This window comes from Phacochoerus africanus, chromosome 7 (genome assembly GCF_016906955.1).
Source record: "Phacochoerus africanus isolate WHEZ1 chromosome 7, ROS_Pafr_v1, whole genome shotgun sequence".
NCBI lineage: Eukaryota > Metazoa > Chordata > Mammalia > Artiodactyla > Suidae > Phacochoerus > Phacochoerus africanus.
The window spans coordinates 17,044,482-17,180,115 of record NC_062550.1 but is presented as its reverse complement, the minus strand read 5'-3'; the positions used below and the strand labels follow the sequence as shown (position 1 = coordinate 17,180,115).

Below are 135,634 nucleotides of genomic sequence, written 5' to 3'. Positions count from 1 at the left end.
TCATATATCATCTCATCTCTCCCGCCTTCAATGTCCTTGGCCAGTCCCCAGGGAATTGGAAGCCCCGTCTTTTTTCTTCTTCTTTTTTATGGCTGCACCTATGACCTACAGAAGTTCTCGGACTAGGGGTCAAATTGGAGCTGCAGCTAAGGCCTACTAGGGACAACAGCCACAGCTCAAGGATCCACACCATATCTGGGACCTATGTTGCAGCTTGCAACAATGTGGATCCTTAACCTACTGAGGGAGGCCAGGGATTGAACCCACATCCTCACGGAGACTAAGTCAGGTCCTTAACCTGTGCGCCACAAGGGGAACTCCCCAGGAACCCCCTCTTAATGACTACCACTGCTTTTCCTTTTTTGCTCTAGGCCTCTGGAACCTGGTATTTCTCTTCTCCAACTTGTCCCTCATCTTCCTCATGCCTTTTGCATACTTCTTCACTGAGTCTGAGGGCTTCGCTGGCTCCAGAAAGGTAAGTAAGGAGTGTACCAATCAACGCAGGAGGGAAACAATTCCACTCAGATGGTTCAACTGAAAAGATCTTAATGAGGGAGTTCCCGTTGTAGCTCAGCAGAAACAAATCTGACTAGCATCCATGAGGATGCAGGTTCGATCCCTGGCCTTGCTCAGTGGGTTAAGGATCCAGCATGGCCATGAGCTATGGTGCAAGTCACAGATGTGGCTCAGATCCTGTGTGGCTGTGGCTGTGGCTGTGGCTGTGGCGTAGGCCAGCAGCTGCAGCTTCAATTCAACCCCTAGCCCGGGAACCTCCATATGCTGTGGGTGTGGCCCTAAAAAGAAAAAAAAGAAAAGAAACAAAAGGAATATCCAGTATAGGGAATGACCTCAGACTGTGGGGTAGGAGCATGGAGTGGCTTAGCAGAATAAGAGGGAAAAGCCCCCCACTCCCTCCTGAACCCAGTCCTCTATAGTTCCTCAGCCAAGTTGGCATCTCTGACGTCTCCTTCCCCACACTGCCCTGCTCACCTATTGCCTCTTCCTCTAGGGTGTCCTGGCCCGGGTCTACGAGACGGTGGTGATGTTGATTCTTCTCACTCTGCTGGTGCTGGGCATGGTGTGGGTGGCATCAGCCATTGTGGACAACGACAAGGCCAGCAGGGAGTCCCTCTATGGTGAGCAGGCCAGCTTCCTCCCCTCCCCTCCCTCCAGTAAGCCGATGCAATGATTAGAAAAAATGAGTCAGTTGAAATTGGGGGAGTTCCTGCTGTGGCTCAGAGGGTTATGAACCTGACTAGTATCCGTGAGGATGCGGGTCCGATCCCTGGCCTTGCTCAGTGGATTAGGGCTCTGGCATTGCCACGAGCTGTGCTGTAGGTCGGAGAGGCAACCCGAATTCCGAGTTGCTGTGGCTGTGGTGTATGCCAGCAGCTGCAGCTCTGATTCAACCCCTAGCCTGGGAACTTTCATATACCACACATGCAGCCCTAAAAAAAAAAAAAAAGGAAAGAAATTGGGAGATTTCCCATTAATATCAAGAGTTCTGGCTTTGCTGGACAAAGTTGAGGATCTGGCAGCATTAGGCCCCAGTGACTTGGACCACTTAGTGGTTGTGTCCTTTACTTATTTACTTATTTATTTTTAGGGTCGTTCCTGCAGCATATGGAAGTTCCAGGGAAAGCGGTCGAATTGGAGCTGCAGCTGCTGGCCTATACCATAGCCATATCAATGCCAGATGCGAGCCACATCTGTGACCAATGCCATAGCTTGCTGCAATGCTGGATCCTTAACCCACTGAGCGAGGCCAGGGATCAAACCCACATCCTCATAGATGCCACTCGGGTTCATTACCACTGAGCTACAACAGGAACTGCAAGGTGGTCTTTAGACAGGGCTCAGGACCTCCAGTTTGCTATAGCCCCTGCCGCTCACTCTTCTGCTGGCCAGCTGTCCTCATCTGCATTGCTCGCCTAACCTCTGTAGGCTTTTGTGTTGTGCCCTCGCATGCAGGAGGAGAGAGGTGGACTGATGTATTTCTCCTTTTGCCTTTAGACTTCTGGGAGTACTACCTCCCCTACCTCTACTCCTGCATCTCCTTCCTTGGGGTGCTGCTCCTCCTGGGTGAGTGTCCAGGGCCTGGGAAGGAAGGAGTAACATCCCTGGGCCAGAGCACCCAGGGTGGGGGAGGGAATAGAGGGGCAGGCAGGGGAAGCAATGGAGAGCAGGGTCTGGCAAGTGACTGGCTCCTGTCCCCACAGTGTGTACTCCGCTAGGTCTCGCCCGCATGTTCTCCGTCACTGGGAAGCTGCTGGTCAAGCCCCGGGTACGTAGTGCTCCTTGTCCTTCGATCCTGCAGGATGAGCTTCCTGCAGAGCTGGAGCCAAACAATGAAGCAAGGGCCACAGTTGTGCAGTGCACACCTTGCAGAGGGCCACAGCCTTTGCTGGCTCCTGTGTCCTTCACCACCATCATCTGGACCTGGTCACCAGATATACAGAGCAGAACACAAGGCCATAGGGAGGGACTGGATAAAGTCGCTGGCCACAGGGTGGTCAACGAGGGCGGGGGAAGGAATAGGACACTGGAACCCCGAGATGAGCGGTGTTCTTCTGGTGCCCTTGGGATCAGGGAGCCTCTGACAGTCAGTCCCTCCCTTTCCCCTGCCCCCAGCTGCTAGAGGACCTGGAGGAGCAGCTGCACTGCTCAGCCTTTGAGGAGGCAGCTTTGACCCGCAGGATTTGCAGTGAGTTGCAGTTCTTCCCAGTTAGGAGGGTGGGCGTGGCCTGGCTGCAGGACTAGGAGACTGACCCATCTTCTCTGCCCTCAGATCCCACCTCCTGCTGGCTGCCCTTGGACATGGAGCTGCTGCACAGACAGGTCCTGGCTCTGCAGACACAGAGGGTCCTGCTGGGTATGGGGGTTGGTAGGGATTGGGATGCCTGGGTTTCCCCAAGGAGAGTGGCCCCTCATTCCAGGCCCTTGCTAACAGCTTCCCATCCCTGTACAGAGAAGCGGCGGAAGGCTTCAGCCTGGCAGCGGAACCTGGGCTATCCCCTGGCCATGCTGTGCTTGCTGATACTGACGGTGTGTATACCAGCCGTGGGGAGCGGGATGGGAAGCAGTAGCCCCTTGAGTACTTTAGGTCTTCCCAGGGAGGAGGGAGCAGATGCTAGGACCAGGCTATTATCAATAATAGTAGTTGCTGGGAGTTCCCGTCGTGGCTCAGCAGAAATGAATCTGACCAGGAAACATGAGGTTGCAGTTTCGATCCCTGGCCTCACTCAGGGGGTTAAGGATCTGGCATTGCCTTGAACTGTGGTGTATGTGCAGACACGGCTTGGATCTTCTGTTGCTGTGGCTGTGGTATAGGCCAGCAGCTGTAGCTCCCATTTGACCCCTAGCCTGGGAACCTCCATATGCCTCAGCGTGGCCCTAAAAAATGAAAAAAAAAAAGTAGTTGCTAGGACTTCCCATTGTGGCTTAGCAAGTTAAGAACCTGACTAGTATCCATGAGGATGCAGGTTCGATCCCTGGCCTCACTCAGTAGGTTAAGGATCTGGCATTGCCGTAAGCTGTGGTGTAGGTCACAGACGCGGTTTGGATCCAGCATTGATGTGGCTGTGGCATGGGCCAGCAGCTACAGCTCTGATTCAACCCCTAACCTGGAAATTTCCATATGCCATGGGTGCAGTCCTAAAAAGACAAAATAATGGTAATAGTAGTAATAATGATAATAACGATAGTATTTGCTGGAGTTCCCTGCAGCCTAGCGGGTTAAGGATCTGGCATTGTCACTACTGTGGCATGTGTTTGATCCCTGGCCTGAGAACACAGGCATGGTCAAAAAGTAAAAGTAATAGTAGTTGCCTTTCACTGAGTGCCTACTTTCTGTCCCCATTTTGTAGATGAAGAAACAGAGGAGTTAAGAAGTTTGCCCAAGGCCACACAGGGCCTAAGTAGTTATATGCAGGTTTGCTCTGGGGTGAAAATAAGGGTTGAAATACAATCCATTCCCCCCACTTGCCACATCCTGGAATTTGGAATAAGTCTTAGTCTGGAAGAAGAGGTATATTTTTCTTTTTTTTTTTTGTCTTTTGTCTTTTGAGGGCCACACCTGCAGCATATAGAGGTTCCCAGGCTAGGAGTCTAATCGGAGCTGTAGCTGCCAGCCTATGCCAGAGCCACAGCAACTCGGGATCTGAGCCTTGTCTGCAACCTACACCACAGCTCACGGCAATGCCAGATCCTAACCTGCTGAGCAAGGCCAGGGATCGAACCCACATCCTCACGGATGCTAGTCAGGTTCGCCAACCACTGAGCCGTGACGGGAACTCCAGAAGAGGTATATTTTTCTGTTCAGCTTTTTTGCAGTCCTTCCATCTGGAGAGGGTGCATCTTATAATACTCTTAAAGGTGCTCTGTTGCTAGCATCAGTCTTGAGGAAGCCCCACACAGCTAATTGGAAACTGAAAATGCTGAACCAGAGTATCTGCTCCTTTTTTTTTTTTTTTTTTGCTGCCCCGTGGCATGTGGAGTTCCTAGGCCAGGGATCAGATCTGAGAGCCACAGTTTCAACCTCTGCCGCAGCCGCAGCCACGCAGGATCCTTTAACCCACTGTGCCAGGCTAGGGATCGAACCTACATCCCAGTGCTCCAGAGACACTGTGGATACCATTGCACCACAGCAGGGAGCTCCAGGGAGTCTGCTCTTAACATTCAACTCTGAATACAGCTGTGGGCTGGGGCAGGGCCGGGAGTCTGACATTGCCTCACACAGGGCCTGTCTGTGCTCATCGTGGCCATCCACATCCTGGAGCTGCTCATCGATGAGGCTGCCATGCCCCGGGGCATGCAGGTACTGGGCTGCCCTCCCACCGTATCTTTTGGGGAGGTCCTAAGAAAGGCTGTGTAAGTGGGCAGAAGCTGAAGCCAGAGGGGAGGCTGGGCACTGGCAGTGTTGATGGTGGGGTGAGCTGCACAGTGACACTGCTTCATCTCTCAGGGTGCCTCCCTGGGCCAGGTCTCCTTCTCCAAGCTGGGCTCCTTTGGTGCCGTCATTCAGGTTGTACTCATCTTGTATCCTTCTTGAAACCCATCAAACCCATCTCCTCTGGGACGCTGGGCAGACCTACAGTGGGAGTGATGGGAGAGGGAATAGGACTTTGCCAACCTGGGATTCAGAAGAAGGAAAATACTTGATTAGAGGAGTTCCCATTGTGGCTCATCAGATTAAGAACCTGACATGGTGTCCTTGAGGGTGTAAGTTCAATCCCTGGCCTCCATCAGTGGGTTAAGGATTCGGCATTGCCGTGGCTGTGGCGTAGGCTGTCAGCTGCAGCTCCGATTCAGCTCCTAGCCTGGGAACTTCCATGTGCTGCTAGTGGGGTCCTAAAAAGCAAAAAAAACCCACAAAAAACAAATTAAAAAAAAAAAGATTGATGAGAAAGGAAGGCTGGGGGAAAGAGGTTGGTTCCCATCTGGATGAGGCATTGATCCTGGCGAGGGGGCCAGTTCTTCCCTAACCCACTGGCAGTTACCTGATGGTGTCCTCGGTCGTGGGATTCTACAGCTCTCCACTCTTCCGGGGACTGCGGCCCAGATGGCACGACACAGCCATGACGCAGGTAGCTGGGGTGGAGTAGAGGCAGCTCCTGGGCATGCCTGGGCACCAGCTGCTGGCAGCTCTGCTACCCTCAGCTCCCCTTTTCTCACCCCCACCCAGATCATTGGGAACTGTGTTTGTCTCCTGGTCCTAAGCTCAGCTCTTCCTGTCTTCTCTCGAACCCTAGGTAAGTAGCAAGAGGAGGTAAGGGTATTGGCTTTTTGTGCGTGCCTCCCGGAACTCAGCAGGCACTTTATATTTTTCTTGCTCTCTGTGATTCCCACCCAAACCTATGAGGAGGTATTATCTCCATTGTACAGATGGAGAAACTGAGGCTCTATGAACCGGTAAGCTGTTACTTCAAAGCTCATACTTTTCCCATTTGCTACATCCCACAGCCTCCACCTTTACTTCATTTTCTCAGTGGAGAAGCACCACTCTCCCCCAGATCTTCCTTTGGGGTGGGTCATCTAATAAACATTCTAATTTTATTTTTTTATTTTTTTTGTCTTTTTGCCATTTCTTGGGCCGCTCCCGCGGCATATGGAAGTTCCCAGGCTAGGGGTAGAATCGGAGCTGTAGCCACTGGCCTATACCACAGCTCACAGCAACGCCGGATCCGTAACCCACTGAGCAAAGCCAGGAATTGAACCCAAGTCCTCATGGATGCTAGTCAGATTCGTTAAGCACTGAGCCATGATGGGAACTCCCATATTCTCTACTTTAGAGTTGAAGAAACTGAGGCACAGATATTTAAGGAATTTGCCCCAGATCACACAGTTAGGCAGGAGGGAGTTCAGATGTGAACCAAAGCAGCCTGATCAGAACTTTTAGCCTCCCCACTGCTCTGTCTACTGAAAAAACACTTGGCAACCAGCTTGTAGGTTCCTAGCCCAGGAACCTGTAGCAGGCCCAGGGAGCTCCTCAGAATACCTGGAGCCAGACAGGACCCACAGTGGAGGAAAAGAGGCCTAACTCTGGAAAGGAAGTTGGAGCAAGCCTAGCCCCTGACACTTTTCTTCAGCAGCCCTGACCTGTCCCTGAGTCAGCAGAGCTTGGAAGGTGGGAATAATTTAATAATCAGAAGCCAACCTACTAGTTGCAGTGCAAGATGTGGCCACTAAGAGGCAGCAGAAAGCTGGGCTCTGAGCCAGGGAAGGGTTGGGGAGCCCACCTCGCATCCTGGCCTTTGTACTTCAGGGCTCACTCGCTTTGACCTGCTGGGTGACTTTGGACGCTTCAACTGGTTGGGCAACTTCTACATCGTGTTCCTCTACAATGCAGCCTTCGCAGGCCTCACCACTCTCTGTCTGGTGAAGACCTTCACTGCAGCTGTGCGGGCAGAGCTGATCCGGGCCTTTGGTGAGAGGGAGTGGGGGCAAGGCTGGTGGGGTGGTCGTGCGGTAGAGCCCTCTGGAACAGTGGTCATCCCCAAGCAGGGGAGCTGGCACGCTCTCTGCTTGGTTTGTAACATACCTCATCCACCCATTCTTATCCCTGAGGACTGAACCTATGCCCTGCTTTTGACTGCCTACCCCACCTCTTCCCCAGGGCTGGACAGACTACCGTTGCCTGTCTCCGGTTTTCCCCGAGCATCTAGGAAGACCCAACACCAATGACCTCCAGCGGAGGGTGGGAGGGAGAAAACTGGACACTGCCATATGCTGCCCAGGCCTGGAGGGGCGCCCAGGGGTGGGTGGCCCTCAGGACCTGGAATCTGAGAGGGTGGGTGGCAGAGGGGAGCTGAGCCGTCTGCACTGTTGCATAATCTGAGCCAGAGTTTGGGACCAGGCCCCCCTGCTCTTCCAGATTTAACTGTGGGCCCCAGCATGGGGTGGGGCTGGGTGACAGGGTCTGGCTCCTGGTCCCAAATCCGTTTACACATCCATCTGCTGCCTCACTGCTGTTCCGGGCTATGCCCATTGCTATGTTTACATGATTTGATGTGCAATAGGGTGGGGTGGGGGCAGGGGAGGGACTGAGCCAGGAGCAGACTCGGGAGGCAGATTGTCTCCCTTGCCTCTGGCCCAGCAGAACCTAAGCACTGTGCTATCCTGGAGGGGCTGCGGACCACCGGAGAGACGAGGGCATAGGGAGGAAGAGACCACAACCATCAGCAATAAAGTTGATCCCAGGGTTTGCTTTGTTTTTTCAAAGGGCCTGTCTCGTGTCTGTGTGAACGGCTTTGCTCCCCCAAAGTCCTGAGTCTACAGAGAGAAGCAGAGGGGTCCTGCCCTCCCTCCTTCCCCTTCCCCTCCATCCGTGTTCTCAGTGGCTCTTGGGGACTTGGATCTGGTGTTAGGCAGTAGGAAGCTCCTCCTTCCTTAGCCCTGCTTAAGGTGGCTGGTCACCTGACTCTGCCTTATGCCCAGGCCTTATTTCTGTGCCTTGGTTATTGGGGGTAGGTGGGGGCAGGAGTAGGGTAACCTCCTCCTATACGCCCCCTCCCCCCACCAGCCCTTTCTTCCCTTACTTGCCTATTGGATATGGAGTAAAAGAATTGGCTGCCTAGCCAGGGTTTATGATTCCTACCTCAGAGAAGAACCTAACTCCATCTTTCCAGAGGCTTTCAGTGCCTTGAATACGCTGCAAGTCCCCCCACCAACCACTCATGATTATGCAGATTGTGTACTGCAAAACTTCTAGAAGCATCATTCACCATTCACCATTCTCCTCACTCTAAATATAGCTACTATGACTGTTTTCTTACAATTGACAGTCGGATGTCTTGAGGAAGGGCTGCTTTTTAAAAATGGACACAAAGCTGGAGTTCGCATTGTAGCTCAGTGATTAACGAACCCGACTAGCATCCATGAGGATTTGGGTTTGACCCCTGGCCTTGCTCAGTGGGTTAAGGATCTGGCGTTGTGCCATGAGCTGTGGTGTAGGTTGTGAGCTGTGGTGTAGGTCACAGGCGTGGCTCAGATCCCAAGTTGCTGTGGCTCTGGCGTAGACCGGGGGCTACAGCTCCTATTTGACCCCTAGCCTGGGAACCTCCAAAGGCCACAGGTACCGCCCTAAAAGACAAAAAAAACAAAAAACAAAAAACAAACACAAAGCTGTGAGTGCTAGCCGTGGAGCTGAACGAAGAGTGAGTACGAAATAACCAAAAACAACAACAAAAAAAGTGTAGTTGTCACAAATACCTGCTGAGCACCCTACTATTGGTTAGGCTTTCAACCATGGGGATACGCGATAAGTTTGTGCTTTAGAATTGCTTTGTCTAGTAAGGATGACAGATAATTCCAAATTCCTTACCCTAAAGGATGGCAGTTAATCTCAAACACAGAGGTCCAGTGTTGGGACATTGGGGAAGGCTTAAAGAAAGGTTTCTAAATGATAGTAGATCAGTGGGTCAAGCCTTACAGGCTCAAAACCTCTGAGATGAGACCTAAATGGCTGGGAGCAGACCCCCAGGAGGTCCAGAGAGGGAGAAAGACAGGTGCCTAGATAGAAGGCAAAGGGAAGAGATCATTTACCTGTTAGAGACTACAACTTTATCCACTGTCTTCCACCAACTCCCAAACAAAAAGTTGGATGTCTGGCAAGGATAAGAGAGGGGACAAAAGTTTGAAGTCCTTAACCAGACTGTAACTATGAAGCTCTATTCCTGATTCGGGGGAAGCTCCCAGCCAAGACTGCAAAGCTACCAGGGAAAATGGTCCGCTGATACCCACCCCTTCCAGTCCTGTTTTCTACTAAGGAGGAGAGATGGAATTGGGGGAGGACCACAGAGAAAGAAGGCGTCCAGGTGTATACCCAAAGAGCTTGGCTGGCCTTGGGCAGAAGTTGGATCCCATACCTCTTAGAAGATAGCAGAGGACCTGGCCTGCCAGGGTAGGCTTGGGGAGAGCAAAGATCCAATTCAAGTATCCGAAGGGGGTGGTTTGGTGCCACGGCTTAGACGTAGAAGGATGCTTATCCATCCTGGCAGCCAAGGGCTGCAAAGCTGCTAGAATTTCCTAGGCAGGTGCCTGCATGGTTCCCAGGATGGGACACACTTGAAACGGACCAGCGGTGACCTACTAGAGCCCCCGCCCGGGTGGGAGGGGGCGGGACGGTCCTGGGAGAAGGGCGGGGGGCGGGGCCAGGGGCCACTTAAGGCGGAGCCGCGGGCTTTCTGGCAGCGCCGGAGCCAGGCGGCAGAGCCCGGCAGGGTTGGCACTTACCCACGACCCCCTTTCCCTGCTATGATGACCCATCAGTAGCAGGTTACAGACCCCCGCCCCCGGGGTATGTAGGCAGAGCTAGCGGCAGCCAGGTGCGCAGAGCCACCAGAGCTCTAGGGCACTCTAGGGGCAGCTCTGCCTGCTGCGCTCTCTTGGTGCCTGGGGGAAATGCCCAACTGACGGGCGAGCTGGTGAGGACGAAAACATACCCTTTTGGCCCAAGTCCTCTGCATCCATGGCACTGCCGGCCAGTTTGGTGCCCCTGTGCTGCTTGGCACTTCTGGCGCTGCCGGCCCAGAGCTGCGGCCCGGGCCGGGGGCCGGTTGGCCGGCGCCGCTACGTGCGCAAGCAGCTCGTGCCGCTGCTCTACAAGCAATTTGTGCCTAGCGTGCCCGAGCGGACCCTGGGCGCCAGTGGGCCGGCCGAGGGAAGGGTGACAAGGGGCTCTGAGCGCTTCCGGGACCTGGTGCCTAACTACAACCCCGACATCATCTTCAAGGATGAGGAGAACAGTGGTGCAGACCGCCTGATGACCGAGGTAAGGAGGACCTCTCCCCACCTGCTCCAGGGCACCGTCAACTTCTCTGCTCTCCCACGGCAACCCTGGAGGGTGGACTGGGCTTCCTCTCTAGAGACCTTGATCTAAAGGACCTCCACCCCACCCCCACACCCCCCAAAAAAACCCACCTTTGCTGGCTGGACTGAGTGACCAGGAGGGATCCCAGCAGGGAGAGGCTGGGATGGGGAGGGGGAGGAGGGACTAGTGAGAGTGAAGCTGGGAGAGACCAGGAGGGCGGGGAAAGGAGGATGGCGGCAGGCGAGACGGGAAATGGCTGAGGCGTGGACCGGGGGTCAGCTACCGAGCCAGGCAGGAAGGGCTGGGGTGAGCTGGGGGCCAGGAGCTGGCTAGGCAGCCGACAGAAAGCCTTATCCTTAGCCTGGCTCCCGACCTGATTGTGTTAAAGCTCTGTGTGCCAAAGAGACTGAAGGGGCTGGGAAAGGGGTGGCCAAGGGTCAAGTCATCAGGCCATCTACCTGAGGATGGGCTGGGCAGGAATTGTCTTTGGCATGGGGGAGGCATCCTAGAGTCCAAAGGACTGTCTTGGAAAGCCATCCTTGATGGGAAGAACAGATGAGCCCACCTGAGAATCAAAGTGTTCCTGTGTCCCTCAAACTCAGTTTAGCTCAGAGGCTCTCCTTGGAAGTAAAGGGTTAGGATGTGCTCAACTGCCATGCATGGAGCATCTGCTGCAGACCAGAGCCTAATCAGCCTGGGATGAGGTGAGAAGGACCACCTCTGGATGGGGATCCCAAACGTTAGAGTTGGAAGGAAACTTGGAGATCACATGCTTCCACCCCCTACCTCCCAGTTTGCATCTGCAAGCTAGGCCCCAGGAGGAAAAGCGATTGAATCAAAGACTTAAAACTAATTAGTGGCATGGCTGGAACTAGAATTCAGAACTCCTGATTCTAAGTCCTATACACTTTCCATTACACCACCTAATTGTGTATGGAGTGGGGAGGTGGGGGGAGAGGGAGGGGTACGGATTTCCTCTGATTAACTGCCGTAGTTTTCCAGGTTACTTTGTTAGGAAAACCTGTCCAGGGGAGACAGAATTCCTTCTTGTTCCTGCCCTGAAGCCTTCCTCTTACCCAGAGAGCGAGATCAGGAAGGGGATACTCCTTCCCTCCTTGGTCATGGAATATCATGGCCCTTTCCTCTGGTTGCCACCTGCAGCAGAAAGGACAGAACAAGGGATAATCCCAGGAGAGGCTCTGACAGGCCTGGGAACCCCCTCCGTCCTGCTTATCTCCCACACCCTGGCTGCAAAAGGCCTCCATTGAGTTGGCTCTGCACTGGGCTGCTGCCCCCGCAGGTCAAGGCCTCAGGGCCTCCTTAGGGGACAAAACGACAAAAAGTTGGAAGGAGTCACCACTTTTCCTGTCTCCCCCACCTCCCCTCCTCTCCCACCCTGCGGAGGTGTTAGAAGACTTGGGAAGAAGGGCAGGGGGGAAAATGTCCTCTGGCAGTTAGGAGAAAACCAAGTCCAAGGTGAGAGGTCGGAGCGCAGAGAAGAAAAGGAAGCTGTCCTCTCTGTTCCTCCTCCCGCGAGGTTCGTGCTGTGGTTGCGCGCCAAGGTCTCCGGCTCCCAGACTGGAGCGGCCGAGATAACCGTGGTCTCACTCCCCCGGTGCCGGCTTCCAGCCGCTGCTGCTTTTCCTTCTCTCCACTCCCACCCTGCAGGGGGCCCCCCAGATCCGCGCGAGGGCAGCTCCCGTTATTCTCAGGTGCTACTCCCACGCCTTTCCGCGCTGCCTCTGGAGCAGGGACGGAGAGATGGGGGTCTCCCAGGGCTGGCAGAGCCTGAGTTGAAACTGGGAGGGCTGGCCGCGCTGGGGGAGGGGACCTGGCGGGCCGGAGCAGGGATGGGGGGCGCGGCTTTCTGCCCTTTCCTCTCCCTGCGCCGGGGCGGCTGAAAAGCGCCTTTGTGGATGGAGCTGCTGAGTCCGCTTCTCCCGGCGCGTCCCGGGCCGAGGCCCGGGATTCTCGCTCGGTTAAGTCATCCCGGAGAATGGCCATTGTACTGCGCGCAGCCCCCGCCACCCCAACCCTTTTTCCAGCCGCCTTGATCCCGCACGGCTTCGCTTGGGCACCTCTGTGGGGGGGCACTCGCACCACGAAGGGGTTAATGCTAGGGGCCGAAAGGAGGAGGAGGAAGGAAGGAAGGAAGCGATGCCCGGTGCCAGGGAAGGCAATGAAACAAAAGATGAATCAGGCAGAGGGAGGGCAGCCGGGGCTTGGGGCGGGGGCCAGACTAAAACAGGGGCTCCTGTCGGGGAGCTAGGCTGCTCGACCCCTCCCTGACCAAGCTTCCACCCGATCTCTCCACTCTTGCCCTCTCCCAGGTTGAGCAGAGGTCCCAGAACAACTAAGGTTGAGGGCAGGCATTAAAAGTGGGGGGGAGGAGGGAGGACTAGGTTTAGGAGATCCCTCTCAATCTCAGGGGTGACCCCACAGCTCTCCAGCGACGTTCTGGAAAGAGAGTGGAGATTGACGACTACACATACTCAGAGTCTCACTTCTGGACACTCAAAATCCAGGAGGCATTGGAGTGGGGTCCGGAACGCGAAGAAGAATCGACCCTGCCCCGTCCAGGTCGCTTTTGCCCCCATGGTGGTGGTAGGGGTAGGGAGGAGACTGACTACTTTATTCCTCACCAGCGGTGTAAGGAGCGGGTAAACGCACTGGCCATTGCGGTGATGAACATGTGGCCTGGAGTACGCCTACGGGTGACCGAAGGCTGGGACGAGGACGGCCACCACGCTCAGGACTCACTGCACTACGAAGGCCGTGCCTTGGACATCACCACGTCCGACCGCGACCGCAATAAGTATGGGTTGCTGGCGCGCCTGGCAGTGGAAGCCGGCTTCGACTGGGTCTACTACGAGTCCCGCAACCACGTCCACGTGTCGGTCAAAGCCGGTACAGTAGAGGGTGGGTGGTGAGGTCCCTCCGGGAAAGTGAGGCTGCACAGCCCTGCTGCGACCATAGGGGAGACCAAGGGGGCGTTAGCGGTGTAAATCACCCTTCCATTTCTGCCCAGGTTGGGACCAGATCCGTGGAAACTTGCCTGTTGTCCCGGGACTAGTGAGGTCTGCCCTGATTTTTGACTCCTCTTTAAAAAATCTGTACTGGAGTTCCCGTCGTGGCGCAGTGGTTAACGAATCCGACTAGGAACCATGAGGTTGTGGGTTCGATCCCTGCCCTTGCTCAGTGGGTCAAGGTTCCGGCGTTGCCGTGAGCTGTGGTGTAGGTCTCAGACGCGGCTCGGATCCCGCGTTGCTGTGGCTCTGGCGTAGGCTGGCAGCTACAGCTCCGATTCAACCCTAGCCCGGGAACCTCCATATGCCGCAGGAGCGGCCCAAGAAATGGCAAAAAGACAAAAAAAAAAAAAAAAAATCTGTACTAAGAGGAGTTCCCATTGTGGCTCAGCAGTAACCAACCCCACTAGTATCCTTGAGGACGCGGGTTCAATCCCTGGCCTCGCTCAGTGGGTTAAAGGATCCAGCATTCCCGTGAGCTATGGGCTTGGCTCTGGCGTTGCTGTGGCTTGTAGGCTGGCGGCTACAGCTCCGATTCGACCCCTAGCCTGGGAACTTCGTATGCTGGCGGTTGCGGCCCTAAAAGACCAAAAAAGAAAAAAAAAAAAAAGTACTAAGGTTCTGGAACCGCTAGTCTTTATTCAATCCTCTTTCTGCTTGTTTCAAACAGATAACTCACTGGCTGTCAGGGCAGGCGGCTGCTTTCCGGGAAATGCCACAGTGCGCCTGCGGAGCGGCGAGAGGAAAGGGCTGCGGGAACTGCATCGTGGAGACTGGGTGCTGGCGGCAGACGCCGCAGGCCGGGTGGTGCCCACGCCGGTGCTGCTCTTCCTGGACCGGGACTTGCAGCGCCGGGCCTCTTTCGTGGCTGTGGAGACCGAGCGGCCTCCGCGCAAGCTGTTGCTCACGCCGTGGCACCTAGTGTTCGCCGCTCGAGGGCCAGCGCCCGCGCCAGGCGACTTTGCACCAGTATTCGCGCGCCGGCTGCGCGCGGGGGACTCGGTGCTGGCGCCAGGTGGGGACGCGCTTCGGCCGGCGCGCGTGGCCCGCGTGGCGCGAGAGGAAGCCGTGGGCGTGTTCGCGCCGCTCACAGCGCACGGGACGCTGCTGGTCAACGACGTTCTGGCCTCGTGCTACGCGGTTCTGGAGAGTCACCAATGGGCGCATCGCGCCTTTGCTCCTTTGCGCCTGCTGCACGCGCTGGGGGCACTGCTTCCGGGCGGGGCTGTCCAGCCGACTGGCATGCATTGGTACTCTCGGTTCCTCTATCGTTTGGCAGAGGAGCTGCTGGACTGAACGCTCCAGGCATGGAAACCTCGAGGCGCCCGTCTAAACGGGGGCGTGCAGGCCGAGACCTGGGGTTGGGGGCAGCAGATGATGCGGACTGGGATGGAGGGAGGGATGAGGAGAAAAATGGATGCGATGGTTTAGGGGCCACCTCTAACTGAGAGGTTGGGTCCTAGGTCGGTGGGGTTGATGATGGGTACTCCTTGACGGGGACTATTTTGCCTCTTCTGCCCCAGTGCCTCAGCCCCACCCGATTATTTTATTTTATTTTCTATTTATAAATTGTAATATAATGACCTACTTGCCCAGCCTGGCAAGATGAGGAGCTGGGGCACAGCGTTAACACTGTCTGACACAGGAGCCAATCTGACATTTTCCTACAGGTGGGCTAATAAAGGGAAAACTTCCAGGAATTTATTGGGAAATCTCTCTCTTCAGATGGTGATTTACCTCCAGACTGGAGGAGGGGGAAGGGGACCATACCTTACTTCCCATCCTCCCCTCCTTCCCCAGCAGGTCATCCTGCCCTGTTTCCTCCTCTCAGAGGAAATCCCAATCCATTAGCAACAGAGACCAAAAGAGTCTGCCCTTTTCTAGACTGTTAGAGCTTTCTCTCATCCAGAGAGGGCTAGTATTCTGCCAACACGTTTGCATATCTTTGCATATCGACTGTGGGAGGGACCAGGGTTATCCAAAGAACGAGAAAACCCAAATGCATCCTTTCTCTGTTCCTAGGGGCTCCAGAGATGGCTCAGACCTATGTAGGTACTGATAGTTAAAGAATTCTGACCCCAGAGTTACCTGGTGGTACAGTAGGTTAAAGGATCCCATGTTGTCACTGCTGTTTCTCAGGTCACTGCTGTGGATCCAGTTTGATCCCTGGCCCTGGAACTTGTGCACACCATGGGCGCAGCCAAAAAAAAAAAAAAAAAAAAATCTGGCCCCCAATTGTTATCCTGCAGTCCTGGTCCTTTCCTCAAGAATCACCCTAGCCCCCCATCCTACTCTGGGGTTGAGATTCTACATGAAACCTTTTTTTTTTGGGGGGGGGAGATGTCACTGGACCAACTGATGACCCATGGGAATCCCTAGCTAATTCGTAACTGACAGCGCCCCCCACCTTGATCAAGAGAAAAAAACGTGGGCCAGGAGCTGGAACCTATCCTTCCTGATGCACAGAGAACACCTCCAGCCCAAGTGTATGAGGGTGGAGGTGGGGGATAGGCTCCCCAAGCAAGAGCACATCGGAATTACAACCTGAGCCAGGGATCAAACTTGAGCCATGGCAGTGACTACACCAATCCTCAACTTGCTGAGCCAGCAAGGAACTCCTGAGCTCCCTCCTTTTTTTTCTGAGTCCCCTTCTTGATCACCTATCCTAGCCATTTCTACTGACTTTCTCCATTGTTCCCCTCTCGCCTCTCCCATTATTGATGGCTCTGCTTTCCTGGTCTGGGTGTTTCTGGAAACTTTGAGTTCCAATGCAGAAGACACCTGAAATCCAGGCAGGCAGGTGTCCCTCAGGAAGTTGGATTGCACTGGAAGGAGAGTGTCTGGAGCCTGGGGGATGGTGGGAGGTTGGTGGTACCACCAGGAGCCCACCCTTCCTTGCAGCAGCTGTGCTCCTCCTGGGCTGAGTCTCTGCTATACACTGCCCTCTAGTGGCCTTCAGGATCAGTTCCCTTCCAGGTTAAAAGAAAGGGAACTAAATACTACACAGATGGGTGGATTGGATCTGGGCAAAGGAGTCTTTTTCCAGGAGGCAAGAGAGGGCTTGATAAGCAACCAGAGTGGAGCCACAAGGGTCAGGGGCTGGTGAGGAGCCCACCTGCCTCTTGTTGGGAAAATCCTTCCAAACTTGGCACTTGTGCATCTTTTTTGCCTGGTTTAGCTCTGTGCTCCTGGAAGCTGGAGGTAATACTTGTAGCTGATCTGTAGCCCAGACTTCCATGCATGTCCACGTTGTCCACTCATCTCCTTCACCCTTGTGACCTTTTGAGTTCTGCGTCTGGAGGTGAAAGCATACTTAAGGTTCCAGGTCATGCTTGATAAAGCTAACATTTGGAAGCAGGCTAAATTTACTCTCAGTGTCCTTCCACCTCGACTTCCCTCAGTCCACACCAGATGCAAGTTACCAGCACCTTCCTCCTTTCCTGATTTCAGAAACACTCCAAGCCATGAACCTTTCCTCCTTCCTTTCTAAATCTGCTCCTCTCTCACTCTCTCAGACCCTGATGCCGTCTTGTCATGTCACTCCAGGTGATGACTAGTCGGACAAACTAACTAGTATTTCTATGTTGATGGGCTCCCTGTTTTTATTACCCTTTCCAGGTAGGGTAGTAAAGACCTGCTGAAAATAAGGCCTTAGGGAGTTTCTGTTATGGCTCAGCAGTATCAAACCTGACTACTATCCATGTGGAGGTGGGTTCAATCTCTGGCCTCACTCAGTGGGTTAAGGATCTGGCCTTGCTATGGGCTGTGGTGTAGGTCACAGATGAAGCTCAGATCTGGCGTTGCTGTGGCTGTGGCGTAGGCCAGCAGCTGCAGCTCTGATTTAACTCCTAGCCTGGGAATTTCCACATGCTGCGGGTATGGCTCTAAAAAGGCAAAAAAAAAAAAAAGAAAAAAGAAAAAAGAAAGAAAGAAAGAAAAGAAAAGAAGGTTTTAAACCATAAAACTGTAATGGTGCTGATTGCTAGCACCTTAATAACTTGGGCAGGGAAATATTTGGTGTCAAGAAGAGCTAACCAGCGTCCCTTAAACTACATCTTGTAGACTAATTCCCAGGCCTGAGGCTCACCTCTCAAATCCGACTTCCATCCCTCCTTATTCTCGTCTTCTTGAGGCCCTCCCCCCCAAAAAAAAAATCCATTACCTTCCCTCAAGCCACAAAGAGCACCATCTCTATGATGATGGCCAGGAAGGATGTTCACTTGGCCGCACAACAACTCCAAATGCAACACCCCTTCTCATCAACCAAATAGGCAATGAGGATTAGGGAAAGGGCATGGCCTGGAAGTCAGGAAGACCTGGAGATAATGATTCCTACGGGATCACTGACAATATCCGTTATATGCCCATCTATGCCCAGTGTGGAACAGACACTCAGTAATTTTTTTTTCTTTTTTGTCTTTTTAGGGCTGCACTTGGGCCTGTGGAGGTTCCCAGGCTAGGGGTCGAATGGGAGCTGTAGCCATTGGCCTACGCCACAGCCACAGCAATGCCAGATCCCAGCTGTGTTTGCAACCTACACCACAGCTCATGGCAATGCTGGATCCTTTAACCCACTGAGAGAGGCTAGGGATCGAACCTGTGTCCTCATGGATACTGGTCAGATTCCATTTCCGCTGAGCCACAGTGGGAATTCCTCAGTAAATGATTTGTGTGCTCTGCACCCATTTCTCACTGCTGTTGCCACTTTCTGCTTCTCTCCTTACCATTCCACTAGAAGAAGCATTATCAATAGTTTCCAAACTTTTGAGGGGTTATGTTCCTCTTATAATTGTTTTATTTCATGACTCCATTCTTCAGAAGGTGCTGTGTGACAGATCTGGGTTTGCTTTAGAATAAAAGTATAATTAGAAATGCCCTTGTGGCTCAGTGTGTTAAGGACCTGGCATTGTCCCTACAGTGGCTCTGGTTACTGCAGTGGCATGGGTTCGATCCCTGGCCCAGGAACCTCTGCCTGTTTCAAGTGCAGCCAAAAAAAGAAAAAAAGTAATCTTGTTTTGAGAATTTACAGAACATTTTGTATTAATCCTGGGAAGACCTCTCTGCATATGGAGAAACTGGAATTGAGAACCATTGCTTCAAGGTTCAGGTGACCTTTTTATTGCCCAGAATTCAGATTTTTCTCCCCTTCCCTTCTTCAAGCAGGATTTATTGAACATCTACAGTGTAGCACTGCATTGACTCTGAAAAACACATACATGAAAATTAAGAAAGAGCTTCTTAAAGGTATAAGATGGTTAAAAACCAAAGCAACATTGTTGCTTAAGCAAGATGAGTTGAATGGGCAGCAAATGTCATATTTGTACTCAGAAGGCCTTATGGAGAAAGTTGGGCCTGAATAGGACGTTGCAGCATGTGTAGGTGGAGGAGACTAGTAGTGGCATTCAGGGCAGAAGGAACCCCATGAACAAGGCCTTGGAATCTGGGATGAAGCTGGGCAGGCTGGTTAGGGCAGGAGATTGGAAAGTATAACCATAAGATAGCTAATGTTTCTTGAGAACTTGCTACAGGCCAGGCTCTGTTTTAGCACTTTACATGCGTTCTCATTTAGTCCTCACAAGAACCTTATGAGATCATATTACAGGTGAGGAATCTGGGGCAGGAATAAGGAGAACTAAGACTGCGTCTATGGATGGGGGCACGTCCTATGGTTCCTGAGGCTGGATCTGATTCTTTCTCATTCCCTTCATTGAGTCTCTAGTAAATCTAGCTTTCTTTCTTTTTTTTTTTTTTTCTTTTGGTCTTTTTAGGGCCTCACTCGCAGCATATGGAGGTTCCCAGGCTAGGGGTCCAATTGGAGCTGAAGCTGCCGGCCTGTGCCACAGCCACAGCATCTCAGGATCTGAGGCGCATCTGTGACCTACATCACAGCTCACAGCAACGCCGGATCCTTAACCCGCTGAGCAAGGCCAGGGATCAAACCCACGTCCTCATGGATGCTAGTCAGGTTCACTAACTGCTGAGCCACGCATGACGGGAACTCCCAAGTCTAGCTTTCTGACAGTGATTTCTCTCTCACGTTCATTGGCTCTTCATCCTCCTGCCTGAATGGCTGGTTTCCTTAACTAAAGCCACCTGGCCGCCAGTTAAGGAAATACAGATATGGGTGCAAGTTTCTGGCAGTAATCCATGGCGGGTTGGTACCCCAACCTAGAAAATATAAGACCCTGAGCTCTTTTTGAATGAGAGGATTGGGCAGATAGTGCTTTGTTATGGACTGAAAGTGTGTGTCTGCCCCGAATTCATACGTTGAAGCCATCATGCTCACTTGGCTGTATTTGGAGATGGAGCCTCTAAGGAAGGACTTAAGGTCAGAAGAGTGGGACCCCGATCTGACAGAATTAGCGTCCGACATACCGTTTGCTTTCTCTCTGTTCACATGTGCCAAGGCAAGACCACGCAAGGCCACAATGAGAAGGCGATCGTCTGTAGGCCAGGAACAGGGCTCTCCTTAGAAACCAAATTGGCTGGAACCTTGATCCTGGACTTTTCTAGCTTCCAAAATGGTGAGAAAATAAATGTTCGATGTCTCAGTCACCCTGTCTACAGTATTTTGTTATGGCGGCTCGAGCAGACCAATACAATCTTCCAGAAATATTTGCAATAAGAGGCCAGTGCTAAGGTGGGGTCTTTTCTTAGTGAAAACAACCAACTCTGCTTGAAAAGTTAGCATGTCTGCCCTAGAGCCTTGAGATGTTCATCCCTGACTGCGCTTTCGTGGTCCCTGTTAGACTGGAAGAAGCTTTCTTCTCTGGCTGGGAGACTGAGACAGCTGTCTATGGGAAGCAGCCTGTGGCTGGCTAGGGTATTTCCCTGGAGGGGATTTTGGGGCGAATTAGGCCATTTGAACCCGCCTTTCCCCTTCTTGCCTCCGGATGTGACTTGATTGATGAAGAACATCTCCCCCGAGAAGGCAGTATCTTCAGTAAGGGTTTGCTGAGGGCCCACTGTGCCAAATAGTGTGATGTGTTGTGGGACTAGGACAATAAAGGCAGGCATAGGCTCTTTCAGGTCATCAGGCAAGACAGGCATAAGTGCTTAGAAGGTTGAGTGTGGTGAAGAGATGAGAAGTGACATTTCAGCTGAGACCTTGTTCCTCCAAGCAGAGGGAACAGCATGTGCAAAGGCCTGGGGTTGGGGAGCAGCAGGAAGATGACTCTGAGAAGCATTGGTGCGTTCACTATAGCGAGAGGGAAATGGGATGGACTTTAAGGATTTTCAGTTCTGTTAGAAAGTTGAAAAGCAATTGTAGGATTTGAAGCAGGTGAGGAGGGGAAATCAAACACATTTAAAAGAGGAAATTGGCAATCAGATGGGCTTTTTGAGTCATTTAAAAAAAAAACAAGTTCTGCATTTTTTTTTTACTTTTTTTTTCTTTTTAGGGCTGCATTTGTGGCATATGGAAGTTGCCAGGCTAGGGGTCTAGCTGTGTCTGCCCTTATGCTGCAGCTGGTGGCAATGCTAGATCCTTCACCCACTGAGTGAGACCAGGATCGAACCCGCATCCTCATGGATAGGAGTCGGGTTCTTAACCCACTGAGCCATAACTCCTGGGTCATCTTTATCCCTAAGTTATTTGAGCACATGAGTATTGCTAGTTCTAATCACAAGTAGGAAATGCTCCTGTCCCCACAGAGTGTGTTATGGGGACAGATATGTAGGGGGCAGCATGGGGAAACTGGAGCAAGACACGGTAAGATAGGAACAGAATTGGGGTGATACCTCCAGCCCCTGGCTTTGCTTCTCTCTGAAACCTAAACCCAAACCATCTCTCAACTTCCCTGCTTGAGACCACATGATCTAAGGACACAGTTGTTTGATTTCAAACCACGTGGTGTCCAAACAGAAATTCTTGGAACCAGGGGCTCTTTTTTTTCCCTGCTATTCTCTTTTGCTTTCCAGCTATTCTTTCCGCAGAGTCTTGGCTTTGCCTAGAGCCGATGGCCCTAAGCTGAGACAGAACTGCCACCCTGAGAGCCAGGTCTGGGCTGATCATTGCAGCTGCCCAGGGAACAGCTGGTTAAGCCCTCAGCAGCTGCAGCAGCTGGGATTCCACCCAACATTTGAGCTGGGATTAATCCCATTTCCTCCACACACATCCCTTTCTTGTTCTAGTCTCTGGCTTGTCCCTAGTATCTCGTAGAATCTTTGAGTCTAGATATCAGGCATCTCTCTCTGAACTAAGCTGGAGCCAAAGTCACCCATTTTCCTCTTCTCTTGGAGGCAGCTGGCCCAAAGCACCTTAGGGCCACCACAGGAAGGAAGGTGTGGGCCTCTCTCACACAGCCTCCTTTCCCTCATCCTCTCTATCCTTTGATAAACTACCTGGGATGGATTATTCTTTGATGTCTCACTGTGAGTTCCCTGGTGGCTCAGTGGGTTCAGGGTCTGGCATGATCACTGCTGTGGACTGGATTTGATCCCTGGCCCTGGAACTTATACTTGCTGCCAGTGTGGCAAAAAGAAAAGAAAAAAAATGTCTCATTTACAATAACTGGGGTTTCTTTGGTGGGGTGAGACGGCGGATTTACCTTATCTTTGAAAGACTCCATACCAAGGCCTGGAGACTTCGTGGGAGTGTCACAGGAGGCTCAAGCACCCTGCTGGTGGTTGTCACTTTGGAACTGTGATTGATTCTCACTGCACTGTAGTTCCACAGTGAAGAACAATTGTGCAGTATATTCTCTTTGGTACTGATGCACCAGCTGTGTGACCTTGAGGAAATCACTTTGTAAGAGATGCCAGAGGCTACGAAAATAAGGTGCTTCCAAGTGTTGGCAATAAGGAGGTGCTCTGAGATTTAAAGTCCAATTAACACACAAAGGGACAAGGCAGTTCCTCTCAGGTCCAGAGGTTTGACTCCCTCCTCAAACAAATATTTATTAAAGCCTCTGCCAGAACTAATAGGCATTGTACTATGCTAAGGATTTTTGACATTTTTCTAGAGAAGGGCAGTCATTTTAATGGATTATGTTAATTAGGTTTAAGCTTAGAGAAGTGGCATGATCAAATCTGAGTTTTAAAAAGATTACTCTAAGGGAGTTCCTACTGCGGCCCAACAGGATTAGCTGAATCTCTGGGGCACCAGGATACAGTTTCTATCACTGGCCTGGTGAAGTGTTTTATTTGTTTTATTTTTTGTCATTTTTTTAGGGCCACACCCATGGCATATGGAGGTTCCCAGGCTAGGGGATTGATGGATCGATTGGAGCTATAGCTGCCGGCCTGTGACAGCCACAGCAACACAGGATCTGAGCCAAGTCTACGATCTATACCACAGCTCACTGCAACGCCGGATCCCAGACCCACTGAGCAAGGCCAGCGATGGAACCCACATCCTCATGGATGCTAGTCAGATTCATTCTGCAAGCCCAACAACAGGAACTCCAGCAGCGCGGTGTTTTAAAGGACCCATCATTGCCACAGCTGTGATGTAGATTGCAGCTACAGCTCCGGTCTGATCCCTGGCCTGGGAACTCCATATGCCTCGGGACAGCCAAAAAGAAAGAAAAAAAAGCATTAATTCAATACCTTCCCCATGTCCCCCCTAAACAACTCCTGTTCTTCCATTTTTCTCTCAATCTATAAATGGAATTTCCATCAGCCTTCATTTTGTCCCTTTTAATCAGGCCATCCACTTTATAACTTCTATCTGGAGTGCCCATTGTGTGAATCCTTATATCCTCTTTGTTGCTACCATGGTCCAGGCCCTCATCTCTCTCCTCCTGGATGTCTGGGTATTGGCTTCCTAATAAGTGCTCCTGCCTCCAGCCCCAGTTCTCAGTACATCTTTCTCCGCTGAGTTGCCAGCGTGATCCTCAGAAAGCACAGCTGTATTCACAGTACTGCCCTCTCCATCCACCACACTCCCACCAAGGATACAGCAAAGGGCCCATTGCTTATTGCAGTGCCTCCCAAACCTCGTACTATTTTCATGATGGTATCTATAGTCCATTTCCACTTGTGTAATTATTTATATTTTTCTCCAGTTTTACTTTTCTTTTTTTTTTTTTGGCTTTTCAGGGCCATACCCGTGGCATATGGAAGTTCCCAGGCTAGGGGTCCAATCGGAGCTGTAGCTGCTGGCCTATGCCACAGCCATGCGCGATCCAAGCCACATCTGCGACCTACTCCACAGCTCATAGCAATGCTGGATCCTTAACCCACTGAGCAATGCCAGGGATCGAACCTGAGTCCTCGTGGATGCTAGTCAGATTCGTTTCCACTGAGCCATGACAGGAAATCCTTACTGGCTTTTCTTACTACCAAGTTCAGCCTCTTCTAAGACAGAATATTTATGAAGTCATAGTTTTGGTCTGATCACTATTGTTTTTTCTACAACACATTAAAAAACATACACATTAAATGTTCCTGCTTGGGAGTTCCTGTCGTGGCGCAGTGGTTAACGAATCTGACTAGGGACCATGAGGTTGCAGGTTTGATCCCTGGCTTTGCTTAGTGGGTTAAGGATCCGGGGTGGCTGTGAGCTGTGGTGTAGGTTGCAGACACAGCTTGGATCCTGCGTTGCTGTGGCTCTGGTGCAGGCCGGCAGCTACAGCTCCGATGCGACCCCTAGCCTGGGAACCTCCATATGCCATGGGAGCAGCCCTAGAAAAGGCAAAAAGAAAAAAAAAGAAAAAAGAAAAAAAAAAGAGTTCCCTCTGTAGTTGAGTGGGTTAAGGGTCTGGTAATATCACTGCAGGGGCTTGGGTTGATGCTATAGCCTGGGTTTGATCCCTGGCCCAGTAACTTCCACATGCCACAATTATGGCCAAAAAAAAAAAAAAATTACTTAACAAAAATTTCCTTTTACACATTACGTAAGTCATCTTACATACAACTAGTGGAGTATTTTGAAAACTCTGGGGTATTGAATACAGATCAAATTCTTAAAGCTGGCATTCAAGATCCTCCCTGATCTGATCCCAGTCAAATTTCAGCTTTAATTTTCACCCATAGCCACACATGTAAAGGGCTCCAGGCACAGGGCCCACTTTGTATTTGCAGATACACTGTGCTTTCGCTTGTCTCTTTGCATTTTGTTTTTTTGTCTAGGATCTTCTCTAGCTTTAAGGCCCAGCTCAATTATGATTACCATATAAAATCTCTAACCCTTCCAGATGAATAATTAACTTTTCTTCTTTCTTCCTTCTTCTCTCTCTCTTTTTTTTTTTTTTTGCCGGGGCAGGGGCAGGCTTTCAGCACGTGGAAATTCCAAGCCACTGCAGTGACAACAGATCCTCAACCCACTAAGCCATAAGAGAAACCCTTTCTTTCTTTCTTTCTTTCTTTCTTTCTTTCTTTCTTTCTTTCTTTCTTTCTTTCTTTCTTTCTTTCTTTCTTTCTCTCTCTCTCTCTCTCTCTCTCTCTTTCTTTCTCTCTCTCTCTCTCTTTCTTTCTTTCCTTCTGTTTTTTGGTCTTTTTTAGGGCTGCACCCACAGCATATGGAAATTCCTAGGCTAGGGGTCCAATCAGAGCTGCAGCTGCCAGCCTATGCCACAGTCACAGCAATGCCAAATACAAGCCATGTCTGGGACCTACACCACAGCTCATGGCAACGCCAGATTCTTAACCCACTAATCAGAGTCAGGGTTCCCTGACTCTGGGATACCAGTCAGGTTCATCACTGCTGAGCCACAACAGGAATTCCTTTCTCTTTTTTTGAAGAAAAATTCCTTCTTTTAGGCTTCTAGCTACTTATATTGTGATGTGAGACCTGATATAATTTTGCCTTCTAATCTTTTGCTTGAAAATTTTGTCTCCTAAAACATTCAGAAGGGTATCATTCAGAATCCTTGGAGGAAACATATAGCATATTCAAATTGGGACTTGAGACTATAATGAGAGGGTTGTTCATAAAGATGTGGATGGGGTGATGCGGTGTCTGTGGACAGGGTGATGCTTCAGGGTCTGGCATCAGTGGGGCGTTACCCGAGGTGCTAACCCAACCCGTAGGCCTGAAGGGACAAAGGAAGAGTTACAAGAATCCAAGAGAGCTGTAACTATAACTGTGGGTGAAGGAGAGGGACACCCAACAGCGTCTGTGGCTTCTGATCCACATGAATGGATCCAGAAGACACAACAGAAGAATTGCCAATTTAATTCACAGAATCATGAGAAATAGTACATTTTTTCCTTTAAAAACTTTTTTTTATTGTTTTGTCTTTTTATAGCCGTACCCACAGCATATGGAGGTTCCCAGGGGTCCAATCGGAGCTGTAGCCGCTGGCCTACCCCACAACCACAGCCACCGCAACGCCAGATCCAAGCCGTGTCTGCAACCTACACCACAGCTCAAAGCAACGCTGGATCCTTAACCCACTGAGCAAGGCCAGGGATGGAACCTGCGTCCCATGGATGCTAGTCAGATTCATTTCCACTGAGCCATGATGGGAAATCCTACATTGTTGTTTTAAACCACCAAGTGTTGATATAGTTTCTTATGGAATAAGAGATAATGGATATATCAGCAGGGAGGTGAAGCCATAGCTATTTCTCCACCAAAAGTGTAGATAACCAAGAAGCTCTGAAGGTCTATGAAATGAAACCCATCATTTCAAATGTAGTAAAAGTGTTTTCACGTTTCACAGAGATACTTAAAATAGTTTTCTAGGAGCATTTTATGTTTATTTTATCTCAGTTGTTTGAGACAGAGCAATGTATGATGCTGTCACTATAAATTTTATTTTAAGCCTATTTACCTAACATTAGGATCTTTGACTTCCTTTATTTTATTCTATATTAGTAATCTGCACATATCTGTGATCTTTACGAAGTAACCGATTATGTCCTTCCTTTTAAAGTGATTGATATTTAGGAGTTCCCGTCGTGGCTCAGTGGTCAAAGAATCCGACTAGGAACCATGAGGCTGCTGGTTCAACCCCTGGCCTCGCTCAGAGGATTAAGGATCCTGCATTGCCATGAGCAGATGTGGTGTAGGTCGCAGACGTGGCTCCGATCCTGTGTTGCTGTAGCTCTGGCATAGGGTGGCGGCTACAGCTCAGATTAGACCCCTAGCCTGGTAACCTCCATATGCCTCAGGTGCGGCCCTAGAAAAGACAAAATAAAATAAAATAGTGATTGATATTTAATAAACAAATATCTTGGTCCCAAGATATGCAGGTCTTGTAGAAAGACTCACGAAACATTTATTCTCATTCTCTCATTCTCATTTGCCTACCATTAAGAGAGAGTGTAGAAAAGAAAGTGCTGAGATGTCCAGGCTCTCTTGAGGGTGGAGATGGCCAGTTTTGTTCAAGAAGATGTAAGTAAAAAATCTTCTGTGAGTGCTTCTCTTCCTGTTTAAGAAGAAAAAGCCACAAGAGAAAGCCTTTTGTCTTAGTCCTTTTGCCTTCTTCCTGATTGAAAACAAGAGAATTTGAAGGATGCTCTTAATAGACTATTTACAAAGGTATGGGCAGAATGTAAGGAAACCCAAGGGGTAGAGCAGCATCCCAGGGTGAGTATCAGAGAGGCTGTTATCACTGCAGTCCTGAAGGGTGAGAGGAGGGAGTTACTGGAAACAGAACAAGAGAGCTGTGTGTGCTGTGGGGATGCCTTGAGAGGTGCTGTGACCTTCAGTGTGGGCGCAGGCCATTTCTTCTCTCTGCCTGACCTTCTGTGAGCACTCCCCTTTGGCTGAACCCCACTGGAATCCAAGGGGCAAGGGCTACCTCTGGACACAACTTTGGGTGGGAAAGAATACAGAGTTAATGGAGTTCCCGTCGTGGCGCAGTGGTTAACGAATCCGACTAGGAACCATGAGGTTGCGGGTTCGGTCCCTGCCGTTGCTCAGTGGGTTAACGATCCGGCATTGCCGTGAGCTATGGTGTAGGTCGCAGACGCGGCTCGGATCCCGCGTTGCTGTGGCTCTGGCGTAGGCCAGTGGCTACAGCTCTGATTCAACCCCTAGCCTAGGAACCTCCATATGCTGCAGGAGCGGCCCAAGAAATAGCAAAAAGACAAAAAGACAAAAAAAAAAAAAGAATACAGAGTTAATCTGGAAAGACCAAGAGTATTAAGGGCATCTGTTATTTATTTGTGTATCCCTGGCGTGCAAACATCCTAAGAGTGCCTAGTACAAAGCAGGAGATGACTAAATTTGTTTTATTTATATGACGATTTTCTCCCCCGTTATCATTGCTTTACAGTGTTCTGTCAATTTTCTACTGTACAGCAAGGTGACCCAGTCACACATACATGTACGCATTCTTTTTTCTCACATTATCATGTGCCACCATAAGTGACTGGATAGTTCCCAGTGCTATACAGCAGGATCTCATTACTTATCCATTCCAAAGGCAATAGTTTGCATCTATTAACCTCAAATTCCCATTCATGTCCATGAGTTTCTTTTCTGTGGAAAGGTTCATTTGTGCTGTATATGAGATTCCAGATATAAGTGATATCATATGGTATCTGTCTTTCTCTTGGAGATGAATAAATTTGTATTGAATTTAATTGAATCTTGTTCTTGGTTTTATCCTACAGTGCTTAAAACCTAATCTAGAATCACTGCCAACATCATATAAAATTGCTGGGTCTGGATTACGAACCCAACTAGTATCCATGAGGATGCAAGTTCCATCCCAGGCCTCACTCTGTGGGTTCAGGATCTGGCGTTACTATGAGCCGTGGTGTAGGTCACAGATACGGCTTGGATCCTGAGTTGCTGTGGCTGTGGTGTAGGCCGGCATCTGCAGCTCTGATTGATCCCCTAGCCTGGGAACATCCATATGCTGCCGCTGTGGCCCTAAAAAAAAAAAAAAAATTCCTGGTCTGCAAGGAAATTCCTTTACTTATTAGAATAGGTATTTGGGTCCCTTTCTGAGACCAGATTAAAAAGAAGCCTTAGAAAAAACTTTTATGGATCTGGACATTTTTTTTTTCTTTTTTGGCTGCGCCTTGGCAAATGGAATTCCTAGGCCAGAAATCAGATCCAAGCCGCAGTTGTTACCTAAGCTGCAGCTGTGGCAACACTGGATCCTTCACCCACTGTGGCTGGCTGGGGATCAAACTTGTGTCCCAGCTTTCCCAAAAGGTCTCTGATCCCATTGTGCCACATGAAGAACTCCAATCTGGACTTTTTTTTTTTTTTTTTTAATGGGAACACCTGCAGCATATGGAAGTCCCTGGGCTAGGGGTCAAATCAGAGCTGCAGCTATTGGCCTAACACCACAGCCACAAGACCACCAGATCCTTAAGCCACTGAGCAAGGCCAGGGATTGAACCTGCATCCTCACAGAGACAATGTCAGGTCCTTAACCTGATGAGCCACAACAGGGACTCCCGTCCTGGACATTTTTTTTTTTTAAGGGCCGAACCTGTGGCATGTGGTAGTTCCCAGTCTAGGGGTCGAATCAGAGCTGTAGTTGCTGACCTACACCACAGCCACAGCAATGCAGGATCCGAGCAGCATCTGCAACCTACACCACAGCTCACAGCAACCCCGGATCCTTAACCCACTGGGCAACGCCAGGGATTGAACCTGCATCACCATCATCATGGATACTAGACAGGTTCGTTACCGCTGAGCCACAATGGCAACTCCCCGATCTGGACATTTTTAGGCATTAGATGGTTCTATAGTTTTAGAAAGCCTGTCCTCCAACACCATCAAACTCCTACATATGCACCTCATCAGGACCTTCCAGAAGAAATAACTTCTGTGTGCTGCTGTATGACTAAATCTCATTTTCCACATCTGTAAGAGAAAGGTGATAATAGCTACCCATTTACTCCAGTCTCAGGCACAAATGTTACCTCCTCATGCTTCCTAGGATATTGCATAAAATAAGAGGAGGATCACACCCCCAAGTCGCTCTCTATCCCAGTAAGGTCTTGTTTATTTTTTCTCATTGCAGTTATTACTTTTTAAAATTGTAACTCATTAATTGCTAACTTGTAGATTGTTAGTCTTCTCCCAAAAGAATGCTTGTTCCTTGTGAGCAAACACTTTGTTTGTGTTGTTCACCGCTCTATTCTAAACACTTGGAAGGGTGCCTGGGATGTGGTGGTTTTTTGATAAATATTTGTGGATGAATGAATGAATAATGCAGTTAGCCTTTATCGCTCTCCTTCCTCTGGAATTTAACAAATTTATTTCCATCTGAGCATCATAGTAATGATGGATTCCTCTGTCTCATCCTTCTTTTTTTAATTTTTTGGTCTTTTTAGGGACACGCCCTTGGCATATGGAGGTTCCCAGGCTAAGGGTCTAATCGGAGATGTAGCTGCTGGCCTGCACCACAACCACAGCAACACCAAATCCAAGCCATGTCTGCGACCTACACCACAGCTTACAGCAATGCCAAATCCTTAACCCACTGATTGAGACCAGGGATCAAACCTGCGTCCTCATGGATACTAGTCAGATTCGTTTCCACTGAACCACGATGGGAACTCCTGTCTCATCCTTCTGATCCTTTTTTTCCCCCAAGCAAAGGCATACAAAATTCCCAGGCCAGGCACTGAATCTGAGCAGGAGCCTTTAACTCACTGTGTCAGGCCAGGATCGAACCTGATTCTTGGTACTGCGGCGACAAGGCAGATCTGATTGTGCCACAGCAGGAACTCTGGGTGCAGCCAGATTCTTAACCTACTGTGCCATAGGGGGAACTCCTCTTCTGTCTGAATCTTTTGCTAGCTTGTTCCTTACTATCATTCAGTTCAGACCTCAGCTTCAGTGGGGCATCCTTTGAGAGGAAGTGTCACTGATCTAAACTGGTCTTTTCTTATCACGTTTTTTTTTTCTTTTTTCTTTTTTTGGCTGTGCCTGCACACACGCATTTTCCTGGGCCAGGGGATTGAACCGGCGCCATAGCAGCAACAACACTGGGCGACCAGGAACTCTTTTTTTTTTACCTCACACAGTTTTTTTATGGCACTTTTTTTTTTTTCTTTTTTAGGGCCGCACCTGTGGCATATTGAAGTTCCCAGGGTAGGGGTCAAATCAGAGCTATAGCTGCAGGCTTGTGCTACAGCTGCAGTGACACAGTATGGGATCCTAGCTGCAGGTGTGAACTACAGCCAGCTCAACAACACCGGATCCTTAACCCATTGAGTGAGGCCAGGGATCGAACCCTCTTCGTTGTGTTTACTAGCCGGGTTTGTTTCCACTGAGTCACAAGGGAAGCTTCCTAGCGTTTACTCGTTCATGTTTCTTTCTTCCCAATTAGATTTTAAGCTTCATGAGACCTTATCTGTCATATTCATCACTGTAAGTGTAATGCCTAAAACATATCGAATACGCTTAATGAATATTTGCTGAATAAATAAGTATGTGGCTTATGACAGCGAAACCCAGAGGACTTGGCCACAAATTCTAAAAATTTTCCCAGGAATAAGAATTGCAGTTCTGGGAGTTCCTGTCATGGCTCAGAGGAAAGGAATCTGACTAGTATCCATGAAGACGCAGGTTCGATCCCTGGCCCCGCTTAGTTGTTTAAGGATCCAACATTGCGGTGAGGTGTGGTGTAGGTCGCAGAGGTGTCTCGGATCCGGCTTTGCTGTGGCTGTGGCGTAGGCCAGCGGACACAGCTCCGATTCAACCCCTAGCCTGGGAATTTCCATATGCCTCTGGTGCAGCCCTGAAAAGACCAAAAAAAAAAAAAAATTGCTGTTCTGAAGATAGATCCTGGAGGACTGTGGAAACCTGACAATATGATATCTGAGGCTGAAGGCTGGGGAAGTGGAGATAATGTATTGCAACTTGGCCTTTTCTTCCCCTACCCAAGGACCCTGGCACCTTGTAAAAGGGAAGCCTAGAATCATTTGACCAGAAATTCCAGCCTGGCCACATGGGTATTTTCCATCCATGATATTTTGCCGTCACTTCTGCCAGGTTGCAAAAGCGCAAACATCTCTAGGACCCCGGGTTCCTTTCTGTTTCTTTATGAATGAACCGGGTCTAGACTGCGCCTGCGCAGCTCGCCGTTCTCCCGCTCCACGTGAGGCCCACCCTTCCCTCCTGCTACGGCCCCGCCCTTATCTTTTCTAATGGACCAATAGCGAGCGGCCTGGGGGGCGGAGCCCGGGGCGGCGCGGCAGAGTAGTTCACCGGTCGCCCGGCTCCCTAGCCTTAGTCTTGCTGTGTTGTGATCACGTGGCCAGCTCCGGGCGCGGCGCTTGTTTTGGTTTCCCTCTAGCCTGCCTTTGGCAGCTCGGGGTGAGCGACTTTCCTGTGCCGGTTGTCGCGCCTGCTTGTACTTCGGCTTTCTTTTCCTGGGGCTCTCTCAGCCCGAAGTTCTGCAAGCCCCTGGGGGCCGGCTCCTGCCATGCCTTTAGTTCGCTACAGGAAGGTGGTCATCCTCGGATACCGCTCTGTAGGTGAGTCTCCGCCTGGGAGAGAGCATGGATGCACCGTGGCTTTGTGGCCAGAGGAGGCGCGCTGCCGCGGGAACGCGCCCCAGGCAAGGAATGGTGGCATCCTTAGAACCAGCTTGTAGAGCGATGACTGAAAGAGGTTGCTGAGAGAAAGGCTGGCCTGTTGGTAGTGTGTGGAAGGCTGCGGGAAGCGGGAGCTTGTAAGAGTTAACGTGGGCTTGACTGTTGGAACGCCCGAGCGGTCCTCAGCGTTACTCTGGGAGGTGGAGGTGGGTTTAGGATTCGATGACGGGGACGCATTCTGGGTGGGGCAAGTCTCAGGTGTCCAGTGCAGGGCAGACAGGAACCTAGGGAATCCCGGATCTTTCCAGGAGTGAGGTGGGGAAAGGCGGCGGGAAAGGCTTCCTGCGGCGCTCCTGTATGCATGCATACGGTGGTTAAGGGGCAGAGACCCAGGGCGAAAAGAGGGTGAGGGTAGGCTAAGGGAAGGCAGTGCATGGGGGCATTTACAGACCAGGATGCTAATTTGGGGTCCCCTTTAGTCCAGGGTCACATCCCTAAGGGACAGAGGATGTGAATGTCGATGGGTGATTTGGATACAACTACCTCTGCTTTCCACAGGGAAGACATCTTTAGCACATCAATTTGTGGAGGGCGAGTTCCTGGAAGATTATGATCCTACTGTGGAGAATAGTGAGTAGACTTCTCCCCTAGGGACAGGGTAGGGAGAGCTTGGGTGCCCCACCCAATTCCACCGTTTGGGATTTTCCTTGTGCCAAGGGGATGATTCAATTAGACATTAAATATAACCTCTTCTCTAGCAATCTTGTTCTATGAGTGGAGCTAGAGTATGCATTTTCCAAGAGTCCGGGATGGTGTTTGTGTAGACAATAAGAAGCCTAATGTTGTCTTTCCAATTTCCTGGACAGCTCCCTGGCCCTGACCCATCTAAGTCACCCCCAGGGTTAAGAATGTATTAGGGCACATGTTTCTAGCCCTACAAGGCACCTCACGGTTAAGTTTTCTTTTCTTTTCAGCTTACAGCAAGATAGTCACTCTTGGCAAAGATGAGTTTCACCTACACCTGGTGGACACAGCAGGGCAGGTACCAGTTTGGGGTAGGGTATCCTTTATTTATTTATTTTTTTCAGCCACAGTGTGAAGCTGCTTAATGTGGGACCTCAGTTCCCAGACCAGGGACTAAACCCAAGCTGCAGCAGTGAAAGCACTGCGTCCTAAGCACTAGGTCACCAGGCAACTCCCTGGGCTAGGGTATCTAAATGTTGCAGTTCAGTCCTGGGAGATGAAGTCTGGCACCCTCTGTGGCTCATCCCAAAAGCATTTTAGCAGCTAGTAGCGTGCAGTGCTGATTTGGGCAACTCTGCAAATACTTGCTGAATAGAAGTGACTGGAGTAGGGTGTGCAACAGAGAGTCCCCAGGGTGCAGCCCACCAACCTTGGCCATCTGAGTGTTGTAGATCTGGGTACTGATGTTTCTATTTCTTGTCAGGATGAGTACAGCATTCTGCCCTATTCATTCATCATTGGGGTCCATGGTTATGTGCTCGTATATTCTGTCACCTCTCTGCATAGGTAAGTGACCAAGGTTGTGAGCAGGGTACTTGGGAGGATCTGAGGGCTGGTCCAGAATAAGGTTACAGCTTCGCTTCTTGTGTTTAAAGCTTCCAAGTCATTGAGAGTCTGTACCAAAAGCTACATGAAGGCCATGGGAAAACCCGGTATGTGACACTGGGGGCTAAAGATATAGTGTAAACATGAATGGAGAAAGCAGACAGAGGGAGGTCGAGGATCCAAATTAAGGAGGAAGCCAGGACATAGATTCTCTCTGGTCTGATGGGGAATTATCGAGCTCTGATGGGAAGGAAGTTGGGGTCCATGGGAGACAGAGGGGATCCTGTAGTAACTGCTGTTTCCTCACAGGCTGCCAGTGGTGCTGGTGGGAAACAAGGCAGATCTCTCTCCAGACAGGTAGGGAAATCTCTGTAGCTTCAGGCGAAGGAAAGTGAGCTGAACTAGGAATGAGTCAGGTCCTTGTCCTGGCTCTGCCACTGACTTGAACCAGTCATTTTACCTCTTTTCACTTCTAACTTGAAGGCTAAAACAAAATAACCCTTTTATGGCAAAAGCTATAGTTTTTATATTTTAAGCCTCAGTCCTAGGCTCCTTTGTTTTTCTACATTTTCTCCTCTTCCAACCCTGTTCCCAAACCTTGGAATGAGATGGATCAGAGGAAATCTGATTTCTACTGAGATATTGCAAAGATCATGGGGGACATTGCTCTCCTTCATTTTCATGTCCCAAATTTGCTTCCAGGGAGGTCCAGGCTGTTGAAGGGAAGAAGCTGGCAGAGTCCTGGGGTGCAACATTTATGGAGTCATCTGCTCGAGATAATCAGGTGCTGGGCCTGAAGATTAGGAAGGTGGGGGGGGGGTAGCAGTGTTTTTCTTATGGCATCGCTTGGTGGTGGGGATGGTGGGGGAGAATAGGGTATTCACCTCCGAGTACTGGCAGTGAACTAACCAACTTTTTTTGCCCTGAATTCTTATCCCTTGCAGCTGACTCAAGGCATCTTCACCAAAGTCATCCAGGAGATTGCCCGGGTGGAGAATTCATATGGCCAAGAGCACCGTTGCCATCTCATGTGAACCCTTGAGCATGGGGTAGCTGCCTTGATTCTGCCCCTGGCATGTGCCAGGCTCCAGCAGAGGTTTGGGGGGCAGGGCCTCAGGACCTCACCGGTTTGGTTACCAGCTGTGTCCCTGGCCCTCTGGGCACACAGTGTGGTACCCTCATGTTTGCACACTTGCCCAGGCTCCCGTGGCCTGGCTGTCAATGTTTACAAAGGGGCAAGGATGTCTCACGGGCACTGTCCTCTAGCTCTCTGTCTTTGCTAAGTAAATGAATTGTTGTAACCTGTGGGATTGGGATTTGAGTCCTGGGCATTGTTTATTTAGGACCCAGTTGCCTAGGTAGGTTTTGGATGTTGGCTGGGTGAGGGGAGCTGGGGACTCCTGAAGTGGAGATGACTCTGGAGTGACAATGTATATATGCAAATAAACTGAGAAATCCTTTTGTAGTTGACTTCTCTGTATCTGGGGAGAGTTCAATGCCAACAGCTCCTTTTCCAAGGAGTTGATGGCTATAGCCTTTGGTAGCGAATCAGGGCAAATGTTTTCTTCCTGCCTTGTTACCATTCCTTACCTCTTCCTCACTCATTCAGGACCATAACCCTAGGATTTCCTCCTCACCTTTCCCACTTTCCTTTTCTACTCCTTTCGCCCATACAGGTAACCTGTTGGCTGCCACTCCCACCCAAATTTGTAGACTGCTCACCATCCCCTTAACTACAGAAACACCACCCTCTAGTGGCCAGCTGCCACATGCTGACCTAGCTTCCCTCCTGGGGTCTTGGCATTTGCTGGAACTCAGAGAGGATAGGGTTTGGGCTGGAGGAAGAAATACCCTTGTTCCTAATCATGTAAGAACAGTGAAGTAGTGAAAAGGCAGGGACTAAAGTGTTGTGAAGATTTTAGCTTTCTAAGAGAGTCGCGTAAAGTAAGAAATAATGCCCTGGGAGTTTCCTGGTGGCCCAGTGGGTTCAGAACCAAGCACAGTCACTGCTGTGGCTCAGGCCACTGCTGTGCTACAGGTTTGATCCTGGCCCTGGAATTTCCAAACACCCTGGGGCATGGCCAGAAAAAAAGAAAGAAAAGAGAAAGGAAGAAAAAAATGCCCCACTCCCCAGCCTCGTCCTCAATGCCTTTCATTAAAATGGATATTCTTGGAGTGCTTTTGTGGTGCAGCAGTTAGGGATCTGGAGTTGTCACTGCCATGGTATGGTTCGATCCCTGGCCTGGGAACTTCCACATGCCTCAGACCCATAAAAGGGATGTTCTTTGCTCCTTTCATACCTTTCAAACATTTGAAGTTGTGCTACCTTTTTTAGGTGTCAAAGGCTAAGTTTGGTCCTACCCGGCCTCTACTCCCTACCCCCCCTTGTAGCCCTTGGGCCTAATTGGCCTAATACCTTCTCCAGGGATTTATAAGGATACTTGAATGGTAGCCTTCACAGGAAGGGCATACCTTTCCTGGCAACTTGAAGAACTTGAGGTACTCTGTCAATGCACTTAGTTGGGGAAAATGGACAAAATCTAGGTGGGATTTTTAGCTGTGACCTTGTTATTGCCTGGCTCCAGACCAGCCAGCTAGTCTTACAGTTGGGGGTGATGGTATGTCACGCTGGTTTTCAGAAGTCCTGCCAGCTGCTTTTGGAGCTCTCATCCAGAATCTAAAAAGAAATAAGGGCTGCTGGAAGGAGCATATTCCAAAGAGCAATGTCTCAGAGGCTTAGGATTCTCTTTATGGTTGTCATCACTCTCTCTCCTTACACTAAAATGACGTCCTTTTGCACATGTGACCTGGAATTCTCTTTATGGGTACCTACACTTCTGCTGTTATTTCCATAAGGTCTGAGATAGAATAACACATATCTGAGGTTTTCTAGAAGTGTATCAAACAATCTCAAGGCCTGATAGTAGTAAAGGACTGTGGTTAATGGTTGGCTTGAAACAGTTACTCTTCCACTTAGCTCTGTGACCTTGGCCAGACACTTAACCTCTCTGAGCCTCTGTACCTCTCTGTTTCTCCTTTCTGAAGTGTAGTTAAAGTTTCTCACAGGATTGAGGTGAAAATGAAACTGAAATGACATATGAAATGCCTAGGCATAGTTCCTTATATATAATAAACCCTTAAGAAATGTTTGCTGTCAGGTTATTGGACGTCTTTTTGGTGAGGGTCTGTCTGCCTGCCTGCCTCTGGATGAAGACAATAGGGAGAGGCATTATATTTTCAAATTTCTGTCTCTTGGTGAACCTATTCCACTATATTTGGGATAGATGTGGGGTCTCTGCTGGACTTTTTGGCTAAGTGCAGGGCACATGTCAGTGTGTGACTAGGACAGGACACGCCTTGTCCTGATCCCTCCTATGACTCTGGTCTAGGGATGTAGGTCTCCTGCACTGCCCAATATGGAAGCCACAAGTCACATATGCCTATTCAATTTAGTTTTAAAATTAAACAAATGAAAAGTTCCTTAGTTGCACCACCTACATTTCAAAGTGCCCAATAACTACATGTGGCTAAGCCATATTAATAGTGTAGATATAGTGCATTTCTATCAATGCAGAAAGTTCTATTGGATACCACTGCAAACCCTTTCCCACAAAACCAGCCCTGCACTTGATTTGCCTGCTTTTCTCCACATTTAACACACACACACCCCAGGAAAAACATTGGTTTGAATCATGCATGGCTCAACTTCTCACTAGATGTGATTCGTTGGGCAATTTTACCTATTTTAGCCTCAATCTCTTCACACGGCCATAGTTCCACGTAATTCATAACGAGGGTGAAGAATGAGAAGATATAAAGTATCTAGCACATTGTTAATTTGTCTCCTCTTATCCATGCCGTGGTTACAGCTAATGCAGAGAAGTTATTCCAACCCCTTTTCATCCAGACTAATGGGGGAGGGGTGCCTGCAAGTTGAGTGTTTTGGGATCTTGTCTAGAGTAACAGTATTGTGGCCAGGTAGCAGCAAGGCTCCAAGTTACATCCCCTCTGTTTACTAAAAAAGGGGACATAGGCCCTGAAGATCCGGAGAGAAAGACTAGAGGTGCGAGTGGGAGCACCCGGGAAACTCTACATTTATGTTTTGATGGGGGAGGTGATTGTGGGGGCACTAACAGTCCTCTTTCCTCTCGAGAGGGTTTGAGAGCCAGAAGGAACGACCAGGCACTCGATCCGCTTTCCTTTGGGCCCCCGAACGTGGCAGGAACCCACCCTTTGCAGCGCCAGGCGCCGTGCCTCACTTTCTCCATTTGCGGACTCCAGTTCCCAGGATGCAGAGCAGCGGCCAATCTCCTGGCTCTTCTTCCATCCCCCTCCCGGGGAAGATTGCCCCTGGCCGAGGCAAGGGGCAGTTGGAGTCTCAGGGGCCGAAAACTCCGGGAAAACGGAATTAGAAAGTGGCCAGAGCCCTAGTTTCACTAGCCGGGCGGTAAAAGAGGCAGTTCCAGGACCGGGGCGAAGAGGAGGGGGGCTTCATTCCCACGTGTCTGCACAGCGGCCGGCCCGGCGCGGTCGGGGTTAACCATTGGCGGAGGGATCCCTCAGCGTGTGCGTAGAACTGCAGAGTCACAGCCTTTCCTCCGAGAGGGCTGGATCCCTCCGCCGCTCCGCTCCAACACAAAATAGGGCCGCGTCTTCTCCTTTCTCCCCCTTCTCGAGTGGGGTTCCCCAGGCAAAAGGGCCCCCAGGATCTCGCGCCGGAGGCTTCCTGAATCTCCACGACCGCTGCCGGGATCTCGGGCCAGGAAATAGCCCCTTCGCAGGAACCACCCTACCGGCCGAACAGGAGGCGGAGGGGGGGAGGCGGAGCGGCGCCGCGCTGCACTACTTTCCTCTCCGGTTGCAAATGGCTGCCTCGTTCCCCACTTTCCGCTCAGTTTCCTGACCCCCCGGCGCCGGGAGCCGGGGTTGGGCCATGCACCTCTAGGCCCCCCGCGATCACAGCCAGCCGGGGGTCGAGGGGGTGCCGCCGATCAGAGCCGGCCAGGCCGGGGGCGGGGCAGCTCCCGAGGCCAGAGGGAAAGGGAGGCGAGCGCAGGGCCTGGAGCGGCCGGAGGGGAGCGGGCAGAGGGCTCGCACCGCCCGCCCCTTCCTCTTCCTCGCCCACCTACCCTCCTCCCTTCCCGGGGGGGAGAAGAAGGTGGGGTGCTCGAAGCCGCCGAGGGCGAGCGTTCGGGGTCGAGGAGCCCGGCGCTGGGTGTGTGTCAGGTTCAGCCCCGCGGCCCCGCCGGCTCCGCGTCGCCGTAGCTCGCGCGGCCCCGGGGCGCCGGCCCGAGCGGAGAGAGGGGCTCGGCGCTCCTGCGAGGGTCTCACGTTCCATCCGGGCCCGGCGCGGGCCGGCGCGGCATTCCTTCCGGGCTGCTGGGGAGGCGCCTCGACGTTCCATCTGGAGAGCCTCGACGTTCCGCCCGAGCCCGGCGCGGGCGGCCGGGGCGCTGGCCCGGCCCTAGGACTGAAAGGCCGCCGGGCGACGCGGATGCGGAGCCTGCTCGCCCAAGATCAAAGCCACCGGTGCTCTCTTTGTGTCCGCTCGGGATTCACCGCCCTGGGGCTGTCCATGGAAACCTAAACTGCTGGAACCCGAGGCAGAGAACCCCTCTTTGGCTTCTTGCTTTTTTTGGGGGGGGGGAAGGGTGGCCACTCCGACCTGGATTTACCGTTCTTGGCCCCCCTAAGCCCCCCCGTGCGGGGGGCGGCTGTGATCGCTCTGGCGGTTGGAGGTCGGGGAGCGGCCCGGGCTCTGGCCATGTTCTCGGATGAGGATTTCTGGATCGCCCTGTGAAGAGGTGAGTGAAGTCCGCCCGGCCAGGGCCCAGAATGGGTTGGACTGGGGGCATAGCCAGATGGACTATCTTGGCCGGAGCTGGCCTGTAGGTTGGAGAAAGGGGTGCCAGAGCTGAGGAGGGTTCCTTTGGCAGGGTCTGTCAAGGGAACCTGAGCCAGTCGCCAGGGCAGAACGGAGGCCTGGTGTCTTGGGGTGTGCCTCTTTAAAGACTGGGGGTTTGGGGAACCACGGGAGTTTGGGAACCTGGCCAGAAAGCCTCTCTGCCTGTTTATTTTTGTGTTGGGGGGAGCTCTACTAAACTAGGACCCAAGCCCTGATGCCAGCACCAATCCCAGTCAGCTGCTTCTCCTTCAGGGTTCCTTGTGGGCCTTGGGAATGGAACAACTTGGGAGCGGGGGTAGGGTGCCACTGCCAGGTCAGACTTACTGCCAGTTTGGACTTTAAGGTTGTTCTTGCCCATCCGGACACCCAGAGCAGTCTCTGGGAGACTCAAGGAACCCCAGATCCTTCACTAGGCCTTATACCCTGTGCACTGAGGAGAGTGTGTGGAAACTGACTAGTGCGATGAAGGGGGTGGCTGGGGCAAGGAGGAGGCGGGGCTGGGGGCAGCTCTGGCCTTGCTATTCAACTTTAAACTACCCCTGCCTGGCAAAGTGACCCCAGCGAGGCCTAGTGCTGTCTTAGGCTGCTTTGCCTCCCCTCCTCTCGGGATGGACGTAATCTCTTGGGGATTATAGAGGAGACCGTTGAGATTTGCTCCCTGCGAATGTGGGTTGCAAAAAATGGCTTTTGTCTCCCTCTTTCTTTGGGCCTGGTGTGGGGAGCTGGTGGCCCATAAGTCCCTGGCTAGTCCTGCAGGCCCCTCCCAGACCTCTCCAACCTTTTCCCATCAGGGAGTATTAACTGGCCCTCTGATCCTGTCCCAGCCCTGCAGAAGAGAGTGGCCTGTACCTCTCTGGAAGAGAAATGACCTGATCAGAGAGCTGTGTCTGCTGAAGCCAGTGTTTTCAGCCCTGGCAGGAGAGGTTGGGGAGAAGGGGTGTGTATATGATTGCATGAAGGGTGCAGAATGAGCCTCATGCCTCTGGGCCTTGGGCTGGGACAGCCCCTCTCACAGCTGTCATGCTGCCCAGCAGGGATTTGGCTGGTGTATTTTGCTTCCTCACTTTACCCCCTCCAACATACATCAGCTCTACCTCTTCGAGCTTGGTCTTGGGAAGGAGAAAATAGGAGTTTGCCCTTGAAAGATTTCTGGGTGGGAGCCCTGAGGTGAGAGGTGGCACAGGGGCGCTGCAATGAGGCGAGCTGTCACCCATGCCCTCTGCCCTTGCTTCCTATGGACGGTCTCTCCTGTTGTCTGGCCCTGAAGAACTTTAGGAGAGACCTGTCTTTGTTAGCTGTGGTTGACCCTAGAATGACCCAGGGGTAGTCCGGAGGGTCTGCAGGGCCACTGTTGCCATTTGGATTCCTCCCTGAAGGGCCAGCCCAAAATGGGGGTGGGGAGAGATGTGGTTTGATTCTCAGGCTGGGAACCAGGAAGTCCTGAGTCCTTCAGAAGAGCTGTTCACTCAAGGGCCTGCTTCAGCCTTTCACCTCTCCAAGCCTCCATTTCCCCTTTGGCTGGGAAAATGGAGTTAAAGCGTTGGGGCTGGGGGGGAGGCAGGGAGGAGAGTGCCTTGAGATGAATCCCTGCCTTTTTCCTTGCTGTTTTGGGCCTCTTAGGCCTAGGGTGAAGGGGTCCCAATGCAGTTTTACTCCCTAGATCTGTAGTTCTCTGGGACCCTGGTTCCCCCAGAGGAAGCCTGGCCAGGCTTTAGGCCAGTTTAGATCCAGGGTAAAAACCCTTGATGTGTATATGTGGTTTCTTGCTATGACTGATGGGACAAGGGAACCTGTGGTCTTTATCTGTTTGGATCTGTTCATGGGCCTGACAGCTGGGACTCAGCATCGGGGTGCAGGTGCCAGACTGCAGGGTAAGGAAGTGGGGCTTCTCGAAAGAGCCTCTAGATTCTTCTTGGTACAGCTTGGAGGACCCCCAGCCCTTTGCTTCTTGACCTTCTCATTCATGGTCCCATGAATGAGGCTCCAGCTTTGGAGGATGTTGGTAACTGTCTCGCAAGGCTAGACGAAGGTGGTTTCTGTACCTCCCAAGCAGTGCCAGCATTACCAGCTTGAGAGGGCTGCGCTCGGGGGAGGGCAGAGGAATTTGTCCCTCTGGCCTTGTGTGAGGCAGTCCTCCTCCCACCCACTGTACTATCACTGTTGCTTTTGATTTCTTGCTGTGTGTGACTCCTTTGGCTGCAACTTTGAGAGCACAATGGGCGGAAGACCTCGGGGACATGTAGTGGTAAGGTGTAGCAAAAGTCGCACACACGTTTAGGAAACTTTGAAGCTTTCTGGGTGTGGTCAAGCCTTGAATGACTGAATAGGCAGAGGAGCCTGGCTGGTGCCCTGACCTCCAACCCCTGCTTTCCATAGGTGGCTTCTAGGGGGGCTCCTTGAAGTTCCAGAGCAGCTTTTCTGTAGGCCGGCCAGATGGTCACCCTGCGTTCCTTTCAGGTGTGGTCGTGTGGCAGGTTTGGGAAAGAGATGATCTGGGAATAGAGATAACAGGCTTTCAGTTGATGTTTCACTTTACCAGTCTAGTTGACTCTAATAGGGTGAGGGGAAAAAGTCACATAAAATTTCCCTTCCCGTGGCATGTCCAGCCCATTGCCCATCTCTGGAAATGGAGTGTTAGCTCAGGGAACGAGGACTGATAATGTGGTTCTTAGGTAATTGATTTACGGACCCTGGGCACCTTGGAGGGTTCCCCACTGTCTCCTCTGCCCCGGTCACTCGACCTCAAGTGGCTGACTGGGGTATTTGGTTTGAGAAGAGAGGCTTGTCCTTACTGAGGCTTGTCCTTACTGTGATCCCTCTGGTTAAACAGGAGGAGTGGAAAAGGTGAGAGAAACATTTCTCAACCTTTAATTTTAGAGTTCTGTTTTAGGGATTCTCCTCTACCTTCTGTAGGAAAACTATACTTTGTTTCTCTGCTTAAGCCCTTGCCCTCCCACTAAGAGCTGTTGGCACCTGCTCCCTTCTGCTCTAGGACCCCTTTCCTCTTCCTCAGCTCGGTAATTCTTATTCTTTACTCCTTTCTCTCTCTCTCTCTCTCTCTTTTTTGCACTGTGTTTAGTTCCCTCTGAGGTTTAGGAAAATACACCCAAAGGTGTGGGTCTCAACCTTCTTAGGTGTAACTTCAGTATGTTTCATTCGGCTCTGGGCTAGGCAGGCGTGTGGTAGAAGAGGGGACCGTTACTCCCACCCCCACCCCCATAGTGTGTGTGGAAACCCTGCTTGACGGAAGAGGAAGGAAGCTACTTTGCTGTGTCCTGCCCGGTTTAGAACTCCAAGAGGCAGAGGGCTTCCTGAGACTACAACTCCCAGCATGCCTAGCCTCAGGCCTGGCTACACATGCTCAGTAACTCTTAAGGCCCACTTCGGTTTAACTACTAGGGACATCTGAGGAGGAAGGGCAGTTGGCGTTGCTAAGGGCAACGACCTGAGGCCTTCAGGCTGGGTGAGAGCCTGAGCTCAGTCAGGGCAGGGGCCAGGAGATGAGCCTGGGATGGATTTAGGTGGGCGGTGGGTGGACATTGGGGAGTTTCTTCTGCTGTGATTGAGACGTTCTGGTTGAAACCAGTGGAAGTGGGGGAGATCCATTCATAGCTGGGCTTTCGTTCCAGTAATGTGTTCTACATGCTGCAAGACCCCAGGCTTTGTCTCTGGGGGAGGGCTTTCAGCTAGACTCAGACTTCGTGGGTTATGACTACCCCTGGGTTGTCTCTGAAAGACCTAGGACGGTAGCCAACTTGAGACATGAGGAAAAAGTCCACGGGATAGTACTTACCAGAAGCCGAGAACTCGGTTATGAGGCAAAGGGTGGGGCTAAATGTAGGTCATATGTGCTTCTAGTTGGATGCTATTGTCCTGGGAACTCATGTGCAGGAGGTGGGAAGTGGGAAAGGGGAGTGGATCTGCTGAGGATCAGGTATGTATTTATCTGAGGAGGACGTAGGCAGGGGGATAAGGGTTGGGGGAGAAGGACTCCCCTGCCCTTAGTAGCAGAATTTGTAGGTATGGCTTTGCTTTGATTTCTGTAGGGTCTAGATAACATCAGCTGCCTTCTTGGGATTTGGGGAAAAGTGTTTAGTGGGGCGACTGACTAGACAAACAGATGTCTGTTGGCTCTGACAGGTCTCCCCGAGAGGGCCCTGCCCAGTCGGAGAGAGGGATGGACAGCCCGAAGCCGCCTGGTGAGGATAAAGATTCAGAACCGGCAGGTGAGTAGGGCAAATGCTGGGTTTTCTTAGCAGCTTCCTGTCCTTCCCAGGCCATCTTAGAATTCTGGTCCTGGCACAAGGACAGGAGCTAAGTCTGTCTAATAGACAGGTAATTGAAGGACTTTTTCCTTGGGACAAAAGTTGAAATGTCATCACTGTGACCCACCAAGGGTTTTGGATAATTTCATGGGCCTAAGGAGCAGACTAATCTCAAGTAGAGGATAATGGCTTATGCATGCTTCTCTGTCTGTTTATTCAGCTGATGGACCTGCAGCCTCCGAGGAGTCAGGCGCCACTGAGCCAGACCTTCCCAAACCACATGTGGGGGAGGTCGCTGTGCTCAGTTCTGGGGGTCCCAGGCTTCAGGAGCCTCCCCAGGACTGCAGGTAATTAGCTTGCAGAAAGGAGGTTATAAGGACACATGAGCATTGATTCGAGGGGCTTCAAGGAGGAGGATTTAAGAAAATGAGTGTTTGGGAAGCGTGGGCATGCCAAGTCATGGGGGCATCAGGGGTGCCTGTGGGCAGGGGCTGGCATGGTGCTGATGCTTGTGTGTTCACAGTGGGGGTCCAGTGCGGCGTTGTGCTCTCTGTAACTGCGGGGAGCCCAGTCTACATGGGCAGCGGGAGCTACGGCGCTTTGAGTTGCCATTTGACTGGCCCCGGTGTCCAGTGGTGTCCCCTGGGGGGAACCCAGGGCCCAATGAGGCAGCACTGCCCAGTGAGGACTTATCACAGATTGGTTTCCCTGAGGGCCTGACACCTGCCCACCTAGGAGAACCTGGAGGTAAGAGAAGGGAAGTGGGGTCGCAGACGTGGGCAGGGAAGGGGGTAGGGGCTGGGTGGTCCTGAACCAGGAATCATGTCCTTGTTAACGCTTTCCTTCCTGTTCCCCTCTTTCCACCTCTGAAGGGTCCTGCTGGGCTCACCATTGGTGTGCTGCGTGGTCGGCGGGCGTATGGGGGCAGGAGGGCCCAGAACTATGTGGTGTGGACAAGGCCATCTTCTCAGGGATCTCACAGGTGGGGCTGGGGCCAGCGGGTCGCGTAGGCAGAGGCAGGGTGGGCAGGGCTGGTGGGCTTCTGAGAATCGGGGTGGAGTGTAAAGGGCAGGGGGCAACCTGGGACAGAGCTAGTGCCCGACCTGTTGCTCCAGAGACGGCTGGCTAGCACTGAGGCTTTGTGTCTACCCTGGCAGCGCTGCTCCCACTGCACCAGGCTCGGTGCCTCCATCCCCTGCCGCTCTCCCGGATGTCCACGTCTTTACCACTTCCCCTGTGCGACCGCCAGCGGTTCCTTCTTATCCATGAAAACACTGCAGCTGCTATGCCCGGAGCACAGTGCGGGGGCCGCACATCTGGGTGAGAGTCCTGCCCTTTTGGACATGGGGCAAGCGAGGGGCCAGGCGGGCCTGGGGCTTTTGGACTCTGCAGGGCACTCAGAGGTCTGTGCTCTGAGTTGGCACCACTAAAGTAGATGCGGGCTTTGTGAGTGCCGGGGCTTTGCCTGTCTTGTTCACCATGGCATTTGCAGGGCCTAGAGCAGTGCCTGGCGTGTATTAGGGAGATACTTGGTAACTGCTCTTTGTTCATTCTGTATCCATGGAATGTCTGTTATGTAGACAGCACTGTGCTGAGTCCTGGAAGGAATCCATAGCTGACCTGTGTCCTCTGTCCCTTCCCACTGCAGAGGAGGCTCGCTGTGCAGTATGTGAGGGGCCAGGGGAACTGTGTGACCTGTTCTTCTGTACCAGCTGTGGGCATCACTATCACGGGGCCTGCCTGGACACTGCCCTGACGGCCCGCAAGCGTGCTGGCTGGCAGTGCCCCGAGTGCAAAGTGTGCCAAGCCTGCAGGTAAGAGTGGGAGGGCAGGAGCGAACCTCAGGCGAAGCACAGGTTACGGTTGAAGATGAGGGCAGGGAGGACCCTGTTATGTGCTCTGTGTCCCTGCAGGAAACCCGGGAATGACTCTAAGATGCTGGTCTGTGAGACGTGTGACAAAGGATACCATACCTTCTGCCTGAAACCGCCTATGGAGGAACTGCCTGCTCACTCCTGGAAGTGCAAGGTGAGCGTCCTGCGATCCCACCTCACTCTCCCCGGTTCCTCCTCCTGCAGCATCCCGAGTTTCTCTGTTCTGCTGGATCCTGTGCCCTCCTCCGGGCTCTGCTGTCTCACCAACGCCCGTTCTGCCTGCTCCATTCCTCTAGGCATGCCGGGTGTGCCGGGCCTGTGGGGCAGGCTCAGCGGAGCTGAATCCCAACTCTGAGTGGTTTGAGAACTACTCGCTCTGTCACCGCTGTCACAAAGCCCAGGGAGGACAGCCTGTCAGTTCTGTTGCTGAGCAGCATCCCCCTGTCTGTAGCAGGTGAGCGCTGTGGCCTGACAGAGATCGGGATGGGGGAGCAGAAGTCCTGAGGTTGGCCGGGGTTGTGTAAAAGCAAGCTGACTTGGGGAGGAGAGCCCTCAGCAGGGCGGTACCATCTGTAGCACTCGTGCCTCGCCCCAGCGTGCTCTCTAGGAGTCGATAGCTGACGAGAGCCACGGTGCCTGCTCCCCTGTACCCTCTGCAGATTCTCACCCCCAGAGCCTGGCGATACCCCCACTGATGAGCCCGATGCTCTGTACGTTGCATGCCAAGGGCAGCCAAAGGGTGGGCACGTGACCTCTATGCAACCCAAGGAACCGGGGCCCCTGCACTGTGAAGCCAAACCACTAGGTGAGTAGGGTTTGAGCGCCCCTGCAAGCAAGCCCCTTCTGTTCCTGTGGCAAGGGCCAGTCTCTGCTTTGCCCCAGACCCCGTGCTTTCTGTGGAGGCCAGCTGAGCTAGGTAGAGCATAGTGTGTTGTGTCTGCAGGGAGAGCAGGGGCCCGACTTGAGCCCCAGCTGGAGGCCCCCCTAAATGAGGAGATGCCACTGCTGCCCCCGCCGGAGGAGTCGCCCCTGTCCCCACCGCCTGAAGAAGCACCCACATCCCCGCCGCCTGAGGCATCACGCCTGTCCCCACCGCCTGAGGAATCACCCCTCTCTCCACCACCTGAGGAGTCTCCTCTGTCTCCGCCCCCCGAGTCATCACCTTTTTCTCCACTGGAGGAGTCACCCTTCTCTCCACCAGAAGAGTCCCCACCATCTCCCCCACTTGAGACACCTTTGTCCCCACCACCGGAAGCGTCACCTCTGTCCCCACCATTTGAGGAATCTCCCCTGTCGCCCCCACCGGAGGAATTGCCTACTTCCCCACCACCTGAAGCATCTCGCCTGTCTCCGCCACCTGAGGAGTCACCCATGTCCCCTCCACCTGAAGAGTCACCCATGTCTCCACCACCTGAGGCATCTTGTCTGTTCCCACCATTTGAAGAATCACCCCTATCCCCTCCACCTGAGGAGTCTCCTCTCTCCCCACCACCTGAGGCGTCACGCCTGTCCCCACCGCCTGAGGACTCACCCATGTCCCCACCACCTGAAGACTCGCCTATGTCCCCGCCGCCTGAGGTATCACGCCTCTCGCCCCTGCCTGAGGTATCACGCCTGTCCCCACCGCCTGAGGAATCTCCTCTGTCCCCACCACCTGAGGAGTCGCCCACATCCCCTCCACCTGAGGCTTCACGCTTGTCCCCCCCACCTGAGGACTCGCCCACGTCCCCACCACCTGAAGACCAACCTGCTTCCCCGCCACCGGAGGACTTGCTTATGTCCCTACCGCTGGAGGAGGCGTCCCTATCACCACTGCCTGAAGAACCTCGACTCTGCCCCCGGCCTGAGGAGCCCTGTCTGTCCCCTGCGCCCGAGGGGCCACGCCTGTCCCCTGCACCTGAGGAGCCCTGTCTGTCCCCTGCGCCCGAGGGGCCACGCCTGTCCCCTGCACCTGAGGAGCCCTGTCTGTCCCCTGCGCCTGAGGGGCCACGCCTGTCCCCTGCGCCTGAGGAGCCCTGTCTGTCTCCTGCGCCCGAGGAGCACTGTCTGTCCCCTGCTCCTGGGGAGCCACGCCTGTCCCCTGCGCCTGAGGAGCCGCGCTTGTCCCCTGCACCTGTGGAGCCGTGCCTGTCCCCTGCACCTGAGAAGCTGCATCTTTCTCCCCAGCCTGAGGATCCACATCTATCCCCCCAGCCTGAGGAGTCACACCTGTCCCCCATACCTGAGGGGCCTCAGCTGTCCCCCCAGCCCGAGAAGCCCCACCTGTCCCCCCGGCCCGAGGAGCCGCGCCTGTCTCCCCGGCCCGAGGAGCCTCGCCTGTCCCCCGGGTCTGAGGAGCCTCGCCTGTCCCCCCGGCCTGAGGAACCACGCCTGTCCCCCCGGCCTGAGGAACCGTGCCTGTCCCCTCGGCCTGAAGAGCCCCCTGAGGAGCCAGGCCTATGCCCTGCACCTGAGGAATTGCCCTTGTTCCTCCCACCTGGGGAGCCCCCCTTATCCCCCTTGCTTAGAGAGCCGGCCCTGTCTGAGCCTGGGGAACCACCTCTGTCCCCTCTGCCTGAGGAACTGCCGTTGTCCCCATCTGGGGAGCCATCTTTGTCACCTCAGCGGATGCCACCAGGTGAGGGGATGTTAGTACGTTCCTACTCTGGGACAGTCTTGCCTCTTTATGGCACGTCTAATCTAAGCGCCTCTCCTTTCCTTCCAGATCCGCTTCCTCCTCCGCTCTCACCCATTATCACAGCCGTGGCCCCACCAGCCCTGTCTCCTTTGGGGGAGTTAGAGTACCCCTTTGGTGCCAAAGGGGACAGTGACCCCGAGTCACCATTGGCTGCCCCCATCCTAGAGACACCCATCAGCCCTCCACCGGAAGCTAACTGCACTGACCCTGAGCCTGTACCCCCTATGATCCTTCCCCCATCTCCAGGTTCCCCAATGGGCCCAACCTCTCCCATCCTGATGGAGCCCCTGCCCCCTCACCGTTCTCCACTCCTCCAGCATTCCCTGCCTCCTCCAAACTCTCCTCCTTCCCAGTGCTCTCCTCCTGCTCTGCCACTGTCCGTTCCTTCCCCGCTGAGTCCCATGCAGAAGGTAGTGGAGGTCTCAGATGAGGCTGAGTCACAGGAGATGGAGACGGAGAAAGCCCCGGAGCCTGAGTGCCCGGCTTTGGAGCCCAGCCCTACGAGTCCTCTCCCCTCTCCCCTGGGGAACCTTTCCTGCCCTGCTCCCAGCCCTGCCCCGGCCCTGGATGACTTCTCTGGCCTGGGGGAAGACACGGCCCCTCTGGATGGGACTGACACTCCTGGTTCACAGCCAGAGGCTGGCCAGACCCCTGGCAGCTTGGCTAGTGAACTTAAGGGTTCCCCTGTGCTCCTGGACCCCGAGGAGCTGGCCCCCGTGACCCCTATGGAGGTCTATGGCCCAGAATGCAAGCAGGCGGGGCAGGGCTCACCATGTGAAGAGCAAGAGGAGCCAGGTGCCCCAGTGGCCCCTACCCCCCCTATTCTCATCAAATCCGACATCGTTAATGAGATCTCCAATCTGAGCCAGGGCGATGCCAGTGCCAGTTTTCCTGGCTCAGAGCCCCTGCTGGGTTCTCCCGACCCTGAGGGGGGTGGCTCCTTGTCCATGGAGCTGGGGGTATCTACAGACGTAAGTCCAGCCCGAGATGAGGGCTCCCTGCGGCTTTGTACCGACTCGCTGCCCGAGACTGATGACTCGCTCTTGTGTGATGCTGGGACTGCTGTTGGAGGAGGCAAAGCCGAGGGGGACAAGGGCAGGCGGCGCAGCTCTCCAGCTCGTTCCCGCATCAAACAGGTGAGGGGCTCTCCAGCCCCTGGATGTGTTCCATGTCATGCCACTGTTTGAGGCATGGTTCTGTGTAACTACTACCCTCCCACCTGGCTTATTGAATCCTAGACTCTCAGAGATCCTTGAGTCTGTCTTCTCATTTTACTAAGGAGAGTACTGATCCCCAGAGGGGGTGGTGACCTGTCTAGGTTCATGGTTACTCAGTCTTAGAATTGGGACGAGAAGCTCAGGTCTCTCATTCCAATGTATTTTTTTTCATTATACCCCTTTGGCCACTCTTCTTGGAAGAGGGGGAGTGGTTTGGGCTGGAACTACCTACCTCTTGCTGTCCGAGAGCGTGGCTTTTTCCCAGACCCCGACTGGGACTCTTGGGCTTTGTTAGCTGCCGTGCTTTGTCCCCTTGTCTTGTCTCTTCCCCGCAAGCCTGTGAACCCAGCCCCCGATTTCTCCTGTAATTATCCTCTTCCCTCATGCAGGGTCGCAGCAGTAGTTTCCCAGGAAGACGCCGGCCACGTGGAGGAGCACATGGAGGACGTGGGAGAGGACGGGCCCGGCTCAAATCAACTACTTCTTCCATTGAGACTCTGGTAGTAAGGAGAGGCCGCCCTTCCCCCAAACATGCTTCAGCTGGCCCCTTCAGGACTGAAGGCCCTTTACGTCCTGCCGGTCCCCTGCACGCTCACCTGCCCGCCTGCTAGCCCAGGGCCTGTCTGCCTATGTCCGTCCTCCTTCTGTCCTCCTGGCCCCCAGGCTTCTCTGAAATCTGATGTCAGGCTGAGGCTCAGTGTGGGAGCTGGGGTGTCCTGCTTCTTAGTCCTGGCTCCTGGCCTTCATCTTGGCCGGGGGTTTATGTCGCCTTCCCCCAGCACCAAAGAGGAAAGCAGCTTGCTTGGGGTGGATTTAGCTGCCTCACTTTCCACACCTCTCTGCCTGTAAGGTTGCTGATATCGATAGCTCTCCCAGCAAGGAGGAAGAAGAGGATGATGATGACACCATGCAGAATACCGTGGTTCTCTTCTCCAACACAGACAAGTTTGTCCTGATGCAGGTACTGTGCCTGACTTGTGTCGTCCCATCCTCAGCAGTGAGACCTTGCAGACTGAACGTGTGTGTTTTGGTGGGAGGGTAAATGGGGAGAACCAGGGACCTACTTCTGGGGATATCAGAGAATGAACTTGACCCTGACCTGGGGGCTAAGGATGTAGCAGTGAAAGAGGCAGAAATGGTTTCTGCCCTATCGATGCTTGTAGTCTAGGGAACGTGAGTCGACTTGAAGCCATGGAATTTTGTCACGGGTGTTATTCTCTCATCCTGACTAGTCTTTACCCATCTGTCTTAAACTTCTCATTCCCTTTACTCATATCAGGTTGTATCATTTCAAAGTATGATGAGATGAGCAGGCTAGGCAGGAGCAGGGCCCTGTGATGGCTCACCGTGTGCTAAGGCTGGGGACAGGCTTTTGGTTCTCTGCCTCCCTCCTCTCAGATGAGTGTCGTCATCAGTTACCGGGACTGGGTGGTGTTGAGGATACTGGGTTGGACATCTGGCTTTCCGTGTGTGTTTCCCCAGGACATGTGTGTGGTATGTGGCAGCTTTGGCCGGGGGGCAGAGGGCCACCTCCTTGCCTGTTCCCAGTGCTCTCAGTGCTATCACCCTTACTGTGTCAACAGCAAGGTGAGTGCAGGGCCCACCTTGCCCTGGGGGGGGGCGGCAGGGGCGGTTGTTGCTTACCTGGGTCCCTGTCCTGGCCATTCTCCTTAAAGCAGCCATTGGTTGTGGAAGTTGTTCATCAGTCATAGTGTTTGTCAAATTCATCTTGGGAAAAAGTGCTCTGGAAACCATAGTGGGCTTTACAAGTTTCTTTGTGGTAGATGGTGATTTACTGGTATAATTCAGTCTGTAGTACAAACTATTGAGAACTTTACTGGTAGAAAACATGATATGGTTTGGATATAAAAATGTAAAATCAGAATCAAACATATGTCCTGGAGTTCCTGTCATGGCGCAGTGGAAAAGAATCTGATTAGGAACCATGAGGTTGCAAGTTCGATCCCTGGCCTCGCTCAGTGGGTTAAGGATCCAGTGTTGCCCTGAGCTGTGGTGCAGGTCGCGGACGCGGCTCGGATCTGGCATTGCTGTGGATATGACGTAAGCTGGCAGCTATAGCTCCAATTAGACCCCTGGTCTGGGAACCTCCATATGCCACAAGTACAGCCTAAAAAGACAGACAAACAGGCAAAACAACATACGTCTACAAAGAGAAAACAGTGTTTTTATTTTTGGTTGAATTGGAGCTGGAATAGGCCCCAGCCACGGCAATGCCAGATCCTTATCCCACTGAACCAGGCCAGGGATCGAACCCACAGCCTCACAGAGATAATGTCAGGCCCTTAACCCACTGAGCCACAATGGGAACTCTGATCAGTCATTTTGGCATTTTCATTAATGTTAATTTAGACCTTGTCCACTGCTAACATTCACTAACTTGCACCGGTAGCAGGTTCTACGTATTGAAGAAAAACTAGGGAAATATGACCCAATTCTCTTCTCAGTCTTTTTGGAGACTTGGTTAGTGAAAGATGGTAACGAGGCAATGGCCAGGTGAGGCTATCCGCTGATCAGCGGAGATCCCTAGAAGCCCTTAGTTTAGAGCTGCTGTTTTGGGGGTGAAGGTGCTCTGCCTAGCTTCCTTATGCTCAGGTGGAGGTCTAGCCTGTGTCCTGGGGTCCTCCAGCCCCCCGCCCCATGTAAGTCCCATCCTCCCCTGAGAGGTCTGTCCTGCCCTCTGCGTCACCCCCTGAGGAATTGCCACCTCCTGCCCCAGATCACCAAGGTGATGCTGCTAAAGGGCTGGCGTTGTGTGGAGTGCATCGTGTGTGAGGTGTGCGGCCAGGCCTCAGACCCCTCCCGCCTGCTGCTCTGTGATGACTGTGACATTAGCTACCACACGTACTGCCTGGATCCCCCACTGCTCACCGTGCCCAAGGGTGGCTGGAAGTGCAAGTGGTAAGGGGAGCGGGATCTTCAGGGGGGCCTGGGTCTGAAATGTTACAGCAGGTGTGGTGTTGAGTACATGGCAGAGGCTGGGTTTAGGGGCCAGCACGTTGGGGTGCCTTGAGTAGGTAAGGTGCTGAGGGCCTGTCTTTCCACTGCCACCAGGTGTGTGTCTTGTATGCAGTGTGGGGCCGCCTCCCCTGGCTTCCACTGTGAGTGGCAGAATAGTTACACACACTGCGGGCCCTGTGCCAGCCTGGTGACCTGTCCTATCTGTCACGCCCCGTACGTGGAAGAGGACCTCCTGATCCAGTGCCGCCACTGTGAACGGTGAGGGTGCCCCTTTCTCCCCACATAGGCCCCCTCTTCTTCCCTGTTCTCGGCCTTGCGTTGTCTTGGTTTATCTGCTCCGTCTCCTTCTCCTAGGTGGATGCACGCTGGCTGTGAGAGCCTCTTCACCGAGGATGACGTGGAACAGGCGGCCGATGAAGGCTTTGACTGTGTTTCCTGCCAGCCTTACGTGGTAAAGCCTGCTGGTGAGTACGAGGGGCTGGGGAGAGAGGAGGAGGCAGGGCAGGGGTGCCTGGCTTTGGGACAGGGCCTCCAGCCGCCTTGGTTTGTCCTCTCCACAGCGCCTGTTGCACCTCCGGAGTTGGTGCCTATGAAGGTGAAAGAGCCAGGTGAGTCACCGGGCTTCGAATGCCAAAGCCGGAGACCTTAGACACTTAGTCCCGCTCCAGCCCAGCTTCATTGGCTCATTTCCAGAGGAGGGAACTGAGACCCAGGGGGGTTGTGTAGCCTGCCCAAGGTCACCCCATGGGTTAGTGGTGAAGTTATGACGAGAAGCAAGACCTCCAGTTTCCCAGGCGGAGCTCTGTCCACCAGGCAACATGGCCTGTGCTCTGCGGGGATCTCAGGTCCAGAGAGCGCAGAACACAGCTCTTTGTCCTTAGTGAAGGGGCCGGGGCTATTCCTCCTCCATCATGCCGTGGGCACTGCTCCTGGCATCTGGGGCACTGTGACCTGACATTTGCCAAGTAGGGGCCCTCTTGGCCCCGGCCAGCTAGAGAACCTGTCTCATGAGCCGAGGGTTAATCACAAGCGGAGTCAGGCTTCTGCCGCAGCAGCCTCTCCGAATCCCCCGGGTCCCTGGTGGAGAGGGCGGGCCTCAGCCGGTTCCCATTGGTCATCTGTCTTCTCCAGCCTCAACTTCAGTGTGTCTCTTTTGTCCCAGCTAGGGACTTAGGCCAGAGCTTGGACTCGCGGGTTCCCTGGGGCCTCCATCAGGGGTCCCATGCTCTTCCTCTTTGTGCAGAGCCCCAGTACTTTCGCTTCGAGGGTGTGTGGCTGACAGAAACAGGCATGGCTGTGCTGCGCAACCTGACCATGTCGCCCCTGCACAAGCGGCGCCAGCGGCGAGGACGGCCTGGCCTCCCAGGCGAGCCAGGGCTGGAGGGTTCTGAACCCTCAGATGCCCTTGGCCCTGATGATAAGAAGGATGGGGACCTGGACGCTGATGAGCTGCTCAAGGGTGAAGGTCAGGCTGGGGCATCTCCGGGAGTGTCAGTGTAGTGGGAGCATGGCCGTGAGAGTTGAATGTTGGGTGGGGACAGCGCTGTCACTCCCAGTCACCCTCAAGCCGCTATTGGTCTTGTCTAGATGGCTCTCTGTTCTCAGGTGGCAGGATGACGGAGTTAAAGGGGTCCATACCTCTGACCTGCCTCTCCCTCTCCTGTCCCCATGTGCAGGTGGTGTGGAGCACATGGAATGCGAAATTAAGCTCGAGGGCCCCGTCAGCCCTGATGGAGAGCCTGGCAAAGAGGACACCGAGGAGAGCAAGAAACGCAAGCGCAAACCCTATCGGCCTGGTGAGGCCCTGGGATGCGGAGATGGGGTGGTGAGGGACGGCTCGCCAGGTCCCGGGCAGCCTCTCAGCCTCAGCTCTGCCTCCCTTTAGGCATTGGTGGTTTCATGGTGCGACAGCGGAAATCCCACACACGTGTGAAAAAGGGGCCTGCTGCACAGGCGGAGGTGTTGAGTGGGGATGGGCAGCCCGACGAGGGTGAGACGGGTGAGGGCTCCAGCGGGGCCTGGGAGAAGGTGGGGACTCACAGGACCTCTGGGACACTGCCAGGGAGGCCTGGGGCAGGGGAGCTCACTCAGGGAGTGAGGAGGGCAGAGGGCCCAGCTGGCACTGGGGAAGAGAGTAGGCAGAAAGCGTTCCCAGGCCGAGTTGGGAGCAGCGTGCCCAGCAGGCCCGAGAGGCTGACACCTTCCGTTCTGTCCCCAGTGCTACCTGCCGACCTGCCTGCAGAGGGCCCTGTGGACCAGAGCTTAGCTGAAGGGGATGAGAAGAAGAAGCAGCAGCGGCGAGGGCGCAAGAAGAGCAAACTGGAGGACATGTTCCCTGCTTACTTGCAGGTGGGCCTTCGGCTCTGAGGGGCCAGGACAATGTCTGCCTGCAGGGCAGGAAGGAGCTGGTTTCTCCCTGACTCCTCCCACAGGAAGCCTTCTTTGGGAAGGAGCTGCTGGACCTGAGCCGGAGGGCCCTTTTTGCAGTTGGGGTAGGCCGGCCCGGCTTTGGACTAGGCGGCCCCAAAGCCAAGGGGGATGGAGGCTCAGATAGGAAGGAGCTCCCGACCTCACAGAAAGGTCAGTCCTGTGGGGGTGAGGTGGTCTGAAGGGGTCCAACTTCCCTCTGTGCTTAGAAGCTGGTAAGAGTATTTGGTGGGAAATGGGCTGGTCTCCAAGGGTTGAGGGTGGGCTAATGGCCCTGGCCTTGGAGCTGGGGGCCTGTGCTGGGTGTCAGATACAGGGCATCTCTGATGGAAGTGGGAACTGTTGTCGTAGGAGATGATGGTCCAGATGTTGCAGATGAAGAATCCCGTGGCCCCGAGGGCAAGGCTGATACGCCAGGTGAGGGCTGCTGGGAGGACTGGCTGCTGTCTTTGTTTTGCTTCTGTCAGCCCGTTCTGCCCCTGAGCACCGTCCGGGCCGGTCTGTGCTCAGGGGCACCGAACTGTCCTGTGCCCTTCTGTGGTTCAGGAGGCTGGTGTGGTCCCTCCGTGCTGCCTTTGACTGATAGGTTTCTCCTGGCAATTGTAGGACCTGAGGATGGGGGCGTGAAGGCATCCCCAGTGCCCAGTGACCCCGAGAAGCCAGGCACCCCGGGTGAAGGGATGCTTAGCTCTGACTTAGACAGGATTCCCACCGAAGGTGAGGCTGTGACCTGCGTTCCCGGTGTAAAAGGGGCTTCTGTGGGAGAAGGAGAGGGTCCTACCTGTGGGAGTCTCACCTCCTGCTTCTCTGGGCACCTTCCCTGTTCATGACCATTTTAGCCCCGTGGTGTCCCTTCGACTCCCCAGTCTTGCTCAGCTGCATCCTTCATCAATCCCTTACAGAGCTGCCCAAGATGGAATCCAAGGACCTGCAGCAGCTTTTCAAGGATGTTCTGGGTTCTGAACGAGAGCAGCATCTGGGGTGTGGAACCCCTGGCCTAGACGGCAGCCGTACACCGCTACAGAGGCCCTTTCTTCAAGGTTGTCTGGATGCGGGTGGTTGGAGTGGTTTGAGGATGGGGTGGGTGGGTATGGCCAAGCCCACCCCCAGGATGGGCCGCTTGCTCCCTTTCTCTGATCCCGTGCCCCTCGTAGGTGGACTCCCTTTGGGCAATCTCCCCTCCAGCAGCCCAATGGACTCCTACCCGGGCCTCTGTCAATCCCCATTCCTGGATTCTAGGTTGGTATTTATGCTTAATCTCCAGGGGCAATCCCTTCCTTGCAGCTGGGGTCATGCTGAGGGAGGGGACCTTGGCCTCCTGGGTGCTGCTGTAGCAACACATCCCTCTGCTCCTCTGTTAGTGGCCATCCTCTGCTGGGGCAAGGCAGTGGCCTGGGGACTCTGGGCAGTTTGTCTGGGGTGGGGCTTGGCACCCCTGCCCTCTGTGACTCTCTGCCCCTGCGCCCCAGGGAGCGCGGGGGCTTCTTTAGCCCGGAACCCGGTGAGCCAGACAGCCCCTGGACAGGCTCGGGGGGCACCACGCCCTCCACCCCCACCACCCCCACCACAGAGGGTGAGGGCGACGGGCTCTCCTATAACCAGCGGAGTCTTCAGCGCTGGGAGAAGGACGAGGAGTTGGGCCAGCTCTCTACCATCTCACCTGTGCTCTATGCCAACATTAACTTTCCCAATCTCAAGCAAGATTACCCAGGTACCTATGGGGCGAGGGCAAGGGAGACAGCCTGGTCACGTGGCAGGTGCAGGGGTTGCCTGCCAAGTCTCCTCTGACACGGTCTCTCTGCCCCCAGACTGGTCTAGCCGTTGCAAACAAATCATGAAGCTCTGGAGAAAAGTTCCAGCTGCTGATAAAGCTCCCTACCTGGTGAGAGAGAGGGAGCCCGGGTCAGTGTGGGAGCGGAGCGAGGTGAAGGGGGTGTCTTTGGGAAACGCACCTCGGCTCTTTCCATTTCCCACTCGCAAGGCACCTGGGCCAGTAGGGATTAGCTGGTTGGTAGGGACTGTGGGTGACAGTGTGAGGGATGAGGGCTGGGCGTGAGATGGAGTCGTAGCCTGAGGTCACATCCTCTCTTCCTCAGCAAAAGGCCAAAGATAACCGGGCAGCTCACCGCATCAACAAGGTGCAAAAGGTGAGTGGGAGCCAGGCTGGCCCGTGCCATCCAAGTCCTGTAGTGGCGGGGGCAGGGGGGGGTGCCTCTCTGAGGTGGTGGGGACCTAGGGCCTGCCCACAGCAGCCTCACTGCTCTGTGTCTGGTCTCCCCCTGTAGCAGGCTGAGAGCCAGATCAACAAGCAGACCAAGGTGGGCGACATGGCCCGTAAGACTGACCGACCGGCCCTACATCTCCGCATTCCCCCGCAGCCAGGGGCACTGGGCAGTCCTCCTCCTGCTGCTGCCCCCACCATTTTCATTGGCAGCCCCACTCCCCCCGCCGGCTTGTCTACCTCTGCGGATGGGTTCCTGAAGCCGCCGGCGGGCACGGTGCCCGGCCCCGACTCGCCCGGTGAGCTCTTCCTCAAGCTCCCACCCCAGGTGCCCGCCCAAGTGCCTTCGCAGGACCCCTTTGGACTGGCCCCCGCCTACGCTCTGGAGCCCAGCTTCCCCACGGCACCGCCCACCTATCCTCCCTATCCCAGTCCAACCGGGGCCCCCACACAGCCCCCGACGCTGGGCGCCTCATCTCGTCCTGGGACTGGCCAGCCAGGGGAGTTCCACACCACCCCGCCTGGCACCCCCAGACACCAGCCTTCCACGCCTGACCCCTTCCTCAAACCCCGATGCCCCTCACTGGACAACCTGGCTGTGCCTGAGAGCCCAGGGGTAGGGGGAGGCAAGGCTTCGGAGCCCCTCCTGTCGCCCCCACCTTTCGGGGAGTCTCGGAAGGCCCTGGAGGTGAAGAAGGAAGAGCTTGGGGCATCCTCTCCTAGCTACGGGCCCCCAAACCTGGGCTTTGTCGACTCACCCTCCTCAGGCCCCCACCTGGGCGGCCTGGAGTTAAAGGCACCCGATGTCTTCAAAGCCCCCCTGACCCCTCGGGCATCTCAGGTAGAGCCCCAGAGCCCGGGCTTGGGCCTAAGGCCCCAGGAGCCACCCCCTGCCCAGGCTTTGGCCCCTTCTCCCCCCAGCCACTCGGACATCTTTCGCCCTGGCCCCTATCCTGACCCCTATGCCCAGCCCCCACTGACCCCTCGGCCCCAGCCCCCACCCCCTGAGAGCTGCTGTGCCCTGCCTCCTCGCTCACTGCCCTCGGACCCTTTCTCCCGAGTGCCCGCCAGTCCCCAGTCCCAGTCCAGCTCCCAGTCCCCCTTGACACCCCGTCCTCTGTCTGCTGAGGCTTTCTGCCCATCCCCGGTTACCCCTCGCTTCCAGTCCCCCGACCCTTATTCCCGCCCACCCTCACGCCCTCAGTCCCGGGACCCGTTTGCCCCATTGCATAAGCCGCCCCGCCCCCAGCCCCCTGAAGTTGCCTTCAAGGCTGGGCCTCTAGCCCACACTCCGCTGGGGGCTGGGGGCTTCCCAGCAGCCCTGCCCTCGGGGCCGGCAGGCGAGCTCCATGCCAAGGTTCCAAGTGCGCAGCCCCCCAGTTTTGCCCGGTCCCCTGGGACAGGTGCATTTGTGGGCACCCCTTCTCCCATGCGTTTCACTTTCCCTCAGGCGGTAGGGGAGCCTTCCCTAAAGCCCCCCGTCCCTCAGCCTGGTCTCCCTCCACCCCACGGGATCAACAGCCATTTTGGGCCTGGCCCTACCTTGGGCAAGCCTCAAAGCACAAACTACGCAGTAGCCACGGGGAACTTCCACCCATCGGGCAGCCCTCTGGGGCCCAGCAGCGGGTCCACAGGAGAGGGCTATGGGCTGTCCCCACTACGCCCCCCGTCGGTCTTACCACCACCTGCACCCGATGGATCCCTGCCCTACCTGTCCCATGGAGCCTCACAGCGGGCAGGCATCACCTCTCCTGTTGAGAAGCGAGAAGACCCAGGGGCTGGGATGGGCAGCTCTTTGGCAGCACCTGAACTTCCAGGGACCCAGGACCCAGGCATGTCCGGCCTTAGCCAGACAGAGCTGGAGAAGCAACGACAGGTGAATTGACATCCTGGAGCCAAGCCCCCCGCCCCCGCCCCCCCGGAACTCTGCTGCTTTTGTGCCAGCACTTTGGACTTACCCCACTTCTCTGTCCTCTGCACAGCGCCAGCGGCTACGGGAGCTGCTGATTCGGCAGCAGATCCAGCGCAACACCCTTCGGCAGGAGAAGGAAACTGCCGCAGCTGCTGGAGCAGTGGGGCCCCCGGGCAGCTGGGGTGCGGAGCCTGGCAGCCCTGCCTTTGAGCAGTTGGGTCGAGGCCAGACCCCCTTTGCTGGGACTCAGGTAGGTGGAGCGGCACAGGATGGCGGACCCAAGATTCTCCTGAAGGTGGCCCCAGCTTCATCTACCCCTGTCTCTCCTAGGACAAGAGCAGCCTCGTGGGGTTACCCCCAAACAAGCTGGGTGGCCCCATCCTGGGGCCAGGGGCTTTCCCCAGTGATGACCGACTCTCCCGGCCACCTCCTCCCGCCACCCCTTCCTCTATGGATGTGAACAGCCGGTGAGGCTCCGGGGGAGTCCCTGGGGGGAAATCAAGGGAACAGATTGTCCCACCATCGTGTGCGCCTCTGATCTCGGGTCTCTAATCCTTCTTGGGTCTTGTTTTTTCTTGCCCATTCCCTCCCGCTCACCACATTAACTCCATCCTTCTTTAGGGCAGCCCGTGTTCTACCTCTTTTTTTTTTTTTCCTAGTTTCACCTTACTGACCACTCTGTATTCTTCCAGGCAACTGGTAGGGGGCTCCCAAGCTTTCTATCAACGAGCGCCCTATCCTGGGCCCTTGCCCTTGCAACAGCAGCAGCAGCAGCAACAGCAACTGTGGCAGCAGCAGCAGCAACAGGCAACAGCAGCAACTTCCATGCGACTTGCCATGTCTGCTCGCTTTCCGTCAACTCCTGGGCCTGACCTGGGCCGCCAAGCCCTAGGTTCCCCCTTGGCGGGAATTCCCACCCGCCTGCCTGGCCCTGGTGAGCCAGTGCCTGGTCCACCTGGTCCCGCCCAGTTCATTGAGCTGCGGCACAATGTACAGAAAGGACTAGGACCAGGGGGGGCTCCGTTTCCTGGTCAGGGGCCCCCTCAGAGACCTCGTTTTTACCCTGTAAGCGAGGACTCCCACCGACTGGCCCCTGAAGGGCTTCGTGGCCTAGCAGTCCCAGGCCTTCCTCCACAGAAACCCTCAGCCCCAGCCCCACCGGCCCCTGAACTGAACAACAGCCTCCATCCAGCGCCCCACGCCAAGGGTCCCAACCTGCCTGCTGGCTTGGAGCTAGTCAGCCGGCCCCCATCCAGCACTGAGCTGGGCCGCCCCCCTCCTCTGGCCCTGGAAGCTGGGAAGTTACCGTGTGAGGATCCTGAGCTGGACGATGACTTCGATGCCCACAAGGCCCTGGAGGATGACGAGGAGCTTGCTCACCTGGGCCTGGGTGTGGATGTGGCCAAGGGAGACGATGAGCTGGGCACCCTGGAAAATCTGGAGACCAACGACCCCCACCTGGATGACCTGCTCAACGGGGATGAGTTTGACCTGCTGGCCTATACTGACCCTGAACTGGACACTGGGGACAAGAAGGACATCTTCAACGAGCATCTGAGGCTGGTGGAGTCAGCCAATGAAAAGGCTGAACGGGAGGCCCTGCTGCGGGGAGTGGAGCCAGGACCCTTGGGCCCTGAGGAGCGCCCTCCCCCGGCTGCTGAGCCCACGGAGCCCCGTCTGACATCAGCGCTCCCTGAGGTGAAGCCCAAGGTGGAGGAGGGTGGGCGCCACCCTTCCCCTTGCCAGTTCACCATCACCACCCCCAAGGTAGAGCCAGCACCTGCCCCCACTTCCCTAAGCCTGGGGCTGAAGGCAGGACAGAGTGTGATGGGCAGCCAGGACACTCGGATGGGCACGGGACCTTTTTCCAGCAGTGGGCACACAGCTGAGAAGGTCCCCTTTAGGGCCGCAGGAGGACCACCAGCTCACCTGCTGACCCCCAGCCCACTGAGTGGCCCGGGAGGGTCCTCCTTGCTGGAAAAGTTTGAGTTAGAGAGTGGGGCCCTGACCTTGCCCGGCGGACATGCATCTGGGGACGAGCTGGACAAGATGGAGAGCTCACTGGTAGCCAGCGAGTTACCCTTGCTCATTGAGGACCTGTTGGAACACGAGAAGAAGGAGCTGCAAAAGAAGCAGCAGCTTTCAGCACAGCTGCAGCCTGCCCCGCAGCAGCAGCAGCAGCAGCAGCAGCAGCAGCAACAGCAGCAGCAGCCGCATTCCCTACTGTCCACCCCAGGTCCTGCCCAGGCCGTGTCTTTGCCACATGAGGGCTCTTCTCCCAGTTTGGCTGGGCCGCAGCAGCAGCTTTCCCTGGGACTTGGAGGTTCCCGGCAGCCCGGCTTGGCCCAGCCACTGATGCCCACCCAGCCACCAGCTCATGCCCTCCAGCAGCGCCTGGCCCCGTCCATGGCCATGGTGTCCAACCAAGGGCATATGCTAAGTGGGCAGCATGGGGGACAGGCAGGCTTGGTGCCCCAACAGAGCCCACAGCCAGTGCTGGCACAAAAGCCCATGGGTACAATGCCACCTTCCATGTGCATGAAGCCGCAGCAGCTGGCGATGCAGCAGCAGCTGGCCAACAGCTTCTTCCCGGATACAGGTAACCTCAGCTGGAGGCACTGGCTCAGTTACTCAGGGGTGGTCCGTGTTACCACTAGATGCTCACCGAGGTTGCAGACCCAAGAAACTCCCTAGCTGAGGGAGATGGGACGCAAAGAGCTTTTGCTGGGTACCGTACTAGTGCTGTAGGCAGAAGCACCATAGCTGGTAACAGAGAACAGTGCCCGGCATGTAGCAGGCATTCAGCTATTTGAATGAATGGAATGGATGCGTGAAGCCTGATTAGCTGAGGCTTTGTAGCTGTGGTGAGACCCAGAGATGAGGACTTTGAGAAAAGCGGTGCAAGAAAAAGCAGTTGGGTTGGTGAAAAGACTTGGGAGACTCAGTGGCAGGAAAGCCGACAAAGCCGACAGGATGTATTTGGAGACAATGAGTGGAGTGGTAGGCTGGAGCAGGCCTTGTGGTGGGAAGTGCGTGGGCACTCACGTAACTTTGGAAAGGTACCAGGGCCCAGACTGAAGAAGACCTCAAATTATGATAGCCAAGCCCTGTGCCGGGCGCTTTACATTCATTGTCTAATCATCGCAACAAATTCATTGAATAGGGACTGTTATTCTCTTTGATTATGGAAAAGGAAACAAGCATGGAGGGTAGGTAACTTCCCCAGAATCACACAAGTAACAGCAGGAATTTGAACCCTGTTCCTCACATCCTCTTAACTGTTTTACTGCCTCAGAATAATCAGTGAGGGAGTTTGGTTAGTTCTCTTCAAAGTAGGGAGTCAGAAGTTTTCTGAGCAGGGGAGATATAGACAATGTACAGGATTTTAGGAAGATTGAAGTTTTTGGTGGCTGCTTGTTCCTTTGTGTGTGTGTGTGTGTGTGTGTGTGTACGTGTGTACGTGTGTCTTTCTTTTTAGGGCTGCACCTGTGACATGTGGAGGTTCCCAGGCTAGGGGTCAGATCAGAGCTACACCTGCCGGCCTACACCACAGCCACAGTAATGAAGTTTCTGAGCCGCATCTGAGACCTACACCACAGCTCCCGGCAACACCAGATCCTTAACCCACTAGCGAGGTCAGGGATCGAGTACTAGTTAGATTCATTTCCACTGAGCCACGACAGGAACTCCTGTTCCTTTTTCTACCCAGCATTCTGGACAGGCAGGAGAGTGGTCTGTAGGTGAGGCTTGTCCCTAAAATGGCTCTAGCATTGGGCTCTGGCGCAGTGCCCACATCTTGGGTTCTTGGGCTACGCTTAGTTGCCCTAAGAACGTTACTGTTTCTTTGTTATGGTTTTTTTTTTTTTGCTTTTTGTCTTTTTGCCATTTCTAGGGCCACTCCTGCCGCATGTGGAGGTTCCCAGGCTAGGGGCTGAGTCGGAGCTGTAGCCACCAGCCTACACCAGAGCCACAGCAACGTGGGATCCGAGCCGCGTCTGCAACCTACACCACAGCTCACAGCAATGCCGGATCCCCAACCCACTGAGCAAGGCCAGGGATTGAACCCGCAACCTCATGGTTCCTAGTCGGATTCGTTAACCACTGAGCCACAATGGGAACTCCAAGAACGTTACTTTTTTGCCCGGCTCCTAGTCCAGTGGTCTTTCCACCATGCCATGCTATTGTTCTGCTTGGCTTGGTGGAGGTCAAGGTGTAGGAACTGCAGACATAGAATGGGGCATTGATCTTAATGCCCAGCTCACTTGGCTCTTGCCTCTCCAGACCTGGACAAATTTGCTGCGGAAGATATCATTGATCCCATTGCAAAGGCCAAGATGGTGGCTTTGAAAGGCATCAAGAAGGTGATGGCTCAGGGCAGCATTGGAGTGGCACCTGGTATGAACAGGTAAGACTTGTGGGATGGGAAGTTTGGATGTTTTCCAGTCCTTCCCCTCTTCTTCCTGATCCTTCTTCCAGCTTGCCCCACCTCTTTGCCCTTTCACTTTCCCCATCACCAACATATCCTCTTTGCTTTGGTGGATTCCAGGCAGCAAGTGTCCCTGCTGGCCCAGAGGCTCTCAGGGGGGCCCGGCAGCGATCTGCAGAACCATGTGGCAGCTGGGAGTGGCCAGGTAAATGGTCCGGTGGGAGTAGGAACTCGGGTCCTATGCCATTGGGCTACCCTTCTTAGGGCTTGGGACAGAACAGTGAGCCTTAAGTAGTCTGTCTCACCACAGGAGCGGAGTGCCGGGGACCCTTCCCAGCCGCGTCCCAACCCACCTACTTTTGCCCAGGGAGTGATCAGTGAGTATGGGGATGGGGAGGAGGGTGTGAGGAAGTGGCTTGGGGCACATGGGGAAAGAGGGATTCGGATGACCATTTTGCAGGCCCTGACCCCCCGCCTGCTTCCTTTCCCAGATGAGGCTGACCAGCGGCAGTATGAGGAGTGGCTGTTTCATACGCAGCAGCTCCTACAGATGCAACTGAAGGTGCTAGAGGAGCAGATTGGGGTGCACCGCAAGTCCCGGAAGGCTCTGTGTGCCAAGCAGCGCACTGCCAAAAAGGCTGGCCGTGAGTTCCCGGAGGCTGATGCTGAGAAGCTCAAGCTGGTTACGGAACAGCAGAGCAAGATCCAGAAACAGCTGGATCAGGTGAGGAAAGCAGATTTCAGCCTAGCAACCAGGAGCCTGGGAAGAGGGATGGCACAGGTGGGCAGGCTCCAAGCTGACCTCCCTGGCCCTCCCGTGTTAGGTCCGGAAGCAGCAGAAGGAGCACACTAATCTCATGGCAGAATATCGGAATAAGCAGCAGCAGCAGCAGCAACAACAGCAGCAGCAGCACTCAGCCGTACTGGCCCTCAGCCCTTCCCAGAGTCCCCGGCTACTCACCAAGCTTCCTGGTCAGCTGCTCCCTGGCCATGGGCTGCAGCCACCGCAGGGGCCCCCGGGGGGGCAAGCCGCAGGTCTTCGCCTGCCCCCTGGGGGCATGGCATTACCTGGACAGCCCGGTGGCCCCTTCCTCAACACCACCCTGGCCCAACAGCAGCAACAGCAACATTCTGGTGGGGCTGGGGCCCTAGCTGGCCCCTCAGGGGGCTTTTTCCCTGGCAACCTTGCTCTTCGAGGCCTAGGACCTGACTCGAGGCTTTTACAGGAAAGGCAGCTGCAGCTACAGCAGCAGCGCATGCAACTTGCCCAGAAACTGCAGCAACAGCAGCAGCAGCAGCAGCAGCAGCAGCAGCAGCATCTCCTAGGACAAGTGGCAATCCAGCAGCAACAGCAGCAGGGCCAGGGTGTACAGGCAAACCAGGCCCTGGGTCCAAAGCCCCAGGGGCTTCTGCCTCCCAGCAGCCATCAGGGCCTCTTGGTCCAGCAGCTGTCCCCCCAGCCACCCCAGGGGCCCCAGGGCATGCTGGGCCCTGCCCAGGTGGCAGTGTTGCAGCAGCAGCAACAGCACCCTGGAGCTTTGGGCCCCCAGGGCCCTCACAGGCAGGTGCTTCTGACCCAGCCCCGGGTGCTGAGTTCCCCCCAGATGGCACAGCAGGGTCAAGGCCTTATGGGACACCGCCTGGTCACCGCCCAGCAGCAACAGCAGCAGCAGCACCAACAGCACCAACAACAGGGATCCATGGCAGGGCTTTCCCATCTTCAGCAGGGTCTCATGCCACACAGCGGGCAGCCCAAGTTGAGTGCTCAGCCCATGGCCTCCTTGCAGCAGCAACAGCAGCAGCTCCAGCAGCAACAGCAGCAGCTCCAGCAGCAGCAGCAGCAGCAGCTACAACAGCAGCAGCAGCTACAACAGCAGCAGCAGCAGCTACAGCTGCAACAGCAGCAGCAGCTACAACAGCAGCAGCAACAGCTACAACAACAGCAGCAGCAACAGCTACAACAACAGCAGCAGCAACAGCTACAACAACAGCAGCAGCAACAGCTACAACAGCAGCAGCAACAACAGCTACAACAACAGCAGCAACAACAGCAGCAGATGGGCCTCTTGAGCCAGAGTCGAACTTTACTGTCTCCTCAGCAACAGCAGCCGCCGCAGCCGCCACCGCCCCAGCAGCAGGTCGCACTTGGCCCTGGCATGCCAGCCAAGCCTTTGCAACACTTTTCCAGCCCCGGAGCCGTGGGCCCAACCCTCATCCTAACGGGCAAGGAGCAAAGCATTGTAGAGACGGCTCTTCCTCCAGAGGGCACTGAGGGGCCCTCCACACAGCAGGGAGGGCCATTAGCAATAGGAGCTGTACCGGAGTCAGTGGCCACTGAACCAGGGGAGGTAAAGCCCTCACTCTCCGGAGACTCACAGCTCCTACTTGTCCAACCCCAGGTCCAGCCGCAGCCCAACTCTGTGCAGGTGCAGCCACCTCTGAGGCTCCCAGGACAACAGCAGCAGCAAGTTAACCTGCTCCACTCAGCGGGTGTGGGAAGCCATGGGCAGCCAGGCGGTGGCCCATCTTCTGAGGCCTCGTCTATGCCTCATCTGTTGACTCAGTCCTCTGTTTCCTTAGGGGAGCAGCCTGGGCCCATGACCCAGAACCTTCTGGGCTCCCAACAGCCCCTTGGACTAGAGCGGCCCATACAAAATAATGCAGGGCCACAGCCTGCCAAACCAGGATCTGTCCCCCAGTCTGGGCAGGGCCTGCCTGGGGCTGGAGTCATGCCTACAGTGGGTCAGCTTCGAGCACAGCTCCAAGGAGTCCTGGCCAAAAACCCGCAGCTGCGGCACTTGAGTCCTCAGCAGCAGCAGCAGCTCCAGGCACTCCTCATGCAGCGGCAGCTACAGCAGAATCAGGCAGTACGCCAGACCCCACCCTACCAGGAGCCTGGGACCCAGCCCTCTCCCCTCCAGGGCCTCCTGGGCCGCCAACCCCAACTTGGGGGCTTCCCTGGATCCCAGCCAGGCCCTCTCCAGGAGCTGGGGGCAGGACTTCGACCTCAGGGCCCACCCCGGCTCCCCGCCCCACAAGGAGCCTTATCCACAGGACCAGCCCTTGGTCCTGTCCACCCTACACCTCCGCCATCCAGCCCCCAAGAGCCAAAGAGACCTTCTTCACGGTTACCGTCCCCTAGCTCCCAGCTTCCCTCTGAGGCCCAGCTCCCCGCTGCCCAGCCAGGAACCCCCAAACCCCAGGGGCCGCCCTCAGAGCTGCCTTCTGGGAGGGTCTCACCTGCTGCTGCCCAGCTTGCAGATACCTTTTTTGGCAAGGGGCTGGGACCTTGGGACCCCCCAGATAACCTAGCGGAAGCCCGGAAGCTGGAGCAAAGCAGCATGGTACCTGGGCATCTGGAGCAGGTGAATGGGCAGGCAGTGCCTGAACAACCCCATCTCAGCATCAAGCAGGAGCCTCGGGAAGAGCCATGTGCCCTGGGAGCCCAGGCGGTGAAGAGGGAAGCCAACGGGGAGCCAATGGGGGCACCAGGTACCAGCAACCACCTCCTGCTGGCAGGCCCCCGCTCAGAGGCTGGGCATCTGCTCTTGCAGAAGCTTCTACGAACAAAGAATGGGCGGGGGCCTGAGGGGCTGCGAGCTGAGATCAACGGGCACATTGACAGCAAGCTGGCTGGGCTGGAGCAGAAACTACAGGGTACCCCCAGCAACAGGGAGGTGAGTACTCTAGCTGGAGTGGAGCAGACCGAGTGGGGCCTGGAGCCCGGGGGCAGCGTGAGCAGGTCTGGGTGAAATGAGGCGAGGGCTTTGAGGACGACAGCAGCCTTCACTGTGGGTTCGTCCGGCTTAGGATACGGCAGCAAGGAAGCCTTTGACACCGAAGCCCAAGCGGGTACAGAAGGCAAGCGACAGGTTGGTGAGCTCCCGAAAGAAGCTGCGGAAGGAGGACGGGGTCAGGGCCAGCGAGGCCTTGCTGAAACAGCTGAAACAGGTGACCCCCCGGGCGCCAGTCCCCTGGTCCCATCCCAGGATAGGGGGCAGCCTGGCCCCCAGCTGTGCAGTGGCAGAGATGTACACGCCGCCGCTCTCCAACCTTGTCGTCTTGCCCCTCCTAGGAGCTGTCCCTGCTGCCCCTCACGGAGCCTACCATCACCGCCAATTTTAGTCTCTTTGCTCCCTTTGGCAGCAGCTGCCCCATCAATGGGCAGTGCCAGCTGAGGGGGGCCTTTGGAAGTGGGGCGCTGCCCACAGGCCCTGACTACTACTCCCAGCTGCTCACCAAGGTCAGAAAACTGGAAATACCTTTTGGGGACAATGAGGTTCTTGGGGAGGTGGAGGTAGGGGTGGCCAACTCGAGGATATGGTTGGTGTAGCGTAGGGCCAGGAGATATGTCAGTCTCCCTATGCCATCTTGCACACACCGCCCCACCCCGCCCCCAGAATAACCTGAGTAACCCGCCGACACCACCCTCGTCGCTGCCCCCCACCCCACCCCCATCGGTGCAGCAGAAGATGGTGAATGGTGTCACTCCATCTGAAGAGCTGGGGGAGCACCCCAAGGAGACCGCCTCTGCCCGGGACACGGAAGGGACACTGAGGGGTAGGTCAGGAATGGAGTGGGCTTCTCCTTCCCTGGGAGGTCTTGGTGGCTGGAGTCCCCTGTCGTCCAGTTTAAGATAGGAGTGGGTCGCATGCTGCTCTGGGTGCACATGTGCCCAGGCACCCGAGAGAGGAAGGGCCTCTTCAGGACTGATTTGTTGGAGGCGAGAACAGGCCTCTGGAGTCCAGAGCAGGGGCACCAAGGCAGGGAGAGTGTTAATGAAGCTTTCGCTTGTAAGGAATGGCCGGCTTAACTGCAGTGGCTACGAACTGCAGTCAGGTCTGGATTTGAAATCTGGCTCCTGCATTCGTTTCACTGTGTTACTGCGACCAAGGAACTTGACTGACTTGTGTGAGTCTCAGTTCTCTCACTGTAAAATAGAATACTCGCCTGCTGGGGTAGCTGATGAAGACCATACCTAAAGAGTTACACCTTTAGAAAGGCTCAGTAAACGTAGCTCGTCTGCCCCAAGCTGGTGGATGGGTGGGCAGGTAGACAGTGGTCACGCCAGCTAAACTAGATCTTGTACCAGTTAGTCCTGGAACGCGTGGGAGAAAGCTCCATCGCTCTGGCCACCCTTAGCCTGACTGTTCTTCTGCTCACTCCTCAGATGCTTCAGAGGTGAAGAGTCTAGACCTGCTGGCTGCCTTGCCTACACCCCCTCACAATCAGACTGAGGATGTCAGGTGCGAGAGGGGCTGGTAATGGGGATGAGGAATTGGGGTGCAGGACCTCTTGCCTTATTTTCCCCTTGGCCAGTGGCAGATTTCACGTAAGCCTGCGACGTGCGCTAATCTCTAGACTTGGGAGGGGGCCTCTGCAGGGATGTAACAGCGAAGGTCTCCTTTTGGCCCACAGGATGGAGAGTGACGAAGACAGCGATTCTCCTGACAGCATTGTGCCGGCTTCGTCCCCCGAGAGCATCCTGGGAGAGGAGGCCCCTCGTTTCCCTCAGCTGGGCTCAGGCCGATGGGAGCAGGAAGAGCGTGCTCTCTCCCCCGTCATCCCCATCATTCCTCGAGCCAGCATCCCAGGTAGAGGTTGCTCTGGGTGCGGAGAGGGCCAGGCCGCATTGTCACTGGGGGCAGGGGAGAGAGGCGGCCGGAGCTCACACACGTCCCTCTCTGTCAGTCTTCCCAGAGAGCAAACCTTATGGGGCCCTGGATCTGGAGGCCCCTGGGAAGCTGCCTGCTACAACTTGGGAAAAGGGCAAAGGAAGCGAGGTTTCAGTCATGCTGACGGTTTCTGCTGCGGCGGCCAAGGTATATCCTGGGGGTGCCTAGGTGGATGCTGGTCAGAGGGCAGTCCTAGGAGCGCGTCTGGATAACTGTGCATTGACGGCAGTTCCCGTCGTGGCGCAGTGGTTAACGAATCCGACTAGGAACCATGAGGTTGCGGGTTCGATCTCTGGCCCTGCTCAGTGGGTTAAGGATCTGGCGTTGCCGTGAGCTGTGGTGTAGGTTGCAGATGCGGCTCGGATCCTGTGTTGCTGTGGCTCTGGCGTAGGCTGGCAGCTACAGCTCTGATTCGACCCCTAGCCTGGGAACCTCCACATGCCGCAGGAGTGGGCCTAGAAATGGCAAAAAGACCAAAAAAAAAAAAAAAGACTGCATTGAGGACCTACTGTGTAGGCAAGCCTGAGCCAGACTGTGGGATTAGGGAAAATGAAGTGTTGAGGGGTCCCTGCCCTCGGGGGCTGGGGGGCTCACAGTTCAGCGGTTCAGTGGTAAAGACATTTAAGTCAACAAATAGAAGAGTGTGTGTGATGTGACAAGTCCTACAAAACACTATGTCCGCGGTCACATTGGGTGGAATTCTGTTCCTTTGAAACAGTTATTAGAGTTTTGTGGTCAGAGAAAATTGGAAACCCCAATTAAAATAACGAAACAGATAGCTTTACTACAAGACTCGTCAGACCTTTTACTTTGCTAATGTGTAGGATGAATTTCCAAGCAGTGGACCTAGTGTGTGTCATTTCCTAAACTTAGTTGACACAAGTCTCTTTTCGGGGAGCTCCTGTTAATGCCACAGCAGTTTGGAAGAGGCTGCCCGTAAAGGAAACGCATGAGAAGAGCCGGATGGCATAGGGGCTGGACAGACCGGCTGCTTGGGGAGTTGGGTTGTGGGTGTCATCGTCCCACTGAGCTGGTAATAGTTCTCCCTCCACACACACTCTGTCGACACGGCTCTCCCATCCCCTTTCCTGTCCTGGCAGAACCTGAATGGTGTGATGGTGGCAGTGGCAGAGCTGCTAAGCATGAAGATCCCCAACTCCTATGAGGTGCTGTTCCCAGAGAGCCCTGCCCGGGTGGGCATCGAGCCTAAGAAGGGGGAGGCCGAGGGCCCTGGTGAGTATGGCAGGCAAACTCTTCGAGACCTGCAGGGAACGATTCCTGCTAGGAGGCTCTGACCCCTTCCTTCCTGCAGGCGGGAAAGAAAAGGGCCTGGGAGGCAAGAGCCCAGAGGCTGGCCCCGATTGGTTGAAGCAGTTTGATGCGGTGTTGCCTGGCTATACCCTCAAGAGCCAGTTAGACATCTTGAGTCTCCTCAAACAGGTGCGTCTGTTGGAGAAACGGGTGGGTATCTGGCCAGGACAGAGAAGGCTGAGGGCTTTGGGGCGGGTGGGGTCTGGGTGGGAGGAGAGAGGTGACGAGTTAAGTGAGCAGCTGGCACTAACCGGCGGGGCATCTTCCCATAGGAGAGCCCCGCCCCGGAGCCACCCACCCAACACAGCTACACCTACAACGTCTCCAACCTGGACGTGCGACAGCTCTCGGCCCCGCCTCCCGAAGAACCCTCCCCACCCCCCTCCCCTTTGGCACCCTCCCCTGCCAGCCCCCCCGCCGAACCCTTGGTTGAACTTCCAGCGGAACCCCCAGCTGAGCCACCCGTTCCCTCGCCTCTGCCACTGGCCTCGTCCCCTGAAGCAGCCCGGCCCAAGCCCCGAGCCCGGCCTTCTGAAGAAGGCGAAGATTCTCGGCCCCCTCGCCTCAAAAAGTGGAAGGGAGTGCGCTGGAAGCGGCTCCGGCTGCTGCTCACCATCCAGAAGGGCAGCGGGCGGCAGGAGGATGAGCGGGAAGTGGCAGAGTTTATGGAACAGCTTGGCACAGCCCTGCGACCCGACAAGGTGCCTCGAGACATGCGGCGCTGCTGCTTCTGTCATGAGGAGGGGGATGGGGCCACTGACGGGCCAGCCCGCCTGCTGAACCTGGACCTGGACCTGTGGGTGCACCTCAACTGTGCCCTGTGGTCCACAGAGGTGTATGAGACCCAGGGTGGGGCACTGATGAACGTGGAGGTTGCCTTGCACCGAGGACTGCTCACCAAGTGCTCCCTGTGCCAGCGCACTGGTGCCACCAGCAGCTGCAATCGCATGCGTTGCCCCAATGTCTACCATTTTGCCTGCGCCATCCGCGCCAAGTGCATGTTCTTCAAGGACAAGACCATGCTCTGTCCGATGCATAAGATCAAGGGGCCCTGTGAGCAGGAGCTGAGCTCTTTTGCTGTCTTCCGGCGGGTCTACATTGAGCGAGATGAGGTTAAGCAAATTGCCAGCATCATCCAGCGTGGAGAGCGGCTGCACATGTTCCGTGTGGGGGGCCTTGTGTTCCATGCCATTGGACAGCTGCTCCCCCACCAGATGGCTGACTTCCACAGTGCCACCGCCCTCTATCCCGTGGGCTACGAGGCCACGCGCATCTACTGGAGCCTCCGTACTAACAACCGCCGCTGCTGCTACCGCTGCTCCATCGGCGAAAACAACGGCCGGCCGGAATTCATGATCAAAGTCATGGAGCAGGGCCTGGAGGACCTGGTCTTCACTGACGCCTCTCCCCAGGGTGAGCATGGGGCCCCGGAAGCAGTAGTACAGAATTGGGCAAGGTTCTCCCAGAATCTCCTTTGCAGTGTTGAAAAGAGATCTGTAGGCTCCTCGTGAGGGATTTATTGCTCCCACTTTGGGCACTTGGAGGTCTCTTGAAGATCCCCAGAGACGGTGTTTTGGCTTTGCTCAGTCCCCTTGAACTCCCTTTTAACTGAAGATATTTTGCTTGTCTGACTACACATTTTCTAGCTCCTTTTCTTAACCTCATTGGAACTAAAGGCTACAGTTCTGAGACCCTGTCATCCAGCTCCCCAATCTGATCCTGGCCTTGAGTTCCTTACGGTTGCTTTTCCCTGGATAAAATCTTTGGATCTTAGTTTGAGTGTTAAAGATAAAAATAACAGTAAATAACAGCTACACTGTAGTGAGCACGTACCGTGGGCCACAAACTAAGCTAAGTGATGGATGTAGGTTATTTCATTCACACAGTCCTACAAGGTAAGTGCTGTTAGTATGCCAGGTTTGTCTATAGACTGAGTTGTGTAGAGAGATTTAAGTATTTGCCTTAAGATCCCACGGCCGGGAGTTCCCATTGTAGCTCAGCAGGTTAAGAACCTGATACTGTCTCTCTGAGGATGTGGGTTCGATCCCTGGCTTCGCTCAGTGAGTTAAGGATCCAGCATTGCTGCGAGCTGTGGCGTAGGTTGCAGATGTGGCTTGGGTCAGGTGTTGCCATGGCTGTGCTCTAGGCTGGCAGCTGCAGCACCTGTTCTACCCCTATTCTGGGAACTTCCGTATGCCACATGTAAAAAGAAGAAAAAGAGAAAAAGACCCCATGGAATTCCTGTTGTGGTGCAGCAGAAATGAATCTGACTAGGAACCATGAGGTCGCGGGTTCGATCCCCATCCTTGCTCGGGGGTTAAGGATCCGGCATTGCTGTGAGCTGTGGTGTAGGTTGCAGATGCGGCTCAGATCTGGTGTTGCTGTGGCTCTAGCGTAGGCTGGCAGCTGTAGCTCCGATTTGACCCCTAGCCTGGGAACCTCCATGTGCTGCGGGTGCGGCCTTAAAAAGCGGAAAAAAAAAAAAAAAAAGACCCCATGGCCAGTACTAGAACCTGAACCCAAGTCTTCTCAATAAAACATGCCTGTTGTTCTGGCTCTCAGTAAAGCCCAGGGCCTGTGCCGCCACGTCTCCTGGGCTCTGGGCCCGTGTGTCTGTGTCACATCACAAGGCCACATCACAAGGCTTGCCGTTGCCACTTCAGGGTGGGACGCCTCCTGGCTTGTTGAGGGAGCCCGAGATTGGGAGTCCGAGAGGGGGTCCTGAAGCATCACCCACCCTCTTGACAGCAAGGTGGGCAAGGCTCCAGAAAACAACTAGCTTTGGATTGAGATTAGAGTGGAGGTCAGCGAGCAGAAGTTGCCTCTGAGGGCTGTCCTGTTTCCTTCCCTCTTAGCTGTGTGGAATCGCATCATCGAGCCTGTGGCCGCCATGAGGAAAGAGGCCGACATGCTGCGGCTCTTCCCCGAGTACCTGAAAGGCGAGGAGCTCTTTGGGCTGACGGTGCACGCCGTGCTGCGCATAGCTGAATCAGTAAGGCGGGGCCGGGGCCGGGGCCGGGGCTGGGGCCGGGGCCGGGGCCGGGGCTGGGGCCGGGGCCGGGGCCGGGGCCGGGGGGGCACCGGGGATGTCGGTCCTGCCCCAGACGTGCTCAGGCTAAAGCGAGCATGACCTGTGCCCACAGCTGCCCGGAGTGGAAAGCTGTCAAAATTATTTATTCCGCTATGGACGCCACCCCCTGATGGAGCTACCGCTCATGATCAACCCCACTGGTTGTGCCCGATCAGAGCCTAAAATTCTCACACACTACAAACGGTGAGCTTGTGAGGCTGGGGCCAAGGGGTGTGGGGATGGGGGTTGGTAGGGGCCCTCTGGCCAATTTTGAGTGCTTGGGGGACAGATCAGAGTTACCTTGGAGAGACCGGGGGTTCACTCTAGGCTCCTGATTAGAGGGTGCCCAGGTAGCACTCGGGTGTCCCTTTCCTCCGACCCGACCTCCTCAGGTGTTCTGGGTTGACCTGCAATCTAGGGACAGACTTATCTTGGGCACCTGGGAATGGCCATCGGGGAGGTTCTGGGTAAACAGTGGTGACATTTTATAAAATGCGTAAAGGACCCGGTCACCGCCTTCCTCTCCTGTTTTGCCTCCAGGGAGCCTGTGATGCTCCCAAACCTCAGACCGACACCCCGTGAGTGCTAGGTTCGGTTCGCCTTCCCTTCCCCAGGCTGAGTTGGTGTCAAAGATAAATAATTAGGAATATGATAGAAAAATAATAAAACCTTACATTCGTATAGCACTTTATACTTTTTTTTTCAAAGCGTTTTCACATCCATTATCTCATTTGATCCTCACAACAACCTTATGAGGTAGGTAGGGCAGGTGGTATGGTCCCCATTTTACAGCTGAGAAAACCGAGACCCAGAAAGGTTAAGTGACTAGACGAAGGTCACACAGCTGGGACCAGAGTCTTGCATCTTGACTTGTGGTTCACTGTGCTTTCTGTGTATCACAGTAGCCTGACCTTGGTCCCCGGGTAGAGGGAGGCAGAAGCCATGATAGGAGGGCTTTTTGGAAGGCCTTTGGTTGCTCCTCGGGGCTGTCGTGGAGCGTCAGACTCTACCCCAGTCTTTCCTAGTCCTTGGTGCTCTACAGCAGTGGTCTTCAAACTGTGCGTGTTCCAGAAAGCCCTGGAACACATAAACCGAGTGGGCAGGAGTTCCCGTCATGGCTTAGCGAAGCGAATCTGACTAGCATCCATGAGGACGCAGGTTTGATCCCTGGCCTTGCTCAGTGGGTTAAGGATCCGGCATTGCCATGAGCTGTGGTGTAGGCCGCAGATACAGCTCGGATCTGGCGTTGCTGTAGCTGTGGTGTAGGCGAGCGGCTACAGCTCCAATTCGACCCCTAGCCTGGGAACCTCCAGGTGCTGCAGGTGCGGCCCTAAAAAAGAAAACTAAAACTAAATAAAATAAACTGAGTGGGCAGAACTTGGCCCTCTCTATACGTAACTCCCCCTTCCCCAAATTGGATTCAACCAGAAGAGTTCCATTTCTGTCTAGTTTACACATTGGAGTTCCTGTAAGGCTTCGTTAAAGGAAAAAAAAAAAAGATTTCTGCAATATGGAAGAGAATCAAAAACGTTTGAAAACCACTGTTTTGGGATGGGCAAGAATTTGGCTGGTGCCCTAGGGTGGTGAAAAGGCATCCTGCTAGGCAGCAGTCATTCCCCTGCACTGAGCCATCTGCACGGAGCCCAATGTTATATCAGAGACAGGGACAGTGCAAGGAAGGCAAGGGTACCACCTTTTGGCTGTGAATCCAGAGCCGATTTTAATTCAAGTCCAGCCCATTGTCATAGACACGGCCCCCATTTTCAGAGCTTCCGGCACGAGGAGGAGGTAGGACTCAGATATTTGAACAAATCATGAGCTTAAATTCCAGGCCTGGGCTGCCTGGGAAGACCTCCCAGAGGAGCCTGGCCTTGGGTCCAGTGTGGCAGGAGGGTGGCAGAAAGCGGGGAGATGGGAGAGCGGGCTCAGTGTAGGGGAATCAGTGCCCTTTTCCCTCCCTCCATGCCCCGCCCCCCCCCCCCATCCTGGGCTCTCTCTGTCTCCCAGGGTGTTGGAAGGGTCCCTGTAGCTAGTGGCTGCCTCTCCAAAGCCAAGGCCCCAACGCCTCTCCTCCATTCCCGAGGCAGCACACACCCCAAACTGGAGCGTTGCACCTCCCAGGGAGGAAGCGGGTGGTGTGTGCCTGGTCTGAGGGAGAGCTGTCTTGTCATGGACTGTATCACCTCCCAGGCCCCACACTCTGAACAGCACCAGCATGTCCAAGGCCTATCAGAGCACCTTCACAGGCGAGACCAACACCCCGTACAGCAAGCAGTTCGTGCACTCCAAGTCATCTCAGTATCGGCGGCTCCGCACCGAGTGGAAGAACAATGTGTATCTGGCTCGCTCCCGTATCCAGGGCCTGGGGCTCTACGCAGCCAAGGACCTAGAAAAGCACACAATGGTCATCGAGTACATTGGCACCATCATTCGCAACGAGGTGGCCAACCGGCGGGAGAAAATCTATGAGGAGCAGGTATGGGCTGGCAGAGGGGCCGTCGGGGTGCGTGGTCCACACTTAGCCAAGGGCGAGGGGCGGGGTTGGGTCCAGAGGAGCTGGTGCAGAGCTGTGGAAAGAGGAGAGGAGAGGCAGGAGACAGGAGAAATGAAGAGAAGTCCACCACCTGAGCCCACCACCACCACGGCCGTTCTCTGACCTTGCTCTTTCTGCAACCTCTGCCTTTCTAGAATCGAGGCATCTACATGTTTCGAATAAACAATGAACATGTGATTGATGCTACGTTGACCGGAGGCCCTGCCAGGTGAGAGGGGCATGAGTAAGGAGAGATTTAGGGGGTCTCTGGGGGTGGGCCAACAAGGAGCCAGAGTCATCCAACTCAATTGCCTGTCACTCCTGACCTGTTCCACTGCCCAGGTACATTAACCATTCCTGTGCCCCTAACTGTGTGGCAGAAGTTGTGACCTTTGACAAGGAGGACAAAATCATCATCATCTCGAGCCGGCGAATCCCCAAAGGAGAGGAGGTAGGAGGAAACATCCTCAGTGAGTGACAGAGCGGCTCCCTCTTCCCTGCCATCGCCCCCAGTCCAATTCCAAGGCCACTGCCCGCCCCCACTTCCTCTGGGGGATGGGCCCTGATTCTGCCCTCTTCTCATTGCAGCTGACCTATGACTATCAGTTTGATTTTGAGGACGATCAGCACAAGATCCCCTGCCACTGTGGAGCCTGGAATTGTCGGAAATGGATGAACTAAGAAGCGTTGAGGCTACCAGGCAGGGGAGTCCCCCCACCCCCAACCTCTTCCCTGAAAGGGATGAGGGGGAAGAGAGGTAGCAGCCAGAGCCAGGACCCAGGGCTGGGGCTGCCGGCTGACCGGAGCCCCGGAGCAGGAGGCTGGGGCGGAGGGCCCTAGGCCAAGCCCACCCTGGGCACCAGGGATGACCCTCTTCCCCGCCACCGGCCCCCAGGCTGGCATCTCTGCCCCCAGCTCCAGGAGGGGCCAGACAGAAGCAGCCATTGGGCATCTCAGGTTTGAGGGGGATATGGGCCGGGAACTACCCAGAAGCATCTGGGAGGCAGCAGGGAGGGGGGAGGAGGATGTGTGGCCGGGCCTCACAGCCCTGCTGCTCCCACCGACCTCTCTGGCCCAACTCAAGGCTGCAAAGAGACTTGACTAAGCTTGACAATCCCAAAGGCCGGGTCCCACACCTGGCCCTGCCTGCCGGGTCCTGCCCCCACCCTCACCCCCATCCCCTTCCCTCTCAATCTGTCTCTGTCTCCCTCTTCTCCTTTGTGTCTCTGTCTCTCTATGGGTTGTGTTTCCTTGTTTTCCACTCTGACAAATGCAACATGAACGGGAAAGAGGCGCCCAGCTGCCCAGGAGGGCAAGCCAGGCAAGCCGGGCAAGGAGACCCCGCACCCACACCTACCTCATTTAAGTGTTGGATTTTTTGCTGTTTTGAAATGTGAGACCCTCTCCAAGCCCCCTACTGCCCCAACCCTCTCCCCCACCTCACTGCCCTCTTCTGAGTGGGTGGAAGGGGGGTAGGAGGAAGAAGAAAAAAAACAACAACAAAAAATCCCTCTTTGTTTTTAATTATGGGCATGGGATGGTGGTTGAGGCTAATGATGATGAAGATTGGGGATGACTGGCCCCTAGTTGCTCTAGGACTTCCTTCTCCATCTGGACATGGGGGCAGGAGGGGCGTGCTAAAGCTAGGACCAGGATATCCCCCTCCTGTTTTCCCAGCCCCATCATGAGCCCATTTGCCCTCCAGCCCCTGGACGGGGTGGATGGGTGGTAGGGTGAGGGCTATCCCTGAGTGGCATGCCCATACCCAGTGAGGCAGGGTGTGGCCCGGAGCTCCCACTTTCCCTTGGTCACCAAACTGCTGCTGGTCTGGTGGGAAGGGGTGGTGATGTGGGGGTGGGGGAGCTTAGTGTCAGCGCGGGGAGGGTGGGGGGTATTTATCTATTTATACATGGGATTGTACATAGTCTTGTGGGGCATGGGGGAGCCGGCTGGAGGTGAGAACCCTCCCCTCTCCCCCCACCCCCGGGGAGAGCAAATGTAAAACTACTAATTTTTGTGCTTTATATATTCTATATAAATATATCTATTTTCTTTTTACAAAACCAGTTTATAAATGGTAGGGGGGTGTGGGGCGGACACATGGAGCTCCCCTTGTGGGGGGGCCCCCTCCATTACCCAACCTACCGCCCTTTTCCTCACCCCCTCCTCCCCACCCCCTGGCTGTGACTGCTGTAAGGTGGGGGTGTAGAGGCTGGGCGATTCCCACCCCCTTTTGTATAGTTGGACTATGTTATAACGCACAAAAGTGAGCTGGCCCCAGGGGGAGCCAGAGGGTAATGGGTTCCCCTGCCTCCCTTTCCTTCCCCTTTCTGCCCAAGCTTGTGCTGCAGTTGAACCTCTTCCTGGGGGTAGGGGTAGGTCCGGGGGTAGATGCGGCCCCAGACCCCTCTCTGGTAGGGAGCCGTGGGGATGAAGATGAAGCTTATATGCAGTTCTCTCCTAGGGGCTGTGGGCAAAGGGCATTTTGTAATTAATATTTTCAAGAATCAAATATCTGGAGTGTAGGGGTGGGCTTGGTGGCGGTGTGTGGGCAGGCCTGCTGGAGGGGGAGCACGGTCGCTGTTGTGATTTTAGGTTTGTTTTTGTTTTGTTTTTGAATTTGGGGGGTTGCGGATTGATGGGGGTAGGGAGTTTTTTTTTTTTTTTTTTTTAAGCTGCTTCCTCAACTGTTTCAAGCTGCAAATGTTTAAGAGGATAACATCCCACCCCCACCCCCACCCCTACCCCCACAGAAACCACTGTAATGAAATCAGACAGTGGGGAGACTGGGCTGCTGACTCCAAAGCCATTGGATGTTCCTTTTCCAAGAGCAAAAGGTCTAGGCTCCAGGGATGGGGAGATTTGGCTCCAGTGAGTCAGGCCCTGGTTGGGGCTTGGGCCCTGGGATTGGGAAAAGGGGATGGGGCAGACTTTGTAAGCGTATGCTAGGTATCCGATAGTCCTGTAGAATTTAGTGAAGAAACCTTATACAGTTTTTAATTTTTATATAAACTAACTCAGACCCAAGCTACAAGGTTGGAATTTTGGTTGTTGGTTTTTTTTTTTTTTTTTAAGTACCCCGCCTGTATAATTGCATCAGAATTCCCTCCCCCACCCCCACCCCCGTGTTTGTATTTTGGGTTGGTTTACACTTGCACATATTCAATTTTCAGTTTTTCCCCTTTACGGTCTTCTCCCCTCACCTCCAGGACCCTCCCCCTTTTTAAAAAATAAATCTCTGACAAGTGTGAATCCCGTGAAGACTTTATTTTGTGTTGTGTGTATCCTGTACAGCAAGGTTGGTCCTTCGTAACAACGGATGAAATGATTCCCTTTTTTAAAGCGCCCTCTCTCCCTCCACCCCCAGCGCCCCTGTCCTTGGCATGTTTTGTATCAGCGATCATTCTGAACTGTACATAATTTATGTTGCAAGAGGCAAAGGGCAAGTTTTGGATTTTGCTTCTTCCAAGTTTGTTTTTAAACGACAAATAAAAAAAAGAACATTTTAAATACAAGCGGCTCCGTCCCGTCACCCTCGTCGTCGGTGGGATCAGCGAGGTCCCAGAGTGGACCGGGGGAGGGCGGTTTCCGAGGCTAAGCCACGCCGGAAGGGTAAGCTCCCCGCCTTCCGCTCTTGACTTGCGTGTGTCCCGACGTAAGCGGAAGTGGCCTTGCGGTACCGGACGTGGGGCGGGGCCTTCTCCGCCCCCCGCCCCGGGCGAGCTTCCTAAAACGAACGAACTCAGCCGGCGTCTCGCAATGGAGACGGTGAGGAGCGCGGGAGGGCGGTGGGGGGGCGCTGTGGAGCCTAAGACCCCAGTAAGGGGACAGGGAAGCCGGCGCTGGTGCCCAGGAAAAGAGAAGCCCCGCGTCTGTCCTATTCCATGACCCTGCTGCTCCGCTTCTTCTCCTCTCCTAGGACTGGGCCGCGTCAGTGCCTGCCTTCCGTCCGCGGTACTGTTAGCCTGAGCGGGCAGTGACTCCCGGCTCCCTCCTTGGAACCCACACGCACCCTGGCGATCTCAGGTCTCCTTTCCTTTTAGCACCACAAGCCCTTGAGAGGTTTGCCTGAGAGAGAAGGGTTGTGATCCAGCTTTGCTGGGTGAGGCAGGAGGTTCAGAGGGTCCCTCGCTTGCAGGTAGCACCTGGTGCCCAGTTGTCTGAGTGAGATTCGTGGAATCCTTGGCAGGAGGGACGTCTGAAAGCCTTTTATACCGCCTTGTGGTGTCCAGCGACGTCACATCCCTTGATAAGACTGAAAAGTGGGGTTTCCCTGAAGGAGGGAATCTTTTCAGTGTTAGAGGCCACTGTGTCCCTGGAATAGTTTAGGTCATGCCCTGCTCTGCGATTCTAAGCAGATGTGTTGGCATAGCTCCTTCTTGGCAAGCAGGCATTAACGGATTGTGGCAGGCCCGTGTCATCCTCCCAGAGTTGCTGCAGGTTGCCTTCGACCTATTTGGACCCACCCTCACTCTCAGGACCCTTGGTCTAGCACTCTGGATGGAGCCTTTTCCATTCCCTTACCTCTCCGACAGTGCTTAACCATGTCTCTTCTGTCAGGCAGATATGCCCATCTTGGTTTGGATCATCTGCTACTGTAGTTGTGTGAGGGCTGCAGGTTCGCTTTTCTTTGGATCAGTTACATGCCCAGGCTAATTCCCTTACTGTAACCCTTTTCTCCACCTGCAGAGGGGTCATGTCCCTTAGGTTATACAGAGGAAACAAAACCAAAGTGGTAAATTACGATTTGCAACTGGCCACTCAGGCAAGGGAGTTACAAATTAAGAGCATTTTGAGCAAGAATAAAAGATCTGATTCCGCTAAATTTAAAATAACATTATTTTTTACTCGGAAATGTATTATGGTTTACAAAGCATTCTTGTATGGATTTTCTAATTTAGCCCTCATACTTTAGGTTCTTAGAATAGAAATTGTTTTAAGAAGAAGGAGAAATAAAACCCCTGCTTTGAAAATGCTCAGCTTAACTGGAGTGGGAGTGAGGGCAAGCAGTGACAGCTGTTATTTCAGGTAGACTGTAATCAGTGCCATCATCAAGATGCAAACAAGGGGACTGTGGAAGCATAGGGAAGGGAGAAATTACTGTGAACCCAGGAGAGGGCATTGCAGGTTGAGAGAACAGTGTGAGCAAGGGCATAGAAACTGGGGTATGTAGAGATTAACTGGGGGTGAGCCAGTGGTTTGGTGTTGCTGGAGCTTTGGATTTTGGTCACAGTTGGAGAAAAGACTAAAAGTAGGCTGAGGTCAGGTTGAAGGTATTGCATACCATGTTAAGTTTGAATTTTGTTTTTGTTTTTATTTTGGCCACCCTGCAGCATTTGGAGTTCCTGGGCCAGGGATCAGATCTGAGCCACAGACCCGACTTAAACCACAGTTGTGGCAATGCCAGACCTTAACTCACTGTGGGGGGCTGGGGATTGAACCTTCATCCCGGTGCTTCCAAGATGCCACTGATCCCATTGTGCCACATCGGGAACTCCTGACTTTTGTTTTGTAACAAGGGGACCCACGGAAGTTTTATGAGCAAGGTAGTGAGTATGCTTTAGGCATGTCCCTAATGGCTTTCTGTAAATGGATGGGGCTACTTCAGAAAGTAGTGAGTTCTTAGTTGGTGGAGATGAGAGTCCCTTGCAAATCTGAGGTACTTAGGGAGAGAACTGGGTGCCAGCATGGAAGACAAATTAAGAGGAAATAGATTTAGGGCAAGGAGACCAGTTTAGAGAATGCTATAGAAATGGCATGTACGAGGCTAAGCTTAGGAGTTCCCTTGTGGCACAAGCAGGTTAAGGATCTGACATTGTCACTGCAGTGGCTCAGGTCACTGCTGTGGCACAGGTTTGATCCCTGGCCTGGGAACTTTCACATGTTTTGAAAGTGGCAGGGGGAAAAAGGGGGGGGGGCGCTAAGTTAAAGCTGTGAAAGTAGAAAGGAGAGAGATGGATGGATTTGAGACATTTCTAACATAGCAGCTTACCTCATAGATGTTAAGGACAAGTTTAAGTTGACCCTGGTCTGTCATTCTAAGCAGACATGTTGGAATAGCTCTTTCTCGGAGGAATCAATCCTCCCGTTCTAGGCACTGGGGAAGACAGCGATGCAAAAACAAAGGTGGGAACCACAGTAAAAATAATAGGATTGGAGGGACAGATGCTGTTCTGTTTGGTATTGAAGCACTTGAGGAGTCTCTGTGACATCTGTGATGGCCCAGCAAACAACTGGAAATGTGGATGAGAAGTTTGGCAGAAATTGTGAATCTGTGTTTCAGCCTTAGGGTATGTCTTTGTAATCATATTTTATGTTTATGCAGTGTAGTAGTCTTAAGTTCCTTCTGTTATTAAATGTAGAAAAAATGGATGTAATTATCCAAATCCTGGGTGAAGAAACAGGCAGAAAGATAGAGTCATATTCAATTGCATTAGACTCTATTATGTAGTATCTGTGTCTCTGTTTAGCTATGTCTCTTTTTCTTTCTCTCTATATAACTTAGTCTTAGGTCTCTGTTCGTATCAGTGTGCATCATTATCAATTTGAAAGTTAAAAAACCAAATAGTTGGGAGTTACATGCAAACCCCCCTTTTAGGTGGTATGAGGGAGAGATATAAAGAAACAGAAAACAGTTTTAGGCTTCCAGGAATTTACAGTCTGTCCGGATAGATAACAAAATAACTGTAGCACAGTGCAGTAAATAAGTATCATGGTGGGTACCATAATTTCTACAGAAGTGGCTGTTTCGGTGTCTTTGTGTAGGTCTTTGTGAGACTGTGTTATACCATGTGTGTATCTTCACTGCTAAACAGTCCTCTCTCCCACTTATAAGCAATGAGGCTGTTGTTCCAGTAGCTTTGCCAAAATGCCAGGCCAAGCTGATAGTCATATGCAGCCCAGAGAGAAGAGAGGGAGATTATCCCCCTGCCCCCACGCTGGCCCATTAGAGAAGGGAAATTTAGGGCTTTCCTGCCAACTTGACCCTGTTTACCAGCCAGCCTCCCAGGTTCAAGCCAAGGCCTTTAATTTCATGTTACTACAGCAGCTGTGGAGGTTAAGTCAGTTTGGGGATATTACCCAGACAGCAAATAGAGCCAGAACTGTTGTTTCTAACGGATGAAAATTATCATGATCTCTGCTGGCTTCCCAGATAACGATGAAATTTCCAAATGCGCCCACTTGAGGGAGCACAGAGATGGTTCTGACGCTTTCTCTGTATTCAGAGCACTCTCATCTCAGACTGTCATGAACAAGGAAGCTTGAAAAACCAGCATCCTCTGGGCTGTAGCAGCCTTTGACTCACAAGGATGCTGAGAGGACCCAGGTCCCTATGTTCAAAATATTTATCCTGGAGTTCCCGTCGTGGCACAGTGGTTAACAAACCCAACTAGGAACCATGAGGTTGCAGGTTCGATCCCTGGCCTTGCTCAGTGAGTTAAGGATCCGGCGTTGCTGTGAGCTGTGGTATAGGTCGCAGACAAGCCTTGGATCTGGCGTTGCTTTGGCTCTGGCATAGGCCAGGGCTACAGCTCCGATTAGACCCCTGGCCTGGGAGCCTCCATATGCCATGGGCGCGGCCCTAGAAAAGACAAAAAAAAAAAATTACCCTTCTCATTCACCCCTTAGTCAAACTTTGACTCTCTCACAGTCCGCTTCTGGGATCCTCCCCAGATGTGGCCTGCTTTCACGGGAAGGGGTATGTCAGTGACTCTGGGGTCCACAACCATTCTTAGTGACTGGGGGGAAGCAGTGCTGTCTCTCTAACTTGCATATTTTTTATAAAACAGGTCTGTGAGAATCTTGAGGGGCTCACTTTAACCTCATATTTTCTAGTCTCAGCTCTTATGACCTAATGTTTCATTAGGCAGAGTATATAAAGTATATAAAGGCATGAACTTTGGAATCACACAAATCTGTATTCAAATCCCCATCCCACCCTTTACCAGCCATGTGACCTTGGGCAGTTTGCTTAATTTTTCTTGAACCTCAGTGTCCTAATCTTTGAAAATAAGGCTAACAATAGTATTTGCCTCAGGGCTGTTCTGAAGATTAAATGTGATAATATTTCTGAAGGACCGTATGTGGCTTTAAAGGAAGTCATTAGTTTACCAGCCCTTCCCCTACTATTGCTAGGCTCATATGGATGGAACCTAAGATAGGCTGAATCTTTGTTTCTCCTGTCTCTCCAGGTCACGTCTTCAGATAGCTCCTCAGCTGTGGAAAATGAGCATCCTCAAGGTAGGTTTACTTATGAAAGGAAACTAGTAAAAAAAAAATAGTCTGATACTAATTTGTCTTCAGCAGGGCTTTTGAATTTCTCCCAGAATCTTCCCTGGAAACATCGAAGCTGGGCCAGATAATGTGCCAAACCACAGAAATCAGGAATAATGATTTGGCAAGATCACCTAGGAATAAATCTTGGGCGGGGTGAGGATGATTAATATCTTCAGTTATCAGACCACTTGAGAGAAACTTTTGAGATTACAGAGAAAACTTCCATAGGCAACTCTGGGCAGGCTAACCATGTTTTAGGAATCCCTGGTAGGAGTGCCCACTGTGGCTCATCAGGTTGAGAACCCAATATTGTCTCTGTGAGGATGTGGATTCGATCCTTGGCCTTGCTCACGGGGTAAGGATTCAGCATTGCTGCAAGGTACGGTGTAGGTTGCTCCTGTGGTGCAGATCCCCTTTGGCTGTGGCTTAGGCCTCAGCCGCAGCTCCAGTTTGACCCCCTAGCCTGGGAACTTCCATATGCTGCAGGGGCAGCCGTAAAAAATTAATTAATTAAAAAATAGAAGTCCTTGGTCTATTCTGAGTAGCCCAGAAACAATGCTGCCAAGATTTAATCATTCGGTGATCTCACTAAAACCACTGGGTATACGCGAAATTATAGAAAGGACTTGAAAACGCATAGGACTGATCTAGAAATAGAGGCACTGAGCCCTAAAATCCAGGGCACAGGAGAAGGTGATTCCAGCATCTGCCCAAATACATGGTTAGAATGGAGTGGTACAACCCTAGGTCATAAAGGAGCAAAATTGCAGGACTCTCTGGTAAAGGATTTTGCTCAGAAACACTCCTAGTCTTCCGAGGACATGTTGATGGCATTAGGAGTACACAATTTCTCAGAGGATTGAAATAATGGGACGAGATCCTAGGACATATTATTCAAGGTCTGTGAGTTCTCCACAAGACTTTTTAAATGTTCTGTTTTCATGCTGTTGGTATCCAAAAAAAGTTAATATAATCGTATTTTGAATTACCTGGATGACTCTTCATAATTGAATGCTGCCACATGTTATCAGTGCTTATTTTATGTTTCTGAGTGCATTTGCATTAGCACCAGCCGAGGCAGGAGTAAGAAACCCAAATTATCTACGCAGATTAGGCAGGGATGTGGGCTGCATATGACTTTGACAACCTGTAGATCTCAAGGCATCTAAGAGGAGGCAGCGGAGTTCCTGTCATGGCTCAGTGGTAAATGAACTGGACTAGGAATCATGAGGACCCAGGTTTGATCCCTGGCCTTGCTCAGTGGGTTAAGGATCTGGTGTTGCCGTGAGCTGTGGTGTAGGTTGAAGATGCAGCTCGGATCTGGCGGTGCTGTGGCTGTGGCATAGGCCAGCAGGTGTAGCTCCTGTTTGACCCCTAGCCTGGGAACTTCCATATGCCACAGGTGTGGCCCTTAAAAAAAAGAAGGCAGCAACTCACCAGGTCTGGTCAATTGCTGCTATTCAGGAATTCATGACCTAGTTTTGTCAGATCTTCTGATTTTCTGAAAAGAAACTGAGAATTTGGATTTTTATGTAAATCTCCAGATTTTTTTAATTGGGCAACTGACTTAAATTTTATATATATACTTAAAATTTTTTCCTGGGCCACACCCATGACATACAGGGGTTCCCAAGCTAGGGGTCTAATTGGAGCTATAGCCACTGGCTTACGCCAGAGTCACAGCAATGCGGGATCTGAGCCACGTCTGTGATCTACACCACAGCTCATGGCAATGCTGGATCCTTAACCCACTGAGCGAGGCCAGGGATCGAACCCGCAACCTCATGGATTCTGGTGGGTTTCGTTAACTACTGAGCCACAACAAGAACTCCTTAAATTATATTTTAATTTAATTGTATTGTATTTATTTTGGCCACACCCGCAGCATGCAGAAGTTCCTGGGCCAGGGGTTGAACTTGAGCCACAGCAGTGACAACACCAAATCCTTAACTGCTAGGCCACCAGGGAACTCCTGATTTAAATTTTTAAAATACTGGGAAAACCAAGTCAAATATGTTTGTAGGCCTGTAGCCTAAGATGATAATATTTAACTGTCATTGTAGTATGCCTTAAACTGGTGTTACATTCTTGGGAGTCTGAGTTTTCAAATTTGAAAAACAACTGTGGTCTTCCAGTTAAAGATGGTGGATTGAATACATGCATCTACTTTTTTTTTTAATATAGTTTCTTTTTTAAATGTTATTGAAATATAGTTGACTTACAAAGTTAATCAGTTATACATATATCCATTCCTTTTCAGATTCTTTTTCCAAACAAGCTGCCACACAGTACTGAGTAAATTTCCCTGAGCTATGCACTAGGCCCCGTTACCTGTCTATTCCATATATAATAGTATGTATATATCAATCCCGACCCTGTAATTTACCCCTTGACATGTTTCCCCTTTGGTAAACATAAGTTTGGTTTTGAAGGCTTTGAGTCTGTTTCTGTTTTGTAAGTTCTATTGTATCATTTCTGTTAGATTCCACATATTACTGGTCTCATATGATATTCATCTTTCTCTGACTTACTTCACTTAGTATGATAATTTCTAGGCCATCCATGTTGCTGTGACTAGTATTATTTCATGCTTTTCGATGGCTAAGTAGTATTCCATTATATATATGTATCACATCTTTTTTTTTTGTCTTTTTTTGGGCTGCACCCATGGCATATGGAAGTTCCCAGGCTAGGGGTTGAATCAGAGTTGTAGCTACCTGCCTATACCACAGCCACAGCAATGCAGGATCTGAGCCGCGTCTGCAACCTACACCACAGCTCACAGCAACACTAGATGCTTAACCCACTGAGTGAGGCCAGGGATTGAACCCTCGTCCTCGTGGATCCTAGTCGGGTTCGTTACCACTGAGCCACGACAGGAACTCCTGGTATCAGATCTTCTTTATCCAGTCCTCTGTTGATGGACATTTTGGTTGCCTTCATGTCTTGGCCATTATAAATAGTGCTGCAGTGAACATTGTGGTGAATACATGCATCTACTTTTGTTCCTTCACAGAAACCACTTAAAACCACCACAAAGGGTGGGAGCTCCCTGGTTAAGGATATGGCATTGTCACTGTTGTGTCTCTGGTTACTGCTGTGGTATGGGTTCATTCCGTGGCCTGGGAACCTCCTCATGCCATAGGCATGGCCAAAATGAAGCCCCCCAACAAACAAACAACACCATAAAGGAATTTTTTTTTTAAAAGATACAAAACCAGAGTTCCTGTCATGGTACAGCGGAAACAAATCTGACTAGTATCCATGAGGACTCAGGTTCAATCCCTGGCCTCGCTCGGTGGGTTAAGGATCCGGCTCTGCCATAAGCTGTGGTGTAGGTTGCAGATATGTAGGATCTGGTGTTGCTGTGACTGTGGTGTAGGCTGGCAGGTGTAGCTCTGATTAGACCCGTAGCCTGGGAGTTTCTATAGGCTAAGGGTGCAGCCCTAAAAAGTTAAAAAAAAAAATAAAAGGTACAAAACCACCAGAACAGGGAGAATAAGAAAAGAAATAATAACAATAAATTTTTGGAAGCCAGAAAGCAGATGGAAATATGGTAGCAGGCCTGAGAAAACTGAATTATAAATTAGCAGTGAAGAAAGCCCAGAAGCTTTGAAGGTCTTAGAAGCAGTCAGATCCCAAGACTCCCTACCCCATTGAGTGCCGCTGGGCAACTCCCGATCCCAACTTTGGCAAAGACTGGAGGTCCAGAGAGGGGCGTGGGCCCAGCTGAACACTGAGGCACGGCGCTGAAATCAGGAGCCTGAGGTGAACTGTACTGGATACTGAGGCCCCAGTCCTTTCCCCCCATTCAGTTTTCAGAATGCTGGTAGAAAAGATTTCATCCTCCAAGCACAGAATTGAATGAGTAATCCTAAAAATATAAGTATTAAGGAGTTCCCATTGTGGCTCAGTTGTTAATGACTCCAACTAGGAACTATGAGGTTGCGGGTTCGATCCCTGGCCTCGCTCAGTGGATTGAGGACCCGGCGTTGCCTTGAGCTGTGGTGTAGGTTTTGGATTCGGCTCGGATTCCGCGTTGCTGTGGTTGTGGTGTAGGCTGGCTCTGTTATGACCACTAGCCTGGGAACCTCCATGTGCTGTGGGCGAGGCCCTAGAAAAGACAAAAATAAATAAATGTAAGTATTAAGTGTTCACTATCTAAGTGATTCACAGTCATCAAGGCTCTTTTAGACACATAGACCATCTAATCTTTAAAGATTCTACTCTTTTTTTGGGGGGGGGGGCAAATGCTCCCAAGGCATATGGAGCTCCCTGGCCAGGGATCAGATCGGAGTAGAGCTGTGAACTAAGCTGCAGAGGCAGCAACCCTGGATCCTTAACCCACGGTGCTGGGCCAAAGATTCTACTCTTAAAATATGGTTTGCATCCTCCTTTATTTTTATTTTATTTTATTTTTTGCTTTTTAGGAAGGCAGCTGCAGCATATGGAGGTTCTCAGGCTAGGGATCTAATAGGAGCTATAGCTGCTGACCTACACCACAGCCACAGCAACGCCAGATCCAAGCCACGTCTGTCACCTACACCACAGCTCACCGCAATGCCAGATGCTTAACCCACTGAGCAAGGCCAGGAATCAAACCCGCAACCTAATGGTTCCTAGTTGGATTCGTTTCTGCTGTGCCACGACGGGAACTCCTGAATCCTCTTTTAAAGCAAGGATGGCCAGACGAAAGCCTCTAACATGAAAAAAGTGATCCAGACTGCCCCCCAAATGAAAAACAAAACAAAACAAAAGCAACAGAGTGGAAAAGTCAATGTATAGAGAAGAAAAGTTTTAAAATTAAGAATATATTTCCACCATGAAACAAGTATAGGATGCAGGGGGTTTTTTTAAGAAAAAGAATTTTCAGAAAACAAAAAGGAACTCTTGGAAATTAAAAATACAATAGCAAAAAATTAAAACTAAGTAGGAGGTTTGGAAAATCTAGTTGAAGAAATCTTCTATAAAGTAGAACTAAAAATCACAGAAGAGGACTCGTAGGCATGGAAAACAAACTTATGGTTACCAAAGGTGGAAGGGGGAAGGGATCAATTAGGAGTATGGGATTAGCAGATACAAACTGTTGTTGTACTATACTATAGATAAAATGGATAAACAACAGGTCCTACTGTATAGCACAAGGAACTGTATTTAATACGAGTGATAACTATTGTGAAAAAGAAAAAAATTAAGGAAGTGGGAAAAAATCAAAGAAAAGAAAAATAGGAGAGAAAGGATACAGTGGTACCCTCTTATCCTCGGGAGATACCTTCTTAGACACCCAGTGGATGCTGAAACCACAGGTAATATCAAACCCTATATATGTTATTTTTTTTTCCCTATGCATACCTACCTATGACAAAGTTTAATTTACAGGGAGTTCCCATTGTGGCTTAGCAGGATACAAACCCAACTGGTATCTACAAGGATGTGGGTTCAATCCCTGGCCTCGCTCAGTGGGTTAAGGATCCAGTGTTGCCACAAGCTGTGCCATAGGTCCCATTTGCAGCTCAGATCTGGTGTTGCCCTGGCTGTTTCGTAGGCCTGCAGCTGCAGCTCCAATTCGACACCTAGCCTGGGAACTTCCATACGCCACAGATACAGCCTTGAAAAGCAGAAAAAAAAGAAAGTTTAATTTACAAATTAAGTACAGTAACAGATTAACAGCAATAATTGATAATAAAATAGAACAGTCATAAAAATATACTGTAATAAGAGTTATGTGAATGTGGATGGTTCATCTGTCTGTCTGCCTCTAAATATCTTACACAGATTTAATGCCTTTTCCATTCATTAATTTTTCATATTGACTTTTCACATACTGACCCCATAACTTTTGCAATTGGAGATGCAACAAGCAAAACCAGCATGAATTCCTTTTTCATTTTTCACAATTTCATAGAATATTCATTCTTATCATAGATGTTAGTAATCTCAACATATTTTTTTTCTTCCTATACATGAAACTTTCACCATTTCATGTATAGGAAGCACTTTAGGGCTTCTATTTTACATATCCAAATTGCCAGCATCACTATTCTTGTGCTTTTCAGCCACTATTAAGTAATAAGGGTTACTTGAACATAAGCACTATAGTACAGCAAAGTCAGGCTGATAACTGAGAGGGCTACTGATTGACTGATGGGCGAGATGTGCTGGACAAACAGATGATTGACATCCAGGCCTGGAACTGAGCTGGAAGGCAAGAGATTTCAGAATGCCACATGATTTAAAACTTATGAAATGTTTACTTCTGGAATTTTCCATTTAATATTCAGACCACAGTTGACCACGGGTAACTGATACAGTGGAAAGTGAAACTTTGGATAAGGGGGAACTACTGTATTTTAACAACAACAACAAACCTTAAAGGGTCAGTCTTGGAAGTACCATGTCTAAATAATAGGAGTTACAGAAAGAGAAAAATGACAACGCAGAGGGAAGAAAACAATCAAGGAAGTAGTTCAAGGACATTTCCTGGAACTGAAGAACATTAGTTTTCATGTTGAAAGGATTCATTGACTATTCAGCACAATGGGTGAAATTGACCCACCCAAAGCACAGTCATCACAAGATTTCAGAATGCTGGAAACAAAGAGAAGATGCTGAGTTTCCAGAGAGAAAACAAGTCACATACAAAGAATCAGAATTGCCTGGGGCTCCGGACTCTGGACGGCACCAGAAGCTAGAAGGCAGTGAAGCCGTGCCTTCAACATTCTGCAGGAAAGTTCATTCCAACCTAGAATTCTATATCCAGCCAAATTATAAATCAAAAATGGGGGTAAAATAAAGCTATCTGCAGGCTGCAAGTTCTCAAAAAATTTACCTCCCATGCACCCTTTCTCAGGAAGCTACTGGAAGATGTGCTCCACCAAAACAAGGGAGTAATCAAAAAGATGAAAACATGGGATACAGGACACACGAGTGCCAATACAGGAGAGACGTGAAAGGGGTCCCTTGGATGGTGAAGAAGGAAGATTTCAGGATGACAGCAGTGCACACCAGGCAAACCAGCCCAGATTTGAGCAGGTCAGAAGGCTCCAGAGAGACTTCTTGGGGTAGTTTAAATTGATAGACTGTCTCAGGCTTCTGAACTTCTTGAAAGGAGATTTAAACATTTGGTAAAGAGTTTGGGGGTTGAATTAGTTATAAGTACTATACATTGAAAGTTAAGCAAACAAAAAGACAATTATTAGCTCCAAGGAAATAAAAGTTGTGAAAGAAAAAAAATCAGAGTTTATTATTTGACTTAGCTCTGAATAATGAATAATCGGTCAAATTATTTCAGTACTGATGTAGCCAACCTTACAGTTCTGGAAGAATGAGGGGATGGGAGGTGCATGTTTATAATGAGGTCCTGGTAGGAAAGAGAATTGAAAATTCTCATCTTCTTTGCATGGTAACAGATAATGCCTGAAAGTGGGGGGGAAAAGGTAGCAATATAAGCATATTATTTGTAGACATAGAAATAAGTACCAAAATAATCTTCTGAAAGAGGTCTCGTCTCTGGGGAGGGGTAGTACAGGGAAATGGGTGCTAGGGATTGCAGTTTTTCTTAGCACAATTTGTAGAACTATTTGAATCTTTAAACTGTGTACCTGTATAACTTTGGTAAAAAATTCAAAATTAAAAACAACTGGCATAGGATTTAAGAGCATGCACATTGGAATTAGGTAGATCTGTGTTTGAGTCTTTCTTGTCACTTACTAGTGGTATGAACTTGGGCAGTTTTTTCACTGCTGTCCACCTGTTTTCTCATCTGAAAAATGAGGACAGTATTTATTTGCCTTACAGATTAAATGGGTATAATATTTTTAAGTACACATAGCATACTATGTAGCACATTTGGGCTGTTACTTTGGGGGTTGCTTCTTCAGTTTAGAGCAAACAATTAAAATCAGAAATGGAGTTCTGTTGTGGCACAGTTAAGGATCTGGTGTTGTCACTGCAGTGGCTCAGGTCCCTGCTATGGCGCTGGTTCATTCTCTGTCCCAGGAACTTCCATATGCCATGGGCACAGCCAAAACAAACAAACAAACAAAACTGGAGAAATGGAAAGGTAAAAACACAGCCAGGGTCTCCCATTTGTCTAGAGTAGGTGGGATAATTTTTGATTCGCGGGGTTGTGCCAGGATGGACTCTCAGGATGTTTGGGGCCAGGTTGGTTGAGAACTGGGCTCTAACTTAGTGTTGTTCTGAAATGGCCCAACTTGGACCATGACTTTCTCATCTGTGAGTCTTAGAAGAATTTTAAGAAGCTTGGATTACAAGAAGCTTAATTACATCTTAATGGAGAGAAAAGAGCACAAGTGAAAATGTGCTAAATATATAAAAAGGCAAACTTGAGTTAAAGATGAGGAAAAAACTTTTAGGCTGAAACAGACTAATGAAAGCTATTACAGACTCTGTTTTAGTCAGCCGTCTTTTGCCTAAGGAGCAACATAGTCCTGGGAGTCCCTGTTGTGGCACAGCAGAAACGAATCTGACTAGTATCCATGAGGTCTCAGGTTCAATCCCTGGCCTCGCTCAATGGGTTGGGGATCTGATATTGCCGTGAGCTGTGATATAGGTCACAGATGCGGCTTGGATCCCGAGTTGTGGTGGCTGTGGCATAGGCCGGCAGCTGTAGCTCCAGTTTGACCCCAACTTCCATATGCTGCAGGTGCAGCCCTAAAAAGAAAAAAAAAAAAAAATATATATATATATATATATAGTCCTACCTGGAGGCGGGGGGGTTGGATGAAATGTTTTCCAAGGGGTTTATCCAGGTTTTGTGGGAACAATAGGAACCAAACAGATAGAATGGGGGGTCTTAGAAAATCACGCTGTAAATATTTGAGCAACTATAATGCTTTTATTTTCCACCTCTTTTAATTGTGAATTGTTGCATGGAAGGAAGCTACTAACTATCCCACCTTATGCAGACACCCCAGAATCCAACAATAGCGTGTACACTTCCTTCATGAAGTCTCATCGCTGCTATGACCTGATTCCCACAAGCTCAAAATTGGTTGTATTTGATACCTCCCTGCAGGTGGGTGAAGTCCTCTTTTCCCTTCCGCTTTCCTGGGAGCCTCTTGTTCACTGCCTCTCATCCTAGCTCATCCCAAGGGTAATGGGCTTGTCCTTCCTTGGGGATAGACTCATGTTTTCCCCAGCATACCCAACCCCTGGGTCTTTTTTTTTTTTTTTTTAATTCCTCCCTGTGATCTTCCCATTGTATTTATTACTCATTTGGCTACAGGTGAAGAAAGCTTTCTTTGCTTTGGTGACTAATGGTGTCCGAGCTGCCCCTTTATGGGATAGTAAGAAGCAAAGTTTCGTGGGTAAGCCACTGTTTCTGAAACAGTTTTATTGGCACCTTACGCTGGGCTGGAAGAGAAACTTTGAGCAGTTCTGAGGGCTCTTGTCTTGGCCTCTAGGCATGCTGACCATCACTGATTTCATCAATATCCTGCACCGCTACTATAAATCAGCCTTGGTAAGGAACCTTCGCCCAATGACCAGAAGCACTTTCCCTGCTCAAAGTCGCTCATTCTCATTTCCTTTCTTCCAAGCAAACTACAAGGGGTTGATGAAGCAGGGAGATCAAGTCTCAAGTTCTGTTCCTTCTGCTTTCAGGTACAGATCTATGAGCTGGAAGAACACAAGATAGAAACTTGGAGAGGTATGTAGAGAGCTGGGGCTTGTGAAAGGGTGAAGGGAAGGGATGAAGAGTTTCCTGGGAAACACTTTTTCAGTTGCTATTCTGTGAACCTCCTCTTTCCCTTCAGAGGTGTACCTACAGGACTCCTTTAAACCGCTTGTCTGCATTTCTCCTAATGCCAGGTGAGTTCCAGCTACCCATTTGTCCAGAAGGGGAAAGAGCCTTGCTCTCAGCATAGCTAAGGCCCTAGGCACCCAAAGATCCAGGGGCAGACGAGAGAAAAGACACTCCTCCCAAACACGCAGGGACACTCACACACTCTTTAGGTCTGGTCTGAACCTTGCTCCTCCCCCCCAACCACCTATTTTTTTCAGTTTATAAACAACACCCTCTAAGGAGCTATTTAACCACCTTCAGGCCCAGCACCGTGGAACTTACCATTATCCCCCACCTTCCTTCCCACAGCTTGTTTGATGCTGTCTCTTCATTAATTCGAAACAAGATCCACAGGCTGCCAGTTATTGACCCAGAGTCCGGGAACACCTTGTACATCCTCACCCACAAGCGCATCCTCAAGTTCCTCAAGCTGTTTGTAAGTGCTCCTCGGGCCAGTTTTTCCTTCTTATATCCTGGTTGGAGGGGTACCCAGTGGTGGTGTGGGGGGCCTTGGAAAAAATCAAGGTGATGGTTCTTTCCTCAGATCACTGAGTTCCCCAAGCCCGAGTTCATGTCTAAGTCTCTGGAAGAGCTACAGATTGGCACCTATGCCAACATTGCTATGGTCCGCACTACCACCCCTGTCTATGTGGCTCTGGGCATCTTTGTACAGCACCGAGTCTCAGCCCTGCCAGTGGTGGATGAAAAAGGTGAGAGACTGGGCAGAGGAGAGGGAGAGCTCCAGGGGATCCAGGGAGGCTCTGGGAAAATCTGCTGCCCCTCAGCTCAGCCCGGAGGGGGATTCTACGGGCAGGGGGAGCCTTGGATGCCAAATCCTCCTTGCTGAGCTGCCTCTGTCCCCCTAGGGCGTGTGGTGGACATCTACTCCAAGTTTGATGTTATCGTGAGTGATTGTGGGGGGCTGGGAGGTAGGGAAGGGGGCGGGGTGTTGAATGTGGAGAGGGAGAAGAAGAGAGTCTCTTCTGGGACCTAAGGGTTTTAGAAGCTTCCAAGCTTTCAGATTCTATCTGAAAAGGAATTGAGTGAGCTGGATGTGGCTTGTGGGCATGGCTGACAACTACCCTAACTCACTCTGGTGAGGTTGGTTGGGCTCAGGGTTCGGCGGCTGGCTCCCTTGCTTCCCTGCATGAATCTTCCTCTCTCTTCACAGAACCTGGCAGCAGAAAAGACCTACAACAACCTAGATGTATCTGTGACCAAAGCCCTGCAACATCGATCACATTACTTTGAAGGTGTCCTCAAGTGCTACCTGCATGAGACCCTGGAAACCATCATCAACAGGCTGGTAGAAGCAGAGGTGCGTACGGGGGCCAGCAACCCAGAAGGAGCTGGGGGAGCAGCTTTGGGTTGGCACTCAGGGTAGGGGCTGAAGGGCTCACCTTAACTGAAGCGGGCACTCACCAGCCCTTTCTCCCTTAATGCTCCATGCAGGTTCACCGACTTGTAGTGGTGGATGAGAATGACGTGGTCAAAGGAATTGTATCGCTGTCTGACATCCTGCAGGCCCTGGTGCTCACAGGAGGAGAGAAGCCCTGAGCTGGGGTGGGGGGGCGGTCAGGCAGCACCAGGGGACAGGCCTGCTCACTGCCTGCCCAAAGCCCTGGGAACCACAGATGACGCCTTTAGAGAATTGTGACTCTGTTCCCTGCCCCGAGCCCCCTACCCTTCCAGGTGGAAGCGAGGGGAGGTGTGGGGGAAGGAAGGAGAATGGATTTTTAGCTGTCCTTATCCTCGCACTTGAGGAAAACTTTCAGCCTAGCCCATCCTAGCCCCTGTCCTCTTAGACATAGCCCCCTTTCTGGGTGAACTATGGGCTCTGTGCTCCTCAGGCAAATTCTGATCTCTAAGAGATCCCCAGACCTCACCCAGCCTTTGCCTCTGTCTCTGCCCCTGACTCCACCCTAAGGTCACAGGCACAACAAACGTCTTCATAAAGATATTTTTATTCAACCTGTTTCATGCTGTGTGGAGGAGGCTGAGTCCATGTAGTGAGCTGTCTTCCCATAATGGGAGTGGGGAGGCTGATGGGGAAGAGGGCCTTTGGGTTCCCGTGCTGTATGCAGATAAAGGGAGATGAGAGTTAGGTGGAGGGGAGGGCACAGTGGTTAGCTGAGGTTATTGCTTTTCATGGCAAACCTAATTAAAATGACAGGAGTCTCTTCATGGTATTGCAGTGTTTGGTTTTTGCAGTTTATGGACACTACGTCTCCAGCCTTCCTACTTCATATGGCTTCTTCAGCTCATCAATGTCAACAATAATAATAGCATACACATACGCACGTACACATATAAAACTACGTCAGGCACCATTCTCAGTGCTTTACATATATGATTTCAGTTAATCCTCAGAACAATTATAGATACCTTTTCAGTTTTACAGATTTTGTTTTCTTTTCTTTTTTTTTCTTTTTTTTTTTTTTTTTTGTCTTTTTAGGGCCACACCCAGGGCATATGGAAGTTCTCAGCCTAGGGGTTGAATCGGAGCTGCAACTGCCAGCCTACACTACAGCCGCAGCAATGCCAGATCTAAGCCACGTCTGCAACCTACACCACAGCTCACGGCAACACCGGATCCTTAATTCACTGAGCAAGGCCAGGGATCGAACCTGTGTCCTCTTACATACTAGTAAGATTTGTTTCCACTGAGCCACGACGGGAATTCCCAGATCCTTTTTTTAACTGAGGCACAGAGAGGCTAAGTAACTAGCCCAAGGCCACATAGGTAGTGAAAAATAGAGCTGAAAGGACATCCTGTTGTGGCTCAGTGGGTTAAGAGAGCGACATAGTGCCTGTGAGCATGTGGGCTCAATCCCTGGCTTTGTTCAGTGGGTTAAGGATCCAGAGTTGCCATGAGCTGCAGCGTAGCTTACAGGTGTGGCTCAGATCCGGTGTTGCCTTGGCTGTGGCGTAGGACTATAGCTGCAGTTCCGATTTGACCCCTAGCCTGGGAACTTCCACATGCCGCAGGTACATCCGTGAAAATAAAAAAAAGAAAAAAGTAAACTGGGACTTGAGGTGAAAGTCTTGCTTTAGAGCTCATGCCCTTTTACACTTGATTTACCGCCTTTCTAGTTCTCATAACTATGCATATGCCTGCTCATAACTCTTCCCCACCCCATTCCCTGCAGTCTCCTTATCACCTCAGTTCCCCCTCTGCCTGGGATAGCTGGGACCCAAGGAAAATCCCGTAACAGTGCTAGGTCTCCAGAGAGTAGACAGACTGAGGGTCTCCTTTAGGTAGAGACAGCCACCACCATCAGCTTTTCTTAGTCAAGGAACGTTGGACTCTTCGGATTTTGCTGAGCTTTGAACTCGCAAATTCCGTTCTTCTAAGGTGAGATACGAGCTGGAGAGTGGGTCGTGGTCACCCCCTCAGACCCTTTCGCTGTGCTGAAACCGTGTGGGGAAAAGAGTTGTCAGCACTAAGCACCAAAAGGACTGCTGCATTGTTGGTTATGAGCCAATTCTGGATACTCTCTCACCACTGTCTCCTGGGCATGAGACCATTTCCTAGCCAAGATCTGAAGAAACTCCTTGCCACTAACCACACTGTGCCTAAGAACTCTGATGAACCCAGCCGCACCATACTGGTTCCTCCAAACCAAGCTTCCTGGTAGAGCACAGGGAAAAGATCAGGGTGCTCATCAGAGCTCAGCTTTCAGTGCTGCATTGTGGCTTTGGAGAGGCCCCTGCTTCTGCATTCAGCCCTTCCCAGCTCTCAGCACATTCCCAGACTTGAGGGAGGGAGGCTTCCAAGTTATTAGAATTAGGGTATGTTTGTGTGTGTGGGCAGGGGTGCACGATGGAAAGGACAGATGTCTCCTTATGTCACATTCCATCATGTCTAGGGAGGAGGCATGGACTTTTAAAGCTTTAGGGCTCTGGTGGGACCTGGGTGGAAGGAAGCATCTTCAAGCAAAGAGCCTCTGGTGCAGCCGGTAAGTATAAAGGGGGGGTCAAGTGGATGGGATAGGGGATATTTGAGTTCTCTCTGAGTGTCCTTGTTAGGGAGCAGGAGGTCTGGGTTTTGTTTCTTTAGGTCTCAGTCAGTCCTGCCTACATCTACCCTCCTGGCTCATCACTGTAAAAGAAAGGGTCTGTGCTGAAGGGCTGCATGTTACTTCAGTGGAAAACAAATTGGGACCAACAGCTTCTCCCTCCTGAAACGCAACCAGTCGGGTCTTAGAGTCTGACGATGGAGCAGGAAGAAAGACCAGGGACAAAATTTGGGAGCCTCATAGCCTTCTATTCTTACCTGTTTGTCTTGGGAGAGGCAAGTTATCCCTTCTTCCTCGAGAACCATTGCCACGCACGCTCTTTTCTCCCACCTCCCTGCACCCCTCCTCTCCACTGGAGCTGCTGCCATGGTTGCCAGGCATGGTTGCTAAGTCTCTGCATGGAAGGGTTGGCGTGGGCTGTGCTGCCACTAACATTACCATGGTGAATCAGGGGACACCTGGTAGAGGCCTGGGGGGAGGGATCATGTGGATGTAAGCAACAACCCCCCACCCCCCGGACAGAATGAGCCTAAAAGGTGATCATCCTGAGCATCGCTTCAGGTGGGGGTTGAGTGAGCCTGGCACTGTGGTAGTGGTGACAGAGAGCTCTACACAGGGAGATAGGGGCCACTTTTATCATTTCAGTTGCTAGGGGAGTAATTCTGCCAGGGGAGCTCGCCACTCCTCCACCATCCCCTCTAAAAGGGCGCAAGTGCACAAGCGCCCTGGTCCACCATGAGGAATAGTACGCCCCCCACCAAGTCCTGGCTTCTAGACTGGGGGAGAGAACCTGCTTCAGAAAGAGGGCTCCATGGGTTCCCAAGGACAAACATCTTAGAATGAGTGTAGGCAGCTTCGATGGCCAAGACACACTCCTGTGTCCTGCTGTACCAGCAGCCCTGGGCACAACACGGAGAGGGTAAGGAGTTAAGGGTGTGGGGGTGACCCTTTTTGAGCTTGGGGGAGGCAGCTCTCCCCCAGAGTCGCACAAAGGCTGCGTGAAAGCCACCGCCTCCTCCCCTCCACCGCAAGGAAGCTGGTTACTCATCTCTGCACCCGAACGCCACTGCCGCTAAAAATAGCCCCCCCCCCCAGCCATGGGCCAGCCCCTTCTGCACCCCAACCCCATGGAAACCAGCAGAGTGACAGGCGGAGACCTTGAGTTCCATTCCCTTCACCTCCTTGTGGGGAAAGCAAAGTCCGAGGCAGGAAGTCAGGGGCAGAACGCTGCTGGTCAGGCACCCTGTCGAGCAGGAGAGTGAAGGGTTAAAGAGGCGGGAAGGTTGAAGAAATGGCGGGGGTGGGGGCACTGTCAGCTTGGCAAGAATAAGAAATCCCCTGCCCACTTGTGCAGGTCCCATCAGGTTTGGGGGACTAGAGCAGTGGGAAGGGGCGCCCAATCCCGGGCCCCAGGGGGCGGCCGTGCACGTGGGGGAGGTAGCAGCTCTGAGCCGTCCGCGCGCTGTGTCACATGCGCGCGCGCACACACACAGACAGGCACACACGTGTGCCTGGGTATATATAGTCCCCAGTCGCTGGGCCCGCCGCTCTGCAGTGGGCGCCGGCTCCCTGGGCTGGGAGGGGGCTTTTGGGGCGGGTGGGAGGGTGGGGGGCCGGGGTGGGGTGGGGCAGGATGCTGGATGGTCAGCTATTCTCCGAGGGGCCTGATAGCCCCCGGGAGCTTCAGGATGAGGAGTCTAGCAGCTGCCTCTGGGTGCAGAAATCTAAGCTGCTGGTTATCGAAGTGAAGACTATTTCCTGTCATTATAGTCGCCGCGCCCCTCCTCGACAGCTCATGGACTTCCAAGCCAGCCACTGGGCCCGCTGGCCCCAGAGTCGCACGTGAGTGAAGGAGGGGTGAGGGGAAGAGAGTGGTGGGGCGGGGATTGGGGTCCGGACCTTCCCGCGGGCACCAGCCAGCGCTGCTGTTCCCCCTTCTCTTTCCCACGCCTCCCCGCACCCCCTCCCGAGGGCTGGGGCCTGACTCATTCCGCTTATCTGGGGGGACAGGAGCGGGCGTGAGAGAGGGCAGGTGAGATGGGGCAGACGCTGCTAAAGTGTGCACGGAGAGATGGCGAGGAGTCCCGCCTCGACTTCAGCCCTAACATATTCGCACGTGCACACGCGCACACACTCACACACACCCCTCCACAGGGCGGCCCCAAGTGGTCTTCAGTGCTCCCAGCTCCCCGGACTTCGGCTCCCTTCCCCCACAAACTGCTCACCTGGGTTCCTGCTCATTGTCCCAGGTGTGGGCCGCGCCCGGGATCCCCTGAGCCACCGCCCCGCCGGCCCTGGGCCTCCAGGGTGCTGCAGGAGGCGACCAACTGGCGGGCGGGGCCCCCGGCCGAGGCCCGAGCCCGGGAGCAAGAGAAAAGGAAAGCGGCGTCGCAGGAGCGGGAGGCCAAGGAGACCGAGCGAAAAAGGCGCAAGGCTGGTGGGGCCCGAAGGAGTCCCCCTGGTCGGCCCCGCCCGGAGCCTCGGAACGCCCCTCGGGTGGCCCAACTTGCGGGGCTCCCAGCTCCCTCACGGCCCGAGCGCCTGGGGTCAGTGGGGCGCCCGTCCCGTCCATCCGCTCCGTCTGCGCAACCGCAGAGCAACCCTGGGGCGGCGTGGGCGGGGCCCTGGGGAGGTAGGCGGCCAGGGCCCCCCAGCTACGAGGCTCACCTGCTGCTGAGAGGCGCTGCCGGGATGGCCCCGCGACGCCGCTGGGACCGGCCGCCACCCTACGTGGCTCCACCTTCTTACGAAGGCCCCCACAGGACCCTGGGGACTAAGCGAGGCGCCGAGCCCTCGCGGGCGCCCGCCTCTTCAGCCCCTGCTCCGGCCAGGACCGAGGGAGTGTGCACAAAGAAGAGGCTAGATCCTCGGATCTACAGGGACGTCCTCGGAGCCTGGGGTCTCCGTCAGGGACGGGGTCTTCTGGGGGGATCCCCAGGCTGTGGAACAGGCAGGCCAAGGCTGGAGTCCGGTAAGGGGGCCGCGGAGAAAAGCCTGAGGCCGGCTGCTGCTGGCCTGAAGAGTGGTAGCGACCGCCATCCCCAAGCCAAAGCTGCCGGGAGCCCAGGCGCGGAGACACTTCCTGCAGGGTCTGCAACTGCGACTCCCAGCCCCCCGCGTCCGGCTCCCAGGTCCAGGCCCCATCCCAAGGGCTCCGGGGAAGGGAGAGAAGGTAGAGAACAGAGCTGGCTCCCCAAATGCTGGATTCCCTCCGTGAAAAAACAGCTGCCCCGACACAGCCAGACCCTCCCCAGACCCTGGGCGCCAGGAGGCACGGGATGGAGAGAGTCCCTGGGCCACAGAGAGGAGGCAGGACCCGAGACCTTGGAGGGCTGGAAGGCGACCCGCCGTCCCCACACCCTGCCCCGAAGTTCCCGGGGCCGGGCTCGTGGGGAAGGCGTCTTTGTCATTGACGCCACTTGCGTAGTGATACGGTCGCAGTATGTTCCCACCCCTCGAACCCAGCATGTGCAGCTTTTGCCCGCAGGGGTGCCGCGCGCTGTGGAGGACGCCCCCAGCCCACCGAAGTCCAATAAGGAGGAGGGCGAGGGGGCCACGGTCTTTCCCTCCCCTAGCCAGAAGCTGCCCTTAAGCAGTCGCCCTTCACACCAGCCGGGTGGGGGACGTGGGCTCGAAGCTGAGGGCGGGAAGCCCGCGGACTCCTCATTGGAGGAGCGCGCCTCCCGTATCTTAGGGCTCCCGGTCGGCGAAGTAAACCTGCAGGACCCCCCGACGCAGCCAGGTAGCCCAGAGCACTCAGCCTTAGGCCCAGCACCTTCGGGAGGCGCGGGCGGTGCCGAGCGCTCGGAGGAAGTGGCTGCCGTCCCGCGGCGGGCTGGCCGGGGCTGGGCGCGGACCCCGGGGCCCTACACCGGGGCCCTGCGGGAAGCCGTGTCCCGCATCCGCCGCCACACCGCCCCGGACTCCGACTCGGACGAAGCTGCGGAGCTTAGCGTCCATAGCGGCTCTTCTGATGGAAGCGACACAGAAGCCTCGGGCGCCTCCTGGCGGAGTGAGCGGACCGGGCCCCGGGAAGGCGGGAAGACAGCAGAGCTGAGCGACAATGTCAGAGGGATTCTAGATGTCATCAGCCGAACCGAGGAGGTCCTCTTCGGGGCTGGGGATAACAAGGGGACCCCACAGGGAAATAGAGAGCGACAGTGAGAGGCCCTTTATTGTATTTGTGTCCCCTTTCTTCCTCTCAGTCTTCCTTGTACCTCTTACCTATACCCGTTCCCATACTCGAAATAGAAGGCACACAGATAAAAGAAAAGGGAGCATATGGCAATGCATAATTTTTTTTTCAGAAGAGGTGAGGGTGAGCAGTAGACTTTAATGCCTGCTCCATTCAGGGCACTCGGATAAGGTCTTTAGCAGGGGCAGATGCTGTAGGTGTGGAGCTGAGCAGAGAGGCCTAGCCAGGATCAGGCAGGAGGGCAGGGATGGGATAGTCATGGGAGGGCAGGCAACTTCAGGGCAGGGCCTCTGGGCAGGAGGGAGAAAGTGATGGAGAGGCTTTGGACTGAGGTGACCAGGGGACAGAGAGGCCCTTAGCAGAAGAGCAAGTGTTCTTGGCAGAAGCCACTAGCAAAGCAGGAAGAGGGCTCACTTCGGTGTCACAAATCTTGGGTTCCAATCCCAACTCTGACACTGATTTGCTGGGTGACCTTAGGCAAATCACTTCCCCTCTCTAGGCCCTGTAATGTGTAAAATGGAGCGACTTGTAAGGTCTATCCTTGATGTTTTGGAGTCTTGGGGAGGCTTCTATCTCATCCTCCCCTTCATAAACCAGGAAGGACAGTTGGAAATAAGTGAAGAGTCTGAGGGTCCCTGAGTGTCTTCATTGTCACCTTGTACTCATTCTCACTTCAGGAGACTATGTAGGGTTTGCAAAAGAGCTGAGTAAGTGGACAAGGGCTCCTATTCCAGTATCTCAGGCTTAGGTGAAGGATCCCCATGGCAGGGCAGGATGGTGGCCTTCTCACTTGTCCCTGGCTTGTGGTGGTCTGAGCTGGGGAGGGAAGGCACCCAGTGAATCAGCTTGGGACCTCTTTAGGCCTTCCCCTTTTCCTCCTCCCCAATGTTCCTTGGTGATGCTCTGAATAGTTACCATGAGTTCCCACCCAGGTGGTATCACCCGTCTGAAAGAACCCTGAGAATTTCTTGCATGTCTGCCTCTTCCAGAAACCAGCCCAGGAAGGAAGAGGGAGGCTGGTCCCAAAAAGCCTGTAGGTGTGGGGTGTGATACTCGCTGTAGCCACTACGGGGCGCGCGCAGGTCGCGGATTTCCCTGGTAGCTAGTCCGCGAGTCCCTCCATCCCCAACACTGCTGGTTAGTTAATCAATGGATCCCTAATTACTGCGCGCAGGTCCCCCGCCTTGCCGACCCCAGCCGGGCGAGATCGGGAGCAGGCTTCTGGCCTTGCAGACCTCTGGAGCGCGCCGAGCCCCTCTTTGTACTCATCCTCGCTAAACAGCTTGGGACCCAGACATTGAAGTATTTTTTTTCTCTCCGATCTCGGACACCTCCTCTGTCTCTATTTACTAGCCATGTGAACTTGGCCAAATCGCTTCACCTCCCTGAGCCTCAGTTTCCTCATCTGTCAAATGGGGGTTGATAAACACCTACCTCGCAGGGTTGTTGTGAGGATTTAATGCGATAATGTATGTAAAGCGCCTTGCACAGTGCCTGGTACACAGTAGGCGCTCAATAAATCTAAGCTTCCCTTTGTCCAACCTTGGCATCTCCTTCCTTTTACCGACCCGCTCCCCACAGTGTCCCTCCCCCAGGGCTCCTCCACTCCTTCCCTCTCGGTGGGCTGTGGCGGAGACTCCTTTCTTTGATGGAAACTCCCAGCCCACCCCTGTCTCCCCTAGTCCGCACTCTCCCTTCCTTGCCCCCCACCCCACCCCACCCCACCCCACCCCCGCTGGCTCTTCCCATTGCCCCGGTGCACTCCCCCCCACCCCCCATTCCGGGCAAGGGCTGAGTCAGCCTGGGTAAATTTAGCCGCCGACTCGGCAGGCGCGGGGGCTTCGCTCAGACTCAGTCGCGGAGTCCTGGCCCCGCCCTCGGCCCCGCCTCTGCCTCCCACCTCCACTGAGTCCCGCCAACTACACCTCAGGCTCAGCGTTCAGATCCCCAGCCCCGCTCTCAAACCACTTATGGTTTTGGTCTCCAATTATCTCAGTGTCACTCTGCACCCGCACCCGCACCCGGAGGGACTGGGCAGGACGGGAGGGGGGCGGGGCGGGGCGGCCGCTGGACTGGCCCCTAAGCCGGCCGTCTGACCTCGATTCGGCGGAGTGGGGAGGGGGGGGTCCTCTCTGGGCTTTGAACCTAAATGGAGAATTGGTCAGAATCACCAGAATCACCGAGGAAGGTCCGTCCATTCCAGCACCTGTCTGGAACCCATACCACCAGGTTTCAAGTTCACTCTTGCTGGAGGAAGCAGAATAAGTGAGGTTCATCTTGGGCAGAGATCAAAGGTTCCTGAATCCTGTCTTCCTTCCACCTACAATTCTTCTACCGATTCTAACTCCGGAGCCTTTACTGAGCACCTGAGGGGAACCGGGCAGTGAGCTGGGCTCCTGGAAAGAGATAAGGCCTGCCTGACAATGGGGTGAAGAAAAAAACAGGCAAATGTTTATAGATTGAGCAGTCACTCCTTAAATAAGTACTAGGAGTCAAATAAGGCGTATTGTATGGATTTTATGAGATCAGGAAAGGCTTCATGGAGGAGGTGGTATCTGTGATAGAATTTGGGGAAATGACCTCCAAGAAGAGGGAACAGCAAAAACAGAGGCACGGATGTGGGAAAACAGGATATGTTTAGGAAATTATCAAATGGTCTGGTTTACCTGGAGTTGAGGATACATTCAGGGGAGTTGTTGAAGATGAAAGCAGGAGGGAAAACAGGCCAGGCTGGTGTGAGCCTGGTCCAGATGGGACGTGTGCCTTGGACCTCTGGGCCTGGAAGAGGGTGGACTTCAGGCTGGGAGGAAAGCTGAGAAAGAGCAGGACAGCTCTGAGACCATCTTCCTGGATTTTGCTGCAGCCCGGCCCAGAGGGCCCTGGAACTGGCAGCACAGATGAGCTGCATGGGAAGGTGGAGGGGCTGGCCCCGTGGGGGTGGGCTCCAGTAAGCTGTCTGGGCCTCTTTAAGGCTGAACACACAGAGGCCAGTTTCTAAGGGCTCCCCTACACTGCTGTCATTGTTAGAGAACTAGGGTAGTGTTGTGTTGAGAAGATGGACTCCAGGACCTGGCAGCCTGGGTTTAAATCTTCCCTCTACCTCATGCTAGCTGTGTGACCTTGGGCAAGTTACTCAACCCTTCTGTGCCCTAGAATCTTCAGTTATAAAGTGGGGTTCTTAATAGTGCTTTTTTTCATAGGCTTGTTAGGAGGATTAAATGATTCAGTATATAAAGCGCTTTGAACAAAGCCTGGCACATAGTAAGGGATATAGAAGTGTTCAGCTCTGATTATTATTTCTCTCTAGGGCTATTTCATTAGTGTTGGTATCTGTTAGGAGATGGGGAAGAGAGAAGTAGAAATAGGGGAAGGGGAGGAAGAGGCATCAGAGGCCCGGTTGAGAGGCGAGGGGATCCTTGGGGTGGAAGGAGCCCCTCGAATGGACGAATGGTGTACTGGGAGCACTAGGTGGTTAGGGTGTCAGTGCAACACTCCCCTCCCCCAGAACGTCCATCCTTGCCTAAGGGTAGAAGCAACACCAGCTGCTAAAGATCCAGGAGAAAAGGAGAGAGAAGAGGAGGAGCTCCTGCAGGTCTGGGGGCCAGCCCTTGGTGAGCCATATCTCTCACTGGCCCTGTAGGGCCCTGTGGGTGGGAGGCTGGAGGCTCCCTGCTGTGAAAATGACTTCTAAATCTGGCTGTGTCTGCCTGCCGGCCAGCCTCAAGCCGGCCAGCCTCAAGCCGGAGGCCACAACCATCCCCCCACCCTGGGACAGCCTCACAGGTCAGGAGTAGGGCTGGCAGTGCTGGAGGGTGTGGTCAGGTTGGGACAGCAGCCCTCAGGTTAGCACAGAGCAATCCTACCCTCCCCATAGCTGGGTTCTTCCCAGGGAAGCCCTTTTCTTCCTTCCTTCTTTCCCTTCCTTCCTTCCTTCCTTCCTTCCTTCCTTCCTTCCTTCCTTCCTTCCTTCTTCTTTCTTTCTTTCTTTCTTTCTTTCTTTCCTTTCCTTCCTCCCTCCCTCCGTTCTTTCTTTTGGGTCTTTTTATGGAAGCATGTGGAAGATCCCAGGCTACAGGTTGAATCTGAACTGTAGCTGCCGGCCTAGGCCACAGCCACAGCAACGCGGGATCCAAGCCATGTCTGCAACCTACACCACAGCTCATGGAAATGTTGGATCCCTAACCCACTGAACGAGGCCAGGGACGGAACCCCTGTCTTCATGGGTACTAGTCGGATTCATTGCCGCTGAGCCACAACAGGAACTCTGGGAAGCCCCTTTCTGAGTGGGTCCCAGTTAACATGGCTTTAGGGGCACTAAGAGCCCCCTCCTCCTTCAGACTCTCAGGAGAGCCCTGGGGCATCCCTCCATTAGCCACAAATGGGTAAATGAAACAAAGAACCAGGCCACGACTCTGGGACTTTAGGGGATTCAGAGTCGGGAGAGTGTGTGTGTGTGTGTGTGTGTGTGTGTGTGTGTGTGTGTGTGTGCGCGCATGAGGAGGAGAGGACCAGGCTGAACATGAGTCCATAGGGAGTGTGCCAAATGTATCCACGGGGAAAACGTTGGCATTCACTCAGTTATTCATTTGTTGGCTCACTCATTAGACATGATGCCAGGCCCTAGGGACCTGAGGGAAGAGACTGAGTCATGTTACCTATCTTCAGGGAACTCGCCATCTGAGGGGTGTGTGAGTTAGGGGAAGGGATGTGGAAGAGGAAACCCCCAGAGTCCTCACAGTGCAGGCCGTACAATATAACACATGTTGCTGAAGGCATTCCAGAGAGACTAGGGGAGCATGAAGGAAGGAGTGGCTCCCAAACTGTGACTTTGGGGAGTCAGAATACACCCAGGCCTCTGGGAGAAAAGTCGCTGACAGTGCATGTGTTAGTGAAGGAAGGCTCAGCCTAGACGGGGTCCTCTCTTCCCTGTGCTCCGGCAGGGGGCAGGTGCCCCCCCCCCCGCCCCCCCGCAGCCGGTGGTACAACATAGCCTATTGTAAGTCCTGGTATGGAAGAGTTTCTTCATCCACCCATGCATCCATCCATCCTTTTGTTCATTCATCTGCACATCCATCCATCTATACATCCCACACACCCATTTATCCATTCATCCACCAACCCAGCTGTCATATTTCCATCCATTTATCCATCTATCCATTCATTCATCCATCCATCCATCTACTACTTTTTTTTTTACTTTTTGGCCACACTCACGGCATGTGGGAGTTTCCCAGCCGGGATTCAAACCCACTGCACAGCAATGGCCAGAGCCACTGCAGGGACAATGCAAAATCCTTAACATGCTGTGTCACCAGGGCGACTCTGTTCATCTTCTGTCTTAACGAGAGCATATGATGTGCCTGGCTCAGTGCTGCAAGAGATGCCCAAATGAACAAAACACAGAGTCCTTGACCTCAGATAGCTAGAAGCCAATAGGGAGATGAATAATATACAGATAACTACCCATGGAACAGCCAGTATGTGCTATTAATGAAAGCCCTGCCAAGAAGGTTCTTCAGGAGGCAAGACCACTGTGCCAGGGGAACTTAGAAGAGCTTTGAGATGGATTTTGGCGGGGGGAGATGGGGGAGAAGTGCATTCCAGGGTGTGGGCAATGGGAGAGAGGTGGGAAGGTACGCAGCTTTCATCAGGAACAAAGGCCCTGGGGAAGGCAGAGGTTGCAGAAGGATGGGATCCTGGAATGATGCATGGGAGCCAAATTATGAAATGTCTCTGGAAGCAAGGATGAAGGGTTTGAGCTTTAGTGAAGCTGAAGGGGAGGTGAGGGGTGCAGAATTGTTGAGCTGCAAATAGCCCAGTTGCCTCCCCAACGGCTATAGCCTTGGTTTCTTTGCTGCTTGATCATGACCTTTGTTGGCCTTTCTTGGTAACCTGCTCAAGGGTAGCACCTGTGATTTAGCTCTGTGTCACCTGCAAACGTGGCCCGAAGCAGGCTTTCAGCATGTGATAAAACTGGAACGCTGGCATGGCAATTCAGGGTCAATATGCAGGAGGAGTGTTGGCTGCTGCCTGGTGTGACCATCCCCCCACCCCACCCTACCCCACCCCACCCCACCCCACCCCCACTGGGGAGGGATGATCCTGCCTCTTTTTGCTGGGTTGTCTCTCCAGGAACTCTCCCAAGAGACACCACAAGGTGGCGCCGTTCCAACTGCAGCACTGAGTTGTGCTAAGATCCTTAAGGCTGGCAGCTGGTGAAGTGCCCATTCAAGAACGGTCCCAGGATGGTCAATCTTCCTTTCAGCAATTCCTGAGACAGAATGAAGAGTCTGCGTGCAGCTATGAAACAGAAGGATCGACATACCCCAACCCCAATGATAGTGCCTCACCTATCCTTTCATTTGACAGGATCTCCTAGGTACCAGGTACGATGTTAGGCTCTTGGAAAAACCGCTGGACCAGACCAAGATACAGTCCTTGTCCTCAAGGAGCTCACCATCCTGTCCAAATCTTCCTTTACTGTCTTTCTTTTACACACACACACACATCTGTTCCCCAGGGGCAATCCCCTTGACCTGGGAAAGCATCTCCATGTGAAATCCACTCTTGGGGAGTTCTCATTGTGGCTCAGTGGAAACAAATCGGACTATGAACCATGAGGTTTCAGGTTCAATCCCTGGCCTCACTCAGCGAGGGGGGTGAGGATCTGGCATTGCCGTCAGCTGTTGTGTAGGTCGCAGATGCAGCTCGGATCTGGTGTTGCTGAGGCTGTGATATAGGCTGAGCAGCTGTAGCTCTGATTAGACCCCTAGCCTGGGAAACTCCATATGCTGCGGATGCTGCCCTAAAAAAGCCAAAAAGAAAAAAAAGAGAAATCCACTCTGGGGCACTGCTCACCCTTTAAAATCTGGGTTTGTCCCTAGGCTTATTGCGTGGCCGCATTAGTGTGAGCCCTGCATGCTCCCTCCTGGGATGGCTCCTCTTGCGCTTCCACTGAGTTCCCTCACGAGCCCTTACCTAGTCTTTCTCCCAACCTCCCCATCATCCCCCACTACGCTGCCAGCCCTGGTAGCATTAGGGACCTCCCTAAAGTACAGCTGGTGAGTTAACATCCCAATACCCTAGAGCTCTGGAGGCTACAGGGACATGAAGGTCAGAAGGACAGAAGGGCCCTGTGAGACTCTGGTTCCACCAATCCAGAGATGAGGAGTTGGAGAGTCCAGAAAACCAAAGACCCCAGAAACATGCCCGTCTGTGCCTGGAGGGCTCCGCCAGCCAAATCTGCCTTCTTTTCTCACCTGCTTTGGAGGGACCAGGCCATCTTCTAGCCGCAGGCAACTCCATACTGGTTGGGAGGTGGAGCATTATGGGACATTGTCCTCTTTCCCATCATGCTCTAGTGCTCAACTTAGCCCTTGGCGGGTTTGGGAGAGGAGAGGAGGGAGGGTTGGTGCTGAGAGTGGGAGCCAGGCCCATCGAGGTCCCGGGAGAGTGAATGCCGCATTGTTGGCCAGGCCAGAGTCACAGATAATTACCTCAATTAGTGACAATGGGAGAGTAATAAATACAGGCTTAGTGTCTCCTACCCCACCAGGGCTCCGAAGATTAATCCAGGCTGACGGGCGGGCCCTGAAAGGCGTGATGGACAATTCATTAAACTCCCCAAATGCCGCACAACCTGGGCGTGAAGGCTGAGTTAGCCTCCTGGGGGCTGCGCCTTTGTCCCGATTGTGTGTCTCCGCCACAGCAGAGCCGGGCAGCCCCCAGAGAGTGGGGAGGTGAGTGGGGCTCCCCTAGCCGGGCTAGGCGGCGGGGGGATTAGGCCCCGGTCCGGCCCTGGTTGCCCTGGCACACCAGCCCGGCCGGGCTGGAATGTCCGTGGGGGGGAGCGGGCCGAGCGGAGGGGCGGGGCCGACAAGGTGGGGTAAGGGGGGCGCACAAAACCCGGGGCAGGAGGAGTTAATTAGACGCCAGCCGAGGAGGGCGAGGGGCCACAATAGGGCTGAGGGGCCGCCAGGGACGGCCCCTTTACTTCCGAGGATTAATAGGGAGGAGAGGGAAGGGAGGGGTTCAGCTCTGGGGGAGGAGAGCTGGGCGCTTCCCAGGGTGGCACTGCCCCCTCTTGCCCAGCTTCGTGCCTACCTGGCAAGTAGCTGGCAGGCAGGAGGCTCTGGCAGCCTGAGTAGGTGCCCCCAGCATCCCACAGAGTAGCTCTTTCTTCCGTGCATGGCACCTGCATTGGTAGGATGCTTGGGCAGCCGGGAGAGAAAGGACCCCCTCATTCGCTCACTTATCAGGGAGGTGGTGGGCGCAGGAATGTTAGGGCCCGTTCTCAGTGTGCCCCCTCCCCACCCCACCCCTACCTACTCTGAGGCAGAACCAGGGGCCTGAAGCTTTGCCCTTCCTGATGAGGCTGCCAGGTTAAAGCCAAGAAGTCCATTGGTGGAGCTGGAGCTGGTGCGAGTGAGGGGTAGGGGCTGCTGTGCACGGACACACAAGCACACACACGCGTGCATAGTCCGGTACAGGCAGAGAGGCTTGTGCACAGGGCCTGGCATTCACGCAGGCCCTCAGTTAATAATCTGTTGAGTGAATGAGTGAACTTTGGTGTCCGGAGGAGAAGTGGCACCGGGCTGCACCATGACACAGAGCGAGTGGACCTGGGCCCTTTCATTCTGAGCTTCCAGCCATGGCCCAGGGAGGATGGGAACCCCGCCTCTGAGCAGATGAGCAAAGGTCCAGGAACAATCAAGTGCCGGTGGCTCCTGCCCTTTGCAAAGGGCAAACGACAAAAAAAAAAAAAAAAGCAGTAGTCTCTTGGAAGCCCCACTTCCTCCCAGGCCCCAGGGAACAGGGCAGCCCTGGCTCCTCCCTAGGAGCCACCCCACCCTATCCCCTCCCAGGGGATGACAAGGGAGCGAGTTGGCGGCAGTTCCCTGGGCATATTTATAACCTGCTGCTCGCTCACCAGCGTCTGCTTTTAGCCCAGACGGGGGAGGGGGCAGGAGGGTGGTCTGTCTCATGCTGGGCGCCCCGGCCGGGTGTGGAAAGAGTGAGTAAGGCTGAGTGGTGGGCAGCTCTGCATGGATATTCCTGCTCACACCACAGCCAAACAGCTTATTTTCTCCTCATTTTGTTATTTTTCTCCCTCTGGCCTGGAGAGGAGGACTGAGCCAGCCTGAGGTGGGGGGGTGGGGGGTGGGGGTGCTAGACCCTGGGGTATTTGCAGCCCCACTGACAGGGTTTTTCCAGGGTGCGTGTGGCAGGGTGTGTGTGGTGCCGGCTTGCTGGCCCCCCGGGGACAGTGCAGGTTCAGTCCTCTCAGATTTTCCGCTCCCCCCCAGGATATTTTGGGACTAGTGTCTCCCTCCCTCATTGAAGCCAACCGTGTGTCTGGGGTCCCTGATAGTCTCAGGTCCCACCTGAAGATCAAGGTGGGCAGGAGGATGGGCAGGGTGGATAGGGCAGCGCTGGGGCATCAGGCCCATTCCTGATAGCACCAGCCTACGGCCACCCCACCCCCCCAAGTTCGCTCTGGGCCCTGGGACCTTTGTGAGGCCTCTCTCCAGCCCCGGCTGCTTTTCTGCCCAGGATTTACTTGCCCAGTGTGAGGATGGCCCAGATGATCATAGTAAATAATTAGCACCCGAGTTTCCGTGGTGGCACAATGATAACGAAAACTGACTAGCATCCATGAGGGCGTGGGTTCCATCCCTGGCCCTGCTCAGCAGGTAAAGGATCCAGCGTTGCTACAAGCAGTGTAGTTAGGTCACAGATGCAGCTCAGATCCCACGTGGCTGTGGCTGTGGCTGTGGTGTAGGCTGGTGGCTGCAGGTCCGATTTGACTCCTAGCCTGGGAACTTCCATAAGCTGCGGGTGCAGGCCCTAAACACACACACAAAGCCAATAAAAGTTAACACTTAGCGCTTTGTAAATCCCGTTTTTTTCTTACTGTGTGCCCCCTTGAGGGCCCAGCCCCATTTTGCCCTTCCTACCCCCTCCCCTGAAGTCCCAGTGCTTGGAAGTAAAGGGCCTCCATGCTGAGGACTTGAGTATAGGCTTCTGGCCTTAAACCTCCTACAGGTGCCAAGGGCTTTACACTTCACTGAGCCTTTGCTGCACGGCCCCCATTATCCTGATAATGTCTGTTGATATGCTTGATTCCCTGGCCAGACTATCAACTTCCCCAAGCAGGCTCCGGGGCTCCTGTATCACTGTATCCCCAGCATCTGGCACATCCCTGGCACAGAAGAGGTGTCAGCAAGTGTTCAGACGACCCGGGGTTTTAATGTGCAGGATCTCATCTGAACCTCATCACCTTCCAGAATAAAATGAAGGACCAATCACAAAGCAACTGAGGCTGAGAAAGCACCAGATTTTTTGAATCAGAACAGGATTCACGGCTCCCCTTCTCCCAGCTAATGTGTCAGCTCAGCTCTGAGCCCTCCAGCTTGCAGGCCTGAGAGCAGATATTGATTCTAGTTCTTAGAGTTAGGAGTTAGGCGAGAGTGGTCGGGGACAGTTAGGTGAGAGTGGTTGGGGACATTTAGGTGAGAATGGTTGGGTATAGCTTCCAACCCTTTGACTCCCCACCCTCCTGCTTCTCCCAGAAACTGGGTATTTTACAGCAGAGGCCCAAGCTCTGTCTCCTGCCTCTGGTGGCCCATTAACTTCTTGCAGTGGGAGCTGGGGGAATCTAATAACTCGTTAGTTTATAGACTGGACCTTCTTTGCAAGGGCGTTCTTTGCCAGAAACCCAGGGCCTTCTACCCAAGATCAATAAGATTTCTCTTCCTCCCCCTCAGCTGCCCATCAGAGCTGAGCTGGTGCTAGCTTGTTGGGTGGAGAGACAGGGAAAGGGATGTTGCTGCAGAGTTCAGCTGCTCCTGGCTCCACTCCCCTACCCCCACACATTTCCCAAAGGCCAACGGGGGTCAGAGTTCACGCATCCGGGGAGAAGTGGGAGGCTGCAACAACAGCAAAATGGTCTTGGGGAGAGGGGGAGCTTCTCCTGCAGGCTGGGGTCAGTTGTTGCCCTGGGGCAGGGGTGGGGAGGTGCTTCCTAGCTCCCCCTGCCCTTTGGGACCTCCCTCGGGGAGAGTGTTAGGATTAGGGACAGGCATGAGAGCTTAGCAAGGGGTTAGGGTTTGTCTGAAGTTAGGTGAAAGCTAAGGTTAGACCTAGACCGAGGGAGAGGATTAGAGTTAGAAGTAGGTTGGTTTAGGGCTGTCGGCAGGATTAGTTCTCCCCTGTGAACACAGAGGTATCATCGTATCGGTGTTGTGAGTATAGCAGAATCCTCGCTCTGGCTCTGTGTGGGAATGGCTAACTTAAAGACTTAGTTATGGACCACACCTGGGTTTCCTTTTGGTTACATGGGTTTAAGTCCAGCCTCTATTTGGATTCGAATGCTTCTGCTCCTTTCTTCTCCCCCATTAACTGGGGTCCAGGAATAGAGCCCACTAACTGTTACCTGGATCCCACTGAGCCCAAGCTTTGGAAGCTGGGGTCCTAATAAGGCATAGCCTTGTCTTGGGGAAGGGAGCGGCTTCCCCATTGCCCAGCACCCTGACTACGGCTGGCCCAGAGAGGCTTTAGGGACCGAAAACTCCACCCCAGGAACCGCAGCATCCTTTCTGTTTGGGTTTCTCCTTCTTCTTTGGTTTCTTTTCAGACCACCATCATAGCTATCACTCAGTTGCAGCAATTTTCACAACAACTCTTCTACATAGGAAAGGCAGGCTCCAGGTTTGCTTATTTATTGAATTCCCACTTAGCAAGGGAAGAAACTAAGGCAGTTATGGACCTGCCCGATCTCACACAACCAGTGGGTGTTCAAATAGGAAGGAGAACCTCGAGGGGTCTTTTGGCTCCTGACCGAGTTCTTCTAATGACCTGGATCCCCAGTGGCATCATTAGGCTCATCCATGGGACAGACTCTCGGAGTCCTCTTCCAGGGACTCTGTATCCTATTTGTTTCAAGTAGGTAAGCAATAGTGTGTTCTGGATTCAAGGAAAAGCCACCAAGTCACTGATAAAAATAGAGATTTTATTCTGCAGAGGAAGATACTATATTGGTGGGGGCGAGAAGCCACTAATAGCTACAGTGGAAGGAAATACTGATTCCGGTAGGCAAAGGCATCTTTGAGATATTGGGGAGAAATTGGGAGGGGTCAGAAAAGGCTGGAGGCGAAAGGAGAGAAGAATGGAGAGGGACTGTGTTGGGGCGGGAGTGGTCTCTGCAAACCAGGCTGGAACCCAGCACAATAAATAGTTTTATTTACAACAACCAAACTCGTGGCTTTGTATCCACGTTTCAGTGCAAATTATTTACACACTGATGAGGAGGCAGGACAGGAAGGGGTAGGAGGTGGCTGAGGGAGGCAAGGCTCGCAGCTGTTCAGTGGCTCCGCGACAGAGGCTGGGAGAATGGGGATGTTTCTGCTGGGTCCCCCAACCTCATTTTCCACATCACCACAGCTGCTCTTTCGCCCTGGCACCTCCCCATTCAGCTGTAGGTGGGGAGGAGAAAGGTCCTGATGCCCAGGTGTGTGTTTAGGGTCTGCACCCTTGGCAGGAGAATGGGACGGGCATGTGGGGACCACAAGAAAACAGGCGGTAAAGGAGAGGGAGAGGCAGGGAGGAGGCGCGTTGGAGGAGTCAGAGCCACACGTCAGGAGCTGACTCTGGTGGGGGAGGGGACGAATCCTTCTCTCACCTCCTGGCCAAGTAGGGGGGGCAGTGCAACGAGGGGTCTCCCGCGGAGAGGGAGGGAGGTAGGTCCGGGGGCATGTCAATCAGGATGGCTAGAGGGTTCATGCCGCCCCAGGCAAGTGGTTTCAGGAGTCCCTAGGTAGGAGGAGGTGGGAGAGAAATGATCGGATACGTAGGAATCGCGGAGTGTGGCTGGAGCGACTGGGTGGGCGCGGATCCAGGTCTTACGTGCCAGCGAACCTGTTTGGGGGTGGGCTTGAGGAGAATGCTCCTAAGGCGAGTCCGCGCAGCGCCTCACAGGCACTCGTGCAGTACGCGCGTGTGCGTGCAGTTGCGGCAGCTGACGTGGCAGCACCAGTGGAAGGTGCAGTTGCAGCGCTCGGTGACGCGCTGCGTGCGCGTGCGGTGGCCCCGGCCACAGCAGAGCAGCTCGCAGCCGTCCAGCGCGGGCGACGAGCTGTTGCAGGCGCGCCCCGCCGTGCCCGCTGTACCCAGGCGCCCGCTGTATGTGCAGAAGTTGGGCGATTTCTCGAAGTAGACAAGGTCGTGGGGGGAGGGGGGCTTGTGCGCTGGGTCCTCGGGCTCAAGGCGCAGCAGTTCCGCTCGCGAGGCGCGGTTGCTGCCGCGGTTGCCGTAGAGGACGCGCGAGGCACCGTCAAAGCGGTCGCGCAGCACGTCGCCGACGGCGCGCAGCGTGGGCAGCCGCATCCAGCACGTGCGCACAGTGCACGAACCGGACATGCCGTGGCACTTGCACTCCTGGCGCATCTCGGAGAACACGGTCTGGAGGAAAAAACGGGAAGAAAGGGTATCTTGGGGGCACCGTCAGAGCCAGAACCACCTTCCCGGATACCGCCCCCTCCCGGACATCGCCGGGACCTCAGCAAAGGCCCAGGCCTAGCCGAGCTCAGAGCAAGGGAAGCGGGGAAACGTCCCACAGAGATTTGGACATCAGGCCCAATTCTGCTCCACCCGGAGAATCTGCTCTGCCTCCTGTACGGTGGAGGAGCCTGTACAATGGAGGAGCTGTAAGCAGTACAGTCAAAGGGTTGCGTGACTCCCAACCTCTTCGCTGTCAGTCACTGTCGCTTCCATTCTCTGGCGTCCTTCCAAGCCTCTGCTTCTACTCCCCGCTCCGCCCCCACCGTGCCCTCGTCTGCTTCCTTACCCTCAGTCCTGGCCGTATCACCCACCGTAACTTCCCAAGTTCGAGGTTAGCCTCTGTGCAGGGACTCCAAGATCCCTGCCTCTCCGCTGCGGATGCGGAGACAGACCCTGAATCCCGCTCACCGTGCGGCCTGCCTCGTTGTTGTGAAGGTTCATGAGGAAGCGCAGGTCCCGCCCCTTCTCCCCGGAATCCACAAACTCCCGGCCAAAGAGGCGGCCGAAGTCGATGTTGTCACTGCAGCCCCCCCAGTGCCAGTCGGGGCCCCCAGGGCCGCGCCGCCTATAGTCGCATGTGCAGGACTCGATGGAGCCCTCGGAGCAGGAGCGCGCCACCGAATGGGTGACCCCGGCCGAGGTGATGGCGAAGATAAATGCTGTTTCTCGACAGCCTGTTGGGGAAGGGAGCGGGATCAGCAAGGGGACACGCAGGGTAGAGTCCGCACCTTGACTGGAGGGCTTGGGACCCTTGAGTCCCACGCCCTGGACTCCTTAGGGTCCTGAGAGCCCGACGCCTGAGCTGTGGGGTAAACTGGTCTCACAGAGAAAGCACGTGCGTGAGCACGCAACCACGTCCACGCTGGTAATTCCCGCATTACTGAGACTCAGGGCGCATTTTGGCTCCTTGGTGGAAATGGGGCAGGTCCAGAGGAAAAAACAAAAAGAGGGGAGCGAAAGAGTTCTGCACCGCCAAGACTTCTCCGCAACCCAAACTTTCGGCCCACGTCAGCGATGCAAGCTAGGCTGGAGGCAAGACCCACGTCCGCAGAGAGCAGCTTCCCAGGCGCCTTTGAGAGGGGCTGGGGGAAAGCGGTGGCTAGCGGAGTCCACGACTCAGAACTCCGTTTTTCTGGGGCAGTGGCTTAGAAAAGTTAAGCTTCGTGCCCGCGGTGCACGGCTTGGAAGCGCCCGGTAGAAGGAGCCTTGGCCCAGAGCTAGCGTTGTCATGAAGCTCTTGGAGGGCTGATCTTATGACCCTGCAGGCTCCCCGGACATCTTCCCTGCACTTGCCCGCCCATGCCCTGGGGGTGACCCCGCGTTCCTCTGGTCCCGGAAGCGTTGCCTTCCTGGGTACCCACCTCGGTTGACGATCTTGCCGAAGAGGTGGGGCCCTGAAGCCGTGGGACAGTTCCAGCGGCGGTTCCGGAACTGCCACTTGCACTCTCGCACAGCGCTCTGCAGCCCACCGCTCACACTGTGCAGGATCCCCGGGTTCTGGCGGATCAGCCGCCGCTGTTTGCGGCTCAGCAGCTGCAGGCTGGGCTCGAGTACCAGTTGCAGACTCTTGGAATCGGTTAGTAGGTTCGTTGAGGAGGCTACGTTCACGATGCCCCTGGTGAGATGCATGATAGGAGCGCAAGCTCTGGAAGGGGAACCTGCACCCTAACCAGAAAGGTCACGCCTACTCTGTCCTCTTCCTGGGGCTATTTGCCGACGAGAGCGGTGGAAGATCAATACTAAGGTAATGACTCTGCACTCCCCGGCTCACTAGTTTGAAGGGACTGGGCGCCCAGACTGGTGCTCCCAGGAGTCTTAGGGCTGCTTGGCGCCCTGCTCCCTGGGGGCTGGACAGAGGAGGAACAGGGGAACCGGGAGACTAGATGTTCACCTTGGCTCTCAGAGCCTGCTTCTGGGCAGCCTGGCAGAGTAAATCCTGGCCTGCTGTCCATGCCCACCCAAGGCGTGAAATGCCTGGGAGTTCCACCCTCTTGGCTCATTTCTGAGCGCATGCCTGCCCCTTCTCTTCCCAAGGCTGGGAAACCTGTGGTGTGACCACCGCCGTGAGGCTTGGTTTTGGGCTCATAGAAGAAGGGCGGTGCTAGATGGGGGTGGGCTCCCTGCCTGGAATACCGTGTGCTACCGGGCGAACCATTCACCCCATTTAGGCAGAGCTGGGTTCTCTGGAGCAGCTGCGCTCCAGAGCGCCCCTCGGTGTCTTCAAGGGAAGTCGGAGCGCTGGAGGGAGCCTGTCTGCGGACGGATCCCAGAGCGTGGGAGCTGAATGGGGCTGGCCCCTGGCTCTGTGCCCCGAGACAAGTGGCGACCCCGCACCAGCTCACTTACCACCATCGGCCACTGCTGTTGGCGGCCAGGGCTGCAGGCAGAGCGGCCAGCGCCAGCAACAGCGTAGCAGAAACCCAGCCAGGCAGCAGCGCCCAGTGCCCCATGGCCTGCCCGGCCTTGCCCGCTCTGTGCTGCAGTTGGGGCGGCTTTGGCTGCTGCCCGTGGCGGTGGGACAGGACGCGGCGGTGGTGGCAGTGGCGAGAGTTCGCAGTCTGGCTCTAACAGCCCTGGGGGCGGGCGACGGGCTGCATGGCTCGCGGTCCCAGCTGGTGGGCTGAGGCAGCCACGGCGAGCGGCACCGCCTCTTATAGTTGCGGCTCTGGCTGGAGTGACGATAGGAGGCTGCCCCGCCGGGCCGCACTGTGGCACCAGGGCGCACCGGTCAGGGGCGCAGACAATGGGCAGCGAGCGGGGCCGTGGCTCCCGCCCGTCTGAGCCGAGAGCTGAAGGGCTGGCCGTCGGGGCTCACCCCCGCCCCCTGCCCAGTGGCTCCCGCCTCCGGGCCTGCACTGGCCGCCGACCCCTCCCCTTGGGACGCCCTCCCACGCGCGCGCCTGCCTCACTCATCTCCGCGTCTGGAGCCCGTCGGGGACCAGCGTCCGCCAGGGGGCGCGGCGACAATGTGCTGCGGGTACAAACTACCACCCGCTTCGCTGCCCGGCCGCGGGGCTGTGTCCTCGACGTCACCCCGGGCCCCGCCGGCGTCCCTTCTCTCCCCATTGTGAGTGGAAGAAGGAAAGCTGTGGTTCTGGGGCACAGGAGCCTCCCCGCCCAGGAACCTCGACGGCTGGACAGGGAAGGAAAAGGGGGAGACTGGGGGTGGGGGTGGGGCTGCGGTCAGGGAAACCCCAGGGGTGGGTTGCGGGGGTGGGGGGGGAACCGACCAAACAGAGCCCGACCTTGGAGAGAGACCTGAGGCAGCTGCAGTTTCTGCTTATGGGCCAGAAGGAGTGCACAAGGGGCTGTCTGTGTGTGTGTGCGTGTAAGTGAGCAGTGCACATGTGAGTGCGTGTGAGAATGTGCTTGAGTGTGTTCTGAGGGCACACAATCGTGTGTGTCTTCATGTACAAAAACTCCCCATTCTGAGGAAGGGTGTTAGGAACCTTTCCCAAGAATCTTGGACTTTAGCTCAGGTCAGAAGGTCTGGAATTGTGTGTGGAGATGAGTGGATGGGTGGGTAAGTGGGAGATTAAATATGTATATGCGTGTCACTGTCACCCTGTGTATCTTGTGTCATCCTATGGTGTGTCATCCTGTGGTGTGTGTCAACCTGTGTGTGTCACTGCTGGAGGGGGGCTAAGCCTGTAGCCAAGGTGGTCCCTAGATGGATGAGGCCTGGAGTGGGGGAGTCTCTGAGGACTGGGCTCAGAGATGAAGGACAGTGGAGGAGAAGTCAGGTGTGCATATGGACGGGCTGGGAAGAGCAGGGCTGCAGGCTAAACTGAACCCAGAATGGAGACCTTGTACCTCCGAGTGACTGCTGCTTTTTCAATTTTCCTGCCAAGTTTCTGTCTTCTCCCCCCAGACTCTGGCTCTCTTCACTGCCACCAGGCTGAGATACCTAGATCACCTGTGAGCATCTCGCCCTCTGTACACCTTTCTGTTCCCAGCTTCAAGGCCACCTTGGCCTCCTTTTGAAGAAGTGGCTGCTGTTCCCTTTGTGGGGCATAGGGGGCACTGCCAGCCTGGTTATCCTGTCCCACCATCATAAGCAGGTAGACCCTAGAAGGAGGATGCTCTCCTTTACATCTCACCCCCTTCTCCATGTTACAGAGGAAAAACTGGATTAGATGGTTGTCCAAGGGCCACACAGCTAATAAGTGAATAAATGGTGGAGTCAGGTTAAAACCCAGACTGTTCTGACTCAAAGCCCATGCTCTTTCTGTCTTACTTGCTGCTTTTAAGTGTGCAGCAGTAGGAGGCTGAGGGCGCCGCCTGAAATTGATAATGGTCTTTAGGATCTCCCTGCCTCCTTTTTCAATCCTCTCTCCTGCCTTTAGGATGTGGTTTTGTTTTGCTTTGGTTTGTTTGTTTTGCTTTTTGGGGGTTTTTTTTTGGCTGTGGCCTTGATGTGGGAATCTCAGTTCCCAGACCAGGGGTCGAACCTGGGCCATGGCGGTGAAAGCACCGAGTTCCAACCGCTAGACCACCAGGGAACTCCCTAGGATGCTTTTTGACTGAGTAATGTACCCAGGCCAGATCCTAAAGAGTTCCAGTCCCAGAAGTGACCTCCCCTCCAATGCAAGGAAATCTCTCTAAGGAATAAATGCCTGATAACTTTCATTAATCTTCCTGAGGCACTTGAATTTTAAATGAGATGCATATTAACCCAAATGAAGCCTGATGGAGGTTATTTTTGAGGGAATATCTTTCCCAGAGCCTTTGCCCCATCCAGTGTACCTGGCGCCTCCTCCAGGGAGTTGACCCTGAGGGACAAGGTATACTGGCCCAGCATCCTCCACATGGCCAAAAGCCAGCAGTCTCTGCAGAGGCCACCCAGTATGGATGACTCAAGCAAACAGACAGTATACCATGGACAGTTTGTCCTTTGTCCCTTAGGAGTTTCTTCCCACTGTGGCCCTCGGTCACATCTTTTGGTTTGATGTGTTGATAAAATCCCATGGCAGAGCGAGTTGGGCAGTAAGTCAGGGCAGTACTGCCTGTGGCCACTGGTGACAAGCAGAGGTAGGAAGAGAGGAAAGAAGGATTCAGTTTCCTTTGTTCCACCATTCCACCCACCGGGAATAGTGTGGAGGAGTGGGAGGGCTCTAGGACTGGTCGCAGTCTGTGTGACTCGGCCCAAATGTCTATCCGGATCAAATCGTCACTGTATCAGTCAGTTGTTCTCTCTTTCTTTCCTGCATCATCAGTTTACCCCTGTACTGGACCATTCCCCTCCGCATGCAAATCTGCTGGAATGTCTCCCATCGAAACCCCCCCAAAACTCTCTTTGAATTCATATTATCAGGCAAGATTGCCCCATTTCTCTTCTGTCTTTTTACTGCGAATTCAAAAGGGTTAGAATTATCACCAGTGCCAGTTTTGTTTCTTTATTCTCTTTCCACCGCCCTCATTACAACTTTAAAGCTACTACATCTCCTTATCACAGTCATCCATGACCTCTCTTTCACTCTGCAGTCAAATCTCAGTTCTCATTCTAACAAACGTTTTAGGAACAGCAGACAAAGTTGAACATGCCCTCCTTGGAGTGTTCTCACTGGATTTCTGGAACGCCATTCCTACCTCCCTTGCTGCTCACCTCCTCAGTGTCTTTATCTGGCTCCACCTTTGTACACAATTTCGACATGACTCATTGGCGTGCACCCCAGTTCAGTCCAGGGCTTCTTCACAGTCTACATTCATTCCTTTGGTGAACTATCTGGTCTCATGCTCTCTAACCCTTTCTCTGGCCCTGAACCCTGGACTTGCACATCTAATACTTGAATAAACATCTCAAAGTGTACCATGTCCAAAACCGAGCTCCTCATTCTTCCCTTGCACTTGATCTTTTTTTCCAGTCATCTCCATCTCGGTAAATGGCAATTCCATCCTTTCATTTGCTTAGGACAAGAATCTTAGAGCCATCCTTGACTCATCTGTTTTCTTTTACTCCATGTCAATTTTTTTTTTCTTTTTTAGGTCCTCGCCTGTGGCATATGGAAGCTCCCAGGCGAGGGGTCAAATCGGAGCTGCAGCTGCTGGCCTCCACCACAGCCACAGCCACATCAGATCCAAGCTGCATCTGTGATGTACACCACAGCTCATGGCAATGCTGGATCCTTAACCCACTGAGCAAGGCTATGGATCGAAGCTACATGCTGATGGACACTAGTTGGGTTCATAACCTGCTGAGCCACAATGGGAACGCCTATGCTATGTCAGTTTTGAAAATCCTGCCCTTATGTTTTCAAAATATACGTAGAATCTGATCCCTTCTTACCATTCCACTTGTACAACCCTGGTCAGAGTCACCATCACCTCTCTCCCCTACTACTGCAGTAGCCTCCTAACGGCTCTCCCTGCCTGCATCCTTGCCCTCCTGCAGTCTGTTTTCCACACAGAGGCCATTCTTTCTAAAACAAAGTCAGATCGTTTTATTTTCTTCTCAGAATTTTCCAGTGATTCCCTGTCTCATGCAAAATGAAGATGTTGCCTACAAGGCCCTATATAATCTGACCCTGCTCCCCCTGTGACCTCTGTTGCCTGCCACTCTCTCCCCCTTGGGTCCCTCGCTCCAGCCACACTGGCCTCCTTGCTAACTCCTTGAGTGTACCGAGTGTCTGTCTCAGGATCTTTGCACCTGCTTTTCCATCTTCTGGAATGCCCTTCCTTGGCTATCTCCATGGGTTTGCTCCTTCACATCCCTTTTCCTCCCCCTATGGAAAATGGAAGTTCACCACCTAGCTCTCTTTACCCTGTTTGATTTTTCTATCACTTTTGACCATGGATAACTTTAAAGGATTAAAGTAGAAAATCAGTAGCAAACCACCCCCCTTGAAATAGGAATAGGAGAGAGAGCTGTCAGAGGGGAAAGAGGCTTTACCTTGATGGGGTCTGCGGAGGAGTCAGGGGAACCGGGGCTGAGAGTCTGTGGGCCGAGTAGCCTACCTTCCTTTGAAGCACCAGCAGGTGGCACTGCCTCCTTAGGCTGGGACGGCGTCAGCCTCTGGTAGAGAAAGGCGCAAAGTTCTGCTGTGGATAATCCCACAGATTTGTTGGGGCCAACTGCTGAATGTGGGGGGGTTCCTGAGAGCATCGGAGTCGGGCCGCGAGCTCTTTGGTGCCTCCGGGTGGTGGCCTGTGGTGCTGCAGCAGAAGGCGTGAGAGGCGGAGGGTGGGCAGCGGCAGCTGAGCTCACCGCCGCCGCGGGCGCATCCATCCCTCCAGGGCCTATAATTTGGGTTCCCCGGGCCTGGCCGCCCCTATCAGCGGCTCAGCAATAGATGAGTCACCCGGGACCCCGGGCCAAGGCAAACACAGGGGGAGGAGGGGGAGGAGGTTCTCGAGGCTGCACTCAGCTTTAGCCTCCGCCTCAGTTGCTTGATCCCCCAATCTCCAGGGGCCCCCACTCTTTTCTTTGACCCCCACCCTATGGGGCCCCAGTGTTCCTCTCAGATTGCTCTCCCTACACCCTGCATCCTCATCATGGGAAGGTAGCCCCTACTCTTCCCGTCGAGGGGGAAGGGGAACCAGCTTGCTCCCATCCCCTCCCTGAAGTAATGACAGCCCCTCACTTTCCCCCTGCTGTCACAGCCCCAACCCTTGTCAAGGTCTCTCTGGTTCCCGCCCCTCCCCTTTCCTGGAGCTGGCCGCGTGCTTGGGGTATTAGGCAATGGGTGTGTACCCGCAGCCCTCTCCAGGCCCCGCCTGCCCCACCACCCTCCAGCCGCCTGTGGGTCAGCGCTCAAGTCCAGCCGGTCGGGCTGAGGGCACTGGGGGCCAGCTCAGGCCACCCAGTCTGCCTGCCTGTGGCCTCCTGTCTCAGAGTCGGGCTTCTTCAGGGAGAGGGAACAGGGGTATGGGGCCCTTGGGTTTGGGTCGGGCCAGGTTGGAGAGCTCTGGGGTCACTAGGAAGTTGGAATCTGTGGTGATAGTAGTTCTGACCCTGGCCCTTCCTTGACACCTGACTATATTGCAGCCTGACAAGGGTAGAATCAGAAGGAACAATCTGAAACCTGAGGGAGACCTCGAAGACACATGAGGAAGTACACATGTCCAAGAGGGCCCCGTGGGAGAAGAGGGGCCTAGGAAACCTCGTCCCCCTCCTCCAGGGACCTATGAAAAGTCCCAGGCTGATATGCAGGGAGAAGGACAAGGACACTGGTGAGAATCTCTGAATCCAGGTGTCAGGACAAAAGCTTCTGAGATTGGGTGCAGATCCTGGTGGCCTCAAAAGCCACACTTGGTCTGGTTCTGGGTCCCAAAACAGGAAGGAAGGACAGGAGCTTTAGGATTCCTTCTTCCACTCCTCTCTCCCCTAGATGTGGGGAAGCTGTCCAGTGTCAGGAGCCATGGCCCTATCACCTCCCCAGCCTGCTTGAGGCCTGGCACATAAAGGCGATGGATAAATATCCCTTTCAAATAAACAGATGAAAGTTACTAATCTCTCTCAGATGGCTTTGCCCTCTAGACTGCAGTGCCCCCTGCAGCACGGGGCAGGACCTGCAGCCACACACGCGGGAGGCCGGCTGCCCAGCAGAGCTGCATGGCCATTACCAAGGAAGAGATGACTGTGGCTGTGGGTTTCAGCGCCGTGGCTCTGCTTCCCTGGGGGGCCTGTCTCTGAGTCAACGTGCCAGCCTTGGGCGCGCGGGGCCAGTCGTGCCTTGGGTTGTGGTCTGGCAGGGGCGGGGGGGGGGGCGGCTGGGAAGCCTGGGGCCCCTCTCTGGCAAAAATAGCCCACAGTGGTTAGAGCTGGGAGGGTGAGTCAGGCAGGAGTGCAGTGGCGCCTAACCCCTTCGCTGCCACTGGAGCTCCCTAAGGTGGTTTGCCTCTGTCTGCACAACTCAAGATCAGCCTCTTTCCCGGGCTGTCCTGCGGCTGGGCTCAGTTCGGGTGCCCAAGGCCCTCCTCATTCCAGGTGAAGCAAGTCTTCGAGTCAGGAGCCACAATATGGGCCACCCAGAGTGCAGACCCGGGATCCTCGGAAGGGCAGGAGACCTCTGCTGGCAAGGATGCCTGTAAGCCAAGGGAAGCGTAAGGGCAGGCTGAAAATCCCTGGGGCTACCCGAGCTTCTGCCAGGGCCAAACTCTGAGACCAGAGCTGACCCCTCCCAAGAGGCAGGCGTAGAGTTCGGAAGTGGGCGGAAGCCAAGCCACCCAGAAGGGCGCTACTCCTGCCGGCTCCCATTGCCCTGCAGTGCGCTCTCCCGGAGGGCTCTCTACGCCTGACTGTCCAGCATCGGAAGTCCGTTCTCAGCTCCATCTTCATCTTGTCGAAGGCACCTTCCAGCCATCCAGCTATCAGTGGGGAAACTGCAGCCAGGAGAAATGACCACTTGGGACCAGGGTCCTGGCTCCCCAGTCTGGGTCACTGCACCCTCCTTGCAGCCTTGGGGACCCCAGAGCAGGTGAGTGGAACGCCGGCCACCTCCCCCTTGAGTGGGGCCAAGCCTGAACCCAGGCGTCGGGGGAGAGGGTGTGTGTGTACGCTGGGAGGGGGAGCGGCTGGGCTCCCCGGGTCAAGGAGGGGGGAAGTGCGAGGCGAGGGGGTGGGGATGCCCCGGGCTCGGGGAGGGGCCGCAGCTCTGTCAGCCGCGGCAGAGCCGCCGGTGAGCTCGGCACGGGTAGAGCCGGAGCCCCCGGTTCTTTGCCTGCCCGCTCGCTAGCTTTCTCGATCACTCCATCCCTTCCTCCCTCCCTTCCTCCCGGCGGCCGCGGCGGCGCTGGGGAAGCGGCGAAGAGGAGTGGCCCTGCCCTGGAAGAATGCGGCTCTGCCGAGGGGGCAGAACCCGACGCAGTCTCCCCACTGTTTGAACAGCCTGATCCCAGGCGACCCAACCGCGCCGGTGGCGGAGTCCGCGCCAGAGCAGCTGGAGGTAATCGGAACCGGGAGAGCAAGGAAGGCAGGGAGGCGCTGCACGGGGACGAGACAGGCACACTGGTAGTCAGACAGATAGACACGCATCCGCCCACAGGGGCACGGAGATGCAGAGAGAACCAGGGATATTGCCAGAGAGAAGGACACAGCAAATAAAGGAGTGGCCCCAGATTTGGAGGGCCCTGAACTGAGAGCAAAGGACTGGGGACTGAGACTGGGAACCTGGTGGGGACCAGATGGGCTATGCTAGGAGGAGGGAGACACGTAGTTAGGAAAGGTAGCGGACAAGAAAGGGACTCATCTTGTGCCACAGTCCCTTTCAGGAGGGAGCCAGCTCCCCTTCCTGTCTTTGTCACACCTGGAGCTTCCCCTCACTTCCTGCTGGGATGGAAGAGGGCAGAGCAGGGTGGGGACCCCATGCCTCCTCCCTTTTCAGAGAAGCCGCTGGCCCTGGAGGGCAGCTGGAGGCAACCCTCCCCCACCCTACCTGCTATGGGTGCTGGACCCCCTCCCAATGCTGCCCCTTAGCCCCATGTTCTCGTGAAGCTGTGTTGGGCCGGGGGGAGGCCAGTCTTGGGACCCTTGGAAAGGGAATGGTGGGCAAGGTAATGGAGAGCTGTTGATGAGTCTATGCATCTCTTTGCAGGTGAGTGTGCGTCTGTGCCTGGCATTGTGTCTGGCTGGGTCAGGCTCCAGGGCACTGGCATAAGTCCCAGCTTCTGGGCCGGGACTCTTCCTCCAGGGCCCAGGTGCTCTGGAATCAAGAGGTGATCCTTATTGTTTTGCTTGGGGTGGGGATGAGAAGGGTCGGTGGGGTGGCCCTGGTGAGTGAGGAGCCCGAAGTTGGGCATCCTTCAGTTACCCATGCAAGCCACCCTATTCCGGAGCCCTCCTTGTCTTCCTGTTCCGCAGGCCCTGATCGATCTGCCCAACCGGGGCCTTCGGGCCCGGGATTCGACATGCGGAAGGAGCCCGGGCCGCGGCCTCCGCCCTCGGGCCTCGCGGGTCTCCTGTTCCTGGCGTTGTGCAGTCGGTGAGCAGTTCCACGTGTCCCGGCCCACGAGAGGAAGCCCAGAGCTAGAGTCGGGGCGGGAGGAGTCAGAGAGGGCGCGAGGCCTGGACCCCAGACCCTGAAATGACTTCTCCGTCCGTCCCCAGGGCCCTAAGCAATGAGATTCTGGGCCTGAAGCTGCCCGGCGAGCCGCCGCTGACCGCCAACACCGTCTGCTTGACGCTGTCGGGCCTGAGCAAGCGGCAGTTAGGCCTGTGCCTGCGCAGCCCCGACGTGACGGCGTCTGCGCTTCAGGGCCTGCACATCGCCGTCCACGAGTGTCAGCACCAGCTGCGCGACCAGCGCTGGAACTGCTCCGCGCTCGAGGGCGGCGGCCGCCTGCCGCACCACAGCGCCATCCTCAAGCGCGGTGAGCCTGAGCGGGCGGGTCCGCGCCGCCGCCGGGGCTGGGGGGCGGGGGGCAGGCCGAGGCGAGCGGAGGCGGGGAGGGACGAGCTCGCAACTCCGGGAGGGGCATCTCCGGGAATTCCCCCCGCAGCCGCGCGGGGCTGGGTCTGGCCGCCCGTCTGGGGCCCAGCGCTTCTGCCTTCCACCTGCGCGCTGCCGGCAAGGCAGCCGAGTCCCCGCTCCCCTACCCCAGGGCCCCCCCTTTCCTGCCTCAGCCCGGCTCGGCTCGATCTGGGCTACACCTGTGAGCAAGAGATGCCCCCAGCCCTGGAAGCTTCAGATGCCCCCCTTCCCTCCCCCAATTTTCTGCCCCTCCCTCTCCAAGGAACAAGCCCAGGCTGGTGTCCCCAGAGCCTCAGCGGGGGTGGGGTGACGCCCCCAACCGTTTAAGGGTGAAACCTACTCGCCTAATTACTGGGGTTCCCAGGAGCAGAAGCTGGGAACAAAGACCCTGATGGCTTTGAAGCCGGGGAGCATCCCCCTCCTCTGTGCTGTGGGGGCCCCAGGTGGCTCTCACCTGAGCAGGTGAGGAAGGGCTGGAAGGGTGGAGAACAGGTCACTGCGGATCCGGGAGGGGAGGCTTGTCTGGGGGCCGGGTCTAGGAGGCGTCTCTGTCTCTTGGTAGGCCATGCCTGTGTTTACTCCCAAGAGGCATAAACACCCATCTCAGGCTCAGCTCAAAGGTGGGGGCAATACTTTGGGGACTACGGGGTTAATAGGCAGCTGCCATCTGCGGGGGAATTCCCAAGACTTGTGCAAACAGCTTCACCCCTGGAGGGCTGGGGTTGGGGGATCAGGAGGCTGGGCCAGGAGCCCTGCATCCTGGGATGGGAGAGGCCTGGCCCCTCAGGAGGTGCTGTCTCTCGTCCTCTCAGGGCTCCAGAAAGCCCCTGCCTAAAAGGAAGTGAGCGACACCGCCCCCCTTCTCCAGAGGGCCTGGTGTAGGGGAAGGCTTTGATGCCCAAATGAGAAGCATGACTATCTAAGCCTGGGAAAGACTTGTCATCCTGAGCCTCTGTGACCCCCAAAGCAAAACAAAGAAGCCAACATTTTAAGAGGGCCTTAGGGAGAATCACCCGCACCTCTCTCTCCCTCCCAGCGTTTTGTAGAGTAATAGCAGGTTAGGATAAACTTGAAGGGCAGTCGTAACGGGCAAATATAAAACCAGAAACTGGAAAGAGGAAGCACAGCTCCAGTGCTTTGGGGATGTTGGGTAGGTGGGTTAAAAGACTGATTAAAATAATCTTGAATTACAACAAAACAGAACAAGACAAAACGCAAAACCAAAGGCCTCTGCTTCCACCCCACCTGCAGAGCTGGGGGATTTCTAAAGCTTTCAGATGTAGAACTCAGTGAACACATCTTCAAAGACCTCAGGGACTCTCTCTCTTAGTCATCTCCCAACCCCAGGGGTCTTTTCCTCTAGACTAGCTCTTTTATCTACATCTGGAAATCCCAGACTTAAAGAGGGATCATCTCAGCCCATCGCTCCCTTCCTAGATGAGGAAACTGAGGCTCTGTGCATTTGGTTCCCTTCCTTCTCCTTTAACTTGCTCCTGAAGTACTCAGCAGGGTCGGGAGTCAGGCATTTCTGGAATTGGAGGGTGGCTGTATAATTCCTTTGACTTCCTTACTGTCCAGGCTCCAGGGCGTTCCCCCTACCATCACCTCCTTTTCATCCCCAGGTTTCCGAGAGAGCGCTTTTTCCTTCTCCATGCTGGCTGCTGGGGTCATGCACGCGGTAGCCACTGCCTGCAGCCTGGGCAAGCTGGTGAGCTGCGGCTGCGGCTGGAAGGGCAGTGGTGAGCAGGATCGGCTGAGGGCCAAACTGCTACAGCTGCAGGCACTGTCCCGAGGCAAGAGTTTTCCCCACTCCCTGCCCAGCCCAGGCCCTGGCTCAAGCCCCAGCCCCGGCCCCGGCCCCCAGGACACGTGGGAATGGGGTGGCTGTAACCATGACATGGACTTTGGAGAGAAGTTCTCTCGGGATTTCTTGGATTCCAGGGAAGCTCCCCGGGACATCCAGGCACGAATGCGAATCCACAACAACAGGGTGGGGCGTCAGGTATGTGTGTGTGACTTGTCCTGGGTCCCCCTAGCTTTTGAGACCTGGCCAGATTTGGGGAAGCACAGCAGAGTAAAAGGATGAGATGGGGTGGGTGATTGTCACTCACCACCAGCTCGGTGGCCTGGAGCAGAGCAAGTCACTTAACCTCAGTTTTGCATCTGTGAAAAGAGTTTAATGATACCTACTTTACAATGTCATTAAGAATGAGCTAGGTCTTCTGAGACGGCCCACAATTTGTCAATCTCTCAGTAAATCTACTTATCATAAATAAATAAATAATACATAAATAAAAAGGGTGTGCCAGCAAATAGCGCACCCGGCATAGTGCCTAGTCCTTGGCAGGTTTTCATTACGTGGCAGCTTTTTTTTTTCCGTTTAATTTATTTTTTTATTTTTAAGGGGTGTACCTGCGGCATGTGGAGGTTCCCAGGCTAGGGGTGGAATTGGAGCTGTAGCCGCTGGCCTACGCCACAGCCATAGCAACTCGGGATCCGAGCCACGTCTGTGACCTACACCACAGCTCATGGCAACACCCAATCTTTAACCCACTGAGGGAGGCCAAGGATTGAACTCGCATCCTCATGGATCCTAGTTGGGTTCGTTAACTGCTGAGCCAGGAAAGGAACTCCTACATGGCAGCTCTTTTTTTTTTTTTCTTTTTTTGGCTGCAACTGAGGCATGCGGAAGTTCCCTATCGGCCCTGCGTCATGGAAGCGACAATGCCAGATCCTTAACCCACTGAGCCACCAGGGAACTCCATGGTAGTAGCTATTATAGTAGCTGCCTTCCCTATAGAACTTAGGGGTGCTCCGGGCTAGGCTTCTCAGTTTAGCAGTGCTCCTTCTGGAAAGAGCACTGGACTGGGAGTCAGGACAACTAGAGTTGAGTCCTGTGGCCTGCTAGTTACCAGCTGTCTCTGTCACCAGCTAGTGGTTGAAGATGGGCAAATTACCCTCTGCTCTGGTTTCAGTTCTACAGCCATAAAATGAGGGAGTTAGGCTATTAGCCAGCGTTGAAGTACCATTTTTCTTCTGATATTCCATTGTCATTCTTGCTTCTGTTTGTCCCTCTGTGCTCTCTGTTCCCTCCCCTCTCCTGTGCCTCCGTGCTTGGTCCACTTGCTGCCTTCCCCGTCACCTCTGATGCGCCAGGTGGTAACTGAAAATCTGAAGCGGAAATGCAAGTGCCATGGCACGTCAGGCAGCTGCCAGTTCAAGACGTGCTGGAGGGCAGCCCCGGAGTTCCGGGCCGTGGGAACAGCCTTGAGGGAGCGGCTGGGCCGGGCCATCTTCATTGATACCCACAACCGTAACTCCGGAGCCTTCCAACCCCGCCTTCGTCCCCGGCGCCTTTCAGGAGAGCTGGTCTACTTTGAGAAGTCTCCCGACTTCTGTGAGCGAGACCCCAGCGTGGGCTCCCCGGGCACGCGGGGCCGGGCCTGCAACAAGACCAGCCGCCTGCTGGATGGTTGTGGCAGCCTGTGCTGTGGCCGTGGGCACAACGTGCTGCGGCAGACACGAGTTGAGCGCTGTCATTGCCGCTTCCACTGGTGCTGCTACGTGCTGTGTGATGAGTGCAAGGTCACAGAGTGGGTCAACGTGTGTAAGTGAGGTCAGCCCCGCGGTAGGGCTGGGGAAAGGGAGGGGCACCTTTGCAGCCTTTCGCTCTGACTTCTGTCCACGGGTCAATCTTGGCCTCTGGAAGCTCAAAGTGTCGACCTGACCTGGAAACAGCTTTGGAGATGGTGGGGGTCAGGGGGAGTCTGTGTCCTCTCCCTGACAATAAGGAGGACCTGGAGGGGAGCTGTCACTCTCTTCTGCTCCTTAACACGCCTGAATGGACTAAGCTGAACTGAACCGTAAGGCCCCTCTCTACCCAACCCTGGAGTCCCTTTAACTCTGCTTCATATTCCTTTTGGCTGGGGGGTCCCTAGAGTTTGACCACTCTTTTCCTTTGAGGAAAATAGCCCCCAGGCTTCATGTGGAGCCATAAGACCTGTATCCAGACAGAGACTACTCACTCCTATTTGCTATCTTCAAACTCCTCTCCTGCAGCCTGGGCTGCAGAGTAGTGGGAGCAATGGGAGACAGAGAGGTTTTTCTTAGGGAAGGGACAGAGTGCAGGGCACTCCAAAACCCAGAAAGTTTCCTGTACAGGCCCTTAGGGAAGCTGTACCCCCCCATTCAGATGTTAAAGGGGACCCTCCAAAGGAAGAGCTGTACCTAAGAGTCTCTGAGCCTCTTTTCCTTTCTTCGGCAGGAGGGGTGGGGATGGATAATTTATTGTACTGAGACTTGTTCTTAGTTCTTGTTTTGTAACAAAAATAAATTAAGTTACTGGACCTGTGAATGCAGATGGTGATATTCCTGCCTGCACTTGGAATCCTGGTCCTGGCTTCTTTTCCAGGTGACTTCTAGCCTCCCACAGTCAATGACTTTATTTGTGAACATCGAACCTGGTTCTACAAAGGATTTGAAATGGTCTTCAGTTGACTTAGTTGGCAACTTTGAGTGTGAAAAATCGGAGTGGGGCGAGGGGACTTTAAGTTGAGGAGCTAGAGATGTAAGCAAAGGCCCTACTTACTCTCTCTGAGCCTCACTTCCAGAGTTTGCCTAAAACAGAGGTTCGCTTTTTTTTTTTTTTTCTGTAAAGGACTTGCCAGCAGATACATTAGACTTTCAGGATTTGTCGAAACTAATCAGCTCTGCCATAATTACTCAACTCTGCTGCTGCAGATCAAAAGCAGCTGTAGACCATACATAAACAAATAGGCATGGCTATGTCTCCAATAAAACTTAATTCACAAAAATGGACTGCAAGACCAGACTGTTTTGACCCCTGCCCTACATCATGAGGTCATCTCTAGTCTGTGGTTTTCAGGTCCTGAAGAGGTCTCAACATTGAACCTGGACCCAAAAGAGCAAGTGCTTTTCTCTCTGGCTCAAATCAGAGAAGTTGGGGATAGATAGAAGATAATGGGAAACACATATAAAGAATTCCTGGAGTTCCCGCTGTGGCGCAGTGGTTAACGAATCCGACTAGGAACCATGAGGTTGCGGGTTCGATCCCTGGCCTTGCTCAGTGGGTTAAAGATCTGGCGTTGCCATGAGCTGTGGTGTAGGTCGCAGATGTGGCTTGGATCCTGCATTGCTATGGCTGTGGTGTAGGCTGGCGGCTACAGCTCCAATTAGACCCCTAGCCTGGGAACCTCCATACGCCGTGGGTGCGGCCCTAGAAAAGACAAAAAAAAAAAAAAAAAAAAAAGAATTCCTGTGCCTAAAACTGGAGCTTTTTGCTCTGAAAACAAGCAAAACCAGCATGATCTCCCATTGAATTATTTGCAAATGTATTTTGTCCTTATTCAGAGTTCTCCTGCATTTACTCTTAGTGAAATAATTTATCTTTTAGGAGATAATCATAACTAGAGAAAACAGAATTTCCTCTATTCAACTCCAATTTCTTTCTATTCCTAGCCTAGGATCTTGGAAAAGAAATAATTATTTTTCAATTCAGAAAAGGCACATGCATCACAAATTTAGAACTTTGTAAACAACACAATATGTATGGAGTTGCAAAATGCTGACCCTATCAGGTCATCTCCTTGGTGTGGGTGTGGGTGTAGAAATATTCCTTTTCACTCTTCTAGGCAGTAGCTGTATCTGCTACCCCAATTACCCTCAAAATCAGGTGAAATAACGGCAGCGTCAGGAGAGCAAGGACAGGAAAGAGTATTGGATTAGGGCAGTACTTCATGGCAAAACTTTATGTCCTGAATTCTCACTTGTGCAGTGAGAATTCTTGGTTTGGCAATTTGATGGAGGCAGGACCTTAGGCTCTGACTGAGCCCAGTGTGTGTAGAAGCTAGTGGGAGAGAGAGGGATACAGCTAGAGGAGACATGGGGTATGAGAGAGAATAATGAAAAGGAATATCCAGAATGGGAATTTCTCACACTCAGGAGGAGGTAGGAGAATCCCCAATGAAATCACAGCAGGAATATCTCAGTTTTTCCCCTCATTTCCTTCCTCTCTGCTCTCTCTGGCTCCCTCTCTCTTTCTAGCTTTCTCTCTTCTTTCGTCAGACACACTCTGTGGCAAACTTAAGCCCCAAACCACAACCTTGAGAAATTCCAAATGGATTTTGTCAGCAAGGCCAACACCCCCTCCCCACCCCTGCTCCCGGCACACGCGCTGGGCTCAGGCCCAGGCCTGGGGTCAGTGACGGGAGTGGGAGTGTGCAACCCACAGAGCGGGTGGCTAAAATTTCAGCTTTTACTGAGCTCCAGTGGCAGCCAGAGGGAGGGAGAAAGACTGAGGAAATGTAAGTCAGGCTTCTTGGCTTCCTTCAGCTCTGGCCCAGCTCTTCTCCCCTTAGCCTTTCAAGTAGCAGGGAAGCTGGAGGGTGGCTGGCTCATTGCCAGTTGGGAAGCACCCCTCCTGTCTGTGCTCCTGTTTGCTCCGTGGGAAGCACCCAGTAATGCTGCAACAGACACTTTCCTCTCCAGACTCCAAAAGAATCAGGGACAGAAGGGCCTCGAGATTCTCCAGGTTCCATTCATCAGTTCTGACTCAAATACCATGGTACTGACGGCTAACCATATTCGACTGTTACCATTCCATCCTTCCGTCACACTTGGGACCCAACCTTGAGAAGATCTGAGGTCTTCAGAAGGAACACTGACAGGTGTCACGTCCTGTTGGAGTTCCACAAGGCAATGCTGGTACTGCTGAGACACTAGCAAGGGCCGTTGCAAAGCATTCATTTTGGTGATCACTGTGTGGGCATAATCTGGTGGGGTGTGCCTAGAAAATTCTAGAGAAAGGGTTGGAAAGAGTAAGCATGTGGAGGTATCAAGGGGCCCACTCTAGGAGTCTCTAATCACCCTGGAGGAGTCTTCTGCCATTTAAAACACAGAGCTTAGGAGGGAAAAGGCCCTTAATGGCGACAGCCCAGGACAGATACAGCTCTCTTTGTCACAAACATGCTCTTTGTTGTCCGCCTCATCCTTCAGCATTTTAAATTCAGGTCTTCTTGGCGTCGCATTCTAGGGTTGTGTTCTTCTCCGGGTTAAAATACAAGAGAAAAGAAAGTGGGATATGAGGAAGGGACTGGCGAATGCATACACGAGGGATTGATGGGGACAAAGGGTAGACATAGTTTAGCTATCGACCAGTCTAGTTCTTCTTGGAAGGAGACAAGAAACAAGGCAAAAAAAAAAATCCAGAAAAGCAACAATTTTGGCTCAAGCTTTAGGGAAGAGCCATGTGTTCCCATATACAGATGGTCCCAACTTACAATGGCTCAACTTATAATTTTTTTACTTTACAATCATGCAAAAGTGATACGCATTGAGTAGAAACCGTAATTTAAATCTTGCATTTTGATCTTTTCCCAGGCTAGCAAAATACGGTAGGATATTCTCTTGAGACGCTGGGCAGTGGCAGTGAGCTGCAGCTCCCAGTTGGCCATGCTGTCACAAGGGTAAAGAACTGACACACTTACAACCATTCTGTGCCCATACAACCATTCTGCTTTTCACTTTTAGTATTCAACAGATTACATAAGATATTCAACACTTTATTACAAAACAGGCTTTGTGTTAGATTGTTCTTCCAAACTATAGGCTAGTGTAAGTGTTCTGAACATGTTTAAGGCAGGCTAGGCTGCTATGATGTTTGGTAGATTAGGCGTAAATTCGTTTTCAACTTAGAGATATTTTCAATCTATGATGGGTTTTATTGGGATGCAACCCCGTTGTAAGCTGAGAAAGATCTGAACTGCCGTAAATGAGGACAGAGGGCACATCAAGAACCTTCTTCTTGGAGTTCCCGTCGTGGCGCAGTGGTTAACGAATCCGACTAGGAACCATGAGGTTGCGGGTTCGGTCCCTGCCCTTGCTCAGTGGGTTAACGATCCCGTGAGCTGTGGTGTAGGTTGCAGACGCGGCTCGGATCCCGCGTTGCTGTGGCTCTGGCGTAGGCCGGTGGCTACAGCTCCGATTAGACCCCTAGCCTGGGAACCTCCATATGCCGCAGGAACGGCCCAAGAAATGGCAAAAAAAAAAAAGAACCTTCTTCTGGGAGTTCCCTGGTGGCTCCAGGGGTTAAGGCCCTGGTGTGGTCACTGCTGTGGCTCAGATTACTGCCGTGGCCTAGGTTCAAGTCTTGGGCCAGGAATCTCTGCATGCCATGGACGTGCTGTACCCCATCATGGACGTGCTGTACCCCATACCCGCCAAAAAAAGCCTTCTTCTGTTTTTTGTTGTTGTTGCTATTTCTTGCCCACTGAGCAAGGGCAGGGACTGAACCTGCAACCTCATGGTTCCTAGTCGGATTCGTTAACCACTGCGCCACGACGGGAACTCCTCTTCTGTTCTTTAGTATTACTAGTACCCTTCTTGTATCACAGCTGTAGCTGTCCCAAGGCAGCTTTGCATGTCTAGACCAGGTGCAGAAGTGGTGTGAGGAAAGTGGGGGTGGGCAGGAATAGAGAAACGTGGGTGCCGGATCCCTCACTATCCTTATAATGTTAAAACTCATATTCATCTGAAATACTTCCTCAAACCACAT

General features: G+C 53.6%; 8 protein-coding genes across 20 annotated transcripts in view; 7 read left to right on the top strand and 1 right to left on the bottom strand.

The window, feature by feature from the left end:
• The window catches only part of LMBR1L (limb development membrane protein 1 like), a 13,696-nt gene extending 5,977 nt beyond the window's left edge, over positions 1–7,719 (top strand). For 4 of the 5 annotated variants that reach the window (XM_047786519.1, XM_047786521.1, XM_047786523.1 and 1 more), the window contains 14 exons: positions 372–475; positions 1,010–1,136; positions 2,014–2,082; positions 2,220–2,284; positions 2,632–2,704; positions 2,789–2,872; positions 2,969–3,045; positions 4,739–4,816; positions 4,964–5,037; positions 5,495–5,585; positions 5,684–5,750; positions 5,962–6,024; positions 6,764–6,925; positions 7,115–7,719. In XM_047786519.1, coding sequence (XP_047642475.1) covers positions 372–475; positions 1,010–1,136; positions 2,014–2,082; positions 2,220–2,284; positions 2,632–2,704; positions 2,789–2,872; positions 2,969–3,045; positions 4,739–4,816; positions 4,964–5,037; positions 5,495–5,585; positions 5,684–5,750; positions 5,962–6,024; positions 6,764–6,925; positions 7,115–7,182 — 1,202 coding nt within the window. In that variant the 3' untranslated portion in view covers positions 7,183–7,719. The remainder of the gene's footprint in view (positions 1–371; positions 476–1,009; positions 1,137–2,013; positions 2,083–2,219; positions 2,285–2,631; positions 2,705–2,788; positions 2,873–2,968; positions 3,046–4,738; positions 4,817–4,963; positions 5,038–5,494; positions 5,586–5,683; positions 5,751–5,961; positions 6,025–6,763; positions 6,926–7,114) is intronic. The other variant, XM_047786520.1, reaches the window with a different exon arrangement.
• Positions 7,720–9,661: 1,942 nt separating this feature from the next.
• DHH (desert hedgehog signaling molecule) lies at positions 9,662–15,043 on the top strand. The gene is made up of 3 exons (XM_047786518.1): positions 9,662–10,270; positions 12,955–13,216; positions 14,006–15,043. The coding sequence occupies exons 1-3, from the start codon at positions 9,968–9,970 to the stop codon at positions 14,629–14,631; spliced, it is 1,191 nt and encodes a 396-aa protein (XP_047642474.1). The 5' UTR covers positions 9,662–9,967; the 3' UTR covers positions 14,632–15,043.
• Positions 15,044–31,385: 16,342 nt separating this feature from the next.
• RHEBL1 (RHEB like 1) lies at positions 31,386–34,769 on the top strand. Of its 2 annotated transcripts, XM_047788424.1 has the most exons (8): positions 31,386–31,680; positions 32,299–32,370; positions 32,715–32,782; positions 33,188–33,270; positions 33,360–33,416; positions 33,619–33,666; positions 34,012–34,093; positions 34,254–34,769. In XM_047788424.1, exons 1-8 carry the CDS (start codon positions 31,629–31,631, stop codon positions 34,341–34,343), a joined length of 552 nt encoding a protein of 183 aa, XP_047644380.1. In that variant the 5' UTR covers positions 31,386–31,628; the 3' UTR covers positions 34,344–34,769. The 2 variants fall into 2 exon arrangements, with proteins under 2 accessions (XP_047644380.1, XP_047644381.1); XM_047788425.1 differs by lacking the exon at positions 33,619–33,666 and having other exon boundaries at positions 31,419–31,680.
• A 3,150-nt stretch (positions 34,770–37,919) lies between these two features.
• On the top strand, positions 37,920–79,316 carry KMT2D (lysine methyltransferase 2D). 2 transcript variants are annotated; one of them, XM_047786515.1, is made up of 56 exons: positions 37,921–39,113; positions 43,355–43,440; positions 43,700–43,826; positions 44,003–44,226; positions 44,352–44,461; positions 44,637–44,799; positions 45,128–45,293; positions 45,393–45,507; positions 45,650–45,807; positions 46,013–46,158; positions 46,297–47,201; positions 47,256–47,970; positions 48,058–49,166; positions 49,637–49,750; positions 50,098–50,208; positions 50,730–50,834; positions 51,985–52,166; positions 52,320–52,484; positions 52,581–52,690; positions 52,787–52,834; positions 53,470–53,691; positions 53,903–54,022; positions 54,112–54,216; positions 54,445–54,575; positions 54,659–54,806; positions 55,005–55,070; positions 55,260–55,370; positions 55,556–55,693; positions 55,808–55,892; positions 56,123–56,364; positions 56,462–56,535; positions 56,750–56,800; positions 56,939–58,750; positions 58,857–59,036; positions 59,117–59,253; positions 59,479–61,385; positions 63,068–63,191; positions 63,333–63,417; positions 63,523–63,589; positions 63,704–63,936; positions 64,037–66,889; positions 67,023–67,163; positions 67,288–67,455; positions 67,613–67,772; positions 68,383–68,458; positions 68,631–68,806; positions 68,904–69,034; positions 69,988–70,120; positions 70,200–70,327; positions 70,471–71,611; positions 73,054–73,190; positions 73,342–73,472; positions 75,459–75,744; positions 75,957–76,030; positions 76,144–76,252; positions 76,390–79,316. In XM_047786515.1, the coding sequence occupies exons 2-56, from the start codon at positions 43,392–43,394 to the stop codon at positions 76,480–76,482; spliced, it is 16,797 nt and encodes a 5,598-aa protein (XP_047642471.1). In that variant the 5' UTR covers positions 37,921–39,113; positions 43,355–43,391; the 3' UTR covers positions 76,483–79,316. The 2 variants fall into 2 exon arrangements, with proteins under 2 accessions (XP_047642470.1, XP_047642471.1); XM_047786514.1 differs by having other exon boundaries at positions 37,920–39,113; positions 46,297–47,970.
• A 167-nt stretch (positions 79,317–79,483) lies between these two features.
• PRKAG1 (protein kinase AMP-activated non-catalytic subunit gamma 1) lies at positions 79,484–96,072 on the top strand. Of its 2 annotated transcripts, XM_047786516.1 has the most exons (12): positions 79,484–79,569; positions 83,994–84,042; positions 93,006–93,115; positions 93,326–93,407; positions 93,504–93,562; positions 93,703–93,748; positions 93,855–93,909; positions 94,193–94,319; positions 94,428–94,593; positions 94,750–94,787; positions 95,055–95,201; positions 95,336–96,072. In XM_047786516.1, exons 1-12 carry the CDS (start codon positions 79,561–79,563, stop codon positions 95,438–95,440), a joined length of 993 nt encoding a protein of 330 aa, XP_047642472.1. In that variant the 5' UTR covers positions 79,484–79,560; the 3' UTR covers positions 95,441–96,072. The 2 variants fall into 2 exon arrangements, with proteins under 2 accessions (XP_047642472.1, XP_047642473.1); XM_047786517.1 differs by lacking the exons at positions 79,484–79,569; positions 83,994–84,042 and adding an exon at positions 90,974–91,110.
• A 3,462-nt stretch (positions 96,073–99,534) lies between these two features.
• DDN (dendrin) lies at positions 99,535–103,638 on the top strand. Its single transcript, XM_047786513.1, has 2 exons — positions 99,535–99,744; positions 100,152–103,638. Exons 1-2 carry the CDS (start codon positions 99,536–99,538, stop codon positions 102,064–102,066), a joined length of 2,124 nt encoding a protein of 707 aa, XP_047642469.1. The 5' UTR covers position 99,535; the 3' UTR covers positions 102,067–103,638.
• A 10,448-nt stretch (positions 103,639–114,086) lies between these two features.
• On the bottom strand, positions 114,087–118,433 carry WNT1 (Wnt family member 1). The gene is made up of 4 exons (XM_047786512.1): positions 118,001–118,433; positions 117,016–117,269; positions 116,063–116,328; positions 114,087–115,555 (listed from the first exon to the last, which is right to left on the bottom strand). Exons 1-4 carry the CDS (start codon positions 118,102–118,104, stop codon positions 115,067–115,069), a joined length of 1,113 nt encoding a protein of 370 aa, XP_047642468.1. The 5' UTR covers positions 118,105–118,433; the 3' UTR covers positions 114,087–115,066.
• On the top strand, positions 117,199–131,416 carry WNT10B (Wnt family member 10B). 6 transcript variants are annotated; one of them, XM_047786511.1, is made up of 9 exons: positions 125,227–125,538; positions 126,187–126,307; positions 126,453–126,573; positions 126,699–126,961; positions 127,427–127,524; positions 127,625–127,682; positions 128,685–128,855; positions 129,004–129,064; positions 130,219–130,339. In XM_047786511.1, the coding sequence occupies exons 3-9, from the start codon at positions 126,500–126,502 to the stop codon at positions 130,223–130,225; spliced, it is 732 nt and encodes a 243-aa protein (XP_047642467.1). In that variant the 5' UTR covers positions 125,227–125,538; positions 126,187–126,307; positions 126,453–126,499; the 3' UTR covers positions 130,226–130,339. The 6 variants fall into 6 exon arrangements, with proteins under 6 accessions (XP_047642466.1, XP_047642465.1, XP_047642464.1 ...); XM_047786506.1 differs by having other exon boundaries at positions 128,685–129,064; positions 130,219–131,416; XM_047786510.1 differs by lacking the exons at positions 126,187–126,307; positions 127,427–127,524; positions 127,625–127,682 and adding exons at positions 117,199–117,398; positions 124,581–124,680 and having other exon boundaries at positions 124,861–125,538; positions 128,685–129,064; positions 130,219–131,416.
• Positions 131,417–135,634: the final 4,218 nt, after the last annotated feature.

Bases quoted from the DNA above. Each gene is read 5' to 3' on its own strand.
- DHH (XM_047786518.1), top strand. From the start codon at position 9,968: ATGGCACTGCCGGCCAGTTTGGTGCCCCTGTGCTGCTTGGCACTTCTG. The intron at 10,271-12,954 runs GTAAGGAGGACC...ATTCCTCACCAG, and splicing joins CAGACCGCCTGATGACCGAG to CGGTGTAAGGAGCGGGTAAA. The intron at 13,217-14,005 runs GTACAGTAGAGG...TGTTTCAAACAG, and splicing joins CCACGTGTCGGTCAAAGCCG to ATAACTCACTGGCTGTCAGG.
- RHEBL1 (XM_047788424.1), top strand. From the start codon at position 31,629: ATGCCTTTAGTTCGCTACAGGAAGGTGGTCATCCTCGGATACCGCTCT. The intron at 33,667-34,011 runs GTAGGGAAATCT...ATTTGCTTCCAG, and splicing joins GCAGATCTCTCTCCAGACAG to GGAGGTCCAGGCTGTTGAAG. The intron at 34,094-34,253 runs GTGCTGGGCCTG...TATCCCTTGCAG, and splicing joins CATCTGCTCGAGATAATCAG to CTGACTCAAGGCATCTTCAC.
- KMT2D (XM_047786514.1), top strand. From the start codon at position 43,392: ATGGACAGCCCGAAGCCGCCTGGTGAGGATAAAGATTCAGAACCGGCA. The intron at 52,167-52,319 runs GTAAGGGGAGCG...CACTGCCACCAG, and splicing joins GGTGGCTGGAAGTGCAAGTG to GTGTGTGTCTTGTATGCAGT. The intron at 63,192-63,332 runs GTAAGACTTGTG...GGTGGATTCCAG, and splicing joins GTGGCACCTGGTATGAACAG to GCAGCAAGTGTCCCTGCTGG.
- PRKAG1 (XM_047786516.1), top strand. The intron at 93,408-93,503 runs GTAAGCCACTGT...CTTGGCCTCTAG, and splicing joins TAAGAAGCAAAGTTTCGTGG to GCATGCTGACCATCACTGAT. The intron at 93,910-94,192 runs GTGAGTTCCAGC...TCCTTCCCACAG, and splicing joins TGCATTTCTCCTAATGCCAG to CTTGTTTGATGCTGTCTCTT.
- DDN (XM_047786513.1), top strand. From the start codon at position 99,536: ATGCTGGATGGTCAGCTATTCTCCGAGGGGCCTGATAGCCCCCGGGAG. The intron at 99,745-100,151 runs GTGAGTGAAGGA...TCATTGTCCCAG, and splicing joins CGCTGGCCCCAGAGTCGCAC to GTGTGGGCCGCGCCCGGGAT.
- WNT1 (XM_047786512.1), bottom strand. From the start codon at position 118,104: ATGGGGCACTGGGCGCTGCTGCCTGGCTGGGTTTCTGCTACGCTGTTG. The intron at 117,270-118,000 runs GTAAGTGAGCTG...GCATCTCACCAG, and splicing joins AACAGCAGTGGCCGATGGTG to GGGCATCGTGAACGTAGCCT. The intron at 115,556-116,062 runs GTGAGCGGGATT...TTTTTCCTCCAG, and splicing joins ACAACGAGGCAGGCCGCACG to ACCGTGTTCTCCGAGATGCG.
- WNT10B (XM_047786507.1), top strand. From the start codon at position 126,500: ATGCGGAAGGAGCCCGGGCCGCGGCCTCCGCCCTCGGGCCTCGCGGGT. The intron at 126,574-126,698 runs GTGAGCAGTTCC...GTCCGTCCCCAG, and splicing joins TTCCTGGCGTTGTGCAGTCG to GGCCCTAAGCAATGAGATTC. The intron at 126,962-127,426 runs GTGAGCCTGAGC...TGGGGTTCCCAG, and splicing joins CAGCGCCATCCTCAAGCGCG to GAGCAGAAGCTGGGAACAAA.